The 144,179-nt window shown below is 33.3% G+C and overlaps 1 protein-coding gene across 1 annotated transcript; it reads right to left on the minus strand.

Moving 5' to 3' along the window:
* Positions 1–52,267: 52,267 nt before the first annotated feature.
* On the minus strand, positions 52,268–115,640 carry LOC126893142 (neuronal acetylcholine receptor subunit alpha-7-like; the record flags this gene model as incomplete). Its single annotated transcript, XM_050663093.1, has 6 exons — positions 52,268–52,381; positions 60,671–60,851; positions 107,603–107,712; positions 109,037–109,081; positions 113,211–113,353; positions 115,610–115,640. Coding segments are annotated over 6 exons (624 nt in total), but the record flags the coding sequence as incomplete, so codon positions are not given.
* Between the last annotated feature and the right edge of the window lie 28,539 nt (positions 115,641–144,179).

The following is a 144,179-nucleotide window of genomic DNA, read 5'->3' on the forward strand; positions in this document are numbered from 1 at the left end:
ATCTTTACTCCTTAATAAAAAATTCTAACTTCTTTTTGGACATACGGTGGTCCAATAAGTACTTAGCATCTTTGTCCGATGGCGCCACTGTCGCAAGAGAAATCTACCATCGTGTAAAGCCGGCCTCAAACGACTAGTGTACTTCCCAAGTACATAATAATTATTCGCCTACTTGAAAAGTATGCGAGTTTGCGATTGCAATGACAAACAGGGCACTCACACGACGCACATACGTTGATTTTTAATAATTAGCCGGCCAAAAGTCAAATTTCAAAAGTGACATTAAAAATTCAAGACACATCCCAGAGACATTTGATGGTTTGTCTTAACAAAAACTTACCATCCCCACTCCAGAATTATTCACCACGCACGTGTGCACGTGCGAATGCGCGCGCATGTAATTGTTAGTGAATTTTTGTTCTCTTAGCTTAGTATTCAACTTTTTAAAAATTGTGATATTTTGTAATATTCACCTTATGTTTCAAAGTGATTGTGATGGAATCGAATAATTCAGGTAAGAATCAATATTTCTGGAAATATTTATAGAAAATTTACTGTTATTTTACATTATTTTTAGAAAGTCAAAACCAAGCAATTTTCTAGTGACATTTATGTTTAATTTTTATGTTTATAAGACATTTAGTTATATTATCGCCTCCGATCGAGCAATACTATTTATTTTATAGCATACTGTATATATTTGGATAATTAAGGGTGTACAACTTAGCTGCGGATGCCCGAAATACAGGGGGTTTAATTTTGCTAGAAAGGATTACGTCACAAAAATAAAAGTACCTACTTATTTGTTTTAATTGTAATAAGTTACGATTTTTTTTGTTTTAGCACATCTGGTGCCTTTGCTCTGGCGTAAAAATAGTGATCCATAAATATCTTCGACCAAATGGAGCTATAAGATTTTCCTAATCTAGAGGATAAATTAAAATATTTAGAAATTAACTTATTGACCTCTTAATATCTGATAATTTAATTAATTTAAAGCAAAGATGTCGAGATTTTAAAACGGCGATGATAGAGAAATGGTTAAAGACTCACGAAAAGATGCGATATTTCTACAAACAATTAAAGATTGGTTAGATCGAACCTTTAAACTGGTAGAAAACAAATAAATGGAACCAGGTTTTTCTAAATTATTTGAGCACTCCAGTGAAAGGACAAAAAGAAGAAAACAGAAGAAATACGTTCTTTGCTTGATGATGAAGTTATCGTTCATGCAGCACAGACATTACAGATTCGTGGAAAAAGGAATGCTTCAAAAATACTAAAAGAGATCTCAGAGAGCCCAGCTAGTACAGGGAAATACAGAGTTGCATAGAGGAAATTAAACTTCTTTTAACTTCTGACCCACTATTAACAATTTTAAGCAGTAAGAAACGTGTAGGTACAGAAAAAGGTCAGACCAGGGTCATTTTTCTCTGAAACAATTCAAATGCTGTTACCTACCCCTACCGGGTGACCCAAATACTGAGTCTGATATGTCAGATACCGACTGAGGTATAAATAAAAACCAGCATATTTTGTATTAATTTTAAATTTTGATTTTTTTCTATGAAAAATACCAGCAAATTTTTAAAAAACAATATTTTTCTTTGATTTGTACCAATTTTATTAGAAATATGCTGTAAAATAATTTTGGCTGCGTAAATCCATTAAATCGAGGTATGTGCGACGTGTACAATTTACAAGTATGCGAGCGTAAACATTTGGCTTAACGACCTTGACAAATGAATCAATGGTGTGATTACTAATAAATAGACCAGGACATTTAGGAAAAAATAAATCGATATTTAAATACAGCACGTAAAAATTTACAACTTTTTTCATTGTGTTCAGGATGACACCAGTAAAAAAGTCAACAATAGAAAAATGGCTGGAAATGCATAGTTGCATTTTAAAGTGCATGATATGCATCCAAAAGTGTATAAACATGTCAAAATAAGTGTATTAGGGCCAGATTTTGTAACTCGGGGGTGGTCGCTGAGGACGAATGCGCCATCAGAACTGACCATCGGGGCACCTGGTGTCCAGGTTCACTGCTAAGGCACGTCATCTAGAGTTTAGAGAGCCTTCGACACTAAATTTTTGCAAAGAGATTACCCGGGAGTTTTTGAGGTAGCTGAGTAAAAATACGCCATCAAAACCGACCCCCCGTTGCACCTGAGGCCCAAAAACCCTCCAAACTCCTGAAAATAACATGCCTTAGCATTGTGTACCAGGTGGTCGGGGTCGGTTCTGATGGCGTATTCGTATTCAGCGACCCCAAAAACCTCCTACTTAATCTCTTTGCATGCATTCAGTACCGAAAACCTTAAAAACCCCAGAAGATGACGTGCCTTAGAAGTGACCACGGGCACAAGATCCTCCGGGGGTCGGTTCTGATGGAGTATTCGTGTTCATCAGCACCCAAACCCCCGTATAATCCGTTTGCATTAATTTAGTACCAAAATCCCTCGAAACTCCAGAAGATAACGTGCTACAGCAGTGACACTGGCAATAGGGGCTACGGGGGTCAGTTCTGATGGCATATTCGTATTCAGCGACTCCACAAACATCCAAGTAAACTTATTGCATCAATTTAGGGCCGTTAGCCCTCGAACCTCCAGATGACGTGTCCTAGCAGTGACCCTGGGCACTAGGTGCTCCGGGGGTAGGTTCTGATAGCGTGGTCATGTTCAGCGACCTCAAAAACCGGGCGAGTAACAAAAATTGGCCCTTAATATGCTTATTTTGACCTGTTTACTTGCACTTTTTAATGCATGTTAAGAACTTTAAAAAGCAATTATTAATTAGACATTTCCACCCATTTTTCTGTTGTAGACTTTTTTCCTGACATCATCCTGAACACAATGCAAAACTAGCAAGTCTCTAGGTGGTGTATTTAAAAATCGATTTATTCCGGTGTTTTTTAGTGCTAAATGCACTGGTCTAAATGAATAGTCACAGTAAATGCCAATTATTTATACATTTCGTTTGACCGCCTCTGCAAGTATAGACAAGTATGTACTTCGCAAGTGTGCGAATAATCGTGATCCCTTTGACTCGGGTCATTTTACCGACAACAGTTGGAAGACGAACGAGTGGCAACGAGTGACAAAATAATTCTACGAGTAACCCATTCAGACGACATGGCAAGTATACGCAAGTGACGATTATTCGCCAAGTACACGAGTCGTTTGAGTCCGGCTTTATACATTCTTGTAGACGGCCTATGTCAAAATATCAGACCAATCGGACTCGTAGTTTTGTTTTAACCGCGTGTGTAAGCAGGCGTGTTTGAGGATTTTAGAAAAATGAAAAAAGAGCAAAATCAGTCGGTGATTCGACTCTTGTTTTTAGAAGGAAAATCCCGCAGCGAAATCAAAAAGCGCTTGCATTCTGTAAATACTGACTCTTCTCCTTCGACGGAAACCGTCAAAAAATGGTTTAACCAGTTTCAACGTGAAGACACGTCGGTTTTTGAAAGTCACTCCCAGGTGCCCCGAAAACGGCTACCACTGAGCAGGCGCGTATACAGAGGGGGGTCAACGGGTCCATGGACCCCCCTATTGCATTTAGTCTCTTATTTTCTTACAGTTTTACAATTAACACGACTTCAGCAAAGGAACATTACTACTATAAATTATCAATTTGTGTAACTATTTTATGCAGAATGCTTTATTTTAATAATTATTAATTTATGCAATTATTAATTTATGCGTTTGCTGCAACTGAATATATGGAACGGCATGACAGTAGGAAAGATGATTCATTAAGAGATAGCTATCAAAGTGGGACTCCTCCATCTTCTATATTATCAATACGTTCCTGAGAGTATGCTTGAGAATGACAATTACAAAACTGGGATTACAGACCAAACGGTGTCAAATCATGGAACATATTTCGTATTAGTCAATAAATTCATGAGTCAAACAACACTAATTGATATGGCGATACCTAACAAAAATAAATAATTTGCGTGTCAAATATAACGAAAAGATCGCCAACTACGTAGATTTTGAAGTACCAGACAATATCTATTATTCTCTCTACTACTGGAATCATTCCGAAAAACATTCTAGAAACCATAAAATAGTTGGGTCTGAATGAACATATTATAGATATACCATATTGAAAGCTGTACCACTTTTTAAACAATACACGAAAATTTTTGGGAGATACTCCAGCATACCAAGTCACATAGGCTTGATACCACGGAAACAGCGCCACTAGAGCTCAATCCTTTTGATACCGTAAGTATCTGGGATGAGTAAATTTTCCCCTTAAAATAAGTAAGAGCCGTGTGGCTAAATCTGAAATAATGGAGTTATAAAATGGTCAAAAGCGGATATAGAAACTCTTTACCAGAAAAGAAGAACACTTCTCGCAAAGGCACAAAAATATCTTCCACTCAGTGCAGTAGAGAGAATAACATTACCGCGGCACTACCATCTACTTTAAATAGCGCAATTTGTGCAGTAGATGAAACAGCGCTGCTTAAACTGATGGAACAAGCAAATGAGCATAAACCACCTTTCTAAGCCAGAAAAAAAATTCTAAACTGGATGAGTAAACCTCTGCATGGGCGACATCTCAATGAGATCAGCCAAAAGTAAGTCGGCAATATAGTGTCGAACTATTAATTGACTTCAGGATATTTGCCGAAACAGAGGGTTTCCTACTGGCCATTCAAGATCAGGTTATTTCAACTAAAGTTACCATAAATATGTAGTCAAAGACGCTCAAGTCCAAAATGACAAATGGCGATATGGATGTCAAGCAAAAAGAAACTATCCAACATCCTACAGCGGGCTCCCAGGGCTGTTATTAGTCGATACCGATTATAAAGAACGCATGACTCAGTAGGAAATATTATGCACCAGGTATTAGCCAGTAAACTGGAACTTCTCCAAACCGACCATCTTCCTTGTTATCAATACTTCGCTGACAGAATATTTGAAAACGACAACTATGAGCTATACTGGAACCGCACTGTGCTCAGAGCTTTACAGAGAACGTAAGCCGTATGGCTAAATCTGGATAATGATAATATTTTCGGTAAATCTGCCCCCTCCCCCTATTATGTATTTCTAGATCCGCGGCTGCCACTGACGTGAAAGAAGTCCACGATTTCGTATTGGTAGACTGCCCACTGAAGGTGCGTGAGATAGCCGAGACAGTATGCATCTCAGTATATCTCACTGGTCATATCCTGCATGAAATTTTGGGCATAAGAAAGCTGTCGGCGTGATGGCTGCCGCATCAGAACAGTGTCTGATGCTGTTTCAGCGTAATCCAAATGAGTTTCTACGTTGTTTCATAACCGTCGACGAAACATGGTTCCACTGGTAATATACACCGATGGCTAAGAAACAGTCGATACAGCGAACGTCACCCCGCGAACGTGCTACGAGGATGGCGAAGACTGTCCAATTGGCCGAAAGGTGATGGCCACCATTTTCTGGGATTCACAAGGAGTAATCTATGGTTCCATGACATCTCGTAACGCGACAGTTCGTAACAGGACAGTTGGTAACGGACAATTCGTAACAGCGACAGTTCGTAACGGCAACACTTCGTAACGGCGACAGTTCGTAACTATACAAATTCGTAACGTCCAAATTGAATTATTTTGTTTATTATTGTTAACGTGGAAACTAACTGTTATTCCAGTTATAAATGGAATTATGTTCATCAATTTAACGAATCAGTATCAGGATAAACATTTTTAAGGAATTTCATATTTCGTGTTTCAGAATATAATAATAGTTATTTATGATATAAGTGTTAAAAGTACAATTTTAAGGCAGGCATGTGAAAGTTTGCAGAATGAGCGAAGCGAATTCTGCAATTCACATGAGTGCCTTAAAATGTACTTTTTAACACGTATACCATACAATATTTTTTCTACAAACGTCTTATATATCAACAATTATAATTTATTCATTCTCAATTACAGGACAATATCTACAAAAACTTTTACTTGAACTTGACTGACATTCCATTTTTATATTTTTCTTGACATTACATGAAAACTGCCTATACTGTCAATACGTAAATCATAACAACTATAGAATAATAACATATACTTTTATTGTTGTATATTCTAACAAATTTTAATAGTTGTTTTCTACAAACGTGTTAAAAATGCAATAACACAGTTTAAATTAAATTTTAAAAAACTATTAAACCACATTTGCAAATTGCGCAAATTGTATTATTAATATTAATATTAATAAACGAAATATAAATATTTTGACGTTTCACAATTTGACAATTCAATTTTAACTGCAGTGCCTTAAAATTTTTAAAGCACTAGTGCTTCAAAGTAGCATTTTTAACGCTCCTATGGAGTGCTAAAAATTGCATTTTTAACACGGTTGTAGAAAAAAGTATTTAAACCAAGTATTAAAGTATTAAAAGCCATCCCTCTTATCAACTATAACCGTTGATTGAATGTCCCAAAGCTATTACCAATCACAAGGTTTATTATAATAACAGGTAATTATAATCTTTTCTTTACAAAATGTTTATTTAAACAGTTTGGAATGTCTAAAGACGGTTGTCACATTAAATATTTCAGGAATTATACCTTCAGTACTTCATTATACCTTTGTCTAGGCATATGCAAATTTAAGGAACAATAAGAGGAATAAACGTTTAAGAATATTGTTAAAAGTTTGTATGTATTTAAATATTTGTTTGTGTTTAAAGACTTTTAATATACACTGAAACACAAAATATAAAATGTGTTAAACATGTTTATCCCCGTACTGATTCGTTAAATTGATAAACATAATTTCAATTATAACTGTAATAATAGTTAGTTTCCACATTCACAAAAATTAACAGAATAATTCAATTTGGACGTTACGAATTGTCCGTTACGAATTTGTATAGTTACGAACTGTCGCCGTTACCAAGTGTCGCTGTTACGAACTGTCGCTGTTACGAATTGTCCGTTACCAACTGTCCGGTTAGGAACTGTCGCGTTACGAGGTGTCTGGTCACGGTAATCTATATCCACTTCCTGGAAAAGAGCAAAACGATCATAGAGCTTTACTATGCCGCATTATTGGCCCGATTCGACGCCAAATTTCAGAAAAACAGCCCCACTTGGGGAAGAAAAAAATGCTCTTCCACCAAGACAACGCTCCGGCTCACACCTCCGCCATCCCCAGGGCCGAATTGGTCGAATTGGACTACAAACTGCTGTTCCATCTAACATATTCTCCAGATTTGGGTCGGTATGACTTTTTTTTGTTTCCAAACTTTAAAAAAGTCTCTCGCCGGGCAGAAATTTAAGTCGAATAAGGAGTTTATCACCGCCACGGCAGACTACATTGCAGACCTCGAGAAAAGGTATTCTTCAGACAGGTTAAAGTTAAAGAAGATGGAGCATCGCTGGTTCAAGTGTATCGAGGTAAAAGGAGACAACGTTCTGAAATAAATCGCCACTTTTCCAAAATTTTCCTTTTTTTTTGAAGGCTAAGTATTTATCGGACCGCCCTAGTAGCTGTCTTTTATTATTTCTCGTTGTTTTATCAGTAATTTTCTCTTCTTCTGCCTGCATAGTGGTTTAGCTTCTCTCCTTCTGGCTTATACTACTCTTTAAATTTTTTATCATTAGTGGCTCTACAATCCATGGTGGTCTTGGTCTGTTCCAGAACCAGCTTCCATTCCTTCCTATTCTTCACCTTGGCTTTCCAATTTCGTACTCTTAAGTTGTCTTTCACCTGGTCCTTAAATCGTACTCTGGGCATACTCTTCTCCTCACGACAGGTTCCAAATGTATTTCGACGGCTGCATCTCGTTCTTTCTCTCTATGTGGCCTGGCCACTGCAGCCTGTTTATTTTGATATACCTAGTAATACTAGGATGACTATAAAGGTGGTAAAGCTCAAAATTATAGCGTCTACGTCATAATTTATTGTCCTGAATGCCTTTATAAATAAGTCTGAGGATTGATTTTTCGTTCAAAAAAGGCTAAATATTCTTCATCACTTTTTGTCATCGTCCACGTTTCTGACGCGTTAGTGAGTAAGGGCTTGATTAGAGTTCTGTATATCAATATTTTTTTTTCTTTTTGTGACTATATTTGATGTTTAAAGTTTCTTTAATCCATAGTAGGCTCTATTTGCTAGATATATACGTATGTTAATTTATGTAATTAGTGTATTACTTTAGTTCATTTGTAAGCCTAGATATATAAACTCTCTTACTCCTTCGTAAGTACACTATGTTCCAACCGTTAGATCTTCGGGATTTGTTATTTGATTATTGTTTGATACCTTCATATCCTTAGTTTTATTAGTATTAACGTGTAGCTCCATTCTTTTTCTGATGCTTCCGATGCCGTGAACACTATTCAATACATGCATCTGTCATTTTTAGTCTTGAAATATTAAATGATCTATTTTAATGATTATACACTAAAATATTATTGTTAATTAATATATTTCGGCAAGTTTCCATTGAAAATGAAAGTTAGAAAACTACAAGCCCATCAGTCTACTGTCACACTTGTTTAAAATACTCACCAAAGTCATAACTACCCGACTATCAAGGAAATTAGATGAATAGCAACCATATGAACAGGCAGGTTTTAGAAGAGGCTATTCAACTTGTTAACCACAAAAATATTAATAGAAAAATGTAATGAATACAAGTTTCCAGTTTTCATAGCATTTGTGGACTAAGATAAAGCTTTTGATACCATAGAACACACGGCCGTAATAAACGCAATGCAAAATTGGAGAATAGAGAGCAGATATATTAACTTAATAAAAGAAACTATGAACCAAGCTACAACTTCATACTTTTAAAAACCTAAATTGGAAATAGAAGGAAATAAACATCAATGGCCGCTACCTCAGTAATCTACGATTTGCAGATGACATAATCCTGATAGCTACGGACCTACAAGAACTACAAACCATGCATTTAGAACTACATACCGAATCTTCTAAAAAAGGGACTGAAAATGAATTTAAACAAAGCAAAAGTCATGCACTCCGAAGAAACCGTGACAATAATAAATGACAAAGTTATAGAAAAAGTTGAATATTTAGGACAAAAAATAAAACTAAATAGAGAAATCCAAACGGAAGAAATAAAAAGAAGAAGAAAGTTAGCATGGGCAGCATTCGACAAACTGAACTATATACTCAGAAATCAGCAAATTTAACTACATAGATCTAAAGTTTTTGATGCATGCATTATTCCGATAATAATATATGGGGCACAAACCTGTACAATCACAAAAAAGAATATGAATATACTCAGAGTCATTCAACACGCGATGGAAAGAGCAATGCTAGGCATATCACTTAAGTACAGAAAACAAACACATGGGTAAGACAGAAAACCAAAGTCACCGATGTGGTACAAAAATCATTAAAATTGAAATGGGAATACGCTGGACATGTAGCTAGGAGCGATCTAAACAAATGGCAGAGAAAAATTCTAACCTGGAGACCATACCAACATAAAAGACCCACAGGCAGATTCCCTATGAGATGGACAGATGATCTGAAACGAACTGCCGGGAAAAATTGGCTACAAGTAGCGTTCAATAAAAAACAATGGAAAGGAAGACTTGAAGATGCTTATGTTCAGATGTGGACGTGAATAGCTAGACGAAGAAGAAGAAGAAGAAAGAGATCTAATGAAAAGCGATTGATATCATTAATTAGAATAAAGAATTATAAATAATATTTGTACAGTAAACAATAACAAAAATCTCTGACAAGTAATGATGCCGAGTTTCTTACTGTACAAAAACATGGCCATGATGAAAAGTCATATTCTATATGTTTTAGCAATGCTCTGACGTCAGAATACTTGAATGACGTAAGCGTGTTTTTGTAGTAAAAATAGTATAAACAGCTAATGCTCGGTATACACGAATACACGACAACAATTTATCGTAGCGATGATGTGACTGTGCAGTTCGTTGATGAAGTTTATCGAACGTCCATTGAGTGTCCACAGTCCCCACGCCTCCAAAACTTGAATCGATCATCAGTTCCCTGCCGAAGCTCAGACTATAAACATGTCATCCGTGATAAAAGATGACGCCGTGCTTGCGTTAGTCTGGCTTATTTTGTGCAAAAACAGAAGAAAATCAAGGAGTCTGTGGAGTAAGAATTATCTTCTCAAATAGAAAGGCATACTCTCATCTAAAATCTATAGCGGGATAAGATGGTGAAAGCTGAGCCCGCAACGATCAGCCCCGCGACTTGTGATTTTGATATAGCGTATAAAAACATCCTTTATACAGCAATTGAGCTTCACAGAGGCTATAGAACGTTTTGAATAGAGAAAATTACCTTTTTTCGACTTTATCGACTTTTGTTAATGATCTTTTGAATACAAATCAGCCTGATTTTTTCAGATTTTTAAATTGATTTAGACTGATAAGCTTTTAGCTGATTTTTAAATTGATTTAGAAAAGGAACGTGAATTAACAGAGGAAATGGAATTGTCGAAATTAAAACAGCTGCAGTTAATAGGAATAAGCGAGACGAAAAAAGTAGGAATTGGAATTGTCGATATCGGAGGGCAGCACATACTATACTATTCCGGAGTCCAGATAGGACAAAGGGCAAAAGAAGGCGTGGGAATAGTTGTAACGAAAGAAATGAATAGAAGAATAACCAAATACAAACCAGTATCATCAAGAACCATATACATAAAAATAGAGTAAGAAGAAGGAGAATGTCACATAATACAGGTATATTCACCGGTAGAAAGAACAGAGCATGAAAAAACAGAACTATTCTATGATAAGATACAGAAACTTATTGATGAGACACAAGAGGAAAGCAAAAACATCATTTTACTAGGAGACTGGAATGCAAGAATAGGAAATGACGAAAATATGGCATTAGGCTGCTTGGGGAGGTATGGAGAAGAGACGATAAATAGGAATGGTAGAAGAATGATAAGTTTCTGCCAAATAAATGACTTGTTAATAGGTAATTCTTTCTAGTATTAACCGAGAACCGAAAAATATACATACGTAGCAGAAGCAAGAAATGCGAGAAGCATAATTGATTACATAGTATATCCTCGAGACGGAGACCTAACGATACAAAATATAAAAACAGAGAACGAAGCGTACTCGGAGAGAACTCGGTACCCAACACAGACTAGTGACAGCAGAGATAAACATGAAACTAATGGAAATAATAGAGAGTCCTCAATATACAAGAAAAGCAATACATAAGATGAAAAATATGGAAGTGAGGAAGTTATACCAAAGAGAGACAGATAAAATACTGGAACAGCATGAAAACAATGAGGAAATAAATACACTGCAAAACAAGTATGTAGAATAAGAAAGGATGGTAAGAATAATAAAAGGACTGGATGGTGGAATAAGGAAATAAAGCAAGCAGTAAAAAAGAAGAAAGAACTGTGGAAGCGATACATAAACACAAATGAAGAGCAAGACAGAGAGGAATACAGAAGACAGAAAAATATAGTAAAAGAACTAGTAAAAGATGCGAAGAAGAAGAGCTGGAAGGAATTCGGTGAAGAATTGAACGAAGGTTTTGGGAATAACAATAAACAGTTTTGGAATAAAACAAGAAGCATGAAAGGAACAAAAAGGAAACAAATAAGAGGAATTAGAAATGAGCGAAATGAATTGAAAACAAACATACAGGACATACTAACCATATGGAATAAGCACTATAAAGAAAAATTCGAGGCAAGCAACCAACAAAATGAGGACAGAAGACAGCAGGAAAGAGAAGAGGATAAGGACAATCGAGTGGACGAAATTCATATCAAAGATATTGAAGAAGGATTGGCAAGAATAAAGATTGGAAAAGCGGGAGGTGCAAATGACATAGATCCGGAGATGATGAAGTACGCGGGAGAACGAGGCAAGCTTTGGCTGCTGGAAATAATGAGGGAAGCATGGAGAACAGAAAAGATACCGAAAGACTGGGAAGAAATTTTATTAATACCAATACACAAGAAAGGAGATGAAGCGGAATGTGATAACTAGGGATGGGAAAAACCTACCGGTTTAAACCTAACACCGGTTTTTTTACTTCGCAATAACCGGTTTAACCGGTTGTTTTTTTGTTCCGGTTATAACCGGTTTTTTCCTTTTAAAGTAAAAACCGGTTATTAGGTTTTTACGGTGATTAGGATTAGGTTAGGTATTATTTTGAATCCCAATCATAATTATTATTCTCAAGTAATTATTCCAAACAAAACCATAATTCAAATTTTATTTTATAAAATACAGAAGCAAACTGAAAGTGCAATCTCACATCAGCCAGAAACAATTATTAAGTTTTATTATAATATTTCGTTGAAAAGGTATTTGTAATCATAATATTTACATAAGAAGTGATCTGGTTGAATTAGTCGCAAACATCATCTATTTTTCACACTTAACTCTTGACATTGAAAGTGGGTGAATGACTTTTTCTGATTACCAAAAATAATGCTCTGACTATGAATATTGAATTACTGATTACGAATACGAATCTCCAAGAATTTCCCTACGTTTTCAAAACGATACACTCATACAGGAAGTATTAAATGAGTTAAAATGTACCTATTCTACAAATATACAAACGTGTTAAAAATAATACATGTTCTTTCGATAGTACTAATTTTGATCATATTGATATCGAGTCGAATGGAGTATCGCAAACTAAAGTGTATTGTAAATGTAACTTTGTAACCTATTGGATTAAAAAAACCGAAAACCGGTTTTTCCAAAAACCGGTTTTTTTGGCCGGTTATAACCGCCAGGTTAAACCGTAAGCAAAAAAAAAAACGGTATAACCGAAAACCGGTGTTTTGTAAAAAACCGCCATCCCTAGTGATAACTATAGGGCTATATGCTTATCATCAGTGGCATATAAAGTCTACACCGGGATAAGAGAAAGGAAGCTCAGGAAAGAACTGGAAGGAAAACTAGAAGAATAACAAGCGGCTTTTAGGAAGGAAAGAGGAACAACAGATAATATACACATACTGAGAAATATAATTGAAAGGAAAAACGAAATAGGAGAAGACTTATATATTACGTTTATAGATATAAAGCTGCTTTTGATTCTATAAATACAGAAGTAATATGGTCAGTAATGGAAGACCTGCAAATCCCGCAAAAGATAGTAAGCGTGGTAAAAAGTACATATAGAAACATATTTGCTAAAGTACAAATAAACGGAAACAGATCGCCAATAATAAACCTAAGGAGAGGAATAAAACAAGGGGACAGTCTCAGCCCAGTTTTGTTTATATTAGTAATGGACAGAGTAATGAAGAGCGCTAAAAGAAAGTCAAGGCAATTACAGTCAACAATAGGGTACAGGAATTTAGTACCAGTGAGAATGGAGGGATTCCTATATGCAGATGACCTAGTAATAATAGCAGACAATAAAGAGAAAATGCAAAAATTAATCGATATCTGGGTGGAAGAAATAGAAAATTTGAAAATGGAGGCACATGTAAAGAAAACGAAGACCATGATAGTAGCCCAAAAGAAAAGGGAAGAAATAAACCAAACGATATTTAGGTGCAAAAACGAAATAATAGAAACAGTCTCGACGTTTGAATACCTGGAAGTAATAATATCAGAGGATGGAAAGCTAGATCAAGAAATCTCATACAGGGCGGAAAAAGCAAATAAGATCTATTATGCACTAAATAAAACAATATTTGGAAAGCAAGAAATAGATAAAGAAATAAAACTGAAGGTATACAATGCAATATCTGTACCAACTTTAATATATGCAAGTGAGACATGGGTAAGCAATTCAAAAATAGACAGTACAATAAACGCAGAGGAGATGAAGTAGCTGAGAAAAATAGCAGGAAAAACGAAATTGGACAGAATAAGGTATGAAGATATTAGACAAAGACTGAAACAGGAATCGATAATAACCAAGATCTAAAAAAGAAAATTAAAATGGTATGGACACATTAAGAGAATGGATCAAGGAATACTACCAAAGCAGGTGATGGAATCAAAAAGATATGGTAAAAGAAGAAAAGGGAGGCCAAGGAAGAGATGGATCGATCAGATTATGGAAATTGGACAAGAAAAAGGAAAAACACTTCAACAAATGGGAGTTAGAAATGGAAGATATGAATAGAAGATGAATAAATCCTCCGACGCCCCTGAGGGGCATAAGGAGTTTCGAGAAAGAAGAGAGAAGAAGAAGAAGAAGATTTAGGCTAACTTTTAAATATAGTAATTTCTTGTGTATTTTTTGTTTCATTATTTTGAATGACAGATGCCGAATTCTTAATTTCTGAGCGGAAAAGAAGAGCAAATCGAAAAAACCGTTTTTTACCAAACTAAACATATTTTACCAAAAAAATATTAAAAGCTGAGAATAGTTTCGAAAAAATTTTAAAAAGATATCTGCTGCAACATTGCTTTTACTGCTCAGAAGCATAAATCATTTTCTCTTAATCTGTGTTCTTGTTTGGGATGTATTTTAAGTTTTATATTCCTTTTTTATATAGGTACTATGTACTTTTACCTTGTTACAAACAATATTTGTATTTGTAAAGTACATAGTTAAATAACTAAATCGATTAATGAAAATAAAGACGATAAAACTGTAGCCGCGATTGACAACGATTTATCGAATTAATTTTGTTTTCTGCCTACCGATCGGTTCCAGCAACCAAAAATCTGTGTCGATTTGCATCCACACGTTCGATAAAACTGCACAAACGAACTGCACATTCACATCGCTACGATAAATCGTTGTCATATATATCGGCCATAATTAACTGAGTTCTCTTTGCCGTTATTTGAAATTTGCTAGCGCGCACTGTACGTTCAGGTCTATTCCTATTTTGGTTCACCTGTATACGTTTATGATAGATAATATAATAATAATGTTTATTTACTTTCAAAATAACACAATGGAAATAGACTTAACAGTTCAATACATATAAATAAATATAAATATAATTATAAATATAAATAATATGAGTAAAATATAAATATATTTATATGAACTTATCATGAACATACTGTACAAGTTATAAGCAAATAAATAAACACAAAAGAATACCCTGAAGAACCAAAGGTTGTGCACAGTTATTATTCACATTTATTTAGCTCTAATTAAGTGTGCACAATACTTTATGACATAGACCAATCAACAAAGTAAAAATAAAAACCTAGAAAAGGTTTTGCTTGATTTGAATAATCATAATAATTACAAAAATATTGCATCCAGAGTTTCAGTTTCCTCATACTTAAGAAATCCACTAAAAATTGTTTTGGCAAAACTAAATGAATTTATTTTTCTGATATAGGTTTTATACATGTCTGGTAAACAATTAAATATTTTGGGTACGAAGTATGTATAATTATCTTTCCCAATAGATTTTTGTGCATTAGAAATTTTAACATAGTCGTGATGTTTCCTTGTAGTGCTATAAGAATGATCCAAGGATTTTAATATATGTTTATTCCTGTATGTAAATAAAATTATGTTTAATTGATACAACTTTCTTATACTCAATACGCCGGCTTCTCGGAAAAGTAGTTCTGACGGGTATAGATTTGACTTATTTAGCATTATTTTCAGAAATCTCCGTTGCAGTATTTCAAGTTTCGTTAAATGCGAAGCATATGTACCACCCCATGCCAAAATGGCATATCTAATACGAGATTCAATCAATGAATAATAAACAGTTTTTAAGTAAGACAAATCTAGAATATTGCTGAGATAACGAAATTTATATAATAACATTTTTAAAGTTCTGCACACCATATTATCTATGTGGACATCCCATCTTAAGTGACAGTCAATATACACACCTAAATATTTTATGTTGTTTTTTCTACTTATTTTTATATGTGTATTATTATTTCTTATATCTAATTCCGTGAAAGCAGGTAAATTATTTTTATAAATTGAAAACGGTATGAAATAAGTTTTGTCAAAATTAACAGTAAGCAATCTTTCATTCAGCCGTTCTAGTACCCTAACAGTTTCTCTTTCTGCTAAAATTTTTAGTTCTTCCCAAGAATTACTGGTGTAGAGAATAACTGTATCGTCAGCAAAACAAATAATCTTGCCATTTATTTCCATTCCTGCCAAGGCATTTATATAAATACTAAACAGTAAGGGACCTAATATAGCACCCTGAGGTACACCATATTGTACATTTTTTTCGGCGCTTAGTTTGTCATTAATTTTGACCAATTGTGTTCTATTATTTAAATAACTTTGTAATAGTATGTGTGGTGCACATCTGATTCCAAGATCCTCCAAAGTTTCCAATAGCTGTTGATGACTGACAGTGTCAAACGCCTTGGCTAAATCCAGAAAAATAGCTAAGGTAGGAGAACTTTTACCAAGCATTTTGTATAAATAATCAGTAACAGACGTAATCGCATCGGTAGTAGAATATCCCTTCCTAAAACCATATTGGTTTCCTGATAGCAGATTAAATTTTATGAGATATTTATTTAATCGCTCTGACAGGGCTTTTTCAAATATTTTAGCAAGGCTGGTAAAAAGCGATATAGGCCGATAATTTTGTACTAAATTTTTGTCACCCTTTTTGAATATGGGTATAATTACCGATTTTTTAAGAAGTTTAGGACATACAGCTTGTTCGAATATTTTATTTATTAATACAGTTATAGGAACTACAATGATATTTGCAACTATTTTTAGTATATTTGCAGAAATGTTAACTAGGCCAGGAGATTTATTAGGTTTTAAGGAGTGAATAATATTGTGGATTTCTGAGTTAGTTACAGGTTCTAAAAAGAATGTACGATCGCATGTAAATTTTGGAGAAACGGGAGATTGTTGTTTTTTAATCTTTTCAGCGAGCTCATTTCCTACATTGGAAAAATATTCGTTAAAAATATTGCTGTCATATCTATCAGTAACTAACTCATTGTTTCTAATTAAGATACTTTTTATTTCATTTGATTTTGAATTATTATTATCTAACTTTTTAATTGTATTCCACAGACCTTCGGAACTATTTTCATATTTTTTTATTTCCGAGTGAAAATACGTTTTTTCGTTTCAATAATTAGTTTATTTAATATATTTTTGTATACTGTATATTCCTTTTTAAATATTCGATTATCTGGATTATTTATATGTTTTCTGTAAAGTTCATTTTTTTTATTAACTGATTTTATTAAACCGTCCGTCATCCAACTATTCCTTTTAACTTCACACCTTTTTTTCTTTACTTCCTTAGTATTTTTATTAATTACTGAAATGGGCGTATTGGTAAAACTGTCTACCATATCATCAACATTATCCGCATTTAAAACTTGCTCCCAATTCTGCAAACTGAGATTTCTTTTTTATCATAATTTATTATTTTGATGACATTTTTCTTAAAACCCATTTTGGTCTTTTCAAAAGCAATACTGATAAAGGTAGCCTTATGATCAGTTATTAGAAGATCCACAACAGCTGATAAAGTATTATTTACCATTTGCGAGTTACTTTTTACAAAAATATGATCAATACAGCTATGAGAATCTCCTAGACTTCTAGTATTTTTATTTATCACAGTTACAAAGTTATGTTCACTTAGCATACTTAAATATTCAGAAGACTCAGGAGACATGTTTTCAATGTTAATGTTAATATCTCCCAAAAGTACATGGTATTTACAGGCAAAGCTTTTAGTATTATTTAAATAATCATTCAGACAAACACAAAAGTCATTTTCGTTAGTTGATGATGGTCTATAGATTACAGTAATTATTGTATTTTTATTATTTTGACCAATTACAGTTATCTCTAATGCCTTACATACAGAAACACTTACAATTCTAGAGGTATATATCTTAAATTATTTCTTAAATATACGATGACACCGTCATTTTGATTTATGTCTCCTTCATTATATAAGATATTGAAATTTTCCATATTAAATAATGATATATCAGGGATCACTCATGTTTCAGTCAGACATATACAATCAAAATCCAGTGTCACCTGTTCTAAATTTATCTTCAACTGATGTAGATTTCTATTTAGGCTTCTGATATTTTGATGCAAAATTGAAAATTTTTTATCATCTGTACCTTTATGAAAATCCTCGGTCAGCTGATTAAACGCTTCTAAATTTGTAGGTTTATGCGTAACTACAGGGATCTAGTAGTCTATATCCCGTATATATGGATCCATCAAACAAATAGACAATTATTTATTTATCAATGTTACTTGAACCAGCGCGGGATCTCGTGTTTCTATTTTGTAGGGGTGCTGGGATTTCTTGTGGCTTTATTCTTTTGATAGGAGTGTTGGTTATGTGGTTCGATTTTATTAAATTGTCTAGTTCAGGCTGAGTTATTGTTTTGGGTTGTTTGTCGATTTGGTTTGAACACGGAGTTGCTGGATCACTACTGCTTTACTGAATGGAATCGCTTGTTTTTTCTATTTCAAGTATTTCACTGGCTGTGTAGACAAAGTTGTTTACGTATAATTTATCACCTCTAATGTAGCACTTGTTGTTTGGTGTCCTAACTTTGTTCATATATCTTCTTAAAATTGCTGTTGTTTCCCGTTGCTTTGTTGTCAAATCGTGGAATATATGTATATTCGTTCCTTTAAGTTTGTTGCTGTGTTTTAGAATCGTGAATTTAACAGGATATGAAACTAATTCTACTTTTACTGGAGCGTTATTATATGTCCCAAAGAAACATTTTTTATTTATTTTTTCTTCTTCAATTTTAATATCTAACAATGCCGAAAACCTTGTACAAAACGATTTGAGAGTAATATCTGCTTTTTGTTGGCTTAATCCAAAAATTACAATTTTATTTTTTTTTGTAGGTTTTTCAAAAGTTTCTACTTTTTGTCTCAACTCAGAGTTTTCTGCTTCTAAGCTTTGAATTTTCTCGTTTAATGATTCTATTTTCAACAGAACATTAACTTCTGATGCTTCTATAGCTCTTCTTAGCTCTTGTTTACTATTTTTAATTTCCTCTAGGATTATATTCTCATTCTGTTTAGCCATTTTATGTGTGCATAAGTCAAAAATATATGTGGATTTAAAACTATTTTATTTGTTAGTGTTTATAATCCTATAATACTTCAGTACAGAGTGAGTTTTATATATGGAAACCCTCAATTATCTTGGAAACGGCTTGCATGATTTTTATAGATTTTGGTGGTTAAGGGAGTTTTAATGCGGCCGATATTATAGTCGTAATTACATTGTTGTCAGATCTTGAGTTTTTCTGGAAACCTAATGAAATTTCTTATTTTAAATGGAAAACCCTGTATATTTTTTTGAGTTTTAGAGAAATACTGAGTATTTTTCATGTTATAGTCCCTATACCTAAATGCCATAATTTCGGAGTTATTAGATTATTTTTCATGTTATAGTCCCTATACTTAAATGCCATAATTTCGGAGTTATTGGTACATTTATTTTAAAAAAATTGAAACAAATTATAAAAATCAATTTTTTCGGCCCGGGTAGACAATATTTTAAGTTCTTTGGATAATTGGGAACAAACACGTTTTGTGTAATTTTTCTCTAAAGTTAATCGTTTTCGAGTAGTTATCAACGAAAAAAAAATGAAAAAAAAAAACGAAAAATGACGATATTTAAGGTTCAAAAACACACGTAAAAAATATAATTTTTTTAATTACGAAGTATCTAAATTCAAGTTCAAACTTTCTTCTATCAGCTCCCCATAAGAATGTTTGACACGTTTTATTCTAAAACATTGTCTTTTAATTGTTAATAAAGCGCATATGAGAGGACGGGCGATCGGGCTGCATTAACAACTAAAAAACCATGTTTTAAAATGAAACAAGCCCAAAATACTTATTAATAGCTGATAAAACTAGGTTTGAACTTGAATTTAGGTACTTCGTAGTTTCAAAAGTAATATTTTTTACTTGTGTTTTTGAACCTTGAAAACGATTAACTTTAGTGAAAAATTACTAAAGACCTTTTTTATTCCTAATTATCCAAAAAACCTAAAACATTGTCTATCTGGGCCCCGAAAAAATGGATTTTTATAATTTGTTTAAAATTTTTCTTTAAAATAAATGTAGCAATAACTCCAAAATTACAGCATTTAGGTATAGGGAATGTAACATGAAAAATAATCAGTATTTCTTAAGGACTTTAAAACGTAAAAAACATATAAGGTTTTCTATTTGAAATAAGAATGTTCATTAGATTTCCAGAAAAACGGAAAATCTGACAACAACGTAATTACCACTGTAATATCGGCCACATTAGAAAACCCTTATTCACCAAAACCCATAAAAATCGTGCAAGCCGTTTCCGAGATAATTGAGGGTTTCCATACATGAAACTCACTCTGTATATAAAGAATAATTTTCACAGACGAAAATTCTCATCGAAAAAACTGAACAGCTTATTTTAATAAAATTTCCAGCCGTCTTTTATTTCGACACACTTGGATGTATCACCTTAATATTACTCTCCACATCATTTAAGACTTTGTATTTTCTTTGTACCAAGGTATTAGTCTGCATATTTTTTACAGTTTTTCCTTTTATGTCATCCCCGATATTCTTTTAAAGATAAGCTCGCGCTGTGTTCGTGAATTGTGTGCATAGATGACAATGTAGCGAGTTTTCTCGGAAATATTTTTATATAAAAGATATTTTAAATTAATAATTGACAGTTTTTAGTTATAAAGTATACTTTTCAATCTTCTTCTTAACGTGCCCTATCAAGTCCCCTTGACGTTGGCGATTAACATGGCGAAACTCTCTGTTTCGAGCTATTCTAAATAGGTGTTCTGCTTTCTTTATTCCTGTCTACTCCCGGATATTCTTCAACCAAGAGGCCTGCTTTCTACCAATTCCTCTGCGTCCTTCGATTTTACCCATCATAATAAGTTGAAGAATATTATACCGGTCTCCCCTTACTACGTGTCCAAAATAGGACATCTTTCTATATTTGATGTTATCAAGCAGCTCGCGGGTAGCATTTGCTCTCTTAAGGACTGCCACGTTTGTCAGCATAGCCGTCCATGGTATTTTCAGAATACGACTGTGCAGCCACATTTCAAAGGCCTCCAAACGGTTAATGGTGGATATTTTTAATGTCCATGCTTCCACACCATACAAGAGGACTGACCAAATGTAGCATTTAATCATGCGCTTTCGAAGTTGAAGTTGCAAGGTATCATTACAGAAGAATGACCTCATTTTTAAAAATGTCGTGAGGGCTATCTCGATTCTATATTTTATCTCTTTATCTGGACCTAGTTGTTCAGTAATATGGCAACCAAGGTATGTAAAACTGGGTACTCTTTGAATTATATGACCATCAACATCTAACCGTGAATCTTGATGGGCCAAACGGCTAAATACCATGTATTTTGTTTTTGAACAGTTTATATTTAGGCCAAATTCTCTTCCCACTGTGTCAATGGCATTTAAAAGGTGTTGTAATCCATTCATATCATCACTTAAAATAACTGTATCGTTTGCATATCTGATTGTATTTATCAGAATTCCATTAACTTTCACACCCCATCCCAAATTATGCAGCGCTTAAGGGGTTGTAGACTGTCAGACAGTATACAACCCTGTCTGACACCTCTTTGTATTTTCCATATTTCTGTTGATTTTCCATTTATGCAAGCTGTCGCTGTTTGACGCCAGTATAATTTTTCTATGATTCGTACATCTTGACTATCAATTCTTTTATCCTTTAATATTTTAATTAATTTGTAATGTTGTACTCGATCAAAGGCCTTCTCATAGTCAATAAATACAGCAAAGACGTCTTTCCTTTGATCTCGGCATTTCTGAAATAACACATTTAGTGCAAAGAGTGCTTCCCGGGTTCCCAGTCCATTTCTGAAGCCAAATTGTGTTTCATCCTGGTCTTCTTCACATTTATCTCTGATTCTACTGTGGATGATACGTAGAAAGATTTTCAAGGTGTGGCTCATAAGGCTTATCATTCTATAATCGCTACAGTTTTTCGGACGTTGTTTTTTTGGTAGGGTTATGAATCAGGACTTTAACCAATCTTCAGGGATATCACCAGTCGAATAAACATCATTGAAGAGTTTTACTAGTATTCTAATGTTTTCCTCATTTATGAGCTTTAACATTTCTGTAGGTATGTTTGCGGGATCAACGGCTTTCTTGTTTTTTTGCCAATTTTATAGCATGTTGCATTTCTGATTTTAGTATTTCTGGTCCTTCACCTTCATCTTAAGTCTCCAGTTTTTCGGGTCTATCATCATTATACAGTTCATTTATATAATTATACCAGGTAGTTCGAATTTCGTGTTCGTCTATTATCATTTTTCCCGACGAATCGGTTATAGTATGTGGAGTTTTCTTATGATACAGACCAGCTACTTCTCTAACTTTTTTAAACATATTAAACGTATTATGTTTTTCATTCAACTTTTCTAATTCCCTGCATTTATCCTTCATCCATTTTTCTTTAGCCACCTTTATTTTTTGTTTAATTAGTTTCTGTTTTTCTTTGTATTCTGTTTTGTTATTTTTCAGTTTTCTTCTCTGCTCCATCAATTCCAAGATTTCATCAGTAATCCATTGTTATTTTTTGTGCCTCTGCATCGTTGTTGTATATTTTTCCATTACTTTCCAGGTAAGATCTTTAAACGTGTTCCATATTTCTGTATTGTTTTCATTTGTTGAATTCTTTAGCTGATTATTCAGGTCATTTCCTATTAACGTTTTGTTGGATGCTGAAATATGTAATTTTGGTGTTTTGGGGCTTTCTTCGACTTTTTTGAGCTTCACTTGGATGTCAGCTATTAGAGGGTTATGGTCTGAACCAATATCTGCACCAGGATATGTCGTTGATCTCTTGACACAATTCTTAAATCTCTTGTTTACTAGAATATAATATATCTGATTTCTAATTATATGAAGTGGTCCGTGTTTCCCTGGTTTCCTGGTCCCTTCCATGTATATAATCTTCTTTTGTGTAATTTAAACCATGTATTTGCGATTATCATGTCATGTTCTTGACAGAACTGGTATAATCTATCGCCTCTTTCATTGCTCTCCCCTAGTCCATATTCACCTATCAGGTCAGATCTTCGTCCTTGACCAATTTTCGCGTTAAAATCTCCAATAATATATGTGATTTCGTTCCTTTTTAGATTGTTAAGTGTCTGTTTTAATTGACTATAGAATGATTCAACATCATTGCCATATTTCTTTTCTGAAGTAGGGGCATATATCTGGATAACATTTGCATTAAATGGTTTACTATTTAATTGGAGTATCGCTAGTCTGTCGTTCACAGGTACAATTTTTTTTACATATTTCTTGAATTTAGAAGTTATAAATATGCCAACTCCATTCCTATGATGTACGTTATCTTCTACACTTCCAAAATAGTATAGTGTGCCTTCATCTTGTTCACATGTTCCCGCTCCAGGCCAGCGGAGCTCACTGATGCCCATTATATCAATTTTTAAGCGTTTCACCTCTTGAACTAAGTTACTGAGCTTGCCTGCTGCATAAAGGCTTTTAACATTCCATGTGCCTAATCTGATTGTACTGCTAGACATTTTTAAAATTGTCGTACTTTTTAAATTGTAGGGGTTTCGTGTGGTGACGAGCGGGAAGGCCCTACAGTCTGGTGTGCACCCTTCCCTGCCGGATCTTGGTTTCCGAGATCCATGATCAGTAATACTCTGATTATGTTTGGATTGCGCCATGTTAACTTTACTCGGGAGAAATAATTGGAGTGGTTTGCCGTTGCCTTCCCCAAGGATTTTTCTGGCGCATTAGGTTTAATCCTGTGGGTTGGATAATCGGAAAGGATTTTTGGATATTTGGTAGGAAACTTGGATCGGGACATGACCTCCCCTATTTGGGTTTGGGGGATAGCCATGGCTTGCGTGAGCAGAGTCGAGTCCCTGAAATAGATCTGACTTACACCGGGATTGTATAAGAGTATCTATGTTTTTCAATACAGAAATTATATTATTATATAAAAAAAGTTTAAGTCTTTAATCTAATAGCACATACAATGGATACCATTTTATATTCTACCAGATTAAAGACCTTCTCTGATTACACCATCCGAGGCTTCTAAAAATGCAATTCATGCGGATGCTGAGGCTATAGGAAGATGAGGGAATTTTACAATTTATAATTCACGTTCCATCTGCTCAGCGCGGTAAAGTTCCAACGAGAATGGTTCCCTTAGTACTCCAAATACAATAAAAATATAAATTAAAAATGAATAAACATTTTCAATTCCATTGCAACCCGAAACTAAAGTCGTAGTATTGTATTTCTAGTTCAATCAGAGAGTACAGCAAGTAACTTTACCGGTTTCGAGGCTTTTTAGCCCCTCATCAGGAGATACATATACTCCTCTCTGTGAATGAACCAGGATAATACACGATAACCAACGAAAAGGCAGGGATGTCCTAGCGACATTTGCTTGAAAAAAGTTTAAGTTCTTAATCTAATATCACATAAAATAATACCATTTTATATCCTAAGAGATTAAACAATGGTCGGCAGGGATGTCGCTAAGACATCCCTGTCATTTCGTTCGTTGCAATCCGTGACTGCTCTCGGTGTATTATCCTGGTTCATTCAGAGAGATGAGCATATGTATTTCCTGACGAGGGTTATGAAGCCCCGAAACCGATAGAGGTACTTGCTGTACTCTCTGATTGAACTAGAAATACAATACGACTGCAGTTTCGGGTTGCAATGATATTGAAAATGTATATTCATTTTTAAATTATTATAAATATATTCGGCATTTAGACGAAAAAATTTTGTCTTTATAGTTTTCTATGAACCCTGCTATTTAAAACAAGTACAAATTTTTGGATATAATTTGGCTGTTCTATTTGTAGAATACAATAAATCGACCTATTTATATTTCGTGGACATTAAGAAGGCATCTGGTAGCGTCAAATTAACGAACGTTATCCATTTATTGTACGGATAGATACTTCTTGGAATAATTAAAACGATGGAAAATATCTACCAGAACAACACAATAAAAGTGAAAGTAGAAGAAAAATTAACTGACCCAATTGAAGCTGGCGATGAGATAAGATAAGAAGATTCCCCGAGTCATCGTGATAGGTCTTCCTTTTATTATTTTCCATCTTAAAGTCTCCATTTTATGATTTTTCATTCCATTTCATGAAGTTTCTTTATTATGCTTGCGATTTATCTTACGTAGTCCCATACTTTTGTTCCTTTTTAGTTAATACTTTCTAATTATATCTTTCAGAGATAGAGAGACATCTCTCCCGTAGTTCACCCCACACATACCTCTCCTTAGCCGCTTTTATCACATTTTGGCATATTATTCGCTTCTGGTCATCTATCCATCTTGTTGATGACCGACCTCTACTTCGAAAGGCATCCTGTCTGGGTCTGCATTCGGGAATACGTTTTGTCCATCTGCCATCCTTCGTTCTCGCGATTTGCCCTACCCAGTTCCTTTCAAGGTCGATATTCTTTTGATTGCGTCGGTTAATCTCAATGTACGGCGCAATTCAGTGTATAGTCCAGAAAGTCACTGCGCATCCGCTAAGAAAAATATTTTGATTCCGATTTTTTGCACAATCTTACTCAAAAAGGACCGTTTTTAACAAATTTGCATGTTGCCAGGTCCAAAAGTGAGTCAAAAATTATTTAAACGTTTTTTTTTGTTTTTTTTTTGTTTTTTTTCCTAAAATTATTTTATAAAAGTTTTTTTAAGTTTTGCGGATCATTCCAAATAGAAAAGGTCTTTAGTGACTTTTCTCTAAAGTTGATAGTTTTTGACATATAAGCGATTAAAAATTTAAAAATTGCGAAATCGGCCATTTTCAACCCTCAAAAACTATGTGAGAAACTGGAAATTTCAATGTTGCCAAGGTAGGTAGATATTCTTTAAACATCGATTGATGAAATCCCGAAGAGTTTTTTGCAATACAACATCAAAAACCCCTTTGTTTTTTAATTGCTAATCAAGCGGGCGCGACACTATTTTCAACCGTTGAATGTATGTAATATACGTAAACATGTGTGCGGAAAAATATTCTAAATCATTTTTTTTTTCACTATCTTGCTTGAAAACGTCTCCTTTTAACAAATTTTCATGTTGCCAGGATCAAAAGGCAGTCAAAAATTTTTGAAACGTTTTTTTTTGTTTTTCCCTAAAACTAATTTTTTTGTATCGGACAATTTTTTTTAGGTTTTCTGGATCATGCCAAATAGAAAAGATATCAAGTGACTTTTCTCTAAATGTGATAGTTTTCGAGATATACGCGATTGAAAATTTAAAAATTGCAAAATGTGATATTTTTAACCCTCAAAAACTATGTGAAAAATCGAATATTTCAATGTTACCAAGGTACGTAGATATTCTATGGGCATCGATTGATGAAATCCCGAAGAGATTTTTGCAATACAATATCGAAAACCCCTTTGTTTTTTAATTGCTAATCAAGCGGGCGCGACACTATTTTCAACCGTTGCATGTAGATTTAATCGGAAAACATTTGAAGTTTAAAAAAATTGTTTAAAAAATTTTTTGACTCATTTTTGACTCTGGCAACATGCAAATTTGTTAACAGGGAACCTTTTCAAGCAAAATGGTGAAAAAAATTGAATCAGAATATTTCTCAGCATATATATTTACGCATTTACATATACATGCAACGGTTGAAAATAGTGTCGCGCCCGCTTGATTAGAAATTAAAATCAAAGGGGTTTTCGATATTGTATTGCAAAAAACTTTTCTGGATTTCATCAATCAAAGAATATCTACATACCTTGACAACATTGAAATTTCCAGATTTCACATAGTAGGTATATATTATGTTGGTTAAAAATCGCCGATTTCGCAATTTTTAAATTTTTAACCGCTTATATGTCAAAAACTATCAACTTTAGAGAAAAGTCACTAAAGACCTTTTCTATTTGGAATGATTCATAAAACCTAAAAAAACTTTGTTCGATGTAAAAAAAATAATTTTAGGAAAAAAACAAAAAAAAACTTTTAAAAAATTTTTTACCCACTTTTGGACCTGGCAACATGCAAATTTGTTAAATGAGTACAAAGGCTATAGCAGGATAAGATGGTCAAAAATGCCCCGCACCTATCAGCGCCGCTACTTATGTTTTCGATAAAGGATATAAAATTATGCCCTCATGCAAATTTTTATCTTCCCAGAGGTCCTAAAACCTCTTAAATCGAGAAAAGAAGAATTTTTAGGTTTTATTTTTTTGTAAGCGCAATTTTAATTTAAAAATCTGAAAAAATTCAAGAGGATGTATATTTTGAATACAAAACAGCCTGATTTTTTTCAGATTTTTGTAATAAAAAATGAGCCCAGGAAAATTTTTTGAAATTTTCAAAAAAATTTAGGTTATGTAAATATGATTTGACCAACTTGTAAATAGTATTTTTTGGTGTGTTTTTTATCGTTCTTTTGAATGGCGGTGGCAGAATTTTGAATATCTGAGCGGAAAGAACGAGAAAATTGAAAAAACCGTTTTTGGCTGTCTCGAGATGCATCTCGGGACAGCCAATTTTAGGATTTAGGATCCTGACTACAACAACAGAAAAAACGCTAAAAGTGTGAATTTTGTCATAAAATTTGGTATGTGGGCTTATAATAATATTTGGAACAGCTTTTCCAAATAACTTTTTTCGATATCTCCAACGCGAAGCAAATCGAATCGCATATCGAAAATTCACCCTGTTTGTTGGATATATCAATTTGATAATTCATTGCAACTGATATAGTCGTATTTTTTATACCTTGATTCAAAATATACATTTAAAATACTGACTAATTCACTAATTTTATCATAAAAAGTTCAAATTGATTGCATTGAAGTATTGAACCAATTAATGTGTATTTAATAATAATTTATACAGAGTGAGGTTTATGTACGGAAACCCTCAATTTTCTCGAAAACGGTTTGCACGATGTTTATAAACTTTGGTGGGTAGGGGTTTTCTAATGCGGCCGATATTATAGTAATAATTACATTGTTGTCAGATCTTCCGTTTTTCTAAAAATCTAATAAAAATTTTTACTTTAATTGGAATACCTTCTATATTTTTTGCGTTTTGAAGTCCTTAAAAAATACTAATTATTTTTCATGTTATATTCCCCATACCTAAAGGTCATACTTTCGGAGTTATTGCAACATTTATTTAAAAAAAAATTTAAACAAATTATAAAAATCAATTTTTTCGGCCCGGGTAGACATTATTTTCCGTTCTTTGGACCATTGGGAACAAAAAAGTTCTTTTGTAATTTTTCCCTAAAGTTAATCGTTTTCGAGTTATAACCAATTTAAAACTGAAAAAAAAATCGAATAATGACGATTTTCAAGGTTCAAAAATACAAATCAAAAATATTATTTTTGTTTCTACCCAGTATACAAATTCAAGTTCAAGCCTTATTTTATCAGTTACCAATAAGTAATTTAAGCTTGTTTCATTCTAAAATATTGTTTTTTAGTTGTTAATGCAGTCCGATCGCCCGTCCGCTCATATGCGCTTCACTAACAATTATTAAAAAGCAATGTTTTAGAATAAAACGGGCCAAAAAAGTTTATATCGAGCGCCTAGAAGAAGGGCTTAGCTTGAATTTGGGTACTCAGCAGTTTCAAAAATAATCTTTTTTATTTTCAAGGTTCAAAAACACAATTTTTGAACCTTGAAAATCGTCAGTATTCGATTTTTTTCAGTTTTAAATTGTTTAGAGCTCGAAAACCATTAACATTAGAGAAAAATTACAAAAGAACTTTTTTGGGTCTATAATATGAAAATATAACATGAAAAATAATCGGTATTTCTTAAGGACTTCAAAACGCAAAAGACATACAGGGTGTTCCATTTGAAATAAGAAAGTTCATTAGATTTCCAGAAAAAACGGAAGATCTGACAACAATGTAATTATCACTATAATATCGGCTGCATTAGAAAACCCCTACCCATCAAAACCTATAAAAATCGTGCAAGACGTTTCCAAGATAATTGAGGGTTTTTATACATAACACTCACTCTGTATATTATAATTACATAATATAATAATAATATTTATATTAATACGCATTGGTTCAATACTTCAATGCAATCAATGTGAACTTTTTATGATAAAATTAGTAAATTGGTCAGTATTTCGAATGTATATTTTGAATCAAGGTATAAAAAATACGACTATATTAGTTGCAATAAATTATCAAATTGATAATATACAGTATGTCGCATTTAAGATGAAGACACCCCTATATTTCGGCTATCAAAATATATACAGATTTGAAATTTGGCACAGTCATACAGGTTGATGGTTCACAATTTTTAAAATAGTCAACTGAAATTTAAATTTTAAACGCAATCTACTGCGAATCCACAAACTGGGTGAGTTTTCGATATGCGATTCAATTTGCTTCGCGTTAGAGATATCGAAAAAAAAAAAAAAGTTATTCCAAATATTATTATAAGCCCACATACCAAATTTTATGACAAAATTCACACTTTTAGTGGCTTTTCAGTTGTTGTAGTCAGGATCCTAAATCCTAAAATTGGCTGTCCCGAGATGCATCTCTAGACAGCCAAAAACGGTTTTTTCAATTTTTTCGTTCTTTCCGCTCAGATATTGAAAATTCGGCCTCTGCCATTCAAAAGAACGACAAAAGATACACAAAAAAATACTATCTAAAAGTTGGCCAAATCATATTTACATAACCTAAATTTTTTTTGAAAATTTCAAAAATTTTTCCTGGGGTCATTTTTTATTACAAAAATCTGAAAAAAATCAGGCTGTTTTGTATGCAAAATATACATACTTTTGAATTTTTTCAGATTTTTTAAGTTAAAATTGCGCTCACAAAAAAATAAAACCTAAAAATTCTTCTTTTCTCGATTTAAGAGGCCTTAGAACCTCTGGGTAGCTAAAAATTTGCATGAGGGCATAATTTTATATCCTTTATCGAAAACATAAGTAGCTGGGCTGATCGGTGCGGGGGCATTTTTGACCATCTAATCCCGCTCTTTGAGTAAAATTGTGCAAAAAATCCGAATCAGAATATTTTTCCTAGCGGATGCGCAGTGGCTTTCTGGACTAGTTGGTTATTCGGTCTCTCAGGCTTAATCCGAATTGCAATTTTCTCTCCATTGATCTTTGTGCCATTTTTTGTTTAGTATTTGTTTTATTAATGTCTGAGTTTGCGCTTTTTTTGTTTTCTATATACATTGATCGAACAGTTTCGTTCTCTAATGTTGGGATACTTTCTTTTTTCTTTCTTTGGATGTATTAAATTTTAAACCTGAATAACCTGAAAAATCTAGAAATACAAAAGCGATTGCGAGACGAATTGAATAGACAGCTGCTAGAACAGAGGAAGGAAACAATTCAAGAAGAATGGAATAAGATAATCAACTAAGTACTGGACCGAATTTAAAAATTAAAAGACTAATATATAGGAAATTGCCAGGACTTTCAAACGATGCCTTATTTGACCTCCATTCACATTAAAAATGTTGAGGTGATTCTTACCCTGTGTTAGATGTGAAAGTAAAATAATCCAAAATACCAGAAAAATGTGTCCCCTTTAATCAAAAATGGACCTGTCGATAGGTTTTTCAAAAATATTGTCTTAGTTCCTGATAATTCCTCTTTCATTTTCGTCGACTACCCTGTATAAAAATAACAGGACAATCTGTGGTAAATAGCACATACAAATAGTGAAAAACATTTGTTTACGTACTTGATGATTTTTGTAATTATCAACGATTTGATTTTATAATTTTAAAACTGTTATAAAAGCTATAAAATCGAATTGTATAAAACAAATAAAAATAAAGATTAATTAAATTCACTTGAAATGAATTGTTGTTGATTTTCAATTCTAAATAGAGTCCATATTTTTAAGCATACTTGTTAATTTTTCGATATTCAATAGAACATTTGTATTTAGCTTGATTTATATTAAAACAAAATTAAATTTATATAGCTTTTAGTAATAAACATCCAGAGGGGGTTATACTGTATTCGCATCCCGGATTATAGTCATTTTTAATAATTGTTTACTTACAAATAATAAATTGATGCAGAGTGAAGTACCATTATAGTTTTAAACTTTACAAAAAAAAAAAACAAAATACAACATCCTAAGGGTTATCAAAAACTTATTTTAAAAAAACTACCCACAAGCTAAAACTTGTTTTAATCGATAGATTATGATGTCAACATGCTATGTTTATTCATATTTTCATCTCATATGTTTTGTTTTTTAAAATAGTATGTACAGCCTATTGAAAAATGGCCTCAAAAAACGCCAAAATCGGTGTTTTTCGGTATTTTTAATTGTTTATTTGCATATTATGCTAAAAGTAAGCATTTTACGAAAAAATTACAAGAATAAATTTCGTCTTAGAATAATTTAAATTATTAAAATCAGTAATTTCGAAGCGAAAAGGAAATTTTTTATAATTTGTTCAAAGCTTTAGGCTACAGCCAGAGAAGGGACAATTTACGGCGCTGTAAGAGCAGTAAAATGAAGCGCGAAAAATGGGTCCCACGGTGAGTGTACTGGATGGCCAGACTGAGCTGTAAATCCTGTTTATACTCACCGTGGGACCCATTTTCTCGCTTCATTTTACTGCTCTTATAGCGCCGTAAATTGTCGCTTGTCTGGCCGAGCCTTATTAAAAAATATTTTTTTTCGGTTTACAGACAACTTTCTTCGGAAAGTTGTCGGAAATACCAAACGTTCCTATCAACAAAAACAAAAATCGATAAAATAATTTACAAAGAAGCCCAAGGCAAAGTAAGAAAGAAGATAACTCAAAAAAAGAACGAATTATGGGAAAAGAACTGTTAAAAAATCAACACTTACATAGGAGGTAGAAGAAGCACAGAGAGTTAATAAGAAAAAATACGTTATCATCACCAATAACAACGGAAAAATGGGAAGAATATTTTAAAAAATTACTAACAGAACAAAGACCAGAATTTGTTAACATAGAAGACAACACGATAGGTATACATATAAATTCATCACCATTACAAATAAGTAAATCAGAGATGGAAGAAATAACCAAATCCCTGAAAAATGGAAAGTCCCCTGGTCCTGGTGACATCCCTGCAGAATTATTGAAAGCCGGTACAGACAAACTCCAAGAACAGCTAAGAAAACTCTTCCAGGACTGCTTAAATGGTGCCGAATTACCAAAAGAATGGAAATTATCTATCATGTCAACCATCCACAAAAAGGGCAGCAAGGGTCAATGTGAAAATTACAGAGGAATTGCGGTAAACAGTACAATAAGTAGGATTTATGGGAAACTTATTAAGAACAAGATAGAAAATGACTATAGAGATTACGAAGCAGAGGAGCAAGCTGGCTTTAGAGCTGGGAGGTCCACAGTAGACCACCTGTACTCTAATATGCAAGTTATTGAGAAAAAAACAGCCGTCAATAAAGAAGTTCACCTGGTGTATGTAGACTTACAAAAAGCACATGACAGTGTGCCCCTCAGCAAACTATGGTCAACCCTACATCAAACCAATACTAAACATGGTCTTATCAAAGCAGTCCAAAGTCTGTATAATGGAACGACTGCAGAAATTAAAACTGGATCAAGGATGTCTGAGGGATTTAAGGTCACGAAAGGATTGAAGTAGGGTTGTTGTATTTCTGTGACCCTTTTTAAAATTTATCTGGAACAAGCACTCAAGCTGTGGAAAAAAAATGTAATGGCATGGGAATCTCTCTCAATGACGACACAACACTACACACCTTATGTTTCGCTGATGACCAAATTCTGATTGCTCAGGATCATGACGGCCTGAGTTACATGACCCGGAAGCTAATAGAAGAATATAACAAATGGGGTCTCGAAGTCAACATTAAAAAAACTGAAGTCATGTGTATTGGAGGAACAAAGCAGTCCATTACATTAGACGATGGGGTAGAAATTAAACACTGCGATGAATACAATTACTTGGGCATGAAGATAACTCAAGATGGAACACTCGATGCTGCTATAAAAGACAGAAACATACAGGGTATAAAAGCCATATCCATGATGAACGGCATTCTGTGGGACCAGACAATATCTAAAGCGAACAAACAGCTCATATACAGTAGCATACTTAAAAGTATAATCACATATGGCAGTGAAGTTTGGCCACTGAAACAAAGAACGGAGAAAATGCTACTAGTAACAGAAATGGACTTCTGGAGAAGAGCAGCAGGCAAATCAAAAAGAGATCGGATACCAAATGAGAGAATACGAGAAATGATGGGAGTAACACCTACAATAATTGATGACATAAAAACAAAACAACTAGTATGGTACGGCCATGTACAGAGAATTCCAGATGACAGGATCCCTGAGCAGATTTTGGCATGGACACCACAAGGGAGAATAAAAAGAGGAAGGCCGAGAAGAAGCTGGAGGGAGGGAATTGAAAAAGAACTAGAGGAAAGAGAAATCCCTCCAGGTCTATGGTTAAACACTAAACAGAGAAGAATGGCGCTTAGGAGTCGGAAGGCGTCGGAGAACGCTGTAATCCGATAGTAGTAGTAGTATTAAGAAGCAGAGTCGGAGCCAGCCCATCTCCTTGTTTTAGCCCTTTAGTTATCTGGAAGGGATCTGTCTTTACTACCAATTTCCTTGGTATACCAATTTCTTGCATAATGAAATATACTTTATCTATATTTAAGTTATCAAAGGCTTGTCGAAAATCTACAAATATTTGGTAGATTTTGAAGAAAAAATATAAAAAATGCAAGTTATCGGATTTTTTTTTGAGCAGGAGTATTATATTACTGTAACATCTATGTACTAAGTATTCGATAAGACATATCGCACCTCCGCTCAAAGAGTGCCATAAGTCAAAAAAGCAAAGTATCGAGAAGACGACGTTTAAAATTTATGCTAGAACTTTTCCAGGTTTAATTAAAAAACTGTTAAAATTAGTATAATAACTATTTTGGGAAAAAAGTACGGTCCTGACAGTGATAATATACATCACGTTGTAAACCGCTGCGAAATTTATCAGTTTTTAAATGATAAAAACACAGTTTAAAATTATTTTGTTAGTTCCTCTACATTGTTATAGTGGAAACACCATGTAAACCTCGCAAACCTGACGTGAGTACCAAAAACCACATCATATTATATTTATATTAATAATAATATAACCTATAAAATATCCAAGAAATATAAATAGGACCAGTTTTGGGCCAAGATCCACACCGGTTTTGGAACCGGCGACAGGGCCGGCCTTGCAACGTCTCCAAAATTAATCAAAGATGACTTCGAATAACACCATGAACACTACCCAAACTACATCTCACATCTCATATTCCAGTGTTGTTAACACGTTTAAACAACCAACAAAAGACGAAGCCATAGTTCTTTCTAGTATTGAAGGAACCAAAGTTCAAGAGTACATCATAGCCGTTGGTTCAATAGTTGGTCCACGTAACGTATCTTTCGCTTCCAGAATAGCCAATAATAGAATATGTATATATCTCTCTTCTAAAAATATGGTTGATTCATTGCTGCATTCCCACAAATACGTCAATATAAAAGAAACTCAAGTAGAAATAAGAAGACTTATCACTCCAGCTCAAAGACTGATAATATCAAACGCTGGTCCTTCTGTTCCAACCACGTTAATTGAACAAGAACTACGTAAAATGGGTATAAACGCCGTCTCTAAAATGACTTTTCTTAGGGTAGGAATGCCTGAAAGCGAATACAGCCATGTCTTGAGTTTTAGAAGGCAAACATTTATCACACCTTTAGAAAATATGTCCATTCTCGATTCTTTCATGATCTCTCATGATAATACCACTTACAGACTATACCTTTCTATAGAAGGATTCAACTGTTCAAAATGCAAGACTATTGGTCACCAGGAAACAGAATGTCCTGACAATGCTAATACAATCACTTCTAATGCAACCACTTCTAATACAACCAATCTTGACTCAACGAATTCTAATCCACCCACTTCTAATACAACAAATCCTGACCCAACCAATTCTAATCCAACCACTTCTAAAGCTCTTCCAGAAACCTCCCAAAACACACAATATATAACAAATCTACCTTATAACCAAACAGAATAAAAACTTTCTGACAAAGCCTTAATATCCACCTCTAACGATCACCCAGCATCTTCCCAAAACATATTAGATCAGATCCCAGACGTACAGGTCTCTAATAACCAATTAGAATCTACCATAGAAACTGATGACATGTCAAGACCTACAAATAATACAAATGAAACAAACACTTTAAAAATCCCAACATCATCAACTTCCAACAAGATCAGCAATCTTACTCCATTAGAAATAACACAACCTAAAATTATTCCAAACGTCACAAAACATCCAAAAAGGCTCATCTCATCGTCTCCAGAAATCAACGAAAATACCACACAGACCGATTCTCATATCTTCACTTCTCCAGTAACAAGGAAATCAAAGAAAAAAACAAAAACGTCTAAAAGAAATTCTCGAGATGAACTTTTACTTTCCCTAGAGACAATTAAAGAAAAAATCGCAAACAGATCACCACCATTTGTCCTTAACTTCGACGAAATATGTGACTTTCTCGAAAACACATTAAACGCAAAACATCCCGAAATAACCTCAAAAAACTATTCGAACGAAACAGCCGAATTAATTCAGATCCTTAATTTTGTTCACGCTTATACCCACAATTCAAAATTAAAAAATAATATAACTCGATTAAGAAAGAAACTAAGCCCCAATAATTTCTCTTCCACAGAAGAGACCGATGAAACACATTCCCAGTCAGAACTCGAAAATGTCTAACCCCTATATATTACAGTGGAATATCAATGGGTTCTACACCCATTTAGAACAATTAAAATTTCTAATAAATGAAACATGCCCTAAGATCTTATGTCTTCAAGAAACTCATTTTAAAATCCAATATTAATCTTCAAAACTACCAATGTTTTCCAAAAAACAGAATAGCACAACAGGCAAGTGGCGGAGTAGCTATCTTTGTAAGAACAGACCTAGAAGCTAAGCCAATCACATTAAGAGTGTCCTCAATTTCAAAAAGAAAGAAGATCCCATAGAATCACAGACGATGACCTCAAGACAATCCTCACCAAAAAAGTTTCATCAGTGTTAACATATTTAAAAGACATCAAATTGTATAACTCTATTTAATGTAATACTTTGTATTGTTATATCCACTAATAACCCTGCGCGGTTGATGTGGTTTTGTGTTTTAAATAAAAAAAAAAAAACTATTTTGGTCAGTTACAAAGGTTTTTGAAGCTCTACAAAATAGTGTATTAATTCTGCTAAAAATAATTAAAAATATATGTTTTTTGAGTTGTGACGCTATACATATAAAATAAAGAAAATTTTACGAAACATTATTTATCAAAAGTGGCTCTTGCAGTACAGAATATAATATCATTATTATTATCTGGTTAACAGACTATTGTTAAAACGTTTTTATATACTTGGCTTGGTTGTTGTCACTGTCTCCGCAAATTTTGTAATCCATTTTAAAAATAGTTCTAGGCTACCTAGGTACCTGAAAGGATATCGCACACATCTTATGGAAAATATAATGTCACTCAAATTCAATAAAATTTATACGAATAGATTCGTTTTAAATTAACGGTCAAATCTTATCATTGCGCCAACTCTTAATTATGATTAATTACGGCGCAAATTGCAATTAAAGTTTATCGAAATCACATTTTTGGAGTCAGTAAAAGTGTCACTATTGCTCTGGGTGCTACTCAAAAGGAGCTTAAACCCCGCTGGGCCTAAGCGGATTAGTGAAACTAATCCGCTGGTTTATGGAGTACCGACAATTTGGGTATTTTAAAATATTTTTTCTCTCTCTAACTTATGTACGTACCCATTTGATTTCAGATTTATTTATATCAATTTCTGCTCTTATTATTGAAAATATAGAGTTGGCGCAATGATAAGATTTGACCGTTAATTTAAAACGTATCTATTCGTATAAATTTTATTGAATTTGAGTGACATTATATTTTCCATAAGATGTGTGCGATGTCCTTTTCAGAATAGCTTAGAACTAGCTAACAATGCAATAATTAACTGCTATTATACATGGTGATTGATTAGTGGGGTAAAGCTCCATAGATCCGTTATAGTAATGGATAGCGATAAAAGTTAATAACCAAAATGGTAGTCAACTTTGAACTTCACATTACAAAGTTAGTTAGAATGTTACAGGGTGTTCGATAACTCAGTGACAGATCAAAGTTATGTTATTTTAAATGGAACACCCTGTATTTTATTTTATATTCAAAATCTTCTTAACTTCTCCATTACAAAAACATAAAGGTTTAGTATGTTATACAGGGTACTTACAAAGTTATAAAACCAATTTTATATGAAAATCGTAACAAGTTTAACTCCCTGTATAAAGAAAAATAAGCACAACGGCAATGGTTTATTAATGCCATATTTTTTTATTTATTGTCAAAATTTTTATAAATAAAAGATACTGCTAATTTTCTTTATATTGAATACAGGGTGAGTCAAAACGCAAGTACATTATTTTCTCAGTAATTTTAAATGAAACACCCTATATTTCATATCACTATCGAAGAGTACCATTACCGTATTTTAATTTTTATATAACATTCCCTATGTCTAAATTTATTAGTTTTCGAGATATTTTAATTTTTCAGAGCAAATTATTAATTACGGGTCTAAAGCTATCCAAATTTTAGGCAAGCCATGACTGAATTGTCTAAAACTGTCAATTTTCGATTACTGATTATCAATCTACAATCAAAGTTGGTTACAATTTTTGTTATTAACTTTTATTGCCATCGATTTACCCCACTAATCAATCACCCTGTATGGATAAATCGATTTTTTTTTTATTTCAAACTATTTTAAAAATGTGACTAACGCAATGATATTATTTTAAAGTACGGTAATAAATCGATATCTACAAATTGATGGTGGGGCAGTGGCATTAGACTGCAGATCGAGTGTTCCCTAGTTCGAACACGGCTGTTGCATATCTTTTTTTAATTTTTTTAATAAATAATTAAAAGTTGATATACTTAAAATTCATATTTTATAAGTTAATTATTATAAATATATATATATATATATATATATATATATATATATATATATATATATATATATATATATATATATACCATTTTAAACAACCGTGGTATTATAAAAAGTACTTTTTATTACTAGTGTAATTTTTGGAATTATAATTTTTACAGTACCTACTTAATACACCTACTAAAAATTCATATTTTATTCTTTCGAAACATGTTGTGTCCTGTATACAGGGTGTCCCGAAAAGATTGGTCATAAATTATACCACAGATTCTGGGGTCAAAAATAGGTTGATTAAACCTCACTTACCTATATACAATAGTGCTCACAAAAAAAGTTACAGCCCTTTGAAGTTACAAAATGAAAATCGATTTTTTTTAATATATCGAAAACTCCTAGAGGTTTTTTATTGAAAATGGACATGAGGAATCTTTATCGTAGCAACATCTTTAAAAAAAATTATAGTGAAATTTGTGTACCCCATAAAAATTTTATGGGGGTTTTGTTCCCTTAAACCCCCCCAAACTTTTATGTACGTTCCAATTAAATTATTATTGTGGCACTATTAGTTAAACACAATATTTTTAAAACTTTTTTGCCTCTTAGTACTTTTTTGATAAGCCAGTGTTTATCGAGATATTTTGAATATTTGTCGAATCCACCACCTATTTGTATATGGTTAAGTATGATTATAGACATCTGTTAATAATCTGAAAATTTATTTATAACTTAAATTTTTTGGTATATTTTGAAAAAGAAGCCACATCTCGATAACAGTTGACTTATCAAAAAAAGACTAAGAGACAAAAAAGTTTTAAAAACACTGTGTTTAACTAATAGTACCACAATAATAGTTTAATTGGAACGTACACAAACATTTGGGGGGTTTAAAGGAACAAAACTCCCATAAATTTTTTATGTAAATATAGTAAAAAAGTAGCCGCATCTCGATAAAAACTAGCTTATCGAAAAAATACTAAGAGGCAAAAAAGTTTTAAAAACGTTGTGTTCAACTAATGGTACCACAATAATGAATTAATTGAAACGTACACAAAAGTTTGGGGGGGTTCAAGGGAACAAAATCCCCATAAATTTTTTATGGGGTGGACAAATTTCACTATAATTTGGTTTTAAGGTGGGCCTGTCATAAGAATTATACATGCCCGTTTTCAATAAAAAATCTTTGAGAGTTTTCGATATATTGAAAAAAATCGATTTTCATTTTGTAACTTCAAAGGGCTGTAACTTTTTTTTTAAGCACATTTGTACTAAGGTAAGTTAGGTTCAATCGAACTATTTTTGACCCCAGAATGTGTGGTATAATTTATGACCATTCTTTTCGGGACACCCTGTATAACAAAACCGTGTTATTATAAAAAGTACTTTTTTATTATAGTGTAATTTTTGGAATTTTACACATTTTATATCGTCAAATTATTTTATATTCTGTCCTATAAATAATAAATATGTTTTATTATAAAAAGGTTCTTTTTTATAAAAGTGTAATTATTAATGTTGTAACTTTAAATACAAGTAACAATATTAAACAAAAAATAATGCAAAAAGAAAGATAAATAAGTGATAAATGTGTCACTTTTCTTGAGCACCGGAGATTGTTTTGAGTAAAGTAATCACATAATACTGTTTTATCTCGACCAAGGACGCTTTACGCACATCTTAGATGGACAAATGCCTTGTACAAGTCGATATGTGACACTGTTTATGTTCGGTGCACCATTGATTTTGGTTAATCATATGATGACTAAAGTCTCATCTAACGACAAATACTTAAATTATAAACGTAACACTTTTTGAGATAATATTTTGTAGATTTATTAAACTGTTGGTGCAATACAACAGTTTCTAATTTTTTTTTGAGTTGTGACACTATTTGAGCGGAGGTGCTATATTACATCCTCTTCCTTCTGTTCTACATTGTCCATAACTAATATGTATATAATTCGGCATTTTACAATATGTATTCAATTTGATAACAATAATCATTTAAACACTTTTGCACACTTGTTATCTCTCATATAAATCATACCTGTCTGTTCTACTGATTCATATAGGACCGCTTCATGTTTCATTCATATTTTTGGCTTCACCGATCAATCTGGTTTGTGTTCTAGTTTGTTCCAAGTGATTCATTTGCCCTAGAGTATTATAATCGGACCTGTTTTATTTAATATGATTGCTTTTCTATGCAAATCTAAAAATGGCCCCTTTTTATACAGCTATTCGATTTATCGAAAAGTTTTATGATAAAACTTTTCATATTAGAATTAATTGGTTTTTGAAATTAGAGATTTAACGCTTTTTCGAGATTTATTAGAAAGTCAGAAAATAGGAAAACCGATAATGAGTGTTTATGAATTATCTCACAAGGTATACTCCAGAGAAATAAGGTTTTTGTCGGGACACTTGAGCAGCCAGGTTGCAAATGGGTTTTTTGGGTACTATATACCTAATTCATTATACATATAAAAATGCCCGTCACAGTTCGGACGAGAATTTTAGTTATTAACAAATAAGAGTCAAAAATGGCAATTTTTTCGTTTAAATCGCTACAGGTAAAAATAGGATAATTAAATATCTTATTTATAGTATTCTTCTTTTAGTAGATGAGCCAATGTTTAAAACGGCAGTTTTTTAATTTTGGTCCGATCATTTGTTGCTTCGAAAATTGCAAAATAAAACTAAAATTTCGAAAATAAAAAATTTGCTATAACTTTCGCGAAAATGACCTTACGATATTTCACAAAAAGTTGAGTCAAAGAGTCCATATACTGCACAAGAAATTATAAGACGATTCGTCAATTAGTTTAAATATTTTTCAATTTGTTTATCCCAAAGAGCTTTTTTTGTAATGTTTATTGTTCAGAAAATAATAATTATATAGAAATTCTGTGAAAACCACATGAAAGAACAATAGTCTTGTTTTCAAATTATTGAAGAAAATCATTAAAAAGTAATTTTTGTCACTACGAAAATATTTTACTAAAGTAGAGTCATTTTTGGCTTGAAAACAATTTAAAGAGCTTTGTTAATATTGACTGTAGAGTAAATTTACCTTGGAATTTCAAAAGCTGGTATTTTTACACAAATTTTCAAAAAAAAAAAAATTTGCCTATGTTAATTACCGTCAAAGTTAAAAGTAATAACTTTTATTATTTAATTCACAGTTACTTCAATATACATAAAATTCTCCTGTAACAGTGTTAGTTACCATACTACTCCGAAACGGCTTGGCCGATTTTTATGAAATTTTACAAGTGTATCCTATGGGACTAAGAATAGGTTTTAATCTATTTTTCATATCCATAAGTTATAAGGGGGGTTTCCCCCTGACATTTTTTGTATTTTTATGGACAAAATTGTCTATCTTAATTCTATATGATGTAGGATTAAAAAATACATACAACCCTTAATTTACACTTTTCCATCACCAACCTTTATTTGTTAATACCCATCTATATATTTACATCTATAAAATTCTCCTGTCACAGTGTTAGTTGTCATACTCCTCCGAGACCGCTTGACCGATTTTTATGAAATTATATATGTATATTCGGTAGGTCTTAGAATCGGTGGTAATCTATTTTTCATATCCCTGAGTGATAAGGGGAACTCCCCCTAACATTTTGAAATGTTAGGTGGGGATTTACGTACATAACGTAATCTACAAGACTACGAGTACATACAATTTAAAAAATTATGATCAAAATCCATCAACAAGCTCTGGAGACATTAATGACAGCATATGTTTGAAGAATCAGTTTCATTTTTTGAGTGAACGGATTTTAATAATTCATTTCCACCGACCACAAATCGATTTCGTTAGAACGTTATTTTTAAAGCTTTATTAACAACTCTGTTGAAGTTTAAAGTTTACTCAAACTTTTACACATAAACTATATACCTTCAACTTCGAAATGGCGCTAGTTGGGTTGCTTAATTATTATAAACAAAGTAGCTGTCAATTAAATAACAAAAGTGGCTAACTTTGACTGTAATTAACCTAGGCAAACAGTGTTTTTTTTGAAAATTCGTATAAAAATACCAGATTTTTAAATCCCAAAATGGTTTTAATCTACAGTCAATATTAACAAAGTTATTCAAATTGTTTATGAACTAAAAATGACCCTACTTTAGTAAAATGTTTTCGGAATGATAAAAATGACTTTCTATGATTTTTTTTAAATACTTTGAAATCATGACTTTTCTTCTTTCATTTGGTTTTCAGAGAATTGCTATTACATTACTATTTTCTGAACAATATTATTGCGAAAAAAAAAGCTCATTGGGATAAACAAATTGAATAAAATTTAAACTAATTGACGAATCGTCTTAATTTTTTTTGCATTATACGAACTGTTTGTCTCAACTTTTCGTGCAATATGAAAGTTTTAAGGTAATTTTCACAAAAGTTATAGTCATTTTTTTATTTTCGAAATTTTAGTTTTATTTTTCAATTTCTGAAGCAACAAATGATCTAACCGAAATTCAAAAACTTCCATTTTAAACCTTGGCTCATCTACTACGAGAATAACAGTATAAATAAGATATTTAATTACCCTATTTTTACCCGCAGCGATTTAAACGAAAAAACTGCCATTTTTGACACGTATTTGTTAATAACTAAATTTCTCGTCCGAACTGTGACGGGCATTTTTGTATTATGTATTATGTATTATATGTATAATGTATTAGGTATATAGTACCCAAAAAACCCATTTGCAACCTGGCTGCTCAAGTGTCCCGAACATGGTATATTTTTGCCTTATTTCCCTGGAGTAGTAACGAAAGGTCTGGAGATGGTGATATAACGATTTGATAGACATAATTTTTCTTAAAAGATTCTTTCGTTGCTTTTCCAAAAAAGGATGCAAAATTGCTTTAGAAGAAATAGGTTTATCAGTTTTTAATGAAGTGTTTGATGAATTTAAATCGAATCAGCAAAAATTCAAGGATTGCGCTGTACAGGTCACCTTACAAGAATGGATAATGACAAAACACCTAGTAGAACACTTAGTGGAACAATGGTGGGACATTGGCCAGTAGAAAGACCAAGAAGAAGATGGATAGACGAAGTGAGAACCGATACCAAAGATATACTGTGGGTAGATATCTGGAGGGGAGCAGCCAAGAACAGAAATGTTTGGAGGCGGATGCTGCATGAGGCCAGTGCCCAACTTGAGCTGCGGCTCCATAGAGAGAGATAGAGAGACAGATAGAGAGAGAGTGTGTGTATTTGATGAAATCAAGAAATCAAATGGTTTCCTTCTTTTGAGTCTTCTTTCTAACCCAGTATTATCGAGGAGCAGGATGGTCTCGATGTTTACATCACTATGGAGCCGTTGCTCGTTACTATCGCGATCTTCATCTTTCATCTCAAGGTCCTTGTGGAGGTCGACATTTCCGATATATCAAGGAGATCAACGATGTTCCTAAACACTTTATGATGTGGATGATCATAAATGGATGATCTAGGTATTAGGCCTGGATTCCGCGTACATAAAAAGTTGACTAATAGCAAGCTGAAAATTTTTTAATAGCTTAACGGTGTCTAGTCGGACAAATTTTGATGTACGGGAACACTGGAAAAGGGGAAGTTTGAATTGTGGAACAGTTTAAAAATTTGGAACGTCAGATTACGAAATCGTCCCATGTATTTTGTCGGACAGAACATCCAAGTGATTTGTTACCCTTTCATTAAACTCTCATGCAAAAATCGGACTGCTATTACTAACCTACATGACTCCTGTCATTGTTGGTGGTAAACACCAGTTTGATTTTTGCATGAGAGTTTAATGAAATGGTAACAAATCAATTGGAAGTTCTGTCCGACAAAATACATACTTAGTACGTTTTCGTAGTCTGACGTTCCAAATTTTTAACCTGTTCCACAATTAAAACTTCCCCTGTTCCAGTGTTCCCATACATCAAAGTTTGTCCGACTAGACACCGTTAAGCTATTAACAAAGTTTCAGCTTGCTATTAATCACGCTTTTTTTTTGTACGCGTGATCCAGTTCTATATTACTTGCATTGGCACAGCCCCAGAGTTGGCAATCACACGTCATACTGGTCTTAGTATTAATTTGTTTATATAGCAGTTGTTTGGTGTGTATGGACCATGCTGAGTTTTTTCCCATCAGATAGTATATTTTTTTTTGTAACGGATACCTAGTTCTTCCCTTTTCTTTTAATGACTTTCCAGCGAAGCCTTGCATCAAGTGTGACACCTATACTAAAATCACAATCAAGATGTACTAGAAATAAACAAACCAAGACCCTTGAATGTTACGAGGAGCACTCCCAAATCATGATTTACAATGTATATACAGTCTATAAATCCTAAATCATGATTTACAAAGTTTACACATTGTAAATAATGATTAGGGAGTGCTCCCCATAACATTCAAGTGTCTTGGTTTATTTATTTCTAGTGTATCTTTTTTTTTATTTGCTAAGTGCTACAATCTGGTCTTTGACCAATGAGTAACTTTTTATCTATCCTATCTTACTAACTACTTAATATCTAAGAGTCACCCTTTGATGTCTTCTTAGTTGTCTTTATTATTACTGGCGCACTTTTTGATTGCGCACTATCACACAAAGCGCTGCTTTTCACTTTATCACGCACTACACCAACACGTTTCTTGCACACTAGTCGCGCAATGCTCCGCTATTAGCTTTGTCGCACACTACACCAACTCGTGAGGTTTGGTCCTCTTCAGTCTTCTTTTCTGGTTTGAGTTGTCCAGGAGCTGGATGGCCTCAATATTTTCGTGGAGAAGAAGTCTTTTTTCATGACTTTCTGCGTGTTTTCGGATTTCTTTGTCGACGGGCTCCATTCGTAGATCCTTGTGGATATCGTCATTACGGATGTACCAGGGTGCGTTAACTATGCCCCTTAATACTTTGTTTTGAAAAGTTTGTATTATTTTCAAGTTTGTCTTTTTTGTACATCCCCACAGTTGGATACCATACGTCCATACTGGTTTTATAACTTGTTTGTAGATTAGCATCTTGTTATACGTTGACAACCCTGAGTATCTTCCCAGTAGCCAGTACAATTTTTTATATTTAATATTTAATTCTTCCTTCTTTTTCTTTACATGGGCTTTCCAGCGAAGCTTCGTGTCTAGGGTTAATCTAGTGTATCTTGATTGTGATTTTAGTATAAGTATTTTGCGGAAGATGCATAATATATGGTATTTGGGCATCATTTATTCTAATGGATGGTTGGGATTTGTTTATTTGTAAAATTAAAGTAAATTGATTTAGGTCCAATAGATCACGAATATTTAGTTGAAGAGACTAGACCAAAAATAACAGAAAGTGAAGTAAAACACACCATTAAAGAAATGAAAACTGGGAAAGTTGTAGGACCCGACGAAATACCGACAGAAATATTGCAACTTATAGCCGACTGCAATATACATGTAATTGTCGAATTATTTAATATCACATACAGAACAGGTACATTACCTAAAGAATGGCTTCTGTCAACATTAGTGATTATACCATAAAAGAGAAACGCCAGACAATGTTGCGACCACCGTACCATCAGTCTAATATGCCACACAAAGTATTTTTAAAGATTTTTCAACGTAGAATATATAAAAAGTTAGAACAAGACATTGGACAAATTCAGCTCGGATTTAGAAATGCTCAAGGAACCAGAGAAGCATTATTTGCAGTAAATGTGCTAATACAGAGATGTTTAGACGTAAATCAGGACATCTATGTCTGTTTCCTAGATTATAACAAGGCATTCGATACGGTGAAACATAATCCGTTAATAAAACTACTGAGAACAAAAAACATCGACATATAAGAATAATAAATAATCTGTATTATAAACAAGAAGATGTCATAAGAATAAATAATTTAAACACCAATAAAATAAAAATCAAAAGAGGCGTTAGACAGGGCCGTGTCTTGTCGCAATCACTGTTTAATGCACACTCAGAAGAAATATTCAAAAAAGCATTAGAAGATGAAGTAGCAGGCATAAAAATAAATGGCCTACCCATATGTGAAATTAGATACGCTGATGACACAATACTAATAGCAGAAACTATTACAGATCTGCAAAGAATTTTAGATAAGGTTGTTGCAACGAGTGAAGAATTTGTTCTGTCACTAAACATAAAGGAAACAAAATTCTTGGTTATATCAAAGAAAAATATCAGAAACATCAATCTACACGTAAATAATAAGACGATAGAACGAGTTCAGAATTATAACTATTTAGGGACAAACATCAGTGAAACAAAAGATTATACCAAAGAAATCAGAATTATAATAGAAAAGACTAGAAGTGCATTCACTAATATGAAACAAATATTATGTAATAGAGACCTCAGCTTAAATCTTAGAAAGCGAGTACTAAAATGTTATGAACTTTCTGTTCTTTTGTATGGTGTGGAGACATGGACTCTTAATAAACAATGTCTCAATAGATTGGAAGCATTTGAAATGTGGACATATCGAAGAATGCTGAGAATCTCCTGGAGTCCAGGATCTGGACAGACAGAATAACCAATGAGGAAGTACTAACAAGAATACAGAACAGCATGGAGATACTGGATTCCATCAAAATAAGAAAACTTCAATACTTGGGTCATTATAACACGTGGAGACAGATATGAACTCCTAAAATTAATTATGCAGGGAAAGATTCAAGGAAGGCCTAAGCATAGGTAGGAGAAAAATGTCCTGGCTGAGAAATCTCAGAGAATGGTTTGGATGCAGCTCAACTCAACTCTTTTGGGCTGTAGTGTCAAAAGTAAGAATAGCAATGATGATGGCGAACCTTCGTCGCGGAGATGACACGTAAAGAAGAAAGAAGAAAATTTGGGTTCATTTCGTTTGATTTTCCAATTTTTAGTCCATTACGGATTTTATTTATTGACAACTGTACTTCCCAAAATTGAGAAAGAAAATTATGAATGAATAAAAATAGAAATAAATTAAACGAAAACATCTGGCAGCTTTTTCTCGATGAATATTTATATTGTAGAAAATAATTCGTAGAAATTCGTGTGTATATTTGTCGTATTTACCCAGTTTCACTCCTTACCCTCGAGATATTCCATGTATTTTGGTTCGCTTAATTTCCAGGCTTCATTATCTTCATGTTGAACGGAATCAAGTCTGTAACTTAATCTCGTTACGAAGTTATTACGATAATACACAAGTAGGACGGTGTGTGATAGTACACAGAGTAGAGCAATCTTGAGAATATTCTGCTTGAAGTAATCAGAAGTGATACACTTATTACCAAAACAATGAGACGAGAGAAAGAAGAGGTTCTCACTCAACAATGATGACGTCTTAATTGTTTTCTAGCATATATTATGTAGAATATTATTGCTCAACTCGGGGGAAAATCATTTCGAAAGCAACAAATTCTGTCCCACATAATATATTCCAGAATGTTGGTGTTCATTTCAAAATTGTTTAGGAAAAATTGCACTGCTGAAAAATCTAGTTACAGTTTATTACTCTTTTATGTTTGGTTTACGACATATACACTCGGGTGCAAAAAAATCTATCCACTGAAAATTTGGTCATTTTTGATGTCTGCAATTTCCTAAACCTGTTGTCCGATTTAAGTGATTTTTTTACCTTGTTATAGCCTTATTCAAGAACAATATCGCTGTGATAATATTATTGCTAGACAAGTAAACTCTCATTGTATACCGGGTTTACGAATCAAGCTGTGTTTTTTCTCAAAGTTCGCATCAACTTGTGGACTATTCTAGCGTTTATAAAATATTGAAATTAAAAACCAACTATAGCCTCAGGTTTTCTTAACATTCGGTTTTTAGATTCATCTTATGTTGGATAATAAAAAGTTAGGTACTTTGACAACTGGCCATGTTCGTCATCAGTACAGGGTGTTTCAAAATAAGTGAGGCAAATTTTAAGGGGAAAATTAACACATAAAAATAATGACAGTTTGCTTTATAATCATATGTCCGCAAACGCTTCGTTTCCGAGATACGGGATGTTCTTTTTTTTCACAAACTGACGATTTATATATTGCTTTAAAACAAGTTAGATATGCAAATCAAATTTGGTGGGTTTTAAGACGTAATTATTGCACATTTTTTGACATACAATTAAAAATTTAAGATTCACCATTAGCGCGCAAACGGGTATTATGAACGATCATATTACCCGTATGCACGCCAATGGTGAATATACAATTCTTAATTGTATGTTAAAAAATGTGCGATAACTACGTCTTAAAACCCACCAAATGTGATTTGCATGTCTAACTGGTTTTAAAGGAATAAATAAATCGTCAGCTTGTAAAAAAAAATCAACATCCCGTATCTCGGAAACGAAGCGTGTGCGGATATATGATTATATAGCAAACTGTCATTATTTTCTCATGTAAAATTACCCCTTTAATTTTGTGGCACTTATTTAGATGACTCTGTACTGATGACTAACATGGTCAGTTGCTAAAGTACCTAAAATACTAAGATTTAACCTAACACATTTAAATAAAATGTGGTTCATTATTGAGTTACAGGGTGTTTTATCTAAAAATTAAAAAAAAAAATTTTGCTCAGCATTTTAAAACTATTCGACGTATCCTTTTCATACTTAGCAGAAAGTGCGACTACAATACACCCTACTAAATTATTATAAATAAACGTTTCTAGCTACTACCAGAGGCGTACGACAGGGGATAGTGAATGGTTGACCCTTCTCAAATTCTACGCCACTGAAGGAATTACTATTTTAGTGCCATTTTTATATTCTCCAATACTTTCTACGTAAATAATATACTCTTCATTCGTAACGATAAAGTTATTAGTTTTTTAGATATTTGAAGTTAAATATGAAACAGTAGAGTTATTTTGATTAATTTATGATATGCTTCATATGATTAAAATTTAAAAATTATTTGTACCCAGTACTTTAAAACTATTTGGCGTATCCTTATCATACTTGGCAGAAAGTGTAGGTACTGGATACCTTACTAAATTAAGATAAATAAACGTTTCTAGCTACTACCAGAGGCGTACAACAGGGGATAGTGGCTGGTTGACCCTTCCCAAATTCTGTGCCACTGACGAAATTGCTATTTTAGTGTAATTTTTTGATCTTCCAATACTTGTTATGTAAATAATACAGTAAAACCTCGATACAACGGACCTCTATTGAACGGACTTCGGATATAACGGACAAAAAATCCGGACAATTGTAAAAAAGTTAAAAACGTCCTGTTAATATTATATATATTTACCCCTACTCATACCAAAATACATTGCATATCAACGGGGTCCCCGTGGACCCCAAACGCTGTATTTTACAAATAATTTCAATACACTTTTTATTATAGCATAATGAGGACACATTTCTAAATAGTCTAATTTATTTTAAACCAATTTTTATACAACGGACTTTCGGTTTTAACGGACACTCCGTCCCCCCAATTAGTCCGTTATATCGAGGTTTTACTGTATTTTCTTCATTTGTAACGATAAAATGATTAGTTTTCGAGATATTTGAAATTAGAAATGAAGCGACACAATACATTAATCAAAATAACCGTATCGTTTCATTTTTAACTTCAAAGATCTCGAAAACTAATGACTTTATCGTTACGAATGAAGAGTATATTATTTTCATAGAAAGTATTGGAGAATCCAAAAATTGAACTAAAATAGCAATTCCGCCAGTGGCGTAGAATTTGGAAAGGGTCGACCATTCTCTTTCCCCCGTCGTACGCCTCTGGTAATATCCAGAAAGGTTTGTTTTACATAATTTAGTAGCTTGTGCAGTACCTATACTTCCTGAAAAGTATGAATAGGATACGTCGAATACTTTTAAAATGCTGAGCAAATTTTTTTTTTTAATTTTTAGATAAAACACCCTGTAACTCAGTAAGGAACCACATTTTTTTAAGTGTTTTAGGTTTAATCTTCGTATTTTGTGCCAAGGTTTTTCCAGTTACTATATGGACACTTATTAATGAAACACCCTGTATTATTACAGCGATATTGTTGATGAATAAGGCTATAACATCGTAAAAAAATCACTTAAATCGGACAACAGGTTTAGGAAATTCGAGACATCAAAAATGACCAATTTTTAAGGTGTCCGGTTAATTTTGCACCCCAATAATATGCACAAGATAGAATGCAACCACAGACACGTGTTTCTGACTTATTAGTCGTCATCAGTATGGTATAGCCAAACAGAAGCTTCAATCTGTATGACTGTGGAAAGCTTCAAATCTGTATTTATGGTAGCCGAAATATAGGGCTGTTTTTATCTTAAATACGACACACTGTATATGTCGCTTTTCATTACCGCCGAAATATATTAATTAAGAACAATATTATAGTGTATAATCAATAAAATAGATCATGTAATATTTTTAAAGCTAAAAATGACAGATACATGTACTGAATAGTATTTAATACGAATAAAATATTCTATTATTGGTATAATACGAGATTGTTTATAAATAAATAAAGGAATTGGAAAACTTATCAAATAATATGTATTCTCTGTAAATGATTAATAGCGTGTAACAATCTTACACACACCATAACGACACGGTTTCGTTGTTTCTTTTAGTACAGATCATATTTATGTTCGATTATAATAATAATCGAATAAACAAAATTCATTTACTATCCCAGAATCACAATAAAAATTCGCTAGAAATAAACAAACAAGACACGTTAAATGTTACGAGGAGCACTCCCGAATCATGATTTATAATGTATAAACTTTGTAAATCATAATTTGGAATTTACAATGAATATACATACATTGTAAATCATGATTTGGGGGTGCTCCTCGTAACATTCGACGTGTCTTGGTGTGTTTATTTCTAGTGCATATTTATTGCGATTGTAGTATAGTTAGGGTATTTTTTTTATTTTTTAGTGTTAGGTTAGGTCAGTAATATAAATAATAATAAAGTACCTGTGAATACATAATTTAGATAAAATAATCCAATGCCTTTATTTCTTTGTTTTGGCAACGCTCTGACGTCAGAAATCTTGAATCACGTAAGCGTGTTTTTGTAGTAAAAATACTATAAATTGGTTTTTGTGACTTTCTAAATATGGAAGTCTCACAGACTGTTCCTAACCATCTGTGTAATATTTTTCGCGTTACTGATTAAGAGTTAAATTATATTGCGTACCACATACTGAATTAAATGCAGTTTAGTTCAACTGCAATCCATATTGCAAGCCCGTTGGCTTACAATTTGTACATTTCAGGATGGAATAATCTGACCTAAGCCACTTTATATAACTTTCATGCATTTAAACTATTGTATAGTTTCCAAAAGCTTCATAAGAGACAATAAAGTTAGTCGAAAGTGACATTTATAAGACACACTATTAAGAGAGTGTTTGAGAGCTTTACTCTAATTTGGATATTGTTCTCTAAACTATTGCAACGACGGAATAACTATCCATCTACCCTTTAGAAAAGCTTAAACGTTTATACATTCGCTAATTATTGTATATTAAGAACTGATATTAAAAAAACAATTTAAGATCTATTAGCTTATGCACAACTGGCCCAAAAATGCTACGACCAACAGAAAGATATATTTTTATATCCTGTATAGACTTCGAAAAGGCATTTGATAGAGTAAAACACGACCTACTATTAGAAGGTCTGCAAGAAGTCGGTGTAGATGGGAAAGACATCAAACTACTAAAAAACTTGTACTGGAACTAAAGCGCCAGAGTTAGGATTGAAGGTTTCATGTTCGCAGAAGAACAAATTAGGAGGGGAGTTAGACAAGGATATGTTCGTCACCCTGCTACTTAATCCTTGCTCCGAGTTTCTATTTAAAGAGGCACTGGAGGTGCCTCTTTGGTGAATGGCGTAAATATCAACAGCATTAGATACGCCGATGATAAGGTGTTGACTTGGGCCTACAACGACTCATCCACAGGACCCACTCGGTCTGTGAACAATTTGGTATGAAAATAAACATTAAAAAACCAAAGTGATAACAATCAGAAAAAACCAAAATGTACCTCAACCTTGTATAATAAATGGGCACATTTTAGAACAGTTGTTTCACATGTTGGATCGATAGCAGCTTAAATCCTGATACAGAAATTAGATTGAGAATAGAACAGGTCAGAAAATCTTTTGAAAAAATCAAAAGACTGCTATATGATATATGTGATTGTCTAATAAAACTAGAAATTCAATTACGTTTATCAAAATGCTACGTCTGGTCGTCTCTTCTCTATGAAGTTGAGACATGGACCCCTAAAACATCAACCGTAAATAAATTGAAATGTGAATCTACTGAAGAAACCTCAAAAAATTTCATGGACATCGTATAACTCAAACGAATAAGTGCTGCATAGAATATGCAAGGGACGAGAACTTTTCAGCACAGTGAAAGTTAGAAAAACATCATAGCTAGGCGACATAGTGAAAGGAAAGATCGAGAGTAGGAGAGGACTAGAAAAGAATAGACTATCGTGGCTAAAAAGCATCGGGCAATGGAGAGAGCTAAATTTTGAACATGAGGTAGATAATAAGAACAGCTGAATACAGAGGAAAGTTTGAAATTGAAGACTTCAGTGCAAGAACGGGGCAAGTCCACTTTTCTGAATAGTTGGGAATAGTGTTGCCCAAAATCAGTCTTGAAACAAACAAATTGCGAAAACCTTGCGAAAACGCAAGAACAAGACCAAGACTGCAAGACCATGACCGCCTAATTTGAGCAAGACCAAGACCAAGACTTACCGTGCAAGATTTGAGCAAGAACAAGACTAAGTCTGCAAGACTCTTGCGTCTTGCAATTAGAACTGAGGGTCTTTTATGAAGTATGTTAGTTCGGGTATATTCTTAGGTAGGTACTCTAGGAGAAGCAAAAAAATTTGTAAAATTGGACTTATGCGCCTTACGAACAATACCATAAACAAACATACATTCTTCGCTCTGAAATTAATTGTCCAGGTTTTGAGAATAGCCGCCCTCCATTCATAAATTAATAGGTCTGGATCTCGTGTATGAAAAAAAGTTGATTAATAGCAAGCTGAAAATTTGTTATTAGCTTAAGGGTGTCTAGTCGGACAAACTTTGATATATGGGAACACTGGAACAGGGGAAGTTTTAATTTTGGAACAGGTTAAAAAATTTTAACGGTCAGAACACGAAAACGGCACATGTATTTTGTCCGACAGAACAGACTTAAACTCTCCGAACAGAGATTAAACTCTCATGCAAAAATCAGACTGCTATTTATCACCAAATGGGCGTTTTAATGAGTGGAACATGTAGAATATGTCAAATGACAGGAATTATGATAGGTGATAAATAGCAGTCTGATTTTTGCATGAGAGTTTAATCTCTGTTCGGAGAGTTTAAGTCTATTCTGTCGGACAAAATAAATGTGCCGTTTTCCAAATTTTTAACCTGTTCCACAATTAAAACTGCCCCTGTTCCAGTGTTCCCATATATCAAAGTTTATCCGACTAGACACCGTTAAGCTATTAACAAATTTTCAGCTTGCTATTAATCAATTTTTTTCCTTACGCGGGATGCAGACCTATAATGTATCGAAACTTTTTATAAATATGTCATGCTGATAAAAAATATACCTAAAATAAGTAGTTAATTTTTTTCCTTAATTAGTTTTGTAGGAATTTAAACACACAAAAATCATATCGATATATAGAATAATAAGACTATTATGTATATTTTTTCTGCTGAGTGTGATTACGATAGGAGACAGACTATAACAGATAATGCCGTGCCGTCTATACCGTGTAACCAAATACATATCCAAATATTTAGTCTACGAGGCATTCAACAAAGAAATATTTACAGTGAAATACATGGAAAACAAAAGGACATTTATAGCAGTTTTTTCTGTAGATAGTTAAATTAAACTGGTCATTTGTTTTATCAATCGACTCACTGTTCTTTTGTTATGCTCTTTGGTTGCTATACACTATTCCAATACAAGAAACGGGTCATTTTTGGTCTCTCGAATTTCCTAAACTTGTTTGATAATTTGATTTTTTATTTATTTGATTTTAATGTTTGATAATAATATAGCCTTGTTCTGTATAAATATCGCTGTAATAATATTGTTTCTAGACAGATAAATTGGTAATTGTACACCGGGTGTACCGATCAAACTGTATTTTTTTTCTCAAAGTTCGCATCACCCTGTGGAATATTCTAGCATTTATAAAATATTGAAATTAAAACCCAACTATAGTCTCATATTTTTTTAACATTTTGTTTTTTTTATTCATTCGATTATGTTGGATAATAAAAAGTTAGGTACTTTTTTAACTAGCCATGTTTTTCATCAAGTGTTCTTAAATAAGTATGGCAAACTTTAAGGAGTAATTCTGCCCGAAAAATAATTTGACAGTTTGCTTTATAAGTGTATGTTCGCAAATACTTCGTTTCCGAAATAGGGGGTGTTAAAATTTTTCTTACAAACTGACGATTTATTGCTCTAAAACCGGTTGAGATATGCAAATGAAATTTGGTGGGTTTTAACAGGTAGTTATTACGCATTTTTGACATACAATTTAAAATTTAATATTCACCATTGGCGCGCATACGGGTAACATGACCCGTTTGTTTAGAATTACCCCTTAAAATTTACCATACTTATTTAAAAACACTCTGTATTGATAAAAAACATGGCTAGTTGTTAAAATACCTAACTTTACTGTTATCCAACATAAGCGAATTAAAAAACAAAGTGTTAAAAAAATATCAGACTGTAATTGGGTCTTAATTTCAGTATTTTATAATTGCTAGAATATTCCACAGGATGATGCTTACTTTAAGAAAAAAACACAGTTTGATTGGTACACTCATTAGTACCGATAAGTTATCGGGTACCTATACAACGACAATTTAACTTCTAGCAACAATATTATTACAGCGATATTGTTAACGAATAAGGCTATATAATATTAAAAAATCACTTAAATCAGACAACAGGTTTAGGAAATTCGAGACATCAAAAATGACCCATTCCATTTTTAAGGAGGTGCCTTAATTTCTTGGAGAAGTGTATTATTCTCGTTTTGGTATTCGGTACCAAAATGAGAACTGGCGTTAACATATGAAGGGCCAGGGGAAAGAACGATGAATGTCTATCTGCAAGCATTTTCGGTAAAATGAGAAATAAAGTTACATATTCATTGTTTTTATCCCTTGCGTCCAATCTTGTGACGTGATTTTAAGACGATGATCATATTTATGTCCCCTTGTCCATTCACAGATTGATAGTACCCTTTCTAAGCTAACAGATTGCACAACAATCTCAAAATGACCAAAAATTGACATTCATCCTTTTTCCCTCTGACCCTTCATATTGTGCACATCTGTCACTGAATTGAATTCTTTTCAAATCACACATTGTCAATGGCAAATACTCGAAAAAATACGTAAGTTCCTAATAAACTTTGGTTAGTTATAATAAACACGGATCGCTTAGATCGTAGGTTCAAACCCCACCCGGTTTCAGTTGTTTAGATATTTATTAATTTGGTTGGTCTTTACTATGGCTTTGATATTAAAGCTTAAAATTGACCTACTCTGTTACGTTGTTCTAGTTCTAAGATATGCAATAGGCATATGCAATAGGCATAACTGCGAGACTTGCAAGACTCTTGCTGCAAGACCAAGACCAAGACCAAGACCTGGAGCGCAATACCAAGACCAAGATCAAGACCAGGTGTCCTGTCGCAAGACCAAGACCAAGACTCTCTAAGTCTCGTCTTGGTCTTGCACTTGGGCAACACTAGTTGGGAAGTCGACAAAAACTTATATTTTTAGAAAATATGAATAAATTATGCTTAATTTAATTAATCCTCCTAGAAGAATATTAGACAAGACTAGCTTAATTTAATTAAGCATAATTTATTCTTATTTTCTAAAAAGTATTAAGTTTTTGTCGACTTACCAACTATTCAGAAAAGTGGACTTGCCCCGTTCTTGCACCGAGGTCTTCAATTGTAGTAGCGAACCTCCATTGAGAAGAGGGCACTTTAAGGAGAAGAAGACTAATCAACAGCAGAGAAAAATAAAAAAAGATCAACGTAGTCAAGCTGTATGTAATTAAAAACCGCATGGGAGTCGAGAGAGCAATAAGAAAGAAAACTGCAATCTAGCTCTGCGGTGGTTTGCAGTTGGGCCTGTAGTTGGTCTTCGAATACGCAAGTCATGTTCTACAAGACGTCTCCTCGCATATCAATGCTGGTTGGATATTATGAACCGCAATAAGTTTCGTTAAAATATTCCTTGACGTGGTAAGTCGTTCTCTTAAAACGCATAATCAAATAAAACGGTCTCGGACAACTATATCGTAACTCGAGGTCTACTTTGTCCGGAACGTTTGCTGTAGTCATTCATTCCTCTTCTAAAGCGTTGAACAATACGGGAAATTGATGTATGTGAAACTCCCAACCTCCGACCGATAGCATGGTAGCTAAGTCCTTCGCTAAGTAAGGTCACTGCTTGAACACACGTATCGCGGGTCAAATTGCTTGTAGCGCATTCAATTTCCATGAAAAAAAAATACAGACTTACTTGAAACTTTAAATAACAAATCCACTAATTTTTACAATAAACCAGATACTTTTTGACTGTTAACAATTTGACATTTATTAAATTGTTAATTTTTGATAGCCTACTTTAGGCTTGTGTATTAAATTCAGCAGGAAATGAGGATATCTTAATAAAAAACATGGCTAGTTGTTAAAGTATCTAACTTTTTTATTACCCAACATAAGCGCATGAGCCAAATAACACAATGTTAAGAAAACCTGGTATGAGGCTACAGTGGCATTTTAATTTCAATATTTTATAAATGCTGATATATTCCACAGAGTGTTGCGAACTTTAAGAAAAAAAATACAGTTTGATTGGTATACCTGGTATTCAATGACAATTTCAAATGATGTCTAGCAACAATACTATTACGGCAACATTGTTAAATAATAACGCTATCTTCTTTTTACGGTACCTATCCGTTCCGGATGTTGGCGCTTAACATGGCTATCCTAACTTTGCTTGCTGCTGTTCTGAATAGTCCGGTTGTCAATGTATTAAACCACTTTCTCAGGTTTTGAAGCCAAGATATTTTGCTTCTTCCTGGTCCTCTCTTTCCACATACTTTGTCCTGAAGAATGAGTTGCAACAAACCATATCTCTGTTCATTCCTCATAACATGGCCAAGATATTCTAGTTTGCGCTCTTTGATGGTGTTAATAACCTTGCATTCCTTGCCTATTTTACGTAGGACCTTAGTCACACGATCCACCTACGAAATTTTAAAAATGCGTCTGTAACACCACATCTCGAATGCCTCGAGTTTTCCTAAAGAAGCTTCGGAAAATGTCCAGCCCTCTACTCCATACAATAACGTAGAAAATACATAGTATCTGAGGATAGAGATTTTAGTAGCAAGTGGTAAATCGTGACTTCTGAAAAGATCTTCATCAATGTGAACAATAAAAACACTTATAACATATACAAACCTCCAGCCACTACATGGAACACAGAAGTGCTAAAGACTCATCCACATCCTACTATATACATCGGTGACTTCAACAGCCACCACGAAATGTGGAAGTACACCACGAATGATGAAAATGGGGAGGCACTAGTAGAATGGTCCGACGAGCAAAACACATATCTAGTTTTTGATGCCAAAGACAGAGGAACATTTAAATCAGCTGCATGGAGAAAAGAATATAACCCAGACCTATGTTTTGTCTCAAAAGATACCAATGACAGACCACTAACAACTGCGAGAAGTGTCCTTGCAGACTTCCCACATACTCAACATCGTCCTGTGCTTATCACCATCGGAATATCAATTCCAATAATTAGATCATATCCTCGACCCAAGTGAAATCTTAGAAAAGCAAACTGGAAGAAGTTCTCTGAACAACTAGACCGGCCCTTGAGCTGGGTCCCTCCAACCAGCAAACATTATGAGAGGTTTGTGGGTGCAGTAATAAGCGCTGCCAAGGAAACCATCCCTAGGGGGTATCGCAAAGAATATGTGCCCGGATGGACTGAAACATGTGAAGACTTATACGCTAAGTTTCTCGAAAGTGGTGACCGAGAAATAGCCGACGAGCTTTTACACAACATCGATACAGCTAGACGCCAAAAATGGATAAAGACTGTCGAAAACTTTGACTTCAAAAAATCAAGCCGACAGGCATGGTCCCTGTTGCGGAAAATTGGCGGAGCTAACCAGCTGGAATCCAGAGAGTCTAAAATGTCTCCTAACAAGGTTGCATCGCATATAGCATCTCTATCCAGAGCTTCACGAGATCGAACACATACTACCAACGTTAAAAGAGACTTAAGGGCATTAAAACAAATGAACAGAACGAACTCCGAATATTCAGCAAGAATATTTATTTCTGAAATCACACATGCGCTGAAAGAAATGAAATCAGGTAAAGCACCTGGGTTTGATGGTATCCATCCAGAGTTCTTGATACACAGTGGTGCATACACGAAACAGTGGCTTGCAATATTCTTTATTAATATACTTCAGTCTGGTAACATTCCTTTCTCACTTAAGCGAACGAAGATAATTGCAATTCCGAAACCGGACAAATCAAACGATAAGCCAGAAAACTACCGCCCCATAGCTCTACTTAGCATGGTATATAAACTATTAGAAAAGCTTCTCCTCAACAGAATTAGTCACAGGATACTAGAAAATGTCCCCATTGAACAAGCTTGCTTCCCCCCTCATCGAAGCTGTACGGACCAAGTGCTGTCATTAACAAATTTATAGAAGCTAGTTTTCAAAAGAAACAAAAGACAGCAACAGTATTATAGATCTAACAGCAGCATATGATACTGTTTGGAGACAGGGATTAATATATAAACTGACCCGTACTATCCCCTGCAGAAAGATAATTAACCTCATTGACAACATGCTGACAAACAGAGCCTTCCAGGTTATAATGGGAAAGGAGACGAGTAGACAGATGAAACTTAACAATGGTCTTTCACAGGGTTCTGTCCTTGCCCCTTTACTTTTCAGCCTCTATATTGCTGACATGCCTGAAACCGAATCTCGGAAGTTTGGATATGCTGACGACTGGACCCTTGCAATAAGCCACCAATCTTTAGAAACTACAGAAATCACTCTCACGCACGAGTGACTTATCCATCCTCAGCGAATAGCTTAAAAAATGGAGACTACAACCAAGTACTACAAAAATTGAAGTATCAGCTTTTCATCTCAACAACAAGCTGGCAAACAGAGAATTGCGAATGTATTTTAATAACAAGCTGTTAAACACAATAAATATCCGAAATACCTTGGAGTTACTCTAGACAGAACGCTCACATTCAGAGAACACCTGACGAAAACAGCAGCAAAATTGAAAACACGCAACAGTATAATACAGAAACTCTGCCGAACTACATGGGGGTCCACAGCATCAACTTTAAGATCCTCTGCTCTTGGCCTGATATATCCGGTGGCAGAATACTGTGCATCAGTGTGGCTAAATAGCAGGCATACCCACCTGGTCGACACCCAACTAAACCGTGCTATGCGTATGATAACAGGCACAATTAAGCCCACCCCTACAATGTGGCTACCTACCCTTAGTAATATAGCACCACCCAACCTAGGACTACGTCGCGAACATGCATTGGTTAAAGAATATAACAAAATAATGGACAGTCGCCAGCTTCTAGTCCACAACGACATCCCTGATATTCTTGGAAACCGTCTCCGATCCAGGTTACCCCCTCTACAATCTGCTCAAGCGCTGCAGCAATCCAACTTTGACTTAAATACCCGATGGAGAGAAGATTGGGAAAGTAGGACAGATCCGCATTACCATAGTCTACCGGACATCATAGGAAAACCTGGCGAATTTGAACGTCCCCGTAAGATTTGGCAGCCCTTAATCGAATTAGAACAAACTGCGGAAGATGCGCCGACTCCCTCTACAGATGGGGTAAACTCCCCTCGCCTTCTTGTGACTGCGGCGCTGCAAGACAGACGATCAGTCACATTGTTCAGGACTGCCCACGCAGAGCATACACAGGCGACCCTATAGACTTTGTAATGGCAACCGAAGGGTTAATCGAATATATAAAAAAAAACTGGACATCTGTTTGTGATGCATTGTATAAGGCATAATTCTGTGATGTACTTAAGCCATACGCTAAATAAATAAAAATAAATAAATCAATATGAACGCTGATTTAGTTTTTCCTATGCGTTGTTTTATTTCACTTATCTGTTGGTCCCATGGTTGGTCCCAGGTTTAGGAAATTCGAGACATCAAAAATGACCAATTTTTAAGGTAGTGCGTTAATTTTTTGGAGAAGTGTATATGACCTTTTCATCACTTTCGGTTCAATTAAACTGTATTTATTCTTCCCACAGTTCATCCTCGTTAGTTCTATTTTGGTAGCAATTAACAAATGATCCTTGTATAAACAAGTACATTCCTCTTAATTAAAGCGATTAGGTTAATGCACATCTCGATGTATACTAGTGCAATACTGTAAATTACTTACCTGTAATCCATCGTACGTCCAGCTTCCAAACTTCATCTCGCAGCGCTGATCGTCAAACGGAAACCAAGTTATATCAATTTTGCATGTGCTCTTAAATATACCGGGTGGAACGTACAAACAACTGCCATTGTTACGCACAACCACGTTTGTAGGGTAAGTTCCATCGAAGCCCTCGTCGGCACTGGAAAATATTGATCATTTTAAGCATGTTACCGAGAATCACGTTGAATTAATCAAACAGATCGAAAATGAGTTCAAATAGGCATAATAGATTACAGTTTTTTAAAATTGTTAAAAGTAAAAGTATGAGATTAAAATTTTGGGACAACATAATTGGACCCCGTTATGCAACAAGGAACCAATTGACATTAAGTTAGTTTGGAGATATTCAAGAAAAAAGTTTTATTTGTTTGAATAAATTATTTGGATATAAAAAAATATAAAAAAAAATTTTTAAGAAACGCTTTTCTTTAGTTACGAGTGACTAAAATTAAAAATATTATAAAAAAAATCAACTAAAAAGCAAAAAATAAAAAAAATTGAAAAAATCTAAAACATTCGTCAAAGAAAAGCGTGGCGCGTCTTCATCGAATAAACGGTTTTCGCCCCACGCTTTTCTTTAACGAATGTGTTAGATTAATTTTTTTTATTGTTTGCTTTTTAGTTGATTTTTTTTATAATATTTTTAATTTTAGTCACTCGTAACTAAAGAAAAGCGTGTCATAAAAAATTTTTTTTCATATTTTTTTATTTTTTACTTTTTAGTCTTACACTTTTTAAACATTAAAATATATCGTCATGTTTCTTAAAATATGTATAAAACATAATGATGTACTAACATGAAAAGTAGTCGGAATCGGCAAAAGATTTGAAATTTTATTGTTTATTTATGATGCATAACGTAAACAATTAACGTAAAAAGTGAAATTATGTATAGTTCATATCATTAGCTACAATCCGTAAAAGTTTCAAGTTTTTACATTGTAAAAAACAAGATAATTTAAGCATTTTCCATTAAAATCGTTTTTTTTTATTTAAACAATTAATAAACATAAAAAAAAATTATTGATTATTCGTGTATTGTTCTCGCGAATGAATATGTCTGCAAATTTTCATAGATTTGCATTGGAGAAAAGGCACTCAAATTAACGTCTAAAGATTTGACGCAAACTGTTGAACTAAATAAAAGCGTTTAATAAAAATAATAATAAACGACACAAAACTAAACACTTTTATTATAACCTATAGATTTTAATGCAATAATAAAATAAAAAAAACTGAAACTAAAAACAACTGAAAAATTTTAACTCATATGGTAGAAAAAAATCACTTGGTTCTTTGTTAAATGTAACATTAACAATCCACGTCTGGTTCGAAATCTATATTTCTGTTTAATCTATCTACAGTGCGTCCATAAAGTAACGCATAAATTCAATATTAGCTAAATAAACAACATTATTAGAAACTTCCGAAACAGGTCGATTTTTATTTTTAAATTACAATTTTTTGGCATATATCATATTAGCCACGTCATCGATCTGGAAGTGCTGACCTAATCGATGATTTTTAAATGAGAATAGGGGTCATGTGATAGTTCATTTGAAAGGGTATTTAATTCTCTATTCAGCAATATAAACATTATGTAATATAGTTATTTATGCAGAGTGTCCAAAAAATGTTTTTCTAAATGAAATTAATTGACACAAAAAGAAGAATGTATGTAATTTGTTTAATTCTAAATACAAGAGAAAAAATTTTATTTGAAAAATACACATTGGTTTCCGCTTAAATGAAATGTTTAGACTGCCAAGCGACAGGTGGGTGGCAGCTTTAACATTGAATTTAAGCTAGAAACAATATTAGTAGTTATTTGTTAAATAATTTTTTTTCTGACAACAGTTAAATACATTTTGCATTAAATAAAATACATACATTCTTCTTTTTGTCTCAATTAATTTAATGTAAATTTTTTTGAACACCATGTATAAACAATTATGTTATTTATTTATTTATTTATCGTATGGCATAGATACAATAAGAACACATAATTTAAAAAAGTATATAAAACATTACATGAAGTATCACAAACGAACATCTAATGTATTAATATAATGTAAAACATTTTCGGTCGCATTCAGGAACTCATCGAAAACTCCAGGGTACCGCCTTCGAGGGCATTCCTCAATAATGTGGCGGACGCCGGACGGTCTGCCGTTGCTCACCACAGTCACACTCAGGAGTAAGGGTCTTTCCCCATCTATGCATGCTGTCAGCACATCTACCGGTACCTGTTCTTATTCTGTTCAGCGCCGTCCATGTATTGCAGGGCAGTTCAAAGCCTGGCGGTTTCTGATCGATACAGGCCATTTGGTGTGATTCCTGTGGTGAGTCGCTCTCCCATTGTCTTCTCCAAGCGTTGGTGAGGTCGAAATGTTCCTGATGTAGGGAGGTGGCCCTTAACAATGGGGGATATCTGGACCGCAGTCTGTTCATTTCAATATCAAGCTTATCATGGTGGATGGGTAGTTGATGGTTAGCCTCGATTTTTCGATATTCTCTGAGAAGAGAATGACTTCTTCTTAGTTTCGGCGGTGGAATGTGACTCAGAATGGGAAGCCAATAGTTCGGTGTTGGTCGAATTGTACCTGAGATCATTCGCATGGTCTGGTTTAATTGGGTGTCAATGATCTTCGTGTGTTTGCTATTGAGCCATACCGGCGAAGCATATTCAGCCGCCAAGTATACGAGTCCGAGAGCGGATGATCTGAGTACGGAGGCTGAGGACCCCCATGTGGTGCCACATAGCCTTTGGATTATATTATTTCGCGTCTTTAGTTTTTTTGCCGTTCTTTGTAAGTATTCCTTAAAACTTAAGGTTCTGTCAAGAGTCACTCCAAGATATTTTGGTGTTGAGTTACGAGTGAGTAGTCTGTTTTCAAAGTGAACGGAGAGTTTTTTGTTGGCTTGGGCATTATTCAGATGGAAACAGCACAATTCAGTTTTCGTTGCATTGGGCCGTAGCCTCCATTTGCGAAAATATTCACCCATAACAGCAAGGTCATCCGTTAGTATTGTTTCTGTAACATTCATGTTATTACGTCTTGCTGCAATGGCCCAATCGTCAGCGTAGCCAAATTTCTGCGAAGTTGTCCTAGGTAGGTCCGCGATGTACAAATTAAAGAGTAAGGGTGCCAAAACAAATCCCTGTGGCAGTCGATTGCTGAGCTTCATTTGGACACTTCTTTAGTTGCCCATTGTGACGTGAAAAGGTCTGTCGGTGAGTATGCTATCAATGAGTTTGGTTACCTTTTGGCATGGGATGGCACGGATTAGTTTGCAGATCAGTCCTTGTCTCCAGACGGTGTCGTATGCAGCTGATAGGTCAATGAAAGCAACGGATGTTTTTTGCTTTCTTTGAAAACCTGCTTCAATATGTGTTGTTAGGGATAGGATCTGATCTGTGCAGCTGCGGTTAGGTCTGAACTCTGCTTGCTCAATAGGTATCACCCCCAATATGGTGTTACTAATTCTGTTGTGGATTAAGCGTTCCAACAGTTTATAGACACAGCTCTCCAGTGCAATCGGTCGGTGGTTTTGGGGTTGATCATTTGCTTTTCCTGGTTTCAATATGGCTATAATGGAGGCCTTTTTAAGGGAATGGGGGATTTCTCCTGATATTAATATTATATCTGTGTAGAAATCAGCCAGCCATTTCCTAGCATATTTGCCACAATGGAGTAAAAATTCTGGATGTATTTTATCGGAGCCGGGTGCTTTTCCAGACTTAATTTCTGATATTTCTGAGGTAATTTCTTCCGGAGTAAACTCGTCAGAGTATTCAGATGTAGGCGGGCATGCAGACTTTAGTATTTTTAGTTCTTGTTTTACTTTGGTGGTGTGGTCACGATCTCTAGGTGCCCTTGAATTTGCTACAATGTGGGAGGCCACTCTGTTGGGAACTATTGGTACTTTGTCTCTAGTTGAGTGTCTGCTACTACCAAGTTTTCTAAGTAAGGACCACGCTTTTCTGCTTCATTTACTAAAGTCTAGTTTTTCCACAGTTTATCCATTTTTGCCGTCAGGCTGCATCCAAACTGTACAGCAGTTCGTCCGCAATTCCTCGGTCTTGGCTTTCATTGTATTCTTGATACAATTTTGCGCATTTTTCATCCCATCCTGGGACATAATCTCTACGATATCCTCTGGGTATAGTTTTCTTCGCTGTAGATATAACCGCGCCAACAAATCTCTTATAGTTTGTACGTGTTGGGGTTATGTTAATGTTTATATTACTGAATAGAGAATTGAATAAACTTTCAAATGAGCAATCACATGATCCCTATTATCATTTAAGAAAATCATCGGTTTCATCATCAGGCCCAGATGGATGGCGTTTACTTGTATGATTATAGGTATGTATGCCACAAAATCGTAATTTAAAAATGAATATCGACATGTTTCAGGAATGTCTAATTATGTTGTTTATTTAGCTAAGATTGAATTTATGCGTTATTTATTTTTATTTTCAAGGCATAAAGACATTTATTGCAGGTGTCTTGTTTGTCTTTGTTCTGCAACAAGGAACCAAAGTTACTTGGATCGAGATAATAGAAGAAATGTACAACCAAATTTATTAATCTGTAATATGGTTCTATCGTCCAGTATATGGCTATGATGTACCGGAACATTTGGTTCGTCATTGCAGAACGTGAATAGTATTATTTACAGTATGTACGAACTAATAACTCCATTTTCGAAAAAATGTTGGTTGGTTCCTTGTTGCATAACGGGGTCCAGTTAATACTCCCCTGAAGCTATTTTCTTGTGACGTTTTAATAGTATTTACTGTTTTTAATGGAAATTATAACAATATCCATACTATACCGGGCGTCCACTTATATTTTCCCCCATTTTAACTGCCTATAACTTCTAAATTACTCAAAATAGGTTTATGCGGTTTTCGCTGAAATCTTTTATTTTCGTAAAAGTTTTGTTTGAATGGATTGAATTTTTTATATTGCTTTTAAATAAAAAATGGCGAATTTAAAAAAAACCTTGTTGACTTTTCTTATTGAAACAGCCAGTATATTTTTTTGTAAATTGAAAAAAAAAACGGTCATTTACCTATCCAGCGCTATAAAGTTTTTTAAAAACGGTTGTCAAATGACTGAGCAATTATTTTTTAAAATTTGAGATGCAATGTGGAAATCACACAAATATCAATTTGCTTAGTTATGTTATTTAGTTATGTGATATCCACGTTGCACCTCGCATTTTAAAAATTAATTACTCATTCATTTGACAACCGATTTTAAAAAAAATTTATATCGCTGGATAGGTGAATGACCGTTCTTTCAATTTACAAAAAATATACTGGGTGTTTCATTACAAAAAAGTCAACAAAGTTTTTTTAAAAAATCCGCCATTTTTTTTTCCCAATTGAAAGCGATATAAAAACTCAATCCATTCAGACAAAACTTTTACTAAAATAAAACATTTCAGCGAAAACCGCATGTTTCTATCTTGAGCCGTTTAGAAGTTAAGGGTAGTTAAAATGGGGGAAAATATAAGTGGACACCCAGTAGCATATTTACAGATGCTAGCGTGTGTAGACACCAGGGTATTAAAATCAGTTAGGGTTTGGAAAAACAGTACATTTACAGATGCTAGCGTGTGCTGACATCAGGGTGTTGAAGTCAGTAAGGGTTTGGAAAAACAGTACATTTACAAAAATACTAACAGATTTCGACACCAGAGTGTTGAAACCAGCTAGCTTTTTTAGTGGCTATACATGCATAGATGCTAACGTCTATTGACATTTATTTTATACAGTATGGTGCAAATGTCCGGAATAAATTAATTATTTCGGAAACCAGCGACTTTAAGGAAAAATCCTGAAATAGGTCGATTTTTAATTGTAAATTATTATTTTCTGACATATATCATAAGTGACGTCATCCATCTGAAAGTGATGACGCAATCAATGGTTTTTTTAAATGAGAATAGAGGTCATCTGCTAGCTCATTTAAAAGGTTATTCAATTCTCTATTCAGTAATTTATAAACATTGAGATAATTATTTATACAGCGTGTCATAGAAATATTATTTTCAATTAAATTAATTGACACAAAAAGAAAAATATATGTAATTTATTTAATTCAAAATAGATTCTCTTCCTGTCAGAAAACAGAAAAAAATATGTTTATTTCATAAATAAACATTTCTTTTCGCTTAAATTCAATGTTCAAACTGCTAGGAGGCAGATAGGTGGCAGTTTAAACATTCAAATTAAGCGAAAAGCAATGTTTATTTATCAAAAAAAAATTTGTTTTCTGACAGCAGTAGAGTGTATTTGGAATTAAATAAATTGCATACCTTCTTCTTTTTGTGTCAATTAATTTAATTCAAAAATTAAAAAATTCAAAAAGGTTAAAATTATGACTAGTTAAAGAAAAAATGTGGATAATACTTACGTTCTGCTTAGTACATGAAACTAGCAACCTTATAGAATAGGTGACATCAAAAACTGATGTTAGTGGCGACTCTAAGTCGATGTTAAACGATAAATTTTAGAGTGCTTAAAGGGCAACATGATTCACTGCTCGATGGTAACGTGTGGTACTTGCCAGTTCGATGGACACAGACCAACAAGAATATAGCAGATGACAATCTATTTATCAGAATGAAGTGACATGACAAAACAGGTAGTAAATTTTTGGTTATGAATTTAAATTTAAATTATCAGCTAAGCTGAATGGATGTTAATAACTGTATTAAAGTGGAATTTAAATTATAATAAAATTAGATTCTATTGTAAACGTCTAAAAGGCAACTCTCTGTTACAGAAAGAACTGTTATTATTGTTATGTTAATAAAAATGTTATTCATAGTAAAGTCAATGGCATCATTGATGACAGTTTAAAAAAAGAAGAAAAAAGTTTAATTTAGTTTTGAAATAAAAAGAGAACTGAAAAAACTTGAATGTAAACAACTAATAGAAGGAAAACATAAGATACCTAGTAATATTGTAAAAAAATAAAAAGAGTAATGTTGGTTGCCTCTGATTATGGTTGTGATGGGTAACAAAGAAAGAGAAAATTAATAAATTTAGCTGATTATTTGAATTAGTTAACTAATAATTTGAAATCTACAGATGGTACTGGAGTGAACAGACTGAAATGGCTGACAAAACTATATTACTGTAGAAGTTTTTTAACTGAGAGAGAGGTTTAACAAAATCAGGTTAAATAAAAAATAAAAACAAGTAGTGATAGTTGCCTGATATGGTAATGTTGGAAAAAACATAATTTAATTAAATTATTGAAAGGAAGTAGATATGTATTTACTGAAAATGATAACAGATGATAAAATGCCAGATTAGCTGAAATTATGATTTGAAAGAATGTAGAAAAAAGGGGAATGACATAAATGTTAATATCGGAAATGTAAATTAAAATGTGTGTAAAACAATTATAAATGAGCTGTAAGTAGTCGTAGAATGGAAATTCTTTTCAGTAATTTAATTAAACTATATTTTTTCCAACATTACCATATCAGGCAACCACCACTACTTGTTTTTATTTTTTATTTATCCTGCTTTTGCTAAACCTCTCTCTCAGTTAAAAAAGTTTTACAGTACCTAATATAGTTTTTTTCAGCCATTTCAGTCTGTTCACTCCAGTACCATCTGTAGATTTCAAATTATTAGTTAACTAGTTCAAATAATCAGCTAAATTTATTAATTTTCTCTTTTTTTTTGTTACCCATCACAACTATAATCATAGGCAACCAACATTACTATTTTTATTTTTTTACAATATTACTAGGTATCTTATATTTTCCTTTTATTAGTTGTTTACATTCAAGTTTTTTCAGTTCTCTTTTTATTTCAAAACTAAATTAAACTTTCTTCTTCTTTTTTAAACTGGCATCAATGATGTCATTGACTTTACTATGAACACCTAACATTTTTATTAACATAACAATAACAACAGTTCTTTCTGTAACAGAGAGTTGCCTTTTAGACTTTCACAATAGAATCTAATTTTATTGTAATTTAAATTCCACTTTAATACAGTTATTAACATCCATTCAGCTTAGCTGATAATTTAAATTTAAATTCATTACCAAAAATTGACTACCTGTCTTGTCATGTCACTTCATTCTGATAAATAGATTGTCATCTCCTATATTCTTGTTGGTCTGTGCCCATCGAACTGGCAAGTACCACACGTTACCATCGAGCAGTGAATCATGTTGCCCTTTAAGCACTCCTAAATTTATCGTTTAAAATCGACTTAGAGTCGCCACTAACATCAGTTTTTAAAAATGTAAATCATATTTCTCGATGTCACCTATTCTATAAGGTTGCTAGTTTCATGTAACAAGCAGAACGTAAGTATTATCCACATTTTTTCTTTAACTAGTCATAATTTTAACCTTTTGCATTCATTCTAACGTGGAAATACTTCGTTTTAGGCACTGAAGATGATCTGATCTAGATTGAAAACGTTTTGCAAATCCTTTTGGATGACTTTTTAATAGTTTTTAAATAAACTTTTTATACCATTATACAAACGAAGTTTTTACTTGTTCTGTATTATTATGTTAATATTTATATTACTAAATAGAGAACTGAATAAACTTTTAAGTGGACTAGCACGCGAACCCTATTCTCATTTAAAAAAATCATCGATTACGTCATCACTCCCAGATGGATGATGTCACTAGTATGATATACAGGGTGAGTCACCACTAACGGGACGGAAGATTACAGCGAAACGGTAAAAGATTTGAAAAAAATTTAAATTAATAGCTTGTAAGTTGATAAAAGCTACATTTTAAAATTATTTTGAAATATACAGAGAGTCCCAATAAATAGCGGCGTATCAAAGTTATATTTTTTCTTATGGAATACCCTGTATTTTATTGCATTTTTTAATTATCCCCAAAAAATAAGGTATAGTTTCATAAGGCTTCCCTATACCTATGTACAGAGTGTTCTGAGTTATGTTGACTTTTCTCAAAATGTAAAGTTTTAAAGAAGGCTTATTCTCAAGTTATTTAAGAAACTATAAAAATATTACTTTTATATATAAATAGTTGGATATTGGTTGAATGTATTCCATGATTAATTATTACACATTTGTCTACAGGGTGTTCAAAATTTACAGTTTCATTATTGAAGTATTCAATGTGTTATATGATGGTTATTTTAAATGGAACACCATGTATATTAACAAATAATTATACTAAACAAATTCACCTCTTTCGAATGGTATATAGATGTCCTGTACCTAGGTCCCATAGTTTTTTCGTAATTTACAATTATTTAAATTCTTAATCTGTAAATCAATTTTAAAACAAAAAAGAAGTTAATTAATATCATTGTATGACATTGTCATTTCATGACAATACGGTCTGGTAATTATCTTATAATTAATGCATTCCATGATTGATTATTACACATTTATTAACAGGGTGTTCAAAATTTACAGTTTCATTATTAGATCATTCAATGTAGCATAATATGATGGTTATTTTATTAGAACACCATGTATATTAATCAATAATTATACTAAACACAGGTCCCTCTTTCGATTGGTATATAGATGTTCTATAAATAGGGGTCATTGTTTTTGCGTTATTTACAATTTTCTTAAACGGTACATCGATTTCAAAAATATTTATAGTCACTCTCCATTTTTAAACCCATCATCTTGAAATAGTTGTTATAGAGTGTAGTTGTAAATAAATATGTAGGTATATTTATATTTGCTGATTTGTAAAATAAATTTTTTCGTTATTGAAAATAACTAAATACATAATGAAACATAAAGAATCTTAATTAAACAAATACATAAATGAACCACAACTTACTATATAAGTAAAAATTTATCAGTTATGTAATACATGTTCAATATGTTTATACAACAAGCGATTTTAAATGATTTGTTTATATTATTTGAAATAGCTGGTGTTATAGACGCAAAAGCGTTCGAAATTCTTAATTTCATAAAAATGTCATCTGAAGTAGTAGGGTAGGAAGTGTAGCATTTACAATATTTTTAATATAACCCCATTTAAAAAAATTCATCTTGGTCAATCCTGGTGACCTAGGTGGCCAAATATATGGACCGAATCTATCCATCCATTTATTTCTAAATTTTATATTGAGGTTGTTCTTAACATCACGTTAAAAATAAGCAGGAGCTCCGTCCAACTGTAGCCACACGTTAAGTGGAAGGTTTTAAGAAGGATCCAAAAAACTTATTTTAAGAAATTTAAAAAAGTTGCTCCATTCAGATTTTCGTCAAAAAAATATGGGTCGATAACGTACTCGCTCAGAATACTGCCCCAAACATTAACTCTTCATCGGTGTTGGCGATCAACAGTAAAATGTTTGTGTACTGTATCATAATAAAATGAAAGCTATGTCTATTAACTAGACACTAGACGATTATTATGAAAAGTAGGTAGATTCGTCTGTACACAATACATTCTTAAAAAAAATCAGGATCTTCTTCAAATTCTAAAGTCTATAAACGAAAAGTTACATGTTCCTTTTCTGTCTAATGCTAGTGTAGTTGAGTTTTATACGGATGATAGTGGTTTTTCTTATGTATTCTACATACACTCGTTTGACTGATTTCCAATTGATCCGAAATTTTTCTCGTACTAGTATTTGGGTTTTCCGTAACAGAAATCAGGACATCAAGTTCGTTGACGTCATCAAAAATAAATGGTTTATTTTTATTTAACCTTTCGTACTTATGCAATATTACCAGTAGCACGGAATCTATCGAGAAATCTCTCAAAAACGTCATTTTTTGGGTGTCTTCTATCTGGATACTTTGAAGCGTGAACTTTAGAAGCTAAGAGACAATTTTAAAAATATTCCCCAATGCAAAGTAGCACGTCTACTCTTTCATAGATAGCGTGATTATTCATTTTTAGAAACAATTAAATTTGAATATAATTGGCTCTGCCAAAGCCATTTTTAAGTAAAAAAATTTTTAATATCATACACGGATGTTTATAGTTTTTAGACACCTAGGGATAGGGCATCCATATATAGTCCCTGGCCATATTATTATGACCACCTATGAATTTTTATAAAAATCAAGTATTCCACTAAGTACATTTTGTTTAAAAATGATTTTTAAATTGAATTTTGTTATGTAATGATAATAATATACATTAACTATAATATATTTACTAATAAACAGCAATAAAATATTTGAGAATAATACATGTTTATATACTTTTTAATATGTTATTGAATTCCTGACCTTAATCCCGTAGAAAATATTTTGGAGCTTTAAAATGCGAAATTTCCAGTGAAAAGGTCACCAACAAATTTGGTTTGATAAAAGAACTAATAATCATTTGAACCACAATGACAAATTGAAGCAAGGTGAATTTAACTGCATTCAAAGTAAGCCAAGGGGGGGACTAGCGGTAATCATAGTTAAAGTGGGCTCAACAAAATATTAAAAAACTATAAATATGTAATATTTTCAAATGTTTTATTGCTGTTTATTATTAAATATCTTATACATAACAATAAAACATTTGAAAACACCCCATATTTAAATATTTTTTAATATTTTGTTGAGCCCCCTTTAACTTTGAATACCGCTAGTACCGGTCTGGCATACTTCGAATGCAGTTAAATTCACTTTGCTTCAATTTGTCATTGTGGTTCCAATGATGTATGAGTTCTTCAATAAAAACAATTTTGTTTGTGACCTTTTCACTAGAAATTTCTGGTTTTAAAAGCTCCCAAATGTTTTTTATATGATTAAGGTTAGGAATTCAACAAAATATTAAAAAATATATAAATATGTAATATTTTCCAATATTTTATTGTTGTTTATTGTTAAATACATTATAGTTAATGTATAATATTAACATTATATAACAATATTAAATTTAAAAATTATTTTTAAACAACATGTATTTAGTGAAATAGTTTATTTTTATAAAAATTCATAGGTGGTCATAATAATATGGCCAGGGACTGTAATTCGAAAGAGGTAAATTTGTTTAGTATAATTATTTATTAATATACATGGTGTTCCATTTAAAATAAGCATCATTTGACACATTGAATACTCCAATAATGAAACTGTAAATTTGGAACACCTGTAGACAAATGTGTAATAATTAATCAAGGAATACATTCAACCAATATCCAACTATTTAGATGTAAAAGTAATGTTTTTATAATTTCTTAAATAACTTGAGAATTAGCCTTCTTTTAAAACTTTACATTTTAAAAAAAGTCAACATAACTCAGAAGACTCTGTACATAGGTATAGGGACGCCTTATGAAACTATACCGTATTTTTTGTGGACAATTAAAAAATGCAATAAAATACAGGGTGTTCCATAAGAAAAAATATAACTTTGGTACGCCGCCATTTATTGGGACACCCTGTATATTTCAAAATAATTTTAAAATGTAGCTTTCTTCAATTTACAAACTATTCAATTTAAGAAATGAATAACCATTTTCAATTTCAACCAGTCTCGTTGGAACTTTACCGCGCTGAGCAGATGTGACGTGAATTGTAAATTGTGGAATTCCCTCATCTTCCTTAGTCTCAGCATCCGTATGGCTTGCAAATTGTAGAAGCCTCGGAGGTGTAACCAGAGAAGGTTCCATTGTTTTCATTCTGGTGGGATATGTTATATGCCATTAGAGTGAAAACTTAGTCTCTTATTCAATTTAAATTTTTTTCAAATTATTTACCATTTCCTTGTAATCTTCCGTCCCGTTAGTGGTGACTCACCCTGTATATGTCAAAAAATCATAATTTAAAATTAAAAATCGACCTGTTTAAGGATTTTTCCTTAAAGTCGCTGGCTTCCGAAATAATGAATTTATTCCAGACATAGCACCATACTGTATAAAATCAATGTCAATAGCCGGTAGCATATATGCATGTATAGCCACTAAAAAAGCTAGCTGGTTTCAACACTCTGGTGTCCAAATCTTTTAGTATTTGTAAATGTACTGTTTTTCCAAACCCTAACTGATTTCAACACCCTGGTGTCAACACCCGCTAGCATCTGTAAATATGCCACCCGGTATAAGAAATGAGATAAAGAACAATTTCGAAACTATAGAAGCATATCTATTATTAGCACAGCATATTAAATTTCTATCATTTATCATGCTAAAGAGGTTCACTCCGTATTCTGAAGATATTCTAGGCGACTACCAAGGCTACAGGCGGCTTTCGTACTGGAAGGTCAACAATAGATCAAAATTTGATATTTAATATGCACGATCCAATATTAGAAAAAAAACTGTGATTTCTAGCGACATGTAAGGTTTGTTCCAACTGCCACTTTTATACGGTTTTAAAACGATCACGAAACTGTTTGGCATCGATTTTATGCGCATGCTTTGACTTACGGTACGGTGGCTGTGGCGAAGGTGAGACGTGTTGGAACGGGTTTTGAGACTATCCTAACGGCCAGTTTCACAATCTGCGGTTAACCCTAGCGGTCAACTAATCTTTGCCCACAGCCTAAAGTCTAACAGATGCTGTTTCACAACCACAGATTCCATCATGGTTAGTTGACCGTAAGTTTTGTTTTATTTTTCTTATGTTGGTAGGAAATTATGGACAATGATCACCAGAAATAACATTTTTATGGAAAATTATGAGATCAGCTGATGAGTCAGATGAGTTTTGATTAATTTTTATTAGGATAAATTCAATAAATTATTATATTTCTTTAGGACTATTTGTTGTATATATTTTTTAGGGATTTTATATTGAGTTGTGGAGTTTATTTTGCAGATTAAGGAAAAATAAATGTGTGTATATGTGTGGTTAGGATATTCACTACGAGACTTGTGGTTTCATTTGCATAATCATGTTTTTGATGTTGATTCTTGCTATCTTGCCTTAAAAATTCATATATTCTAACATATCTCCTATAGGATTAATAAAATTTGATATATGATGGTTGAATCTTAGATTTTGGACCATATAAATTAGTATGCAGAACTTTTTTGATGTATCTTTTTTTCGTAAAATTAATATTAAAAATGCTTCCCGTACGTGGCCAACTAAAGTACACACGCTGTATGACATGCACATTATACATTTTAAGTTTTGCTTAAGAATAGTATTTGTTTAAAGGTTTTCAAAATCGTTAAAATTAAATTGTTAATATAAAAACATGTAGCAACCAAGAGACTATATTATTATATTATGTGTAGGGGAAGGTGGGGGAATACCGCTCGCGGGGGAATACCGCGCACCATGTTTCTCGCTCTCTGAGAATTATTATAAAATTTCGGCTAGTGCTGATCTCTAGCGGTCAACCAACCAAATATTGTCGGTTATTGCAGATTCTGTAAAGTTCACACCCGTAGCGTTAATATACATTTATCTGTTTGCAACGTGGCCGTTATAATATTTTGCTACGACAAAATTAGCAAGGTAAGCCAAAGTGTTTAACTTATTTAGTTGTTTTTGAGTTTGTATAAATCTATGGTGTTTTAGCTTTTGTTTAACCATAATTTATCTTACATTAATTACCCCACTTTTTTTATATTTATTATTGTTTGGAAAATATACGTGAGGGGTAATACCGCGCGGTTTTTACCCGTGTTGAGTTATGTGGTAAAATATTTATAATACTTTATTTTTTTATTTTTTTACTTTACATAGATTTTGTTGATTAATGGCTTTTATTTGGGTCTTTTTTAGCTTATGTTATTAATTTATTTTTTTTATATTACCAATAATTGTTTAGATATCAAAGTAGATAATAAGTTTGTTGCGCAGTTTTAATTAAAGATTTAAGTTTTTTGTTTGTTTAAAAAATTTGTTTAAACAGTTTGCAAATATTTTGTGTTTTTTTAATACGTATGTACATAAATATCAAAGAATCTATCATAACTTTTTAAGGCGCGATATTACCCTACTCTGTGCGCGAAATTACCCCGCGGGGTGGGGAATATCGCCCAAATGCACTAGTGTAGAAAAAATATTATTATTATTAAACTGTTTGAATAGAACGAAATTAAGCATAGCCAATTTTTGGCCAATACCATAGCCAACAGGCAATGTAAATTTTATTTTCAAAATCAGTTTTAGTTGCTCGTAATCACTTTTTCCGCTTAAGGGCGCGGTATTCCCCCACCTTCCCCTATTAATAATTACCCCAGGAAGCAAATCATTTAAAAATCGAAAAATTATTGGCCGCTGAAATGCTAAACACATTTAAGTACATCATATTATAAATTCAAATTCATATATCTGTAATTAATATCAAATTCATATATCTGTAATTAATAATTTACGTGTATCACTCTACATTCTGTCCTGTCAATAAAACGAAATTAGGTTAGGATAACCTCTGGTTATCATCACTCCAAGCTCTGGTTAAAAATTCTGTCGGTTAACCACAACTTCGCCGTTGACCTGATATTGTGAAACACATATTTCGGGGTAACCTCTGGTTATCTCTTAACCACAAGTTAACTTGACTTTGTGAAACCGGCCGTAAGTAGGTACTGGTTATTTGTTTGAAGGTTCTGGCCATTTGTTTAAAATAGGCCAAAAAATAAATAAAGAACAACAATTGGTTTCTTGTCATTTGTTTGTTTGCCACTTTGTCTCCTCTTTCTGTATTTTAACCAGAAATAGTGATTTATTTTTATATATTAGCTACCTAGTTGAAACATTGTGCACAATAATACGTAATAACTATTTATATTTATGAGAATACGTAATTGTTTATCCATCCATGCCAGAACTATCAACCATCTTCACAAAACACAAACATCAAGTTCGGTTATAAATGGAACGAAAACGATACCAAATTATTATTAGATTTATATTGATGTGATCTTGATTATTGATATGAGATAATATTCTTATATGTCACTTAATTTAATCAATGTATTAATACTAATCTAATTAATTAACCAGATCACATATCAATATGTTTTCAATCTCAGGGCGAATTATAAATTAATTACTTACTTTCGTGGCTTCTAAATATTTCTTAATGGTTCCTAATCGGGATAGAAAAGAAAAGAGTAAAAAAAATACACATATGGATTACAATTATAATCAAAATATTTTTTATTTTATTTAAAAGGCAATCAATGCTTAATATTTGCTATTTCTTATTATTCTTAAACATAACATTTACAAATGGGAATCTTATTTCCTTTTGGTTTTCAATTGAAAGTTTTTATTAACATTTAACTATTAGGAGTTATTAGGAACAACTCTATTTAAGTTTGATGAAGCTTTTCTGATATTATTGATTATGTTATTCAATTTTTTATGTGGAATTTAATACGAAAAACCCATACATTCATGTCCAAACAAATGAGACTGACCTTTTCCTGGTGAACTGAAAATGTCCTCACACAAGACCCGTTTCCTGCTATCCTTGGCTGCGATCAAACCTCGTCCTGGCTTCCAGTAATGTTCTCCTTTGAAAAACTAGCTCGTATAGCTCTCGTTCCTGCGTCTGTCGTGATGCTGTGTTCTACCTTTCTCGAAACTGCTATCAGCTACCGGGACACTCTTGGCTCAAGGAGGTTCTTTTACTCTCGACCTGGCCTACTTCTCGTTCCACGATAGATACTCCACACTCACGGAACTACATCGGCTTTTCTCACTCTCCGTACACTACCGTCTACTACTCGACTTCACTTCTCGACAGCTCAAAACATTCTGATCTCACTTTCTCATCCATTCCCCTACTTTCTAAATATCCCTTCCAGATTCACAAATCAATCTTCCACCACCAACTCTCATTCGTAATATTCCTCAAAACCAATTTTTAATCTTTCTAAATATGCTTAATGGATTTCAAAAGAAAATATTTAATTCCCATTCTAAAATACTTTCTAACAATTTACAAATTTTAATGACCTATTCTCTCTTTCAAATGAGTCTTATTTAGCATAGGCTAATGATCGAAACCTTCCGCGAAAAACGATAATGAACTATCATCTATTTCACTGAGTTTTATTTAGCATAGGCTAATGATCGACCTTCCGAGAAGAACGATAATGGTACGCGTCATTCACTTTGTTTATCTAAGCACATTGTTCCGAGTTTCGTACGCTTATTCTAATCACTTCTTAAAATTAAATATAACAATTTGTTGTATACAGGTTGTTCTAAATTTATATGCCCGAGGTTGAGAAAATTAAAAATATTTTATATTAAAGTGAATTTTGTTTATAATTATCAAATTTTAATTTTTATATCAAATAGAAATATAACAATATGTATAAAAAATATAAAAATAATGCACGCACTTGGTACTTTAGAAATCAAAAATACCAAAGTAGGTACTGAGGCTAAAAATTCCCCAATATTTAAATGATAATAAAACAGAACAAAGAAATTCCATATACATAAACACCAAATACACCTGTCAAATTAGAATTGTGTGAATTATTATAATGAACCATTAACCAAGAATGAGAAATAGAAATATATACTTAAAAAAAACAAACAACAAATTAAAAGAAGAATCAATCAAATTGAAGCAAAAATAATCTAATAATTGAAAAAAGTTAATAATTTGATAATAATAAAATGTTAACAATAAATAATATAAAAGTGCGGCTGAAAGCACTTAACTTCACTTTGAATACCTACTTTGAAATAAAAATAAAACGACCACCTGAACCTGAACTAAAATGAGAATTTTTGGTGGTACTGCATAATGCGCAGGCCAGTCCAAACGGTAATAGCTTTGTTCGCGCAGGACATCCTGGATGTACCCAGAGGGAGAACGCCTGCGTATTACAAAATTGAGCGTTCGCGGAGGTCGAATCTTTCCCTCTGAACACCCTCCGGATTTTTAATTCGGTGTTCGCGCAGTACAGAAAAAAGATCCTGAACGTGTCCGGGATACGCTCTCGACGTTCGAGGATTTTGTTTCGGATTTTAAGTTCGCACAGGCGCACAAAATATTTGAGAATAATTTCTTGACATTCTGTTATTCTGTTCTTACTACCTCCAATTCTTAACCTAAAATATTGTTTTGTTAAACAACTGGTAGATGTAGATTCTGGTTTTTAAAGTTTTGAAATTATGTAAAGTGTTTGATATGTTACAGTTCAAGTTGATTATCCAGTTGGAGTTGACTTTTCCTAGTTCGAGTCGACTCAAACGGCTGGTTTTAGTAAAAGTTGATTATAAATATAAAATGAAGATTTTTATTCAACATTTACTAGTAAAAGTAGACTCCAACTAGTTAAAGTATACTCTTCCCAATGCCATTTAGTAAAAGTTGATTCACACAAACAACCGATTCTAGAAATTGAATGTTACTGTATATTATGTTCAAATCGTGATATTTATAATCCAGGCTGTATCGTCGCCCCCGTTAGGTAAATTATTCCAGTTCGATTTTTTTGCACAAACTTACTCAAAAAGAGGTCCTTATAACGAATCCACAGGGTGTCAGGTGGTACCGTAATCGAAAAATTGTTTGAACATTTTTTTTAAACAAAGTCACAAAAAAAATTCACTTCGGACATTTTTTTACATCATTAATTTGGGTCATTCGGAGCAAAAGAGGTCTTTTGTGATTTTTCTGTAAAATTTATTGTTCTCGAGATACGCGATTTAAAAGTTGAAAAATGCGAAAATGACCATTTCAAGGCTTAATAACTCAGTTAAAAATTATTATTATGAAAGGCAAAAAGTCTCCAAATCAAATTTTAACGACCCCCCTACAAGGTACTGTAGAAATATTTGTCATTATTGTATTATTAAGCTGTTATTTTTAATTATTAACAATGAGCGCTAGGAGCGTATTGAGGCGGCTGTCAATGTGAGTGCGACTGAGATGCACCATTGGACGGTCGGAATGGAGGATCTTACTCGCACTCACATTGACGGCCGCCTCAATACGCTTTTAGCGCTCATTGTTGATAATTAAAAATAACAGCTTAGTAATAAAATAATTACAAAAATTTCTTCAGGATCTTGTAGGGGGCTTTAAACTTTGATTAGGTGACTTTTTGACTTTCATAATAATAGTTTTTAATCGAGTTATTAAGCCTTAAAAATGCTCATTTTACATTTTTCAAATTTTAAATCGCGTATAACTCGAAAACTATCAATTTTAGAGAAAAATCACAAGAGATATTTTTGCTCCGAATGACCAAAATAATCTAAAAAAATTTGTCCGGAGTGAAATACTTATTTATTTATAAAACAGTTCGTGAAGAATGCTTTTTGCGCACGCACGCGATGTTTAGAGCACGAGCGGGCCGAGTGCTATACATCGCCTAAGTGCGCAAAAAGTACTTCACGCACAGTTTCATACAATATTTTATCTACCAAAAAACAAATAAAAAACTGCAACTTTTCGTCACTGGAATACATTCCAATTTTACAATTTTTTAGAACTTTGACATTTAAAAATTTACACTTCTGTCAAACCACAAAACTGTCAAAACTTTTTTGTAATTTATTGCTCACATGTCATCACCATGACAAGGCGAAAGTTAAGGATATTTGATTATATGAAAGTGTGCTAAAAAACAGTGCGAAAAAGTAAATCCCATTTAAAATACATTATTACTTCAGGCACACTTTAAACCCTTCATGTACTGCTATCTATATTTAAAATTTTCACAAAATAAAAACTTATACATAATATGAGGTGGAGTAGATAAGAATTATTTTTGTGAATTTGGTTAACAAAAATTGGTTAAATAATTTTCGATCGCGGTACCGCCTGACACTGTGTATTTGTTATAAGGATGTATTTGTTTGAGTAAGTTTGTGCAAGAAAATCGAAGCAGAATAATTTACCTAACGGGGGCGACGTTACAGCCTGGACTAATAAGTAGTTGAAACGGTTAAAACAAAGAGACGCACACTCATCAAAAATGCACGTGAGATTATACTCGTATAAAAAGTATATCTAATCTACTTTTACTAACAAGAGTTAGGAAGAGTCAACTTCAACTAATAAAAGTTGATTTAAATTTTTCAAATCAACTTTTACTGCTCGTTTCAGTTGGAGTTGACTCGAATTAGGAAAAGTCAACTCTAACTGAGAATCAACTTGAACTGTAACATATTATATCATTTAAATATTCTTCCAGCAAATTTTAATATTTTTTATATTAAAGCTTTTTTAGTGGTTTTTGTCAATGTTTTCCATTTAGTATGTTTATAAATAAGTAGGTACCTTTTCTAGTATTATTATCTTATTACTTTTCATTCGATATTCGATAATTATCTATTACGGTAGTATTACAATAAATTGTACTCTGTTTTTACTTAATTTCTTCTATGTAGGTGAGCTTATAAATACGTACATATTCTTGTGGTTTATTTTTCAGCTTAATTTATGAGTTAAATTAGTCTCTGATTGAATATAATGAAACATAAACAACACATCAAACTTATTCGGAAACTATTTCTGGTGTCTTGTTATATTTCATTATTCTTGTGGTGTAATAAACCACAACACAATGCCACAACCTATCAAATGCAATACCTACACACATATCAAAATTGGAAATGATTGCTTTACTAAATTATTCCTTGAAATACCAAATTATATTGTCGAAATAATAAAGACGCTAATCAAATTTCTAACTTCTAAGAAAGGCGTTGAATAGAATTAATCCTTTGCCTGTTGCTGTTATTCTCTTTCTCTTTGTTGACATACAAATTTGTTGCATTTATTGCAATTTTTGTTGACATTGATTTCGAAATTAAGGTACAACAAAAGCCTTCCTTCTCTAACCTTAATGTATGCAACCCGTCATTACATTACGAATCCGAAAATTGTTCGTGGAGCGAAAAATCCCTAACATGTCCAGGATAAGTCTACGTTGACGCCTGCGCCTTGGAAACTAATCCTGAACTTATTCTGAATACGTTCGGGTTATCCAGCGCGAACGCTACTAATAGCTTTTGACCGGGTATTGAAATGACGATTCAGAAACCGTATGTCGGACGATCCCAAATTGAGTTGGAACGACAAAGGGGCGGTACAATTAGAGATGCATCAAGTCAAACTAGTTTGATTTTACTCAACAAACTTGACTTGACTTGAAAACCAAACTTATTTTGTAAAAAAGTTTGACTTGACTTGATTTCAATATCTTTAGGTTTAACTTGACATCAAACTTCTTCAAACAGTTTGAAGTTTGAATATCATATTGCGTTCAGTTACGTTCGTTGTGAAGTGTGTGCTTTGTGCGATCATGTCTCATCAGTGGCGGATCTACGGGGTGAAGATAGGGGAAATTGCCCCCCCCCCAAACAGGGCCAAAAAAATAAATTTCAATAAACATAGAAATGTATTAGCTGATATGATACTTTAACCACAGACAGACAAATCAAATAAAACCCTATAAACGCGCTAGTTTGGATAATTTAGCAAACTTAATGCATATAGGTAGGTTAATATTATTTAAAATTTAAACCCAAACATAATCGGTCTGGATCCCGCATAAGAAAAAAAAGTTGATTAATAGCAAGCTGAAAATTTGTTAATAGCTTAACGGTGTCTAGTCGGACAAACTTTGATATATGGGAACACTGGAACAGGGGAAGTTTTAATGGTGGAAGGAACAGGTTAAAAATTTGGAACGTCGCACTACGAAAACGTCAGATGTATTTTGTCGGACAGAACTTCCAATTGATTTGTTGCCCTTTCATTAAACTCTCATGCAAAAATCAGACTGGTGTGTATCACCAATTGGGCATTTTAATGAGTGAAACACGAAGAACATGTCAAATGACAGAAATCATGTTGGTTAGTAATAGCAGTCTGATTTTTGCATGAGAGTATAATGAAAGGGTAACAAATCAATTAGAAGTTCTCTCGGACAAAATACTTCTGACTTTTTCGTAGTCTGACGTTCCAAATTTTTAACTTGTTCCACAATTAAAACTTCCCTGTTCCAGTGTTCCAATACATCAAAGTTTGTCCGACTAGACACCCTTAAGCTATTAACAAATTTTCAGCTTTGCTATTAATCAACTTTTTTTGGCACGCGGGATCCAGACCTATAACATTTGTAGACTGTATCTGAAAAAAATATTCAATTATAGACATTAAACCAATAACCCTAGATATTATTATTACTCAATTATTTTTAAATATTCCCTTTTTTATATAAATTATAATCATCAGCGGTAGGCGGTATTACAGTACATGAAATATATGATGTAAAACGGAAAACAACCATACAAGAGGTAGATTATTTAAGCATAACATAATCTTGAATTTCAAAAAAAGTACTTCTGTATTGTACGTTTTCGAGCGAACTGACAGCTTGACACCATGTGTCGTTTTTCGTTTTCGACCTGGCCCTCAGATAAAAGAATTTGTACAAACACTCTCATAAATAATATATCTCAACTACCCATTGACAAATCCCAGTTTATCGTTTTTAATTGCATCCTTTACTGAGAATTCTGACTCAAGTGCTTTATTGCTGTTCCAAAATCAAACGAATATCCGTTTCTGCTATGGCTTGTGGTCTATGACACATAATTATAGTACCGGCAAAAAATGTTGAAATTCTACAAAGTGAATAAAACGCATAAATTATGAGAATTATTATTTTAATTGTTAATTAAATGTAATGTAATTAATACTCTGTCATATCAATTTACTATTTTAGATTGGAATAAGCCACAAAATTGGCTTATTCTGCACACTATAATAATAGCACAGCAATAGATATGCGCAGGTAGAACGCATACTATATATTGTTCTGAAGCTATTTCCTTGTGGCATTTTTATGATTAATTATTTATATGGGAAATAAGCCACAATTAAAATGAAAAAAATAATTTTATTAACGTTTCGACGCCCAAATCTTGAGTTGGGGTTAATTTCATGTAATCGAATGAACTATCTTTCAGTAAGTCGTCCCAGGAACGCAACTCATAAATATTGGCAATATCATTTTAAAGTCTTCTACTTTAAAATGTATAATATATGTCTGAATTGCCAATATAAATGAGTGAGATTAAATAAATTATTAGAAGAATTTTTTTTTTGCTTAGCAACAACACCTTAGTTTATTTTAGTAATATTTTGTATTTTGACAACGGCACCCGATTTGGGCGTCGAAACGTTAATAAAATTATTTTTTTCATTTTAATTGTGGCTTATTTCCCATATAAATAATTAAGCATACTATATAGTAGCACCAGTATATTTTAGTGACATTTTATTTTATATCATACTTTCAATATTTAACATTTCAATAGTAATTTTACCATCTTATAGTAGGTCCACTTTGGATGTTGTAATTTTATCGACATCATGGTAATTTCCATATTATGTCTTTACACATTATGTACTCAGATGTAAATATATAATTTAGCTCTCCAAGCCTAGAATGCCCATGGTTTGGTTTACTTTTATTTTCCATTCTCTCCTGTTTGGTGCTTTATTTTTCCAATTTGTGATTTTAAGTTCTTCAATGTCTCTTTTAACATCTTTCTTCCATCTGGTTTTCGGTCTACTTTTCTTCTTCTTTTCTCTTTTTCCTCCCGTTAGTATTATTTTGAGAAGTCTTGTGTTTGTCATCCTTTGGATATGTCCCAACCATCTCAGTTTTTGTGATTTTATGATCCCTTCTATATTCGGTTCTCCATAGATTCAGTACTACATTTGGTATTTTTATCCACATTCCATTTCATAGCTTTCCTCCAAATATTTTCCTAAGGACTTTTCTTTCCCACACTTCCAGCAGTGACTTGTTCGGGTTTGTTCATTGTTCGTGTTTCCTGGCATATAATGCTATAGGTGTTATCACTGTCTATTTTTTTTATCTTAGCCCTTCTAGATATGTTTTTACTTCTTAAGTTGTTTCGAGCAAAGATACAAAGATTACCAGCCATAATTCTCGCTTGGTTTTCATCTTTCATATTTGGTCTCCTAGTGAATATCGTTCCTAGATATTGGTATATTTCTACTTCTTCGAATTTATATGATTTTCTTTCTGTGCTTATTGTCCGGTATTGTCCTTGTATGTATTCTCGTTCTATTGATTCTAATATATTTAGTATTTTCTTCATTTATGTATATCCTCTTCTTTCTCGCTATGGTCTCTAGTCTTTTTATTATTTCTTTTAATTCTTGTTTATTTCTGGCTATCAGTACTATGTCATCAATTTTGTCATCGGTAACTAGCATCTAACTCGACAAAAAAGTATATCTACTAAATAAATTATTTTTCAAACTTTCAAACTAGTTTGACAAACAGTTTGAATTTTCAAACCTGTAACCATGGACCAGTTTAACTTGACTTGAATTATTTGTCAGAAGTATTGACTTGAGTTTGACTTGAAATTATGTCAAACTCAAGTCAATTTCAAACATTCAAGTCAAACTTGTACAACTCTAGGTACAATGAACGGTCCATTTTCAGTTGGAACGCATTTAATCTATTGCGCAGAAGCGTTACCGTACATTGGTACGGTTCTCGATGAGTTGGAACAAACCTGTAGTTGTAACTTAAAGTTATAACCTGTTAAAGTGATGGTACTCGTAAAATACCGCCAAGAAAAATGGAGAGGAGAACTGTCCACTGTTATATCTCGTCTTGTTTCTCATTATCGTGTCACCATATGACACATTTGAAAACGAAGTCATTTCTTTTGCAATAATCATCTCAGTTTAGAACTAAGACAAAAAATGGTTAAGTGCTATGTTTGGTCTGTACTTTTGTATAGTGAAGAAGTATGGACACTAAAAGTATCGACCCATAAGTATCCCATAGAGGGATGCTGAAGATAGCTTGGACAGCAAGAAACTCTAATGAGCAATTACTAAGGCGGGTTAACAAAGATGGAGACTGCTAAAGACTCTCAACACCAGAAAATGTCTTATCTGGGACATAAAGTGAATGGAAATCGGTATAAAATACTACAACTGATCCTTAAAGGCTAAATACCGTATAATAAAGCACCGTAGAAGTGTAGGAAGAAAACAAGTTTCTTGGTTAAAAAACATTCGTGAATGAACTCAGATATCAAATACAGAATTATTCCATGTAGCAGAAGATCGAGAGTCCTTCGCAAAGGTGATCGCCAACGTCGGATAATTCTGACATGGCACGTCAAGAAGAAGAATATTCAATTTCATCTAGAGCTCGATAACAAGAAGTCCCCACAGAATTCATAGAAAATTCACAGAAAAATATAAAATACTCATATATAGAGCTCGGGAAATATGCAAAATGCATATTAAGTGCATATTTGCATATTTTGGATAAATTTTATAAGTGCATATGCATTTATTAAAAGTGCATATTTTGAGTTATTTATGAAAAACCGCTTTAAAACATGCATTTTTTCACGAAAAATCAAAATCTTTGATCTATGGTAACTTAAGAAGTTTGATTTATTTTAATAACTTTATATAACAAATTTTCCTTCGAATTTGTCCCTCTATCTACATATTTGTGGGGTTATTTTTAACAAAGTAATTTTCACCCCCGAAAAGGAGCCCCCGGGTAAAAAGCGCAAGTTAGCACCATGTCACTCTTGTTTATTAAGGTGTAGTCTTACTATTTACCAATGTTCGTGAACATCGATGGAGGCTGACCATAATCGAAGGTAATAGTTGATTTTTACCTTTAATCACGGCACTATACAAAAGAAATTGCAATTTAATAATCGACTTGCGCATATTTTGCAAGCTCACAAATTAGTAAACGATATGTAGTCGCAAAATAATATATTTTTTTTAATTTTAAGTACAATTCTCACTTAAGCCGGAAGATGGGGAGGTTTTCTTGCGAAGGGGTTGTAGCTTAATAATCGAAATGCGCGTATTTTGAAAGTTTATTCTTAGAATTGATGCGTTATATACGAATTATATCCTCAATACGATATATTTTAATTTTTCTCGACATTTTTCTCTTGAGTTGAATCAATTGAAGGGTTGTTCGAGGGTTAAAGGGATAAGCTCAAAAATCTAAACTATATCACTTCGAAAGCTCATAAATAGCTCGTAAGTTCACTGCAAAGATCAATTCAATATCTATATTTTTAAGCAGTGGGAGGGGGGCTGCGTCAGCCCCCAGAAAAATATTAAATTCCTGCCCAGTGTAACGAGCCCGAAATTTTTAATATACGGTATATATCGCGTATAATAGCGGTATATATACGGTATATATTACGGGCACATAAATAGCTCGTAATTTGGGGCTATTTGTATTTTAATCTCTACAAGGTGGGAGGACAGCTTAACAGGGGTGAAATAGAAAGAAGTTTTTCCGCGCATAAACATTTATTATCAGATAAACGGCACAGATTTTCTCTAGAAAATTTAGAAAAACACATAAAAGTAAACACGTAAAACAAGTAAAGAACACATGAATATCATGATGCAGAAATTTCAATAAATATTTTTGTGACTTTGGCATAAAATAAATTAAATACTTTCAATACAAAGATTTCTGCGTTTTTTATTTATATGCATTAAATGCATAAAAGCATATTTAAGTGCATATTTCAACTGTTTTTTGTGCATATTTGCATGCATATTTTGGGGTTTTTTAAGTGCATATTTCCCGAGCTCTACAGTCATATACCTTAATTATTCTACTAGGTTGTTCAATAATGCGGTTCGACAAGAGAGGGAGTTGCTACTAACCTAATTTTTTGAAGTGAAAACTTCTTTAGGGACGTTGTGTGATTTTTGGATAGGTGACAAAGCATTGTATTCGCGACCGTCATTGCTTATGCTATATATTATGTGTATGTATATATAAATTGTGTAGAGGTATTTAAATTTAAAATAAATGTAAAACCTATTTTAGGATGGGGAAAAAGGATTGATTTCGCGACCATCATCGCGACCGTCATCGCTTCGGCGAAATAAATTTTGTACATATAGATATATTCCCACATAACAATTTCATGTTCTTAGTAGATTCATAGAACATACTTTTCAGAAAAAGTATATACTGAGAATATGCGTAATTACCATTGCGAATGTGTAGAGTAGATACTGAGTATATACTACATTACAGTACTTAAACGTTCTGTGTATATACTTAGAATGTACTACCGCACTTCTTTTCAGTATATACCAAGAACATACTTTTTAGAAGGTTCTAAGAAGGTGCTATAAACCTTCTATTTATATACTTAGAATGTACTATCGCACATATTTTTAGTATATGGGAAGAATATCCCAAGGATGTGCTATATACCTTCTAGTTATATACTTAGAATGTAGTATCGCACACAGGGCCGCCGCTAAAGTGTTGGCCGCCCGTGTGCAACTTAATATTTACCGCCCCCCTTTTAACACTTTAGTCGTTTCAACATAGGCACTAGTATTTAAAGAAGTGCAGGAGATACATTGTAATCGTAACGGGTATACGAAAAATAATTGCTCTGATCTCGACGTTACTTTTAGACCTGGATCCCGCGTACCAAAAAAAAGTTGATTAATAGCAAGTTGAAAATTTGTTAATAGGTTAACGGTGTCTAGTCGGACAAACTTTGATATATGGGAACACTGGAAGTTTTAATTGTGGAACAGGTTAAAAATTTGGAACGTCAGACTACGAAAACGTTCCATGTATTTTGTCCGACATAACTTCCAATTGATTTGTTACCCTTTCATTAAACTCGCATGCAAAAATCAGACTGGTGTCTATGACCAACTGGGCATTTTAATGAGTGAAACACGAAGAACATGTCAAATGACAGGAATCATGTTGGTTAGTAATAGCAGTGTGATTGTAGCATGAGAGTTTAGTGAAAGGGTAACAAATCAATTGGAAGTTCTGTCCGACCAAATACATGGGACGTTTTCGTAATCTGAAGTTTCAATTTTTTAAACTGTTCCACAATTAAAACTTCCCCTGTTCCAGTGTTCCCCTGCATCAAAGTTTGCACGACTAGACACCGTTAAGCTAGTAACAAATTTTCAGCTTGCTATTAATCGCGTTTTTTTTGGCACGCGGGTCCCAAGCCTATTTGAAATACAGCACTGTGCAAAAGAAACGGACACACTACTATACATCTATTACAAACAAAATCGTTTATCAAAAGCGTGTCTAAAATCATCAAATTCTCAACTTAGACTGAACTACAACCCATCTATAACCATACATAAGCATAAAGGAACAATATTATAACAGAGCAACCATCGAGTAATAAAAAAGATTTTTAAACCATCGAGTAATAAAAAAGACTTTTTTATTACTCAATGAGAGCCACTTAACGTTTTTCATTTTTTTGGTAAAGAAAAAAATCCGGACATTCCTCATATCCGGACGCCAATCCGGACATGTCTTTCAAATCCGGACTGTCCGGACGAAATCCGGACGTATGGTAACCCTAGCTATAGGTATTTCTCAGAAGTATGTTTTCAACATCACCCAATCTCATCCTAGGTTCTACTAATATATTATATTTACATATTATAATTGCATATTTATGAGAATGTAGTTATTACATTCTACAATATTACGTAAAAAGTAAGTATAAAATATATAAACTTTAGTTAGTTATATAGGTACCTATGTATAATAAATATTATATGGGTAAGTAGGTATATATAAAATATAATGTAATATATTTAGTTATTATGGTAAAAAATAATAACTAAATTTTTTACCATAACAAATGCTTAATGCCCAATGGGCAGATTGTTGTACTCAATGGAGTTAATAATAAAAAAAAAAAAATTTAGTTATTATGTGCACATCAAAATACAAATGCTGCCTATACAGGGTGTCCCAGACTAATTTAGCCACGCTATATCTCTTAAACGAATCAAGATTTTCGAATGGGACAAAAGTGGTCTATTCTACTTGTAATACACTTTAATATGGCGTAGAAAAAATCATCCCTTATATATTCATCCCTTAGTTACAACCCCTAACTTTAATTTTTTTGATAGCACCCTGTATATTTTTTTATAGTTTTGGATGCGGTCTTCTATCGTCTATTCAACACATTTTTTGAAAATAAAATCGGTTCGTAAATAACCAAGAAAATATCAGTTTAGTTTTGTTAATTATGTATCCCAGACTAATTTATCCAGGCTATATTTCTTAAACGAATAGAGATTTTCGAATGGGACAAAAACTAATCTATTACATTTTGAAATACACTTTAATATGGCGTAGAAAAAAAAATTATCCTCTAAATATTCATCCCTTAGTTACAACCCCTAACTTTATTTTTTTAAATAGCACCCTGTAAGTTAGGGATGAATATTTAGGGGATGAATTTTTTCTACGCCATATAAAAGTGTATTACAAATGGAATAGATCAGTTTTTGTCCCATTCGAAAATATCTATTTGTTTTAGAAATATAGCCTGGATAAATTAGTCTGGGACACACAATTAACAAAAATAAACTGATAGTTTCTTGGTTATTTACGAACCGATTTTATTTTCAAAAAATGTGCTGAATAGACGATAAAAGACCACATCCAAAACTATAAAAAAATATACAGGGTGCTATTAAAAAAACTAAAGTTAGGCGTTGTAACTAAGGGATGAGTATTTAGGGGATGATTTTTTTGTACGCCATATTAAAGTGTATTACAAGTAGAATATATCACTTTTTGTCCTATTCGAATATTTCTATTCGTTTAAGAGATATAGCGTGGCTAAATTAGTCTGGGACACTCTGTATATTATATAATAGCCAAATATATATATAATATGTATGTAAATTACTAAAATTTATAGGTATCTGTATACATTATACATACTTTTACTTACTAGGTATTTAGGAAATATTGAAGTACCAATATGAATTTATTATTTTCAAGCTGATTTTTATGTTATTAAAAATGTTTTAGTCCTTGTAGCTAGAAATACTTCGTCTTCGCTTCGTCCTAACAGTGTAGACATAAATGCCTAACTGTACTGGAAACTATTTTCATATTTTGCCCTTGTTACCTACCCCCTTCCCTTGTGCAGGTATAAAATGTGCAATGCAATGGTCAGAATGACAATGAATGGCCGTTTTCGGATTGCCGAAAATTATAGGTAAAAATACTCATGGTATAACCTCAAATCAAAATTGTATATTCATTTCAATTGAAAACGAAACGAGAATTTCTCATTTTTCTTCAATAGAATTAAGTTTTAAACTTTTTTACCATACAATTAAAACGGTTTAAAAAAAATGAATTAGATAGTTCAGTAGTAGCTACCAAAATACCTAAACTTTATTAATTATTCTTAACGGGAAGTTGACAATCTATAGGCTAACATTTTTAAAAGTATATACAAGTATGTGTTAAGCATATACTTTTGCATATACTTACGCATATACTAAGAATATTCGATTAAGGTATATTCTAAGGATAAACTTTTACGAACATTCCGAGATACTACGTACACGAATGTGCTCAGTATATTCGGTGTAAGATTCTTTATATTCTATACTTTGAAGCACATGCAAAGAACATGAAATTTAGAATGTTTTTTATGGTACATGCTATGCTTGTACTACGCATATACTAAAAAGGATATACTTCGACGAATGTTGGTAGGATATGCTTAGAACATGATGCGAACATCATTGTTTTGTGGATTATGTGTATGTATATATAAATTGTATAGAAGAATTTAAATTCAAAATAAATGTAAAACTTATTTTAGGACGGGGAAAAAGGATTTATTTCGCGACCGTCATCTCTTCGGCGAAATAAATTTGGTACGTATCTATATTATGTGTATGTATACATAAATTGTATAGAATTATTTAAATTTAAAATAAATGTAAAACCTATTTTTGGATGGGGAAAAAGGATTTATTTCGCGACCGTCATCTCTTCGGCGAAATAAATTTTGTACGTATATTTATTATGTGCATGTATATATAAATTGTGTAGGAGAATTTAAATTTAAAATAAATGTAAAATCTATTTTGGAATGGGGAAAAAGGATTTATTTCGCGACCGGCATCACGACCGTCATCTCTTCGACGAAGTAAATTTTGTACGTATATTATTATAATGTACGTATAATAATAGTAATATTATTGAAGTGCAAACTTCTTTAGGGACGTTGTGCACTTTTTAGATGGGGAAAAGGTATTGAATTAGCGACCGTCATTGCTTCGACGAAATACATTTTTGAAGTGAACAGTTCTTTAAGGATATTGTGCACTTTTTAGATGGGGAAAAGTATTGAATTAGCGACCGTCATCCCGACCGTCACTGCTTCGACGAAATAAATTTTTGAAGTGAAAACTTCTTTAGGGACGTTGAGCACTTTTTAGATGGAGAAAAATATTGAATTAGCGACCGTTATCGCGACCGTCATTGCTTCGACGAAATAATGTTTTGAAGTGAAAACTTCTTTAGGGACGTTTTTCCCTTTTTAGATGGGGAAAAAGTATTGAATTAGCGACCGTCATCGCGACCGTCATTGCTTTGACAAAAATAAATTTTTGAAGTGAAAACTTCTTTAGGTACGTTGTGCCCTGTTTAGATGGGGAAAAACTTTTGAATTAGCAAACGTCATCGCGTCCGTCATTGCTTCGACGAAATAATTTTTGAAGTGAAAACTTCTTTAGGAACGTTGTGCCCTTTTTTTATGGGGAAAACGTATTGAATTAGCGACCGTCATTGCTTCGACTAAAATAAATTTTTGAAGTGAAATCTTCTTTAGGGACGTTGTGCCCTTTTTATATGGGGAAAAAGTATTAAATCAGCGGCCGTCATCGCGACCGCCATTGCTTCGACGAAAATAAATTTTTGAAGTGAAAACTTCTTTAGGGACGTTGTGCCCTTTTTAGATGGGGAAAAAGTATAAAATTAGCGACCGTCATCGCGACCGTCATTGCTTCGACGAAAATAAATTTTTGAAGTGAAAACTTCTTTAGGGACGTTTTGCCCTTTTTAGATTGAGAAAAAGTATTGAATAAGCGACCCTCATCGCGACCGTCATTGCTTCGACTAAAATAAATTTTTGAAGTGAAATCTTCTTAGGGACATTGTGCCCTTTTTATATGGGAAAAAGTATTAAATCAGCGGCCGTCATCGCGACCGCCATTGCTTCGAAGTAAATAAATTTTTGAAGTGAAAACTTCTTTAGGGACGTTGTGCCCTTTTTAGATGGGGAAAAAGTATAAAATTAGCGACCGTCATCGCGACCGTCATTATTATTATTAAAATGCACTTATCTTACAACCGCGAACGATTCAAACTAATCGGACGTTACGAACCATTACGAACGTGCCCGTCTCCAGTTGCGTCACGACTCCCCCTCCCTTCAGGATGCGCAATATACTATTTTCTTATTTATATTATCATGTGTATGTATACATAAGTAGCATAAAACGTACGAAACGCGTATATAATATAGGTATAGCACTTCTTTCTGGATGGGGAAAAAGCATTGAGCTCGTAATTTATATATTATAAGAAGTTTTCACTTCGGTCGGCACTCCCATGAGTGCTTTAATTTTTTTTTGTTATGTTGGTACACTCTTCGTATGAACGTATCTGAAGTTTTATTTCAATCTGTCAATTCATTATTTTTTTAGAAGCCATTTAGTATCGATGTGTCACAGTATTTTTTATAATGGAAATAATTAAGTATCGTGCAGTGGTTGAATTTTTATTTTTGGAAGGTTTAAAGGCAAAGGAAGTATATGAACGAAAGTTAAAAGTGTATAAGGACTCTTCGTCTTCAATTATTACTGTAGAAAGTGAGTTGCTCAATTTGAACGTGGTCGTTCAAGCCTTGAAGGCGATCCACGTCAAAGACGTCCAAAAACAGCAATTATAGCAAATATTGTAAACTCGTCGAGTAACTGAAAACGATTTAGTAGAATCCCTAGGCCACTCATTCGTCAACGTAAGCAATATTTTGGCCGAAGTATTGGGTTTCAAAAAGCTGTGGTCACAATGGGTGCCGCATTTGCTGACAACGGACCACAAACACATTCGAATGCGACGTTTTCAGCAATATTTAGGGCGTTTTCAAAAGGATAAAGTAGATTTTGTGCGTCCATTCATTACAATGGATGCCACTTGGTCTATCACTATGATCCTGAATCAAAACAAAAGGTTAAAAAGTGGTATAATCTGGTTTTTCGGCTCCAAAACGAGTTTGTGTCCAGAAATCGACCAAGAAGATCTTAGCATCAGTTTTTCAGGATAATGCACCGTGTTATGTGAGTATTTTACCAATGGCTAAAATCCATGAATTAAATTTCGAATTGTGAGAGCATCCACACTATTAATCAGATTTGGTTCCTAGCGACTTCCATTTGTTAATACCTAAAAAAATTTATGCGTGGAAAGCGTTTTTCATCAAAGGATGAGTATACATATAACAGCTGTGGAAGCGTATTTTGGAGCCCTTCGTGATTCTCCCTTCAGGGATGAAATTAATAAATTGAAATCTCCTTGGAACAAGTGTATTGATGCTCAGGAAGACTATACTGAATAATAAAGTGTATTTTAAGTCATAAAATTGTGTTTTTCTTCTCGAACCGCAAAACTTATTGAACAACCTAGTATATCAAAATATTTAAGATAAATTATGTCATAATTGTTTTGATATTCTTGTGTGGGGCTAACTAACCTTCAAAACAAAATAAGTAATATTTTAAGTCCTTCTCTACTTATGATGTTTTTCGATGATTCTCTGTATACTAAATATTGTGGAAGACTCAGATTTGGTAAGCAAAAACTTATAAATGTGAAGATTCGTATAATTAATTGTAAAAAAAGTGTAATTCTAAAACGGCTTCCTCTCGTTACGTTGAACGAACTTCTGTTCAAGATGATATCTAACAATTCAGGGATGACACAAAAATAGTTTTAGGACAATATTTATCATAATCACCAATGCGGTAAAAAGTAATTTTGGCTTGGCCGAAGTTTCGATGTTAAGCGAGGCTCATCAAATACCATAAAAAGCAGTAATGTCATCGGAGTATCAGTATCTTTAATCATATGTCAAAAGCACACTTTTAGTGTTTTTTAGTGAGTACAGAAACTGAGCGTCCCTAATGCAATTTTTAACTTTCTAATGTATGTAGATGACCTGAAACTTTTGTCTCTAGAAGTTGAAGTTACCCGGTTGGTTGACGGCTGCGCGAAATTGCTTAAGACTGTGAATAGAATCAATGAATGGAACGTAAAAACTGTTTACTCCACGACAGATATCACATCGGGGGAGTTCGTGTCAAATTTAATTTGCCTTTTCTACGTCAGAGCCTCTGAAGATACGCATAATATACAATCATTTTATTTCCGTATATTAAACTATGTCAACTAGATAACTCCCTAATACTATTTTGTCGATTAAAAATTAAAATATATTATTCTTGTTTTGTGATAAAGAATTATTTTTTGTTTTTTTAAAACGAAAAACGTTTCTTATACATTTTAGAGAAAAATGGTTAAAATAGAACTTGTAGATCATAAAAAGTTCTTTAATTTTGAGTTTCCAAATGTATACAGGGTGTAACAAAAATGCAGGTCAAAAATTAAATCACATATTCTGGGACCAAAAATAGTTCGATTGAACCTAACTTACTTTAGTATAAATGTGCACATAAAAAAAGTTACAACCCTTTGAAATTACAAAATCACAATTGATTTTTTCCAATATATCGAAAATTATTAGAGATTTTTTATTGAATATATACTTGTGGTATTCTTATGGTAGGAGAATCTCAAAAAAATAAGACCAGTGAAATTTGTACACCTCATAAAAATTTTATAGGGGTTTTGTTTCCTTAAACCCCCCAAACTTTTGTGTACGTTCCAATTAAATTATTTCTGCAGTACCATTAGTTAAACACAATGTTTTTAAAACTTTTTGCCTGTTCGTATTTTTTTGATAAGCCAGTTTTTTTCGAGATGTGGCTCCTTTTTTAATATGTTACCTAAAAATTTTATGGGGGTTTTGTTCCGTTAAACGTCCCAAATGTTTGTGTATGTTCCAATTAAATTATTATTGTGGTACCATTAGTTAAACACAATGTTTCTAAAACTTTTTTGCCTCTCACTATTTTTTCGATAAACGATTTTTTATCGGGATATTAATATGTTTCAAAATATACCTACAAAAATGGAAATTCACAATAAATTTCCATATTATTATTGTCTCTATAATCTTACTTACTATGTAAAAATTTTTGTTGGGTTTTAAAAATGGACAAAATATCTCAATAAAAACTGACTTATTGCAAAATTATAAAGAGACAAAAAGTTTTAAAAACATTTTGTTTACCTAATGTTACCACAATAATAATTTAATTGGAACGTACACAAATATTTGGGGGGTTTAAGGGAACAAACCTCCCATAAAATTTTTATGGGGTGCGAAAATTTCACTTATATTTTTTTAAGTTGTTACTGCCATAAGAATGCCACATGTCCATTTTCAATATAAAATCTCTAATAGTTATCAATATATTGGAAAAAATCGATTTTTATTTTGTAACTTCAAGGGGCTATAACTTTTTTATGTTCACATTTGTACTAAGGTAAGTTAGGTTCAATCGAACTATTTTTGGTCCCAGAACATGTAATTTAATTTAAGACCTGTATTTTTGTTACACCCTGTATACATAAACAATTGACTGAGATAATTGCAAAAAAAAACTTTTTTTTTCAGTATCTTATAAATGCTAATAACTTTGTTTTTTTTTGCATAACGAAATGTAATATAACTACTCAAAATTGTAGCAGTTAATGAGCTATTAAGGTAGAACGGTGTGAAAAGGAAATGAAGCAAAATAATCTAGTAATAACAGGCCTAAAAATAGATACGAATGATGAAGCTGCACTAAAAGACAAAATGACAAATTCATCAAACAGCGCTTGGAAGAGAACATAAAAATAGAGAAAGCAGTTAAACTGGGAGATCGAACCTGTCTATTAAAAATGGAAAGTATAGAAGAAAAAAATAAGGTGATGAAGAAGAAAAGTAAATTAAGACATATTAAGACTTAAGAAAAAGGGAATAAGAGGTCTTCCTTATAATTTGTTCAAATCTTATTTGGAAAATCGCTCCCAGAAGGTCAAAATAAATGAAACTTTAAGTGAATCAGCTCCAGTAACGTACGGTGTGCCACAGGGGACGGTTTTGGGTCCAGTGCTTTTTGTGTTATACATGGACTTTTTATTTTCAGTTCTCAAAGAGGCTAATATTATATGCTATGCAGATAACACAGCCATTGTTGTTTGTGAGAGCACTTGGGAAAAAACTCTAACCATAGCAGAGGAAATCATGGCAAAAATTAAAAGTTGGTTTGATGTCAGTCTGCTTTCAATGAATATCGAGAAGTCCCACTTTATGTGCTTCACAATGAATGAAGCCACGTCACCAGAAATTTTAGCTCTTAAAGTACATAAATACACATGTAAGGATCACAAAAAATGTGATTGTCAAACTATTAAAGTTGTTGATAAAATTAAATACTTAGGAGTATTTTTTGACAAACACATGAAGTGGGAACCTCGCATTGAATATATTTGTGGTAAATTAAGAAAAATTATGTATAAATTTTACATTTTAAGAAAATGTTTAACAAAGGATACTATCATAAATATATATAAAGCCCTAGTCGAATCTATCCTAACATATGGAATATGTACCTGGGGTGCAGGTTATTCTAACGTTCTATCCCCCTTAATAATAACACAAAAAACAATTTTAAAAATCATTTTATTTAAAAAGAAATGTTTTTCTTCAGAAGATTTGTTTAAAGAAGCAAATGTAATGCAGATTTTTCAACTTTATATTAAAACCATTGTCAGACTCTATTGTAATAATAAGTTACCAAAACCCAGCTCAAACCATCAATTTCTAACTAGATTTACTACTAATAATATGTTAACGACTACTACACCAATATATTACACGGCTGTTCAAAAAAGCTTACTCTTCACAGCTCCAAAAATATTTAACTCTTTACCTCAAGAATTTAAAAATAAAAAATTTATTAAGATAAAGAAATCACTTTCTAGCTGAATAAAAAATATAAAAATAAATAACATATTCTAGTAATAATGTAAAACTTTATAGAACATAGACAAAGTCTTCTGTAAATCTTTATTAGGTTAAGTGAATTTTCTCTTGTTTTCTTAATAATCAGTTACCTCCATTAGATTAATTTTATTGATTATAATAAATAGAATAAGTACACACACAAACAATATGTTCATCGTGTACTTAGCATCTAAGTTTTTGCATGTAAACTGATTTTTTCTTGAAATAAAATTATTTTTTTATTTATTTTTATTTTATTTATATCAAAGGGGAGAAGATTTTCATAAGCCAGGATATGACAGTCTTAGAAAGAAATATTCAGAAAGAAATAGGAGCAAAGTGTAAGGAATTAAGAGACATGGGGAGAAATGTCAAAAAGGACTACAATGGATTAACAGTGGATGGTAATGAAAAATGGAGATGGAGAAAAGACGGTAAAGTAGGAACATTCCCAAAAAACTAACTGATGAAAATCAAAAGATAGTACCACTGGAAACAGACTCGGCAATGGAAACGGTTAACGAAAACAAACTAACGCACACAAAAGAAAGAAGCTCAATAAGAAGAAAAGAACGAAACCTATTAGAATGGGATCCTGGAATATTAGAACCATGCTAGCAGGAGGTAAGATGCAAGAAATAACAAGAAGGAGAAATTGAGAAGAAAAACTTTAGCATATATTATTCGGGAGAAAACAAACAGGGAACGAATGGTACGGCATTTATGGTGAACAAAAAAATGAGGGAAAAAGTGATACAATTGAAAGCAGTTAATGAAAGGATATCTTACATAAGAATAGAAAATAAACAAGCCAACATATCGATAGTCAATTGCTATGCACCCACGGAAGAAGCAAGCCAAGAAAATAAAGCACAATTCTACGACATCCCACGTGAAAATATTGGGTGACTTTAATGCAAAGATCGGAGAGGAGGACTATAATCGTAATGTAGCGCGCAAAGAAACCATTCATGAAACTACGAATGATAATGGAGGAAAAATCTGCAACCTAGCAGCAGCAACAAACACATATATAGTTAGTACTCGGCATAAACATAAAAAAGAACACAAAATAACATGGATGATACTAGGAAGAATGGATGGAAACCAAATAGATCATATTCTAATTTCGAAAAAGTGGACACAAATAGTACAAGACGTAAGGTCATATAGAGGGACAAATGCGGACACTGATCACATATTTTTGATAGCAAAACTTAACCCTTAAGTACTAACACCCCGTCTCTCAGACGGCATCGCTTGTCAAAAGTGAGATATTTCCCTTCCTAGAAAATTTTGAAGGTCACCCGTTTATGACTTTTCAAGTTGGGTTATTCTTTAGTAGTATTCAATTCGGCAATTTGTGGCAGGTTGTTATTCGAAAGATATTTAGGCTCAAAGTGTGATTTCCGTCTAACAGACGGGGTGTTAGTGTTTGTGCCCAGTTCGTCATTAAACATGATGTGTCCCATTTCGTCATAAACATCAAATAAGGGAATAGAGACCCTGAGGAAACCCTTTTTAAATGGTTTAATAAGGTAGAAGACGACATAAGCGAAGTGGAATCAATTTGTGATGAAAATGTTGCCACTGACTACCATTGCTACACTGTACTAATTATATTACCTGTCAGTTTTTTTGTTTTAAAATTTTTTAAAAACATTTTTATTTTCATTTTTTTACTCTTTTTTAACTCGGTTATAAATTTTTATTGATTCTTTAATTTGTTTAATTTTTATCACACTGTTTTTCAGGAGTAAAAAGGTACACAAAAAATCCTTCCATTCTTGTTATAATGTTTTTATTTTAATAAATACAGAAAAACTAGATTAATTACTCTGTTTTTTAGATAATCAATACTGTCAGTAAGTCATCGAGATATTCTTTTGCATTAAAATATTTAACAAAAAACAAAAATTACCACTAAAATATTAAACCCGTCTGTCAGGTGGTTAGTTAGTGTTTACGTCATTGATTTAAGATGTTAGTACTTAAGGGTTAAGATGAAAATAATCAAAGCAAATAATCATAAGGAAAGAAAAGGAGGAAATGGAATATAGCCAAACTAAAAACGGAAGAAACGAAGCAACAATATACAGAACAACTGGAACAGAAACTGGGTAGGTACGAGAACATAGAAATAGAAGAGGAATGGAAAAACATAAAGAACAGCATAATAGAGACAGCAGAACAAATAATAGAATTTCAAAAAAACAAAGAATCGAAAGAATGGTTTGATGAGGAATGTCACAAAAAAAGTCAACAGAAGCACCTCGCAAGAAACAAATGGCTACATAGTGACGAACAGGAACAACTGGACCAATATAGAAAAGAAAAACAGGAAGCATTGAAACTCTATAGAAGAAAGAAGAACACATGGATCGCTGAACAAATGCAAGAATTAGAAACGAATAATAAAGACAACAAGAAATTGTTCGAATACATAAAACAACAATACAGTACCAAAAAACTGTCACAAAAATAAACAAAAAAGATTGGGAAACACATTTCACGGACCTATACAAAAACAACAATAAGGCAGATTCAGAGGATGAGGATATAAGAGATAATAGAGATGAAGAGGAAGGCGCACCTACTTATCAGGAATTCATGGAGGTATTAAAACAACTAAAAGTAAACAAAACACCAGGGCCAGATGAAATCAACAACGAACTGATCGTCAACGGAGGAGAGGAGCTCACGAAGCGAATACACCAGTTAATGGTTACAATTTGGAAGGACGAAAGCATGCCCATAGAATGGAAAACGCACATATCGCACCAATCATTAAGAAAGGAGATCCAACTAAGTACTGCAACTACAGAGCAATTATGCTACTAAATACAACGTATAAGATATTGACCACAATTATAAGAAACCGACTAAATCAGTACGCAGAAAAAATTATAGGACCATACCAACAGGGCTTTAGAAAAGGAAGATCAACAATAGATGCAATACACGCACTAACACAAACAATTGAAAAAAGCTATGAACATGACATAGAATTACACATACTATTCATCGACTTACAACAGTCCTTCGACAGCATATAGAGACAACAACAATTATTAAAGGAGATGAAAAAAATGGAGATACCGGCAAAACTAATAAGACTAACTAGAATGACAATGAAAGACTCAACAGCAAAAGTTAAAACAAATGAGGGAGATACAAACGATATCCAAATAGAACTTGGGGTAAGATAAGGAGACAGTCTGTCAACGAAACTATTTATTATCGATCTAGAAGGAGTAATTAGGGACACAGGGCTGAAAAAGACAATTATGCAAAGCTCAGCACAGATCATAGGATATGCAGATAACCTGGGACTGGAAGCACGAGATAAAAAAATACTAGAAGAGGCACTTTTAACCCTGGTAAGAGAAGCAAAGACGAGAGGATTAATAATTAATCAGAATAAAACAAAATACCTTATTAGCACAAGAGACAATGTAAACAGAATAACAGAAATAAAGATAGGTGAAAATACATTCCAGAGAGTAGATTACTTCAAATACCTGGGGATGATGGTGGACGGCAGAAACGAAAGGAATATAGAGATAAACGAAAGAATTAAAGCAGGTAACAGAGTATATTGGAAATGTCACCGACTACTCAAGGACAAAAACCTGAGCAAAAAAACAAAATCAAAAATATATACAGCAGCAATTAGACCAGTGATGGCCTATGAAGCAGAAGTAATGTGCCTTACGAAAAAAGACGAAGAAAAGTTAAGAATAATTGAGAGAAAAATTATGAGAAGAATACATGTCCCAGTAAAGACAGAAACAGGGGAATATAGAAAGCTGATGAACCATGAAATAATAAATATAACTGAAGGAGAAGATATAGTAAAATTCATTAAAGCACAAAGGCTCAGATGGCTTGGTCACACAAAAAGAAGAGGGGTAGAAGAACTGTTCAGCAAGATAATGAACTGGAAACCAATAAAAAATAGACCAAGAGGAAGACCAAAAATAAGATGGGAAGATCAACTGCTAGACGATATATCAAAAATAGAAATTGCAAACTGGAAAGAGAAGATTCAGGACCGGAGAGAGCGGAAGAAGGTAGTAGAGAAGGCAAAAAACACCACAACCTATAAAGGACGACCTAAAGGAAACTGCGGATTAATCCACCGCGTGAAATGGATTAAAAGAGCTCATAGTATTTGAGCGACCTATACTCTAATAAGAGTGAACGGTCCATATATACAGGGTGTCCCGGAAAATAGTGCGTTCCTTAAAGGTAGAGGTAGAAGGCACCATGTAGAACAAAAAACTCTTATAACATTTTTTTCTAAATGCAACCGTTTGACCAAAAAATTAAAATACATTTTGGTATGCAAATTTAAATCTGACAACTATGTGCGGTACGCAAATTTAAGGATAGACAGTCCCATGTCCCATGTAAATAGATAGAAGACAGATAGTAAACAGATAGTTTTAAAGAATCCTGTTTAGTGTCAATGCCGAAAATGTTTTCGGGTCGTGAGTGTATTACCTATTATGTTATTACGTTGATTATTTATGTCAGATCACTAAATGGAGAGGCATAATAATTAATTTCTTTCAAAATGTTTTGCCGGTATTTCTCGTCATAAGAATGATGTTTGTGAAAGTGGGTTACTTGGAACATCTATTCAGTATAATAATTATTTTCAAGTAAGTACAACTTAATTATTTCAGTTCACCAGTAAACAAATTACTGAGACATTATCTGGTGTATTTAAGTTCCGCTGTAAACTATTTACCTAGTTCAGTTAAAGCCCTCAGCAATACTCAGCATTCAACACATTTAAACCTTACTAAATACTTAATAGTAGTTCAGTTAAAAGATGTGTTTTTATGTTAAGATATGTGTAATTCGTTTAAAATTATGCAATAGGTATTTCAATACATTTTAAAAGAAAATAATTTTAGTAAACAAAAACAAATAGTAAATACATAAGTAACTACTATTAGGTTGGATTATTTTAAATACTGTAAATCGCAATCACAAACGAGTTCTTATTATCTGTTATTATTCCGTAGTGCGTACGATGTTGCCACTTTATTAAAATTTTCAAAAATTAAAATACAGGTATATGGAAAACAATGTTATCTTTTTTTGGAAACGGTTAACTTAAGAAAAAAATGGTATAGGACTTTTTTGTTCTAAATTGTGTATTCTCTTCATACCTTCAAGGAACGCACTATTTTCCGGGACACCCTGTATAATGAGCTATTAAAGTGTTCTAGCCCAACAGAGAGCGATTATTTAAACAACTGTACTAGCCAACAGTCACTTTATATGTATTTTGTAAAGCGCAATCGATTCTTTGAGGCTTCATTTTAAAAGTACCTATATGAAAAAAATCTTTAAATTTTTATTAAATCTGTTATTAATAAACAGTTTGAAAATGGGCTGACTTTTTAGCTTATTAACATTTATAACAACTTTAACATGTCTTATGTCACACGCTTGTAAGTATGCTCAACGATAAGCATCTGGATGTGGGCTACGAATAAAGCCTAAAAATTTGGGTTTGTTTGAGTTTATTTTGATGCTAATTTCCTCTCCTACTTTGTGAATACGATAAAAGCAGAATTGTTATACCTTCAATATTTTCTAACAGAATTACTGTATCGTTCACGTATCTAATTTCATTGTAGTTCACCGTTGATTTTTATTACATAAGCTGTCTCTCAAGTGTCTTTTTAAATAACTGGTCCAAGTAAACATCGAACAATGTGGGGGACAAAATGTAACCTTGTCTGACTCCGTGTTGTATGTAAATTTAGTTATTTCCAATTTTCACGATAGCACTTTGATTCCAGTACAAAATGTCATCTGTTCCTATATTTTTTAGCATCTGCATTAATTTTACATGCTGTACTTTATCGAATGCCTTTTTGAAGTCCACGAAGCATGCAAATACATATTTTCTTTGATCACTTTGATCATAGCATTTCTTAAATCAAATTAGGTATTTTCGAGATCTTCTTAATATTTGTGTCTAATTTTTTTATGAAGTATTTTTAGGAATATCTTAAGAGCGTGTGAATAGCATGGCAATTTTTAGGTATTGCGACAGAAATGGATTTGAGCCAGTATATGAGAACTTCTATGAAGACGCTATGAAGATTTTATCTATTTATCTATCTATTTATCTAATTGGCCTTCGTCGGTTCATCTTTGGACAGAGGCCTCCCCAATCCTTTTCCACTCTTCTCTGTCTGTCGCTACAGTCATCCACCTAGAGACCACGTGCTTCTTGATATCATCTGCCCATCTCAGTTGGGACCTTCCTCTGCTTCGTTTATATTCCCATGGTCTCCAATTTATAAGTTCCATCGGTCTTTTTCTTGTCTTATATTGTGTCCGGGAAATCTCCATTTCAATTTTGCAACTTCTTGTCTAACTTCCCTAACTTTGGTTTTTTTGCTTATCCACTCATTTCTCTTTTTATACTTACTTACTTACTTAATCCAAAACTCGTCTACCTTTCGGTGTAAGTTGTTACGGAGTTAGGTTCTCCGTCGTTTTCTTCCACATTTCCTTCCATTTCCTTCTATCCATGGTCAATGCTTTTGTTTCCTCCCATTTTATTCCTCTTTTGTCGGCCGCTTCCCTTACTTCTTCTGTCCACGTCTTTCTTGGTCGTCCTCTCTTCTTTCTTCCCATATCTCTCGCTTCATATATCTGTCTTACTATTTTTTCTTCTCTTCTTCTCAGTACATGTCCGAGCCATCTAAGTTGTCCTTGTTCGATTGTTGTTGTAACTAGGTGTATTTTCAGATTTTGTCTAAAGGTTTGATTTCTAATTTTATCTTACTTTCCTTGTTTTTCCCTCTATTGTTCTCAAAAATCTCATTTCTGTGCTTATTAGTCTATTCTTTTGCCTTTTTGTTAATGCCCAAGATTCACAGGCATAGGTTAGAGTGGGTTTCACAATCTTTTTTACTATTTGGGTTTTTATATTCTTAGGTATTTCTTTCTTTTTTAAAAAGTTACTCTTAATACTATTGTACAGCTTACCAGTCTTTCCAATTCTTTCATTTATCTCATCTTCTAATTTTCCATTCCGGCTTATGATTACCCCCAAATACTTATATCTCTCTACCTGTTCAAGTTGCTTGCCATCTACTTCTATTTTGTGTTTTCCGTTTTGTCTTCCAATTATCATTGTTTTTGATTTTTCTTTGTTTATTTTCATGTTTCTGATTTTTAGCTCTTCATACAATATTTTTATATTTTCTTGTAATTGTTTTTCTGACTCCCCAATGATCACCAGGTCGTCTGCGTAGCATAGTTCTGTCATTTGTATCATTCTCAACTTCCAATATCCTACATTATATTTTCTCCATTTGTGTTTGCAGCTTTTTATTACGTTATCTAGTACTAGGTTAAAGAGTAGTGGACTCAGGACACAACCCTGTTTTAATCCAATGTTGCTGTCGAATACTTTTGATTTTTCATTTCTTGTCCTTACATAGCTTTTCGTTTTTTCATATAAACTCTGGATGCATCCTATTAGACCTTGTTCAATTTTTCTCTTCTCTAGTATTTTCCAAATATCTTCTCTTTTAATTCTGTCGAAAGCTTTTTCCATATTTTTGAAACATTCATGTATTTCTTTTTCTGTTTTAAGAGCTTTTTCTATTATTTGCCTGATTATGAAAATCTGATCATTCGTCCCTCTTTCTTTTCTGAAACCACTCTGGCTCTCCTTAAAGGTGTTCTCTAGTTTTTCTCTTAGCCTGTTTTCTAGTATACTAGCATAAAGTTTTTCTACTGTGCTTCCTAGTGTTATTCCTCTATAGTTTGAGCATTCTTTGCTATCTCCTTTTTTATACAATGGTGTTATAATGCCTATCTGCCAGTCTAGTGGTACTTTCTTTTCTTTCTTAGCTTGGTTCATGATGTTTAATAATTCTTGTTGTCTTTCTTCATTCATGTATTTGACCATTTCTGCAGTTATATCGTCATGTCCTGGTGCTTTTCCCAGCTTGATTTTGTTGATTGCATTTGTTAATTTTTTTTGTGTTATATTTTCTATCTGTTCCTGTTGCTCTTGTGGGGTGTGTTGATATTTGTTTTGTTCTAACTTATTTACTTCTACTTGTTCCACTTCCAAGAGTTCTTCAAAGTATTCTCTCCACCTCTCCATAATCTCATTCTCTTCTGTGAGTATGGTTCCATTCTTATCCTTCACGTTTTTCAATGTATTTGGTTTTGGTTTTCTCATGCTCTTAAGTGTGTTATAGAACAATTTCTGGTTTTCACCGAATGCTTCTGTTAATTTATTTCCAAATTCTACCCACGTTCTGTCTTTGTTATTTTTAACCATCTGTTTAACTTCTGTTCTTTTCTCTTTGTACTTGTCATAGCTTTCTTGCTTTCTGTCTGTTAAGTATTTTTTCCACAGTTGTTTCTTTTCTTGTACTATTTTTTTCTAAGTCTTTTGTCCACCAGGCCGTTCGATTTTTGGGGTTATTACTTAATTTTGTTAATCCACAGCTCTCTTTTGCAGCTACTAATAGACTATGTTTATAATCTTTCCATCTTTCTTCTATATTTTGGTACTTATTTTCTCTTTTCCTATGTTCCTCTAGACATTTCTGGTATCTCTTTTTAACTTCTATTTCTTTCAGTTTGTAGCTTCTGATTTTTTCTTTTATTATTTTTCTCTTTTTGTCATTTTGTATGTCTTTTATTATTGTAAAGCTCATTTTGACTAGATAGTGTTCACTTCCAGTCTCTGCGCTTCTTTTTACCTTAATATTTTTTACTGCTTTCCATATCTCGGAGTTAATTAGGAAATAATCAATTATTGATCTCTCGCCTCTACCCCTCTCTTCCCTTGTGTATTTGTGGACGTCTTTGTGTGTAAACTTTGAATTCCCTATTATCAGATCATTTTCGATGCACAAATTTATAGTCCTTTCTCCAGTATCGTTTCTCGTCCCTTCTCCCTCTTTTCCTAGCCATTTTTCTATACCCGCATTTTGTTTTCCCACTCTTCCATTCATGTCGCCCATTATTATTAAATTGTTATTCTCTGTCTATTATTTCTTGAAGTTTTTCAAAATACTCATTTTTTTCATTCTTGCTTGTATTATCAGTTGGTGCATATGTTATGATGTAACTATACTTTTCTTGTTTAATCTTTAGTTGAGCTGTTAAAATTCTCTCGTTTGTAAATTGGACATCGATGATGTTCTTCATGCAGGATGGAGTTACAATTACTGCTACTCCTGCTTTCGCTGTGCTACTTTGGTCTACTCCTGACCACCATATATTGTATCCGTCTTTTATTTCTTTCATTCCTGTTCCTTTTTTCTTTGTTTCTGTGACTCCTAATATGTCAATTTACAGTTTTTTCATTTCTTCGACTATTTCCTCTTCTTTACAATTTATCTCTTTTCATCCATTAGTCTTATGTGCAACATTTGCCTTTCCATTGCTCTTTGCGTTTTAATGATTTTGTCCATGTTTGCTTTTGTAAACGCCCACGTTTGGGAACCATAAGAGAGAACAGGGAGTCCGCATTGATTGTATACCTTAGTCTTAAGATGTTGTGGATATCTTTTGTTTTTAAGGATGTATGTAGCTTAGTTTTCCAAATGCCGGTATGAAGATTACATAACTGATTTATATAGAAAACTGAAAATGTTATATATCCAAATACTGGAATAACGAGGTTGCTTATTTAGTAGCTATGGCTTGCGGAATTCAAACAATAACTCAGTTTTTTTCCGGCTATTGGAAAATTCAAAGGTTTTAATATCACATACTACATAAAAACCAGATACCGGGTATACGTTAAAAATATTTATAAACGCAAATCCTGAATGATTGCTTGCGACAAATTTCAGCAAAACAAAAACAAATTTTGACTTTAATTCTAATCAAAATCATATTAAATTATCGTTCCTACCTGTTATACATGAGAACATCGGGTTTCCAGAGGCGGTGGGGTGGAATACGGAGATCTTTCACCCCACCGAATTCTGAAGAATTCCATCTCAAGTTCATGTCGTTCCATTCCTGAAATAACAAAGAAAAATATAAATTATGCAGCTTGATCGAGAAAATTATTTGGATTTACTTATAATAATGACAGTAGTTGTCAATTAGTTGTAAAGAGAAGTGTGTACAAGGTGAAGAAAGTAGCAAGGGAAAAATGGAAAGCAAATATCTACATAAATGGGAGATAAAAATTTTAGTAAATAGGGAATCATCATCATCATCATCAGCACTTTTTAAGTCCTCTACAGGATATAGGCCTCCCCTGTTTCTATCCAGAGTGCACGGTCTTGAGCAGTATGGATCCAATTTTTCGTTATCTTTCGCAGATGATCTTGCTATCGTATGTGTGGTCTTCCTCTGTACCGTTTATCTCTTGTTGGTCTCCATTCGGCTAACTTACATGCCCACTTGCCCTCCATTTCCATTTCAATGTCAAGCTCTCTCCATGACTTTTGTAACGCAGGTTCTGTTCGTATTTCTTCGTTTGCGATCTTGTCTTTTATTGTTACTCCTATCATTGAACGCCTCTATCCTTCTTTTTATGCCACTCTTAGTTTTAAAGCATTGTCTTTTGTTCGGGACAGTGTTTCCGCACCGTAGGCCATTGTTCTGTCAGGCACACTGGTCGAAGACTTTCCGCCTCAGATTAATACGTTGCCATCTTTACATACGTTTTTAAGAGCTCCATATGCTGCCCAGCCATGTGCAATTCTTCGTGATACCTCATCTGTTTGGATATCCTAGTCTATTCGAATTTCGTGTCCAAAGTATGTATTTAGCAACAAGTTATACTTCGTCTTTCCGAATTTCTAAATTGTTACTGGGCACGAAGTATTTTATTTTGGGGATACTTATTTATTTTTAAACCAATTTCTCTGCAGGATCTTTCCAGTTCTTCCAATATGGTGTTGATTTCGCCTAGGTCATCTGTGAAAACTATGTCATTAGCATAACTCATGTGGCGCAGTCTCTCCTTGTCGACACTTATCCCTATATGATCCCAACCAAGGGTTTTAAAAGCACGTTCTATGGCAGTTATAAAAAGCTTTGGTGATAGTGTGTTACCCTGTCTGACCTTCTTTGAATTTATATTTATTTACTGTTTTCATGTAACTTTATGACGATTGTCGCATTTCTATAAATATTGTATATTAATCTGGAGCATCTTTTGTAGGCTATGAAGTGATTCTAGGTTCGTAACTTATATTCTAGGGTATAGGTAAACTTAAATTTAAATCACAAGATAATAAATAAGAGAAAATCATCTTAAAATAAAGCATTTTACGTAAAGTATCCTGAATATTTTGAGTATAACAATAGGTATAACAGTAGGTAAACTTACTAATTTCAACCAGATGTTAGTGATTAGCAGTTGATTTTTTTCATCCTGTAACAAAAAGGACTTTTTATAGTAATTGATATTCACACGTTAAATATTTTTAATAACTATAAGATGAAGTTTGAAAATGAGTTACTGAAAGAACTATTCCTATATCGACATTGTTATTTGAGAGCTTGAAACTAGGAGCAATAGTAGAACCTACTCTTTGTGAAACGCAAAGCGGATTTCGAAAAGGCAGAAGTGTACAAGACCACATCTTTACAATAAAACAAATAATTGTGAAGTCGTCTCAAAAAAAAATCAAAAGGTGTGCTTTGCGTTCATAGACCTGGAAAAAGCATTTGATACAGTGCCACAAGCAAAGATTTGGGAAATGTTGTACCTAAAAAACGTCCATGAAAAATTAATAAGGATTACACAAAGCCTATATGTATCAAAATAATGTCAATTGTGTCATAAGCCAAAATTCAAAGTCACCTAGTTTAAAAATCGCTGAAGGTCTGGGACAAGGTGGTGTGATGAGCCCTTTACTATTTATTATCTTTATGGATAATATCCTGAAACAGTGTAATAATATAATAAAAAGAAAGTTGTATGTCGGATTTAAAAATCTTCAGAGAATAGACACCACGGAATGTGCATTTGCAGACGATATTGTCATTACAGCAAAAAATGAAAGAGATTTGCAAGAAAACCTTACAATATGGAACGACATACTAGCAGAAAATGGGATAAAGATAAATAAGAGTAAAACCAAAGTCATGGAGTATCACATGAACAACAAAAGCTAAAAATTAAATTACAAGATGAAGAACTGGAGCAAGTGTCGCAGTATCGGTATTTGGGAGTAATTATACAAGAATCAGACAAACCTGATATTGAAATAAATGACAGAATAGAGAAGGCGTCTCGGACATATCATGCATTAAATAAAGGATTTATAAGCAAAAGAGAAGTATCAAAAGCAACTAAGATGAACGTATATAAAGTTATATTCAGATCAATTCTAACTTATATTCTAAGAAATGAAGATGTCAGAGCAGAATTAGAAATTCCATCTGTGTTGGGGTTTGTAGAAAAAGAAACAATTAAATTGGTGGGGAAATTTGCAGAGAACGAATGACAACCGCCCAGTCAAAAGAAAGACCAAAAAAAACATAGAATGACGTGATTGGAAACGCACTAAAGAAAAGAGAAACGGAAGCAAAAATACTAGCAAGAGACAAAAAAAAGTGGGGAAAATTTGTACGTGAGATTCCATTGTAAACTCTTAGGGGTAACTCTGGGAGTAATTCTCGCACACTTTAGGGTAAAACGAGTAACTGATTATACAGGGTGTAACAAAAATACATGTAATAAATTTAATCACATATTCTGGGACCAAAAATAGTTCTATTAAACCTAACTTACCTTAGTACAAATATGCACGTAAAAAAAGTTACAGCCCTTTGAAGTTACAAAATGAAAATCGATTTTTTCCAATACATCGAAAACTATTGGATATTTTTTATTGAAGATGAACATGTGGCATTCTTATGGTAGTAGTATCTTAAGAAAAAATTGTGGTGAAATTTAGACACCCCATAAAAATTTTATGGGGGTTTTGTTCATTAAAACCCCCCCAAACTTTTGTGTACGTTCCAATTTAATTATTATTGTAGTACCATTAGTTAAACACAATGTTTAAAAAATTTTTTTGCCTCTTATTACTTTTTCGAAAAGTCAGTTTTTATCGAGATATTTTGCATATTTGTCAAATCCACCACATATTTGTATATGGCTGAGAACGATTATGGAGACTTGTGGTAGGGGAGCAAAGTATGCTAAATGTGCAGTCACTCGAGCGCTTTGGGGACCTATTGGGTTGTGAAGAATAGGTCCTAAAACCAAAGAAAGTTAAGTAAAGTTTTCCATTTTAGTGGGCGCTTGCCATTTTTAATTTAATTTTCCATTTCCAACAATCGTTTTTTCCGATTATAACGCCATCTATCCATAATTCGAAAAAATGTTTCGAATAAAGGTTACTTATTTTTACGTAAGGAATCCAAATCTGCAATAAAAAATGAGAGCTCCCATTTAAGATTTTAAAGTAACCCCCCACCCCACCTTCGTGGGGAGTCATGTTTGGTGCCATTCGATAGATTTTTCACAAATATTGAATAAGTGTATTTTACAGTTTTTCGATCTGATGTTCATTTCGAGAAATATCGCGAGAATCGTATTTAAAATATTAAATTTACCCCCACCCCTCCCCGTGGGAAGTCGTGTTTGGTATCATTCGATAGATTTTTGAAAAATATTGAGCAGATATTTTTTAGTTTTTCGATCTGTTACTCATTTCGCGAAATGTTCGCTTTTTCCTTGTGAAACTTTGGGACTCACCCATTTCCTTACGCCCGGCCAAAATCGTCAGATTTTTGAAATATACACACACTCTTTTGCATGTACTTAACTTACCTTATCTTAATCTGTCAATTTCGAGTTTTTTAAGGATAGATTTTTTTTGTCGGGCCCCCCTTAACGAACTCCCCTGTGTTAAGAGCGAATATATTGTATAGGTACATTTGCAGGGTACCAGGTTTCCCCCCATATGATAATCTGACGCGCTCGAGTAACTGCAAAAATCCTCGCTTGGGCTCCCCTACCATTGATAATAACAGGAAAATTTATTTATTATTTACATTTTTAGGTATATTTTGAACCATATTAAAAAAGAAGCCACATCTCGATAAAAGGTGCCTTATCGAAAAAATACATAGAACCAAAAAAGTTTTGAAAACACTATGTTTGACTAATGGTATCGCAGTAATAGTTTAATTGAAACGTGAACAACCATTTGGGGGGTTTAAAGGAACAAAACCCCCATAAAATCTTTATGTAAACATATTAGAAAAGAAGCCGCAACTCGATAAAAATTGCCTTATCGAAAAAATACTAAGAGCCAAAAAAGTTTTAAAAATATTGAATTTAACTACAGGTATCACAATAATAATTTAATTGGAACGTACACACAAGTTTGGGGGGTTTAAGGGAACAAAACCCCCATAAAATTTTTATGGGGTACACAAATTTCACTATAATTTTTCTTTAAGATATTCCTGCCATAAAAATGACACATATCCATTTTCAATAAAAAATCTCTAATAGTTTTCGATATATTCGAGAAAATCGATTTTCATTTTGTAACTTCAAAGGGCTGTAACTTTTTTTATGTGCATATTTGTACTAAGGTAAGTTAGGTTCATTCGAACTATTTTTGGTCCCAAAATAGGTGATTTAATTTATGACCTGTATTTTTGTTACACCCTGTATATATTTGAGAGCAACTGGTAGATGATTGTAGAAAAATGCGTAGGAAACACACTGAACAAAACAAAATGTCTTTCCTTAATATATCCAATCTTAATTTTATTTATTTGTCCATGCACTCATCTATCTAAGCATTGCCGATATAAACAATCCCCCATTTACTGACCAACGGCTTTGGGCAGATGAGTTGGAAAGTGATAGAGCACCCTCTGGTCCTGGGGTTGAGAAATCGGTCCCAAAGGTGGATCAAACAAAATATTGGTTAACGGCATAAGGATGTAGAAGGGCGGGGGGAAACAACTACATTAAAGATCCCTATGGATATCCTTAGTACAATCATCAAGGTATTACAAGAAACCAATAACGGTGCTACTGATCATGTCCATCGGAAACCAAGATCCAGCAGGGAAGGAATAGACAAGGCCCCTCAGGTTATTAATCAGCGAATTCCTTGTCAGAACGACGAAAGCGAGAGAATAAAACTGCTTAATACTAGAATTAGTATCTGGAATATTCAGAGCATATTTCATTTGATGTGTTGGGTATCAGTGAAGCCAGGTGGCCCAACTCAGGTTGTTTCTCAACAAAAGAAGTCACAAAATATATATATATATATATATATATATATATATATATATATATATATATATATATATATATATATATATATATATATATATATATTATTCCGACAGCTAGAACAACCAATATAGACGGCGTGGCAGTAATAGTTGTTAAAATATCTAATAGAGCAGTGGAAGGCCTATTTTCCACCCATAAAGTGTAGTGGTATTAAAGTTATTTCACGTGAAAATGGTAACTTTGTGAACATGATCAATGTTATGATACAAATGACACTACTTACCACGTCTATGATCTGCATTAAAGTTAATCCGAAGCTTAATTGAAGAGGATCAGATTCATTGGCAACAGGACGTTCTAATACGTTGTAGTGATCTAGTAGCTTATGGAGGAGTTTTTTCTCGTTGTGTCCAGCCCAAGATTCTGGAAAAATAGATTTTAAGAATGGTAAAAGTTATTATACACTGAATGTTTTCCTTTTCCAGTCACAAACATACATGCTGTAATCTAATGTAAATATGAAGTAAGTCAATTATGTTTGTATATCTAGTTACAAAAAGAAAAGAAGCGAAAATATAACTTAAAAAGTGTAACAATAAATAAACATTTAATTAAAACTTAGATTGCTCTTCCCTATTGGTTTAGTATTTTGTTATTAGTTATCATTTTCTTGTTTAAAGAATTGCAACTGTTGTCAAATGGCAGTACCTCCATATTTTAAAAGTTTACTTGAGGAAATATAAAAATCAGCATAATTAACGCACATGCTCCTCCAGAAGAAAAAGACATGGAAATAAAAAATGAGTTCTATGTGTGAATGTGAAATGGAACAAAACTAATAGAATTTCCAATGGAGCATATCCTTAAGATAGCAAGTACACAATTTGAGCAAAAAGATGTACCGGGTGTCCCAATAAGAATGGCTCTCGGCCATATCTCAGTAACCGCTTATAGTACAACTTGGACAAAAAAAATATTTATAGCAAAAGTTGCCTCGGGAAAGGCCTGGAAATTATTTTCATATTTGTAGGTTCACCGCTAGAGGGCGTAATGGAATATCAAAAATTAAAAAATTTAAATTTTGCAAAATTTGCCTAACGAAAGGGCACTCGAAATCCGATCATCTGATTCTTCATAAAATTCTGCACATATTTGATTTCAGAAGTTTAAGTCTACCTTTGCAAATAAGAGGTGGGGGTGAGTGAAAACCTTGTTATGAAAAAATGGCTGTAAGTCCGGTTCTGCTAAACCGAATTTTGCAAACTTGGTCTTGTTGAAAATAGCTCTTTCTCGTCAATGTAATAGTTATAATTTCTAAACAGCCTATTAAGTAATGTGCCAGCTAGGAGGCGGTATTTTATTATTTTCAGGCATCTAGTTGTCTTTGGAAAATATTAAATACAAGTATGCATTTTTCATCCACTATTACAAAATTAGATCAAATTAGCAGCAGAATAGCGAAAACCGCATGTCGATACCTTTTTGCTATCTCGAGATATCTTAACAAACGTGTAAATTTTAAACATAACTGTTACTGTCACCGGTAAACGAAGGAAAGGTACTCAAAGGTAGTGTGCTGTGGAAAAAACAAAGAAACATTTTTTAGATGTCAACGTGTATTAATTAAAACAACAATAGGACAAACAACACTATAAAATATAACAAAAAATAAAAACAACTACTTAGTGACGACTTAAATGTTCAAATTTGGCCCATATGTTTCGATGCAAGTATTTACTGTTTAAGAGTATATTGAACAGCAGCCTCAATTTCTGCTCTCGCAATGCTTTGCATGGCGTTTCCTACTGTCTGGATCATGCTTTCTCGAGTAGTGGGCCTAGCGGCAAAAACAAGGTCTTTAATCCGCCCCCATACATGAAAGTCTAAAACAGTTCACACTGTTTACACTGTTGACTTCCACGTCCTATCCATCTATCAGCAAATTACTCATCTAAAAAATCTCTTACTAGTCTGGAAAAATGCGCGGGACAACTATCGTGCTGAAACAACCTGGCCCTACGAACTGCTAGCGGTACATCTTCCAGAAGAAGAGGAAATTCATTCTTTAAAAAAATTAGATAGCGTTCACCAATAATAGCATTATAGAAAAGAAAGGGTCCAATTATCGGACTATCACCAGATTTAACTGTTTGGTATGGGGACGGTTTGGTATTTCACTTTTATTTAGGTATGGGGACGGATTAAAGACCTTGTTTTTGCAGCTAGGCCTACTCGATAAAAAATGATCCAGAGAATACGAAACCCCATTCAAAGCATTTGGACAGCAGAAATTAAAACTGCTGTTCAATCTACTCTTGAACGAGTAAATTCTTGAATAAAAAAAATAATGTGTGTGTACTTTGTACGCACGTAAGAAGTTATACTTCTATTATAATATAATTTCAACGAAATAAATATACCTACTTAACAGTTACAATACAAAAACTTAACAATAATTACCAAAAATTAACCAAAACTTAACAATGCCAAATATTAAAAAAAAAAGAAAAAATATGAATCGTCCGGGATTTGAACCCGCAATCTCGCGATTTTTTGATCTCTGGTCCAATGCTCTACCAACAAGGCCATCAAGCCGAACGCTACTTACCTTTCAGATATACATAATTATACATCACGGTGACAAGTGAAATATAAAAATAGATGTTTTATTATTTTACGCCCAAGGAAGACAAATCCAAAGACACAAAATTATAATAAAAAATCTTTAAACCACCTTTTTCAAATTGCGCAAGTTGTATTATTAATATTAATGTTAATAAATGAAATGTAAATATTTTGACGTTTCACAATTTGACAATTAACTTTTAACTGCAGTGCCTTAAAATTTTTAAAGCACTAGTGCCTTAAAGTAGCATTTTTAACGCTCCTATGGAGTCCTAAAAATTGCATTTTTAACACGTTTGTAGAAAAATATATTTAAAAACACTAATATATTCTTTCCACACCTTTTCTGGACGGATACATACATAAATTAAAACATTTTGAAGTGTAACTTCAAAAATATAATATGAAAACTATTTAAAAAGGCAGTATAACTATTAACTAACCTTTGTTGTTTCTCTACCCACAAATTTTAAAACGCAACAACCATACATAACCAAACCGTCAACCGTCCAAACCACAGCTGCGCTACAGCTGCCATATTGGATAATTTTTGACATGTCATTTGAACATCCAATCAGAACAAAGTTATAATGCGCATGCGCCGGGATCGTAGGTTTTAACATATAAAAATTCACCCTCATATCGCGCGTAAAGAAGTATAACTTGAAAAATGATGGGCAATAATTTCAACATTTAAGTCGTCACTTAGTAGTTGTTTTTATTTCTTTGTTATATTTTATAGTGTTGTTTGTCTTATTGTTGTTTTAATTTATTATATACGATGGGATCTGGAAAATGTTTGTTTGTTTTTTGCACAGCATACCACCTTTCCTTAACTTCGTTTACCGGTGACACTAACGGTTAGGTTTAAAATTTACACGTTCCGTAAGATATCTAGAGATAGAAAAAAGGTATAGACATGCGGTTTTCACTATTCCGTTGCTTATTTTATCTTATTTTGTAATACAGCAGGATTAAAAATGCATACTTGTATTTAATATTTGTCAAAGAAAACTAGGTTTCTGAAAATAATTAAATAACGCCTCCTAGTTGGCATATTACTTAATAGGCTGTTTCGAAATTATAACTCTTACATTGACGAAAAAGAGCTGTTTTCAACAAGACCAAGTTTGCAAAATTCGATTGAGCAGAACCGAACTAACAGCCATTTTTTCATAAGAAGGTTCCCACTCACCCCCACCTCTTATTTGCAAAGGTAGACTTAAACTTGTGAAATCAAATATGCGCAGAATTTTATGAAGAATACGATGATTGGATTTCCAGTACCCTTTCAAAAGGCAAATTTTGTAAAATTTTGATTTTTTACTTTTTGATATTAAATTACACCCTCTAGCGGTGAACCTACAATTATAAAAATAATTTTCAGGCTTTTCCCGACGCAACTTTTGTTATAAATATTTTTTTCTCAAGGCTGTACTATAAACGGTTCCTGAGATATGGCCGAGAGCCATTCTTATTGGGACACCCGGTACATAAAATAACCTGGATCTGTCCTTATGGGAAAACGGGAAAACAAATAGACCATGTTTTAATTAAAAGAAAATTAGAACGAAACAGAGAAAATAGGAGAATATCAGGCTGGTTACTGAAAGGTTAGAACATCAACCGACCAAGTTTTTATGCTAAATTTATTACAAAACAACAGTTATAAACAAAACCTAGGTTTGCATATTGATTTTAAATAGGCCGACAACTCCTACTCACGAAACGGATTATTCGATGTAATGAGATCACTAGGAATATCAGACTGCTACGATTAGTTAAAATGACGCTAACTAATGCGGTAAATAAAGTCATCACAGAAGGAAGTCTTTCAAATCAGTTTAACGTCAATAGAGGATTAAAACAAGAAGACCCCTTTGTCAACAGACTTATTCAACCTACTACCAGAAAATATAATTAGAGGAGCCAAGATCTAGACAAGCAGCACGATTGTCAACAACAGACACAGGTTTTGCAGATGACTTGGTCTTTCTGACACGTTCAAGAATAGAACTTCAAAAAATGTTCACAAAATTTAAAAAAGAAGCTAGAACATTTGGCCTAACTATATATCAAGGAAAAACCAAGTACCTATATCGTCGTCGTCAGAGGCAAACCTCGTATGTGCTATGGAATTTGTATGTACATACGAGGTTTGGCTCTGACGACGACGATATGTAAATGAGAGGGGAAAATGCAAAAGAAAATAAATGGATCACTCTAAGGACAAACTAGAGAGAAAGAGAGACAGAGAGAGAGAGAGAGAGAGAGAGAGAGAGAGAGAGAGTAAATTTGACAAGGTAATAGAATTTGAGAACCTTGGAGGAATAGTTACAAATAGAGAGAGAAAGAGAGAGAGAGAGAGAGAGAGAGAGAGAGAAATAATAGACGGTTGTTGAAAGGCAGCAAAGAGGTAGGATCATTAAAAGTACTTTTGAAGGCAAAAAACGAGTCCAGGGTACCTAAGATTCGAAGTTATGAAACAATAGTGAGACCAACAGTGTTACATCCATGTAACATAAAGACAATGAATGATTAAAAAAACTAGTGATTTGGGAAAAGCAGATCTTGAGAAAAAATTTTGGTGGTAGGCAGGAGGCTAAGGGTAATGGGCCAGGAGAACAAACCAGGAGCTAATAGAGATGTATAAGAGACCCAAAATAACACAAAAAAAAAATCGGGCAAAGAAAGTTATATGGTTGGGACATACTTTACGAATGCCAAAAGGAAGAATCGTCCTAAGAGTTTCTTTAAGCCGGAGAACAAAGGCACAAAAGAAGAGGGTGACCACGAAGGAAGTGGTTTGATGTCGTTCGGACTGACAGAAGAAACAAGGGACTGGAGAGACCAAGTGAAGGACCAGAAAAGTGGAAGAATCTAGTCAAAACTTCCGAAGCCAAAGGGCTCTAAAAACTAAACGGTTGCGCACACTTTAATATATCTAATTAAAAAGATCAAAATTAAGCTAATGTAAAATTCTTCTTGTTTTTTCTTTAAGTATTTGTGTAAGAAATGGAACCCGGTTTCTGTGCTAGCTGCTAGCTCAGACTCTTCATAATATCTATGATTAAAAAAATCACCATGATCCTTCACTCGAAAGAGGTGACACTAAATTATGTGGTCGTGCGGTTTTTTTTTTTGTTTCAAATACCATCTGCTTATTTTACCATAACCACTAAGTATCTTTGTTGAACAGAATTTTAACAGGGCTATAACTCTATTGGTTGATTATTTTTCTAACTGGGTATAAGGGTGTTAGTAAATAAGTATGAAAAATTTTAAGGGCTAATTCTACATGAAAAATTAATGCCAGTTTGCTCTATAAACATATGTCCGCAAATGCTTAGTTTCGGAGATACGGGGTGTTGAAATTTTTATTTCAAACTGCCAATTTATTTATTGCTCTAAGACCAGTTGATCTATGAAAATGAAATTTGGTGAGTTTTAGGAGATAGTTATTACGAATTTTATGACATACAATTAAGAATTTTGTATTTATCATTGGCGCGCCTACGGGCAATGGTCTGAATTATTTTAAAGAAAAAAATAGTACGCCACTGAGATATTTCGAATTAGAAATTATTTTTAAATTCCACGTCTAATTTATGATAAAAAAACCTTTCTTGCCTTTTTTTCATATGATGCACCGTTTTTATGCAGAAAAATAAAACATCTTGGCGCATATTTTTCATTTCTTAATACATCATCAAGAACTATCCAATATAATAATACTAAACTAGAACAATAACACAAAATATTACTAATACCATTTCAACTAGGTGCAAAGTTCCACGAAATGTTTAAAATAATCTCCTTTACAGGTAACAGAAGAATTTTATATTTATCATTGGGGCGCGTACGGGTAATGGTCTGAATTTTTTGAAGAAAAAAATAGTACGCCACTAAGATATGTCAAACTAAAAATCATTTTTGAATTCCTCGTTCAATTGACGACAAAAAATCTTTCTTGCCTTTTTTTCATATGCGGCGCCGTTTTTATGCAAAAAAATTAAACATCTTAACGTTTACAAAGTATTTGAACTAAGTTTCTATGCATATGGAAACTACCTCAAATACTTGGTAATTAAGATGTTTTATTTTTTTGTATAAAAACGGCGCCTCGTATGAAAAAAAGGCGAGAAAGATTTTTTGTCGTCAATTGAACGAGGAATTCAAAAATGATTTTTAGTTTGACATATCTTAGTGGCGTACTATTTTTTTCTTCAAAAAATTCAGACCATTACCCGTACGCGCGCCAATGATAAATATAAAATTCTTCTGTTACCTGTAAAGGAGATTATTTTAAACATTTCGTGGAGCTTTGCACCTAGTTGAAATGGTATTAGTAATATTTTGTGTTATTGTTCTAGTTTAGTATTATTATATTGGATAGTTCTTGATGATGTATTAAGAAATGAAAAATATGCGCCAAGATGTTTTATTTTTCTGCATAAAAACGGTGCATCATATGAAAAAAAGGCAAGAAAGGTTTTTATCATAAATTAGACGTGGAATTTAAAAATAATTTCTAATTCGAAATATCTCAGTGGCGTACTATTTTTTTCTTTAAAATAATTCAGATCATTGCCCGTAGGCGTGCCAATGATGAATACCAAATTCTAAATTGTATGTCAAAAAATTTGTAATAACTACTTCCTAAAACTCACCAAATTTCATTTTCATACCTCAACTGGTCTTAGAGCAATAAATAAATTGGCAGTTTGAAATAAAAATTTCAACACCCCGTATCTCCGAAACTAAGCATTTGCGGACATATGTTTATAGAGAAAACTGGTATTAATTTTTCATGTAGAATTAGCCCTTAAAATTTTTCATACTTATTTACTAACAGCCTGTATATTGGTACGACTTATACAGCGTGTCTACTTAAGTTGGAAACATATGGGAAACTTTTTTATTATTAATTTTACGAAAAAAAGTTATTCTTTATAAAAAGTTCTGCATGCCCCAAAACCTAAAATTCAATTATCAGATATTAAATTTTCTCAATATTATACGAGTTATGTCAAAAAATATGAATTTCGGTCAAGGATAAAGTACCTTTATTTCTCTCAATATCGAAAATTCTTTTGATAAAAAGTTGTTTGGAATTAAAAACTAAGATCAAATATGCAATAACATGCTTCTAATTGAAAAAAAAAATTAAAAATGTTTTCTCAAATTTATGGATACCTACCCAACATCGTTTTTAATTATTACAAATATGATAATTCTCTTATTATTCATTTTACGAAAAAAAGTTATTCTTCATAAAAAGCTCTGCATGGTCTAAAATTTAAGAGACAACCATAATATATCAACTTTTATTAATTTTATACGGGGTGTGTCAAAAAATATGAAATTCTCTCAAGATTATAGTACCTTTATATTTCACAATATTTCAATTAGAAGGATATAATTGCATATTGAAACATAGTTTTTAATTCTAAACAACTTTTTTTAATAACCATTTTCAATATTGTGAAAAATAAAGGTACTTTACTCTTGAGTGAAATTCATATTTTTTGACGTACCTCGTATAAAATTAATAAAATGTGATATCTGATTGTTGCATCTTCGGTCTTAGGACATACAGAGCTTTTTATAAAGAATACATTTTTTTCGTAAAAGTAATAATAAAAGAGTTATCTTATGTGTAATAAATAAAAACGAAGTTAAGTATCAATAAATTTGAGAAAAATTTGGAAAATATTTTTTTCCAATTAGAAGGATGTAATTGCATACTTTATCTTAGTTTTGATTTCCAAACAACTATTCATAATAAGAATTTTCGATATTGAGAGAAATAAAGGTACTTTACTCTTGAACGAATTTCATATTTTTTGACATACCTCGTATAATATTGACAAAATTTTATGTCTGATGATTGAATCTTAGGTTTAGAGCATGCAGAACTTTTTATAAAGAATAACTTTTTTTCGTAAAATGAATAACAAAAAAGTTTCCCATATGTTTCCAACTTAAGTAGACACGCTGTACATATATTTATTTACTTCACTACTTAATCTAATCTTATTCTAAACTTTTACTTGTTGTCTATTGTCTATAGGGTAAATCCAGTGGACTACGAATTTTTAGTCTGCTATTTTGTAAACTGTTATCAAGGAGACCGATTAAAAGATTGCTGGAGTGCACTTCAAGACGCTTTAGACATTTGTCACTACACTGAGCGATCACTTGTTTCACTGTAGGGATTTTTAAATCACTTTAAATGACCTGATTTCAGATAAACCAAGGGGCAGTCGCTAGAGTTCTTAATGCCTTTGACTGAAACCGTTCTAGGATCGCTATGTTGCTATCAGGTGCTGTACCCCAAAGTTGTACGCCGTATGTCCAAATAGGCTTTTTGACGGAACTGTAGACCAGGAGTTTATTTTTTATGACAGTGGTGAGTTGCTTCCAAGTAGCCAGTAGTGTTTTTTAAGTATATTTCCTAGTCGTTTACGTTTATGTCATATATGAGTTTTTCAAGTTAACCTTCTGTCTAGATGCAATTCCAAGTACTTGGTACTATCTTTTTTTGTCCACGAGGAAGAATACCCTGTAGCTGGCTGTATATCATTAATTACAAGTAAATTTAGTGGAAAATTAACTTTTCATTAAATTTACTCATCTTTTTTTAGTATTCGGTTGTTGTTATAATGTATAATTTATGGTATGTCGCCATTTGGCATTTTGTGAAAGTTACATTGGCTGATTTTTCCTCGTTTATTTTTATTATCCATCTACTAGCCTAGCCCATTTATATGTTTCGTTTAATCTTATTTGTAAAGTGAGGGTTGCAATTTAATGATTTTCTTCTTTCACCACAATTGCAGTGTCATCTGCAAATGTAGCTGTTAGATGATGGGCATCGGTTGCAAAGTCAGTAGTAAACAAAGTATAAAGTATGGGACCAAGTATACTTCCTTCGGGCACACCAGCTTTTATGGGAAGAATGTTTGTTATAAAGTCATCATATATTAATTGAAAGTGCCTTTCTTCAAGATAAGATTCGAACAGGATGTAGAGTAGATGAGATAGCTTTTTGTTTAGTTTATAAAGCAATACGTCGAAAGCTCTGAATACAACACTGAAGTAGCTCTTTTGTTTGATTATCTCACGAGTAAGGAGATCGTGTTCAGCTGCGTTTTTTGTCCGAATTTCGTATTTAATAATTTGTACTACTTCTTTAAGTGTTAGTTGGGTAAGTGGAGACATTTGATACCTATATACCAGCTAAAAATTCATGTATTCTTTCATCGACATTATTCTCATCTGCAGGTAAAGGCTGAAATACTTCTTCGAAATAGTTTGCAAATGCATTTGCCTTTCCCTGGTTTATTCGTAACCATTTTTCATCATGCCTGATAGGCGGGATTTGTTGTTTTGAATGTTTGAAATTTTTTGTCGCCTTCAATAAAGCGTAGTCGGAATCCGAAGTTGGTGTTAAATTCTGTATATAATTTTGAAAATACAGTCGACTCGCGTTAATTCCAACCTGCTATAATTCGAACCTCTCTATAATTCAAAGTTATCACGAGTTCCCTACAAAATCTCTTTATATTTCGAACTAAATCAATACATTTTTATGCACTTGGTAATTCGAACAAAAAAATCATTGCTATATAACAAAACGACGCGTTAATTCGAACTCATCGGCGTCCAGCACTCGACAATTCAAAGTTGCAGAGAGAAAGATGCGGAAAGATTGTAGTAAGTACAGTTTTCTGTACTCTTTCTTCTGTACTTTCTATTTCTGATCCTGCTTAAAAAAATCCCGTATCTTAAAAGAAGATCAGGAAAATCTTCCAATACTTATGGATGATGAAGAACCAGCAATAGAACCATTAGTTGACATCAGCGGTGTGAGTTTTGCTGACTTTGTTCAAGTAGATGAAGATGTCTTAGGTTCACTAACCGATGAAAAAAAGTAACAATGAAGATGAGTACGATACATAAGAACCTTTGGCAGGGGTGTCAGTTAAGGAAGCAAGATCCTCATTCGATACCTTAAAACCTTTTGTCTACAAAACGAAAGCGATGAAATAGCATTTCAGGCACTTTAATTAAAAAAAATATTGAGCACTCGGAGCAGCAGCAATGTGCTTTGAAGCAAACCAGTATAATACAGTTCTTTCGAAAGATTGATTAATTCACATTATGAATACATAATACATATTACATATTTGTACACGAATGTAGCTCTAAACTTTTGCCATCGTTATAGAATAGCAGTTAATAAATAATAATAATCGATCAACACTTAATAATTCGAAGAATTATTTATTTTCTCTTACAAATTTCGAACCATGTGATATTTCAAACACTCAATAATTCGTAATATTTTAAGAGTCCCTCGAGTTGCGAATTAACGAGAGTCGACTGTATTCATTTTTAGATTTTTTATTAATAATTCTGTTAGTTGTCTACATTTTGAATTGTAGTTGGTTTTGTCATGTATAGATTTTAATTTATGTTCATCATTAATGGCTCGTTACATATATTATACTATAATATGTCACACTTGGCACATATTCGTAGCTCAAGATGATTGTTAAAGTTCTCGTTTAGGGTTTCACCATGTTCCCAGAGGTATCTTCTAACATCGGCGTTAAGCCTTCTTAATTTCAACATACTGTAGATTGAATTATAATTACAATCATTGTTTGGTTCTGGGGCTAGTCGGCATGTATATGAGTTCACTGATGATGGACTGATAGGTCCAAAAACGTTCGTTCTGAACACATTTTTTACAATCCATTAAATTTTTTTAGGATTTTTTATATTATACCTATTACATAGAAGTTATTTTACTTCGATTTAGAGTTAGAGATTTTTAACTATATGGTATACAGCCAAACAAGGGAACTATCCCTTTTTAGTTTATATAATATACTCTTAAAACCTATCTTAAAATTCACGTGGAATATTAAATGACACATATGGTTATAGCTTCAGAAATGCCTGTAAAGCCTAACAAAACATTTAATCTATAGATATCTGGAGCTAAACCAAGGGAATTAGATTATAGTGAATCCCTAGTTCAGTGGCTTGCGAAATTGAATATTCAAACATACAGCCAGTCGATAAACTCAAATAATACATCTACAAATAGAGGTCATGTAATATCTGAACGACTAGTTTGAAATTTGGGATTCTCTTCTAGAGCTTTCTTTCGCAATTTTTGTTCTTGAAGTTATATTTTGTATAATATACAGGGTGTTTCATTAATAATTGGAAATATTTTAACTGTAGATTCTTGGGCTGAAAATACGGTATCCGCAAAAATAAACAGTACCGAAATTAAGAGGGCTGTGAAATTGCGCACGCAAGTTGCATTTATTATATTTGGTTTACCTGTCATTAGTTGTCAACTTGACATTACGTTACGGTTAAAATCTTTGTCATTATTGTTCTTTCTACCGAAGAAAAAGTTTTTTTAGTAGAACATCATTTCTGCTCATACGGAGTTAAATGGAATAATGGTCTATTTAAAACAAGTGTCAGAAAGATAACAACTTTTAAAAAAGCTGTAATGCTAGCGGTTGTTAAGAAATTTCGTCGCACTGGTAGTGTATTATATCAACGTAAAGGCTCTTCAGGTCGTCGAAGAACAGTTTGTACCAATGCTAATGAAGGGCGTGTGTTTAACCAAATCATCCACTCTCCGCAAAGAAGTCTTGTAGAAACAGCACGTAAACTGAATATAAGTGAATCATCTACACGTCGAATGTTTAAATCTATTGGCGCCTTTCCATACCGAATTCAAACGGGCCGAATTCAAATGTTGCGGATAAACGTGAAAGAGGAATTTACTGTGGACACGTGCTAAGCTTAGTGTATGAATATCCCGATTTTTTAAGAAACGTACGGTTTTCTGACGAAAATCACATTCACCTCAACGGTTACATTAACCGACCAACATATCGATTCCTTGGGTTTGAACGTTCTGATGCCATTGCAGAAAGGCCTCTTCACAGTGCTCGAGTAACCATTCTGGTTGCTGTGTCTGGTCATGGGATAATTGGTCATTATTTTTTTTGAAGGTGAGAATGAGCAACCAGTTACTGTCAGTGTCAATCAAGAGCGGTACAGACAATATTTTGACACGTTTTGTCAAAGATTTAAAGACCTTTTGTCATGCGCGCTATTTAAAAATCCATAAGCTCTGGTTTCAACAAAATGGCGCAAAAAGCCATAGGGCCAAACACTCCATAAATTTGCTCCTTGAACATTTTGGTAACAGAATAATAATTTCTCGTCGCATAAATTTCAAGCACCCACTTCATTCACCGAATTTAGGCACCTAAATTGTTTAAATTATCTGCCATCCATTTCTTGGTCTGCCAATACTTCTTCGTCAATTTGGTGACTTATCTCGTACTATTCGTACTATGCTGTCCTCTACCATTCTACTAATGTGTTCGTTCCACTCCTGTTTCCGTTTTGTCACCCATCCATTTATATCTTCTACATTGCATGATCTTCTTATGTTTTCGCTTCTCTCCCTATCCAACAGACTTTTTCCCGATATTCGCCGAAGTACTTTCATCTCTGTTGTTTGTAGTAGTAGTCTCGTTTTAGATGTGTCAGATCTTGTTTCCGCCGTGTAAGTCAATATAGGTCTAATTGCTGCTTTATAGATTCTTGCTTTTGTGTCTTGTGTTAGGTGTTTGTTCTTCCAGATTGTGTCATAAGAGATCCCGCCGCTTTACTTGCTTTTAAGCTTTGTTGTCGTACTTCCTCTTCAACATCTCCGTAACTGGTTATATCTATTACCAGAAATCTAAACCTTGCTTCCTGCTTTATTATTTTCCCATCAATTTCATGTGATAGGTATATAATGTTTGTAATTTACTCTTTTTACTGGGAATAAGCCACAATTTTACTTTAAAATAAGTTTATTTTGACGTTCCGATGTCCATTTCGAAAATTGTTATCAAAATACCGAGATTTCCAAAGTGAACATCGGAACATCAAAATAAACTTATTTTAAAGTAATATTGTGACTTATTCCCTGTAAAAATAGTAAATTGTATTAAGATGCTAGAAGAAAATAGCTTCAGAAAAAGGTTTATCTATAGAATAAATTGGATAGCCTGTACAAACTGTAATTCTCTGTAAAAAGTCCAGACAGAAAGGTTTTAGATTTATTACAGTATCGTTGTACAAATCATATGTCGTGTTCTAAAAAGACTTCCGCGGATGCAATAATCGCTTTAGAGTGTAGTAAATGGGTCATTGCACTTGATGCACTTTTATATACTAACAGATCAATAACTATACTAGTTTTCACAAGAGGCATTACGATTAATTGAATACACATAATATGAAAGTATATTTTATGTATTATGCATAATTAATTAACTGATTCAGGCTAAAAAACAATTTATACATATACATATAACTATATTCACAATTATATACACAATATATACCTATATATACAATTGCACGAAGAGTGCGGGGTAACTCAAGGCTTTGTTTCAAAAACAAAGATGTGAGGAATTGGAATTTTAAAACAGAGACCAAAGACAATAGAATAGAGCAGCGGTTCTCAATCTGTGGTACATGTACCACTGGTGGTACATATCATTAGATATTTTCGGTGGTACACAAAACGCAAAATCAGCACCACTATTAATTATAGTTACATAATTAGATTACATACATAGTTAGGTAGGTAGTTCAGTTAGGTGGTACCCAAAAATAATAAAAAGTATTTTGTGGTACATGACTCAAAAAGATTGAGAACCGCTGGAATAGAGTAAGGAGAATATACAACTTATGAGAACACCAGGCCGGATTCAGACCAGGACGGTCTACTATGGACCAGCTATTCAACGTAAAACAAATATTTCCTAAAGCCTCGGAGCACGACATACAGCTCTATCAAATCTTTGTAGATTTTCGACGAGCCTATGATATCATAAATAGAGATAAGATATATTATGTGTTTATGCAAGAATTTGTCAGTTCTAGCCACCATGACTCACACAGAAGTGCAAGTACGAGTTCAAAATAAATTGAAAGATCTTTTCCAGATAACTAAAGGGCTAAAACAGGGAGATGGGCTGACACCGTCCCTGTTTCATATACACTCATTGGCACAAAATTCTACCACTAAAAATTTTTGATTTAGTTTGATAACTTATAACTTTATTATTTGTACGCCGATTTTCAAGATTCTCGTATTAGTTTGTAGGTAGGTACATGTATTGATATATTTTGTTATTATTCCGGTAACAAAAAAGTTTGCTTATAATGCATTATTCGGGGCTGAATGGAAGTGTTGTATTTTCTCCTAAATTTAAAACATCCTGTGGAATTGAAGGTATGATTTTATTTCATACTTCTTTCGTATTATCTCGGAGGCATCCCTCACATTTTGTTTTTTAAATTATCCGAATATCTCTTTTGTTGTAAAACCTGTAAATAAAAACATTGATTTGAAGGTTTATTTAATTAAAAATATCAAACGCACTAAAATTAACAACACAAAACAAAATTATAAACAAAATAAAACAAAACAATTCAATAGCGGGTATATCCACCTCTCGCAGCAACGACTGCTCGTAATCTGTTTGGCATCGAATAAGTAAGATGTATTATCCTTGCCTGGGGAATAGCCTGATATACCTCTACCAGTGCTATAACTGTACTAAATTGTCTGGACACCTAGGATGATGGCGAATAACTATTTTCAATCCATCCCATAAATGCTCGATAGGATTGAGATCTGGGCTGCATGCGGGCCATTCTAATCTTATTAATCTTCTATTTAAAATATTGTTATGAATCACCTTAGCATAGGCGTAAGTTAGTAAGTCAGACTACTAATGGATCTGACAGTTAAGTATTTTGTCAATTAGAAGTTTTGTCATTATTTTTGACAGGTTTGAATTTTGGAAGATTTATTTTTGTACTTTAGTTTATTAGAAATTTTAATAAACTTGTTAAAACAGAGTAACAATTCTCTTAATCCCTGAACCCAGCTAGAATTGCAACAATTGGTGTTAGAAGTAAAGTGGGATTAAGAGAATTTGTATGGTGAAAACAAGAAGCGAGACGATGGAAGAAATTAGAGACATGATTGCCGCCACGGAAAAACGTCGGCAGGAAGAAAAAGAAAATGAAGACAAACGTCGGCAGGAAGAAAAAGAAACAGAAAATTTACGTCGTCTGGAAGACAGAGAGTTGCTCGTGACACTTATCTCAAAAATAGAGATTTCAAAAGTGAGTACAGAAGATAAGAAAAAAGAAATCGAAGAGAAAAAAGAAGATATGAAAAAAGAAATGGCAGAGACAAAAGAAGATATGAAAAAAGAAATCGAAGAGACAAAAGAAGACATGATTAAAGAGATTAAAGTAACAAGAGGCCTAGTAGAAAAAAGGCACGATGAGGTAACGAGAACTTGAAAATATCCGCCTAGAAATTGAAAAGTCCCAGAAACTGAGAGTTGAAGATAAACCAGAAGTGATTTGTTCCCCTGTCAACGGAATAATTAGGCCTCCTACATTTGACGGCGAGATCTCCTGGCCAGTGTATAGAAGACAATTCGAAACTGCTGCACAGCATAATAGATGGACAAATGAACAGAAGGCAACTGCTCTCATATTAGCAGTTCGAGGTAAGGCTGTAGAAATCCTCCAAAGCATTCCAGAGGACGCACAAAAGAAATATGAGACTGTCGTATCGGCTCTAGAACTAAGATACGGCAGCCAATATTTGAAGCAAGTATACCAGAGCCAACTAAAAGTGCGTATCCAAGGCTCCAACGAATCTGTGCAAGAATACGGAGCAGAAGTAGAAAAGATGGCACGACTCGCTTGCCCCGAAGCCCCTGAAGAGTTTCTACACCAGTTTACCATCCAATGTTTCCTTGATGGCCTGCGCGATGTAGACCTCCAGCAAACATTACGACTAGGAAGAGGACGCTACCAAATATTGAAGAACGCTTTTGTCGCAGCATTGGAGTACGAAGCCGTGAAGAATGTGTCCCGCCATCAACGCAAAGTCCATCAAATAAGAGGTGTTGCTGAAGTGGAAGAAGGCGATCTAAATAGGTTGTCCCAGGTGTTGGCCGCCCAATTCGAGAAATATCTTGGCCCAATAGCTGAATATTTGAAGCAAAAACGTCAGGGGCGCCCAAAGTGTTATTTTTGTGGATTGATAGGCCACCCTCAACGTGATTGCAGACAACGTACAAGATCAGAGGACAGTAGGCAACCTCCACAATATCAACGCAATTCGGAAAACAAAAAGAAGTCAACGTCACGGGGCGCACGTTGGCTGACCTGTCCCAAGCTCCCAGATTCTCAATATCCACAATAAGACGAAGTAGTGACAGCTTAGTTGCCGATGGATTTCTAAATCGCGACAGATGCAGTTTTACCATCGATACTGGGGCAACTAGGTCAGTTATGAGTAAACGTTTACTGGACCAGTCATCTACACGAATAATATCGAAATCTCGCATACTAGAGACAGCGACAAGCAAAAACATAACTGTTTATGGGGTAAGTTGCGTAAAAATCGAGCTGGGACACATCGAGATACAACTAGTCGTCCTAGTAGCCGACATCGTAGACGAGTTCATCCTAGGTGTCGACAATATGTCCGAACATGGGTTTATTGTAGATGTCAGACACAGAACCTTAGTCGTCGGCAATGAAGAAATTCTACTGTCATCCTCTAGAAAGCAGCACAATGGGTTAAAGATGTTAGTAGCAGAAGACACGAAGATCCCCCCTAACAGTGAAAAGATCGTGGTTGCACAAATTGATGCATCTGGTGGCTTGGCATCATGTTATTAGAACCAGACGAGCAGATTCATGAGGGCGTCATTGTGGCCAGATGTTTGGTAGATGGGGATAAGCAGACCGTTCCAGTAAGTGTGGCCAACCCGAATGGCAATAAAATTACTTTCAAAAGGGCCAAGTGCTTGGAATATGCGAGCCAGTTGTAAGAGTGACCAGAATAGAAGAAAACGTGCCAACAGCTAGCAGTACACACCAACTCTCCACTGAAATTTTGGAAAATCTTAAGAAGTCATGGGGACATCTATCTGAAGATGAATACCAAAAAGCAGAAGAGTTCATCAACAACGAAAGTGACATATTCTTTAAAGGAGAAATAACTGGCCACACTGACTTAGTCCAACATCGGATTAACACTGACAACTCCAAGCCCATAAGACAGGCACCAAGACGTCTTCCATTTGCAAAACAAAAAGAAGCTTTTGCCATCCTTGAAAATATGCGAAAGGAGAATGTCATCGAAGAGTCGAGTAGCCCCTGGTCTTCTCCAGTGGTGTTGGTAACCAAGAAAGATGGCTCAACGCGGTTCTGTGTCGACTACAGGAGGCTAAATAGCGTTACCAAGAAGGACAGCTATCCACTGCCCCGTATTGATGATACACTTAGTGCCTTGGCTGAGTCGAAATGGTTTTCCACTGTGGACCTCAAAAGCGGTTATTGGCAAGTTGCAGTACACCCTGAAGACAGAGAGAAGACCGCATTTTCTGCTGGAAATGGGCTCTACCAATTCAAAGTGATGCCATTCGGATTGTGTAATACACCTGCCACGTTTGAACGTTTAATGGAGCTAGTACTTAGAGGACTTACATGGAAAATCTGTCTGGTATACCTCGACGACATTATGGTCATCGGAAAAGATTTCGACGAACATCTTGCCAATTTGAAAGAAGTTTTCACCAGACTAAGGAACGCTCACCTACAAGTAAATGCCAAAAAGCTCTTCCAAGAAAAAGTTAGTTTCCTTGGACATGTAATTTCATCCTCAGGAATTACAGCAGATCAGGCGAAAATAAAAGCAGCACAGGAATGGCCCACACCAAGAAACAAACACGATATCCGAAGCTTCCTTGGTCTTTACAGTTCCTATCGTCGCTTCGTGAAAGATTTTGGTAAGATTGCCAAACCTCTCCATAATCTGACTGAGAGAAAGCTGTCATTTGACTGGACACCAGAGTGCCAGCTTGCCTTCACCACACTCAAGCATAAATTGACTACGGCTCCAATCCTGGCATATCCGAAAGAACAGGGTCTTTTCGTGCTTGATACAGATGCTTCTCAAAATGGCATCGGGGCGGTGCTTTCCCAAGTACAAGAGGGCGATGAACGCGTTATAGAATACTTCAGCAAAACTCTGGGAAAAGCAGAAAGAAACTACTGTGTAACCAGAAAGGAGTTATTGGCAGTCGTCAAAGCACTAGAACACTACCATTCGTTCCTCTATGGCAGAAAATTCTTGATAAGAACCGACCATTCTGCCTTGCAATGGCTTCTCAATTTCAAGACACCTGAAGGTCAGATAACTCGGTGGCTGGAGAAACTACAGACCTATGATTTTGAAATTTGTCACCGAGCGGGAAGAAGTCATGGAAATGCCGACGGTCTCTCGAGAAGACCATGCAAAGGGAGGAACCGTCGATTCTGCGAGCGCCAAGAAGAACGAGAGGGCCAGATTCTACAGTTGAGAACCATAGAGGATAGAAGTGACGAAGAAGCTCTAAAAAACCTTGAGGCTAAACAGAAGGAAGATACAGATCTAAAAATAGTTCGGGAGTGGCTGGACAACGGAGCTAGACCACAGTGGCAGGATATTGCAAAATATGGGCAAGCAGTGAAGGGCTATTGGCTTCAGTGGGACTCCTTGTGTCTACGAGATGACATCATCACTCGTAAATGGGAGAGTCCAGATGGAACAAGAACAGTGCCCCAAGTTGTTCTCCCAAGGTCATGTGTTAAGGACGTGCTTGCAGAACTCCACGATAGTCGCTCCGGTGGGCATTTTGGAATCAATAGGACTCTGGCTAGAGTCCGTGAGGGGTATTATTGGGTTCATTGTGAGCAAGATATGGAAGAATGGTGCAAATGATGTGACCTGTGTGCATCCAAGAAGGGACCCAAAACAAGACTTAGCGGAAAACTCCAACAATATATTACTGGAACTCCATGGGAACTAGTTGCTGTAGACATTTTGGGACCATTTCCAGAGACAACATCAGGAAATAAATATTTGATGGTTGCTATGGATTATTTTTCCAAATGGCCTGAAGTAGTTGCACTACCCAACCAAGAAGCAGTCACAGTTGGTGAAGCCCTGCTTGAGAATGTCGTTTCCCGACATGGTGTTCCACTTCTGCTTCATTCTGACCAGGGGCGCAACTTCGAATCGGCAGTTTGGAAGACCATGATGGTTTTGTTAGGAATTAAGAAGACCAGAACAACACCGCTCCATCCTCAATCCGACGGCATGGTAGAAAGACATAACCGGACCATCAACAACTACCTGTCCTTGTTTGTAGACGAAAACCAGAGAGACTGGAACAAACTGGTGCCTCTGTTTCTCCTAGCATACCGAAGTTCCCAACATGATGCAACTGGTTATACTCCAGCAATGCTGTTAACTGGTCGAGAGATGAGGCTTCCCATCGATCTCCTACATAGTAATCTACCAGACGGAGAGGCGGTTCAAGAGACACTCCCCGAGTATATCAGCGGCCTAAAGAATCGACTGATTAAGGTCCATGATTTCGCCAGGAACAAGCTGCAACTCACCAGTGACCGGATGAAGGTTAGGTTCGATCAGAAATCCACACCTGTTAGTTTCAAGGAAGGTGATGCAGTTTGGCTCTATCAACCAACGAGAAGGAAAGGTCTAAGTCCCAAGTTGCAGCGACCCTGGGAGGACCGTATCTGGTTATTAAGAAGATAAACGACCTTGTGTATAGGGTGCAACTGACGTCACGAAGTAAGCCGAAGGTCGTCCACCTAGAGAGACTGTGTCCTTATGAAGGGCAGAATCCACCGACCTGGTCCATTTAGGTAATGTTCGGGGCGAACAGCCTGAAAGAAGGGGGTGGTGTTATGAATCACCTTAGCATAGGCGTAAGTTAGTAAGTCATACTACTAATGGATCTGACAGTTAAGTATTTTTGTCAATTAGAAGTTTTGTCATTATTTTTTTCACGTTTGAATTTTGGAAGATTTATTTTTGTACTTTAGTTTATTAGGAATTTTAATAAACTTGTTAACACAGAGTAACAATTCTCTTAATCCCTGAACCCAGCTAGAATTGCAACAATATTTACGAGTCAATCAGTGTCTTTATTTACAACAAATGGCGCAGCTCTTACAAGAAAAGAGATATTCAGATAATTCCAAGAACAAAATCTTAGTGATGACTCCGGGATAATACGAAAAGACTATGAACCAAAATCAGCCCTTCAATTTTTCCACACAATGCTTTAAAGTTAGAAGAAAATACAACGCTTCCAATCATCCCCGTAAAATGCCGTCTAAGAAATGTTTTTTTGTTACCGGAATAATAACAAACGATATAAATGCATGTAGCTACAAACTGATTCAAGAATCTTTAAAATCGGACGGCAAATAATAAAGTTATAAGTTGTCAAACTTAATTCAAAAATTTTTAGCGGCGGAATTTTGTGCCGGTGAGTGTATATTTGGATTATTATTATATATTTTTGAATTTGGATATACAAGTTTATTTTTAGGGTGTCCCTACAGTGATATTATGCAAAAAATTATGTTGCATCGCAGATTTAATATGCGTTTATCTCGAAAACGGTCGAGTTTAGCGACATGAATGTATGTAGTATGTATACCTTTTTTTGTAAAAATATTAAGAGAATAAAAGTTTCTATTCACAAAGTATGTAGAGTGAGCGCTCAAAGGCGTATGTGGCGCCCTCTGGGTAATACATAATTTTTGGTGGCGAATTTAGATTTGTCGTCCCAAAAAACCCCCGCTTATCAAATTTCGTGTTGTTATCTCATGCCTGTCAGGAAATATTCAAGAATAAATAAAATAACACACACATGTCCTGACACGACAAATTTTGTCAGGATGTTGGAATAGCAAGACCACCCTACTAAAAATTCGTTAGCCGGTCTCTCAGGATTACTCATTTTTGTCGTGCGACAAGCCTACACACACTCCAACAGTCAGACCCAACGTTGTCAGCCCCGACAGTCCGGTGGTTTTGTTAGAGCGCCACTGTGGTGTGGCTTCAAATGTCGAAAAGGTGCTCATGGACCTTTAAAAGCGTATATTGTCTATATGTTATAGTGAAATCCCGAATTTCAGGCACTCCTAGGTTTGACTAGGCAATCCTCAGGTCTGACTGAGGGTCTTAGTTAAAGCCCGAAATAAATTACAGTTTCGGCCTTTGACTAGTCAAACCTAGGAGAGACTAAGTTGGTCAGGCAAAGGTCGAAATTTAATTTTACGACATCGTGGTTTGACTAGTCAAACCCCGATCAGCTATTAAACTGTGGTAATTTGTTAGATTAGGTTTAATAAAACGTCATTTTTTAATTTTAATGTTTATTTTTTTTATATTGTCTTAATTAAAATAAAAAAATTAGTGTCTATTCTCACATGTTGAGGCATTATGGCGTATAGGGTTGCACAATACGTTAGACCTTTTACACGTACATAGAACATTTTTCTAATTCCAACAGCATTTTATAAAGCCTTGTCCTCCAAATTTAGAATATTTTGTACTAATTTCTCTTAGAGACAGCTTAACGTCTGTAACATCTTCTAAATTAAGAAAATTCTCTTTGCATTCTCTTATTTGATTTCTTGAAAAAGTGTGTTTGTTGTTCCGTATTTCGTAGCAGCTGTATATAAACCGTCAATTGTTTTATCTTGTATGATACCCAAAATATTTCGAGCATCTCCTATGGCTCTATCAAAGCTGGGGATAGGTATTGTTACAGTTTTTCTGATCGAAATTGGAGGACTTTTTTCACTTAATTGTTTCATAGGCGTAGCCTGGGCATGAAGACTTCCAATCGCATTTCCTTTATTTATTTTAATCGTTTCTGTCTGCGCATGTAACTTTTCATTCAAAACCTTCATAGTATGCACCAAGTGTGCTGTCAGCTCACACAACATGTACCATCTGATTACAAATTATGCACGTATGTGCGTCAGAGCCCTCTTTTTTACAAATATGTACAACAAACCACATCTGAAAAAGTCAAGAAGTAATCTGAATTGAAAAGACTAAAATGGTGTTTGTACACACTTATGGCTACTGAATGATAGGGAGAGAAGAGTACTTTTGAAGTGTGTAATAGCTATTTGTATAACAAGGGAGGAAAGTGTAACTTTTCCTCCCGAGAATGAAGTTTACTGCCCGACGCGTAGCGGAGGGCAGTAATCATTCAAGGGAGGAAAAGGCACTTTACTCCCATGTTATACATATGGTTTTTCCACCTTCCTCAAATAACAAGTCATTTTGTCATTTTTACTTAATTTATTTATGTAACTAACCAACAAAATTTATTAGAACTAAAACAACAAGTAGGTACAATATAACTGTCAGCTGTCAAATATAAGTCAAATTATTAATGTAAACATTGTTAAATAAAAATAACAATTTACTGTTTTTTACCATTCTGCAAAATACAGGATGTTTTATAAATAAACGTTAAAATGTATAGATACTCCGTAATAGAAAATAGATATTATACAGGGCGTCAATAAGTTATATTTCATGAATGAAATATTATGACGTCACTTTTACTTTTCCTCCCTAGGGAGGAAAAATATTTTCCTCCCTAGGGAGGAAAAGTACAACTTTGCTCCCTACAATCAGGTCCGGAAAAGTATACTTTCGGTAGAGGTAGGTGGAAAAATATTTAATTCCTAGCTGCGCGCTTTCGGCTTGTAAAGCAATCTACAGAGCTATGGTCAATAATTTGAAAATACCACTATGAAGAGAGAGGGATCCCATGTAAGATTGAAAAAGAATTTTTCTTATGCAGTTTTTTATTGATTGAAAAAACTTTGCTCGACGTTTGGAAAACGTCGACGTTTCACAACTGACAACAAGATTTTTTCCAAACCTCGAACAAAGTTTTCTCAATCAATAAAAAACTGCATAAGAAAAAGTATTTTTCAATCTTACATGGGATCCCTCTCTCTTCATAGCGATATTTTGAAATTATTGGAATATACAAGAATTAAATATTTTACACACGTCAAAAGTACTCTTCTCTCCCTGTCATTCAGCAGTCATAAGTGTGTACAAAAACCATTTCAGTTTTTACAATTCAGATAACGTCTTCAGATGTGGTTTGTTGTATTTGCCAAAAACAAAGCTCTGACGCACATACGTGCATAATTTGTAATCAATTGGTACATGTTCCAGACGTTAAGCCGTCTCTAAGAGAAATTAGTACAAAAGATTCTAAATTTGGAGGACAAGGCTTTATAAAATGCTAGTGCAATAAGAAACGCTCTTCAAAATTATGTAAGTGCAAAAGGTCTAACGTATTGTGCAACTCTAAATGCCATAATGCCTCAACATATGAGAATAAACACTAATAATTACGACAATATAGAAATAATAAACATTAAGATTAATAAAAAAATATAAACAAAAATTTTAAGAAACGCTTTTCTTTAGTTACGAGTGACTAAAATTAAAAATATAAAAAATCAACTAAAAAGCAAAAAAATAAAAAAATTTGAAAAAATCTAACACATTCGTCAAAGAAAAACGTGGCACGTCTTCATCGAGTAAACGGTTTTCGCCCCACGCTTTTCTTTAACGAATGTGTTTATTTTTTGTGTTTATTTATTATGTGTTTATTTTATTTTTTGCTTTTTAGTTGATTTTTTATATTTTTAATTTCAGTCACTCGTAACTAAAGAAACGCGTTTCTTAAAAATTTTTTTTTCATATTTTTTTATTTTTTACTTTTTAGTCTTACACTTTTCAAATATTAAAATATATCGTCATGTTTATTAAAATATGTATAAAACATATGATGTACTAACATGAAAAGTAGTCGGAATCGGCAAAAAATTTGAAACTTTATTGTTTATTTATGATGCATAACGTAAATAATTAACGTAAAAGTCAAATTATGTATAGTTCATATAATTAGCTATAATCCGTAAAAGTTTCAAGTTTTTACATTGTAAAAAACAAGAGAATTTAAGCATTTTCCATTAAAATCGTTTTTTTTTCAATTAAACAGTGAATAAACATAAAAAATTTTTTGAAGATATTCTTATTTAGCGGCGAATCGATTGAAGGTAAAACTTGATTGATCCGCGCACATGCGCACACCGACAGTATGGTATTAATCGTTATACGGGCTCTGATTGGGTGTTGAAATTTTGAAATGATCTGTCAATAATTGTTCAATATGGAGGTTATCGGCAAACAAAAATATTGTATATTAGTTTTTATTGATGTGTGGACAGAAATAAAATCAAATTTATAATTATAGTGACTTTTTAAATAGTTTTGAAAAGCCGCAGGTACGTAATTCTAAATGTTTCAGTTGGAAATACCTAATAGTTTCAATACCTATCTATTTGGAAAATGTAAACAAAATAATGTAGTTATTACCTAATAGTAGGCAATGCTTTAATTTACATAATCTGATTACGAACAAACTTTCTACAAATCTTCATCTCATATATCGTTTTCTTACTATATATTTTGTTGTATTTTATTTCGACAAAAATCAAACTAATAATTTTATTAAATTCATATAAATTTATGGTGTAAACGTTTAGTTTGTGTATATTGCCACATGACGTATACGCGAATGTGGTGCAGTTTGAAATACCGTCAACTTTCGTACGGCGCGGTAGACGTGAAGTGGGTTCAAGCCCCAAGCAAGTTATTATTTTTTTATTTTTTTTATAGATTTTATGATTGTAACTATATTATTATATAATTTTTGAAGATATTCTTCTTTTTTGAAAGTGGTAGATAAGAAAGTTAGTTTGATTTTTAAATAAAATAAGTACAAATAACCTTTTAAGTATATTTACTTCGTTTAAATTACCTATTATATAATAGAAGAATATCTTCTTACGTGCTACAAAGTACACACACATTTTTTTATTGACAGTTCGTGTATTGTTCCCGCGAATGCCTATGTCTGCAAATTTTCATTCATTTGCATTGGAGAAAAGGCAGTCAAATTAACGTCCAAAGATTTGACGCGAGCTATTGAACTAAATAAAAGCGTTTAAAAAATTACGTTTTATTAAACCTAATCTAATAAAGTACGACATTTTAATAGCTGATCGGTGTTTCACTAGTAAAACCCCGATCAAGACCGTCAGTCAGACCTGAGGATTGCCTAGTCAAACCTAGGAGTGCCTGAAATTTGGGATTTGACTATAACATATACACTTGAGAATTACTTTCATACTTAAAGGTTTTTGGCATCGCTGATTACGAATCTGACATTTTTTTCTGAAAACCAAAATGGCGGATTCAACATGGCAGAAATAAATTAAAATATCAATCACAATGTAATTTTATTTTGTCAAATTTGATAGTTTATGGTCGCTGATTACAATTCTAACATTATTTTTTTGACAACCAAACTGGCGCATCCAATATGGCCGAAATAAATTCGAAAATTTTATTTTAAACCCTTATTTTTTTAAATTTTATATTATGAGGGAGTTTTGAAATTGATGGTTACCAATACATTTTCTTTTTGAAGTAGAATATTCAGAACCTATTAGTTATGTACAACCGCCCATACATGCGCAACAATCGCCATACTCATGTAGTATACGTCATTTCACACTTTTGTATTCAAACAACTTCCAGCAATAATGCAAAAGCAGTTAAAAGGCAGCTAAGCCAATGTGATTCTGTATCTTCTGACTATACATTTTAAGATTAATGAACATTAATCGCAGAATTATGTACTTTTTGAATAAATTTTTACGAAGTTTTGATTATTTCAAGTACCTATATTTTTACTGGTTCTTCATTAACAAATTTTATGCATTTATTGTTATCAAACCTTTACTTAACTTTTATCTTATATTAATACGTACTTGAAAAAGAAGAATATGCTTTACAGCAATAAAATTAATAAACTACAAAACGTTTTACATACATCGTTTTCAATATACCTACGCGTTCTTTTTTAGTTTTCCTGCCGGCCAAAATAAGGTCGTATATGGCTCACTTGTCCCGGTGTTATGAATAAGAATATATCCGGTTTGAACCTTATACCTGCGTATTACGACTCTACGATAATATAAGAAAACAAGTGTAAACATGAAAATCCCTAAATAGGTATTTTGAGTGTGTGTAGACGTTATCATATTTATTTCTTGATGTAGCAAAAACCTTTGACATCTAAAATACCTGTTGTTATACATTTTTGATCCAAAATTTTGATTAGCTGATTCACCCCAGTTCACAGTTATACAGGATGTCCCGAAAAGATTGGTCATAAATTATACCACACATTTTGGGGCCAAAAATAGTTCGATTGAACCTAACTTACCTTAGTACAAATGTGCTCATAGAAAAAGTTACAGCCCTTTGAAGTTTTTGAAGTTACAAAATGAAAATCGATTTTTTTCAATATATCGAAAACTATTAGAGATTTTTTATTGAAAATGCACATGTATCATCCTTATGGCAGGAACATCTTAAAAAAAAATTATAGTGAAGTTTGTCCACCCCATAAAAATTTTATTTTATTTTCTTTCCTTGACCCCCCCCCCCCCCCGCCAAACTTTTGTGTACGTTCCAATTAATTTATTATTCACAATGAAAAAGTTTTCCTGTAATGTTACCTAAGGCAAATTAGAAAATATTTTAAACATCCTGGCTTAAGGTAACATTTTAAACCATTGTTTCCTTGACGGACTAATTTTATTGGGCTTTGATCCACATATTTTTGTATAATACTATCTTGGTGGTTAGCATGTACATTGCACGTAAGCACTGATGATGATTGGTAAACAAGTCGAAAACTAGTTATGTGATCTTGATGTGGCCCTTTTGAGGGTTTTTTTAAATATACCTTTTATACAGGATTTTACTGTTTTTTTTAAATTTATTATTGTGATACCATTAGTTAAAAACAATGCTTTTAAAACTTTTTTGCCTCTTAGTATTTTTTCGACAAGCCAGTTTTTATCGAGATGCGGCTTCTTTTTAATATATTTACATAAAAATTTTATGGGGGTTTTGTTTCTTTAAACCCCCCAAATGTTTGTGTACGTTCCAAATAAACTATTTTTGTAGTACCATTAGTTAAACACAGTGTTTTTAAAACTTTTTTGCCTCCTTGTCTTTTTTTGATAAGTCACCTTTTATCGAGATGTGGCTTCTTTTTCAAAATATACCTAAAAATGTAAATTATAAATAAATTTTCAGATTATTAACAGGTATTTATAATTGTACTTAACCATATACAAATATGTGGTGGATTCGAAAAATATTCAAAATGTGTCGATAAACACTGGCTTACCGAAAAAGTAATGAGGCAAAAAAGTTTTAAAAACATTGTGTTTAACTAATGGTGCCACAATAATAATTTAATTGGAACGTACACAAAAGTTTGGGGGGTTTTAATCAACAAAACCCCCTTAAAATTTTTATGGGGTGCACAAATCTCACTTTAATTTTTTTTTAAGATGTTGCTGCCATAAAAATTACGTATGTCCATTTTCAATAAAAAACCTCTAAGAGTTTTCGATATATGAAAAAAAATCGATTTTCATTTTGTAACTTCAAAGGGCTGTAGCTTTTTTTGTGTGCACTATTGTATAGGTAAGTGAGGTTCAATCAACCTATTTTTGACCCCAGAATCTGTGGTATAATTTATAACCAATCTTTTCGGGGCACCCTGTATATAATTTTAAATTTTAAATTTAATTAACGATTACTAAAAACTTCCTTCTACAATATTTTCAGCTGATATGACATATACCATCATGGTATATATCACCATGGTGATAGCAGGTAGCTAGAGGGACTTCAGAGACTAATAGACAGAATCAACGAGTACAGTCAACAGTATGGATTACAAACATTAATACCCAAAAAACGAAACAAATGATTATCAGCAAAGAGAATATAAACGGGGTTCATCTATACATTAATGGAACGCAGATAGAGCGCGTAAAACAGTATTGCTACCTGGGAACGGGAAGGCAAGAACGGTCTTTAACAAAATGAGCGCAATCTTCAAAAGCCACAACATATCCCTACATACGAAAATGAGACAATTGAGATGTTATGTTTTCTCTATATTATTGTAAGGAGCGGAGGCGTGGACGATTACAGACACCACTATTAAAAAACTTGAAGCATTTGAGATGTGGCTTTATAGAAGAATGCTGAGAATATCATGGACAGCAAGGATCACGAACAAGAAAGTTCTAGGAAGAATGAAGAAGGAACCGGATATTGTGTTTACCATCAAACGCATAAAACTGCAGTAAGTATCTGGGACACGTTATGAGAAATCAGCACCGTTACTCCCTGGTGCAGTCCATATTGCAAGGTAAAGTCAAAGGTAAGCGAGGACCCGGTAGAAGGAGAATATCATGGTTGCGGAATTTGATAACATGTTCCTTTAAGAAACCCTCAACGGAACTGTTTCGAGTCGCAGCGAGCAAGGTTATGATTGTCAATATGAGTTCCAACATGCGAAACGGATAGGAACCAGAAGAAAAAGAATGATATATACGTTGTGGAAATATTTCAAATTATTTTGATATATATTGCTGAAATTTGTTTGTGATAGGTTGAAGAAATTGAAAACAAAAATTATTCATTCAGATAGAAGTTTATATAAATTTATATATAGTATACAAACATAACTTCTAAAAGAAAAACTGCAAATTCTCAAAATTAATGAAATTCTTTCACAATTCATTAAAAGTTCGCTGGATTCGCAAAGCAATGTAAAGTTTCTGCGCTTTTGTTCTTTTATTATTCTTTCAGTATCTACTTTTTCACTGCGCAATGAAAAAATCTAGAAAACCTATAGCCTAGGGAAAGCTTGATGGCTCTACGTGAAAATTTGAATACCCAGTGGCGCACGGGGATTTAAAGGTATAGAATATAAATAATGATCAATTCATATTTTTTGTAAATCGTGTTTAATAATTACAATGACCAGTGTTATGAATATTATCACAAATTGGTATATACACTCATCGGCACAAAATTTCGCCACCCAAAATTTTTGATTAAGTTTGACAATTTATATCTTTATTATTAGTATAAGAGCTAGAGCCGAAAAATCATCGTCATAAGTAATATGGAGTTTGGCATGTGAAATGTGTCTATTGTATATTGATAATTATGGCCCGCTGACACCTCAGTGGATACAGGAAGTAGCAATAAGGGATGAAAGGGAAAAGTCAGTGTAGTCATTAAAGGTTTTCACCTCCTATTTTGTTAAACCTTTATCGATTTACATGAAAATTAGTGACTAGTTAGAGCATACCTCAAGAAATAGAACTGATTTGGTGCCAACTTGCACTTTTACCCTGGGGGCGGATACCACCCCTTCTCGCGGGTGAAAACTGTTTTATTAAAAATAACCCCACAAATCGATAGAGGGACAAATTTTAAGTAAAATTTGTTATATCATGTTATTAAAATAAATCAATAATTTTTGAGTTATTAAAGATCAAAGATTTCTCAATTTAAGAGCACATGCGTGAAATTACGGATGATAAAAGAACATATTAATTAATTGTATGTTAGTAAAATATTATTTTTATATTATTTCGATATTATAAATTTAGCAAAAATGTATTCGAATATGTCAAATGTACCCATTATTAGACACCTCCAGTTTCTGGACATATTCAGTTTATATTGATAGAAAAAATTCAATTAAATATCGAAATAATATAAAAATAATATTTTACTAATATACAGTTAATTAATATGTTCTTTTTATCATCCGTAACTTCACGCATGTGCTGTTGAATAGACAAATATTTGATCTTTAATGACTCAAAAAGTATTGATTTATTTTAATAACATGATATAACAAATTTTACTTAAAATTTGTTTCTCTATCGATTTGTGGGGTTATTTTTAATAAAATAGTTTTCAACCCCGGGAAGAGGTGGTATTCACCACCAGGATAATAGTGCCAATTGGCACCAAATTGTTTTGTTTTGTTTTGTTTTAGTTGTTTTGTTCTGTTGTTAATTTTAGTGCGTTTGATATTTTTAAATAAGTACCTTCAGATCAGTGTTTTTATTTATGGCTTTAAAAAAAAAGACACATTCGGATAATTAAAAAAACAAAATCTTAGGGATACCTCCAGGATAATACAAAAGGAGTATGTAACAAAATCAGCCCTCCAATTTTATCCACAGAATTTTTTAAAATTAGGACAAAATACAACGCTTCCATTCACCCCCGTATAAGCAAAAAATTTTTATTACAGGAAACATAAAAAACGACATGAAAACATGTACCTACAAACTGATGCAAGAATCTTGAAAATCGGAGTACAAATAATAAAATTATAAACTGTCAAACTTAATAAAAAATTTTGGGTGTCGGAATTTTGTGCTGGTGAGTGTATTAAGACAATAATAGTGGTGACCAATTTTTACCTAAGAGTTGACTGATGATTTAATTAATATCAATCAAAGAGTACATCAGAGGACGAGTATCACTGAGGCCGACGAACTTTTAAATCAGCTCTATATTAGGACATTCTTAAACAACCTAACGAATGATAGATACACAGAATACTTACTATGGAAGATGCAAAGACTACCCATAAAAAAAGAA

Source organism: Diabrotica virgifera, chromosome 10 (assembly GCF_917563875.1).
Source record: "Diabrotica virgifera virgifera chromosome 10, PGI_DIABVI_V3a".
Classification (NCBI taxonomy): Eukaryota; Metazoa; Arthropoda; class Insecta; order Coleoptera; family Chrysomelidae; genus Diabrotica; species Diabrotica virgifera.